This window comes from Serinus canaria, chromosome 3, assembly GCF_022539315.1.
Source record: "Serinus canaria isolate serCan28SL12 chromosome 3, serCan2020, whole genome shotgun sequence".
In the NCBI taxonomy this organism is placed as follows: domain Eukaryota; kingdom Metazoa; phylum Chordata; class Aves; order Passeriformes; family Fringillidae; genus Serinus; species Serinus canaria.
In genome coordinates, this window is record NC_066316.1 from 19,326,266 (window position 1) to 19,470,444 (window position 144,179).

The following is a 144,179-nucleotide window of genomic DNA, read 5'->3' on the forward strand; positions in this document are numbered from 1 at the left end:
GGCTATTGATCAGAAAGGGAGTTGGACTGGAAGATGTTCAAAGAGTCTTGACTCCTCCTTGTGGAGGGTTATGTATAGACTCTATTTGCTCCTTCATAAATAACACACTTGAACATAAATAAAAGCCCTTTAGCCCTCAGCTGAAGTGAGAGAGTCTGAATGGGTCTTGAATCAGCTTCATGTCATAATTTCTCACAGTCATCCCACTGTTCTGCTGTTTTCATTTAAAATGAATATAAACTATCCAGATTTAGTGTGAGTTTCTGCTTTCAGGAGCAGTGCACTTAGGGATTCACTGAGTATGTGAAACAAATTCTCAGTACCAGTTTTTAAAGAGGGATTGAGACTAAGTAATGGAAATAGCAGAGCCCATGGGATTGATTAAAAGCGTGTTGAGTTCCCTGATATTCAAAGTGCAGTAATTAGAGCCCTCTATGACACAGGACTGTAAAATCCAGTTGATCAGATACTCACATACATGGGCTTTCCTTGCAGCAGTTAGCTAACCCCAGAAATGTTCCAAACATGTAATGGAAAAACCATTGCTATTTCGGAGCCCAAGACGCCGCGCGCTGGATTCGTGTTCTCGTTACAGTAAATTGCTGTTTATCTGGAATGCGTCATCCTGTTCTGACAGTCTATCCAAGGGTCCATATTTTCTGTCTGAACTGATTACACCCCTCTGTGTGTCATTTGTGTCTTCCTGAAAACCTCTGGCCAAAGGGAAGCGTGGAGGCTGCGGGGAAGGGAAGGAACAATTAGCCCTGTCCTCCGGTTATGATGGGAAAGTTGATACAGGAGTAATAACCACAAGCCAGGTCTCTCCTACATTTATTGCCATGCCCATCATAGCTGGTAACATTTCTTTAACAATAGTCATTTATCAAGGCCTGGCTTCTGTGGAAAGATTGACTAACAGCCCTAAGTGGAAACTCCACTATAAAATGAACATGCTCATGGAAATTGTGCTACTACAAAGGCATAAAAATAATGCACAGAAGTGACCACCAGTGCATTTACTGTAAAATTCAAGGACTAAAAATAAAATAACCTCAATATATAAAATGAGTACAATTTTTTTCCTTTCCTTTTTGAAACACAGAAGTAGCTGTAATGGATCATGGACTAAAAAAAGCATATTGTGATTGGATCTAACAATATTTTCACATTCTGCCCTTCAAAGACTCAACTCAATTTCATTTTTACAAGACAGAATCTGGCTGTGTAATAGAAGTTTTCTTTAAAAAAATAATATATATATATATATATATATATATATAGGACAAAAACTAATGATAAGAAAGATCATCAGGACTGAATAACACCGACTGACTTTCTGTCATTCTCACTGCTCCACTTGCTGAGTATTCACAGAGTAAAAGAAAATATACCAGTGTCTCCAGAGATGCTGTGTCAACAAAAACTCCTTCCTCTGGCATGATATAATTTCTGTTTAACTAATCAGGGGGAAATTTATCATACAGGACTTGGTGGGGTTGTTTATGGAGTCATTAGCACAATGGCACTCAGCTCTCAGATGACAGCTGTGCTCTTCAGAAGATGAAATGCTGCAGCTGGCTGGGAAAGGAATGAAGGCCAAAACCAGAACTATAAAACAGAAGACTTTTTAAATTTTTGTTTCTATGATTTCATGGATGTGCTGGCTGATTTATTTATTTACTTATTTACTTAGTTGTTCTTTCCAAATAATGAGAAGGTGCTGGGGACTCTAAAGTGGTAGTGTGTTAGAGTGTTCACTCATAGCCTTATAGTGATTTCTTCAGTGTCTTGTGGTAAGAATATCACACTTTGCTAACTGGCTCATAAAAGACCTTTTCCAAACATCAAAGTAATGGAATGAATTCCTAGGATAATATTCAATTGCTCAAATTCTTCCTAATTCTCTGTCTCTGATTCCCAATTACAAAAGTAAGATAACCACTTGAATTCTAAAAATATTCCAATGATGCCTGCCAAAAGTCTTACTGCTGCCTTGTCCATGTAAAACATGATTTCAAGGAGAATTTTGGTAAAACAGAGTCTAGTTCTTAGCAGATTTCTTACTACACATTTAACTGACACAAGCATTGCAAGGATTAAGTCAATAATATTAATAGAAAGGCATGGAAGATAGAGTTTCAAAACTGCATTTAAAAAAAAGTGTCCAACAGGTAAAGCAGTAGATGAAATTCAGGTTAGAGAGATGTAAAGCAAAGTACATAGAAAAAGTATTCCTTGGAATAAATAATTCCTTTAAAAAATCTATAAAACTCTACTCAACATATGATGTCAAAAAAACCCAAAAAAACAAACAAACAGAACAAAATGAAAAACAAATGAAAATCCAGGAATAATTAAGAAAAAATAGAAAACATTAATCATCATTATGCCACTGTAAAAACCATGCTTCTTCTTCATTGTAAATACCATGGTTATTGTGTCCTCCTCATGAAAAAGTTACTGTAAAGTTAGGAACAGCTCAACAAGTCTCTGACCCACAAATTTCTGAGAGAGTATCCTGAGGCATTGTGAATTATGTATGTCCTGGTATGCCTGCCTGTTCTGTGACTTTTTCTTGAACATCCTATTATCCATCACTCTTGGAGACAGTACAGTGAGCTGGCTGGGCCTGTGGGCTGGCCTGACACATCATTCCTTATGTTCTTGACAGATCTAAAAAAACCCCAGCAAAGTGGAATGGTAGTTTGCTTTAGTCAGTGTGCCTGGCTGGGAGGGAAAAAGGAGGTGTCCCACTGCATACAGAAGAAAGAAGGTATTTTCACTACTGCTGGTACCCTGGCTTGCCAGGAGACCAGGAACTTTAGGACAACACAGACAAGGCTGAGTGTTGTATTTTAAAGCATCCCATTTTTCTCACCAGGAATACACAATTCCTGTCAGGATTCAGCTGCAGCCAAGTGCTCTTCACCCAGACCCTGAGACAGCTAAAGCATCTTACTCTGTGCAGAATGTTAGCAGTGGAGGAAAGAGGGCACAGAATGTATAACAAAACAGGGCATGACTTTTTCTTTCAAATTATGATCATTATGTTCCATCACAATTAGAAAGAACTTGAGTATTTGAGTGTGATTTCTTGCTAAAAGAATACATTGTAGGAAGTTCGCTAATGCAGCCCACATAGGGCAGTGCTGCTTGAAAAAGGAGAACCAGGGCTTCAGGAACACAGACCTGTGCATCCCTAGGAAGGTACCCTATCTTTCCTCTCTTCTCCTACCTGGAACCTGGAGAGGTTTGAATTAGAGAGACATTCCTGATTCTTTCTTTAATGGTTCCTCAATTGCCAAATCCCTAGAGGAAGACTACGGTGGAACAGGAGACTGAAAGAAACCCCAAAAACTGCAAGTCCAGAAGAAAAGGAAAGGTGGTCACCCCACTAATAGATTTTGAAGGGAGATGAACAGCCTTAGGGAGCAAAACTTGCTGCACAGCAATTTCTCCAAGTATGTGTCCGTGCCCAAGTTCAAAGAAAAAGACCAGAAATGAGAGACTCATTTGCCTGCCCGTGGGGTCCATACACACGCGTGGCCTAAAAGGACCTAAGAATTTGCAGTAGAAAAGTGCTGTCTTGCCATTAAGATAATTACACAGTCCATGTAACCTCTCTCCAGTTGGTGAGGTTAGAAATCTCGTGTTTGCTCACAGAATGAGAAATAGGAAGATGTCTTTCCATTCCTTCATTTTTAGTGCCATCCATTCCTTCCCCTCACTGCAGCTAGTGCCAAAGATGAAGGGAGCTAGCATGACTGCCTTCATATGCAGCCCTTTCTACATGTATGAAAGAAATCAGCTCTGCAGCATCTTCTCTGCACACCATGGTCTCTCTTGATATCACACAGCACGTCTCCTTATAGTGAGAAGCAAAAGTGCATCAGCATGACAACTCCACTAAAACATACAGCTTTACATTGCCCTTACGTGCTGCATTTGCTGGAATGACTGATACACAGAGCAAATCACACCAAAGGTCATTTGTCAGCCACCTTTAAGGTTTACCCATAGAAATAAAATTAAATAAAATTCAGCAAGTGGTTCATTGAATTAAAAATCTTCCTCCAGATCTTTTATGTGTGTTTACAAAAGTGTAAGGGCAATTATACATTGAAATGCTTATAGGGGAATATTTGTTTTCAAGTTCATTAAAAAATAAAGAAAACTACTATGTCTTATACTTGGAAGCACAATGACTTACTATTTAGAAATGTTCAAATGCAGCCCATTTAACTATGACTTTATTAATATAGAAGCATTGATAGCAACCCTATAACTAACATTCAATTAGGCATGAAAACAAATACTGATTGAAACCAAATAACTACACCTCAGTTCCTCTCACAGATGTATCATGCTTCCCAGGCAAAACATCTGGAAAAGTGCCCTAGCAGGGCCATTGAGGCTTTCCTAATGTCAAGGGGTTCTTGGCAATCTGCAAAACCTTTACTCTTAATTTCTGCAAGTTATTGGTAAGAGATACAGATGTTACATTAATGTTTGCCTGTACTTTTTGGGCATGAATCTTATTGCACTGCTGCAGATATCATTACACTAGGACAGCTATCAATTACTTAGTGTGGGGTTTAGAGTGGGTTTACAAATAATTTCAGCTGAGTGTTTGGGCTGGAGCTGAAAGGCTACTCTAAGTTTTTTCCCTGTCCAAGATATTCCCTGTTGTTAATACTTTTTCTATGAGTTAATTTCTATTTTATTTCTAGGAGAAATTAAAATTAGCCTGAATCTTACAGTGTGGGTAAATATTGTAAAGGAAAATATTGTAAAAAAACCTCCCAAAACACATAAGATGAGGGTTATTCCCATTGTTCCTAATTATTGTTTGAATTAAAGAAACCAATGAAGAAAATTAGAATTTATAAATGCCAACTTATCAAAAATATATCACAGACCTCTTAGAGCAGTTTTAGTACTCAAAAACACTGAGGGAATAAAAAACAAGTCAGAAAAAAAGAGGGTTAAGTTCTGAAGGGATTTATTTTCCTTGACAGGGGAAAAATTGTCTCTGCTGGATGACAGAAGATCATTGCCGAGAAGTTGTTTCCAAAGCATCCCAGCCCTGGTGCACAGAAGGCAGCTGCCTGGCATGGTCTGCATTGAGTGGAGCTCCAGGTGGAGTGCAATGTGGAGGAGGGAGCAGTGATGACCCTCAGGATTTCAAACAGAGAATTTTCTCCCCCAAAAAAGAAATAAGAATTAATTTTCTTGTGCATCCTCCTGCAGTCAAGAAGTCTCCATTTTCTTCTTTGTGAGCAGTGCAATTGCTTTGCTCTCCTTCCCTTTTTCCATGGCAGATGAAGCCACCAGAAGAGAACCTTTTTTGCATGATTTCTTTTCATCAGCCATAACATCCATCCATCAGGTACAGAAACATCTGGGTAAGCTAGTTAATGTGTAGCTGACTTCAGTTAATGTTTATAATTAGGCCCTGAGATTCCACAAGCAGTGCATTTCTGAGGGATTATCACACACCTCAGGTGCAGCATGAGGCACCAGCCAAAAGCCAAGTGACTTCAGCTACTCAAAGAGTGCAATAATCCCTCAGAAATCTATTAACCATGAGTGCCTTATAGCTATTATGGTATGGAAACTCCAAGGTAAAAAGGTCATACCTGTGCTTTTAATGAGAAATATTGACACACGCATGACATCACTGCCAGCCAATCAGAGATCCTCATTGTTACCCTGTGTTCACAAATCATTTTATAACAGCACAAAGCTATAAAGCAGTTTACAGTGCTGTGAAACTGAAATAGATCACTTATATGTTGAAAATTCATTAAAAGTATATTTCATATACAAAGCATGTCTAGGTCTACTCTTTCTTCAGGTCCATTCTCAGGTTCATAGTATGAATGGTTCAAGTGATAGAATTTCTATATTCATAGTAATAGCTCTGTAATTATTAAACACTATACATTTTCAATAATATTTGTAGGATTTAATGAATACCTAAGCCTTGTTTTTCAGGCTTCCACTCCAGTTCCTTCCCAGCACTGGTCCCAGCATCCTAACTGTATATCCTTGTCAACTGGTTGTCAAAAAGGCATTCTGATCATCAAATCTGGATAAAGCTGGCATATTCCAAAATATATTTTAGTCCTGATAGGCAAATAGGAGGGAGAAAAGCACCACTTCAAATCTCATTTGGGGAGATGGCTCAATAACTTAGGCCAAAAAAGCTGGTCAGAGATTACTCTATCGTGCTATGGAGCAGTATAACAACCCTGCATATAGGAGAGCAACTTTCAGAAACCTTGCCTCTTGTTGCTTGATTTGTTAGCCCTAAATGCAATCACAGAGGCCCTATAGGAAAAAGGAACTTGTTATTTGCCAAAGGATGGCAAAACAGAAATTTTGGATTTAATGATTTATTTAGAGGACAGAAAAACTAGGTGCAGATTTTCTTCAAATTTGGAAAACTTTCCTGCTCAGTCAAAAATGGCAATTTACATGACATTTATGTTACTGCACTGGTTGGTGACTCCTACTGTGATAATACTCTCTGCCAGGCATGACGAAGGACCACTCCAATGTGGTTTTTTTTAATTGCACAAATATGACAGAACAACATTAAGCATTCAGTATATAATGGTTAGAGAAAATAAGTGGGCCTTTCTTTATGACTTGCAGAGTCAACAAATAGGCTCTGTCAGACCAGCGAGAAAAAGTGAGTGACAGATCTAAGAAGCTTTTCGGGAGAACGCATTGATATTTGAATCTGCAATTTCCATGCTCTAGCTGATGTCAGCTGCTGGGTGAAAGCCTAGATATCAGGTAGCCAAGACAAGCATCTAGCTGCCACTTGAAAGCTATCTCTTTCAGGGAAGAACTGAAGTAGCATTCTTTCTGTGGCTGTGCCTGCCAGGCAGCAGACAGATGCCTGCTGTGAGAGCTGAACCTCCCCTGTTCTACCGTGCAGAGTGCATTGCATGAGCCCCAGCTATAGGTTACAAGGGACCACAGCAAAGGAGAGACCCACAGGTTCCATCCCTGGTGCTTGAGCCGAGGGCCTTAATGCAAATACAGCATAAATCAAAAGATGAGCACAAAAGCCACTCTGTTTTTGCGAGCAGTTGTGACATTATGAAAGCATGGGTTGTAGAAAATAACCTGGATCAAATTGGTCACAAGTTGAGTCAGCCTAAATTACATAGAAAGTGAAACAAACAGATTCATAACCAAGATTTTTTTATTTCAGGAAGAGAAACTTCAGGACATTATCATACCCAATAAGTGAAGTCAACTGGGCTTGAGAATTCCCAAATATCAGCATGGAGGAGGCTCAGCACACTGGAACTCAGCACTTTCTGGAGCTTGTGACTTAAGGAAATAGAAACTCACAGAGAAGAAGTGGGTAGAGCAATGCCAGATGGCTAACAGAAACAAAGGGATAGAGAAGAATCATGCTGAGGTAGAGGAAAAACAACTCCAAAAGCTTAACACATTTGGATCAGGAGAGATGACGAATCTCCTCCCCTGAGCACTGCAAGAACTAGCATGTGGGACATCAGCTTCAGAAGTGATTTTGCTACCCCAGCATACTGCACAAAAACATTCCTTGTGATAAGGATTGTAGCATGGGTAACTTCAACTTGTGCACCAAAAACATGAGAAAAGGGGTAATGAGTTAAAAGCTGATGAAGAAAGATCAAAAGACAGTTCTCTGATGAGGAAGTTCTTACAAACTATATAAAAGGAAGAATACTTTAGCAAGAGTATCCAGAACATTTCATATAGTCTCACATGAGAAATATTTAAAATATTAATGCAGTGAAATAAAATAAAAACTCTCAGGTAAAAAGTGAAAAACTGCCATCATCTGTTTTAGAAGCTGGTAGAAGACAAAGGTGGAACCTCAGAGGAGTGCCATAATTGCTATGATTGCCTTTTGCCATTTGAAAGAGTAGAGTTTCAGTATCACTCCTCTGAGACTCAGAGTCTTGACTTGCTGTCTCTGGAACTGGAGTTTTCCATGATAAGAGGAACATAAACCTTCTTCTTTATTCAATATTTGGAGGGCAGGCTGCTGCTGTGAGCCCCACTGCAGTCCTACATTACATTTGATAATAGGGCCACATGCAATTTGAACCAGAAATTAGGGATGAGTTTGTGTCCTGAGAGGAGTATCACCCTGCATGTGCCCAGTTGCCCGTGGTTGCTCAGAGCACTCCTCAGACAAAACAGATCCCTCAAAACTCCCTAAATGCTGCTATGACTTGAACTGATAGAGGTTTTGTCATGCTTGTCCTGATGTGACACAGCAGCCCTCCTGCAGATAAACAAAAGGAACATTGCTAATGTAAATATCCTTAAGTGAGCATTTATAACTTTTTGACCTCCAGTACTTTCTCTTTGTTTCTTGCTTCCCAAAACACTGCTTATCCAACATCTCTAGAGTCACCCTGGGATGGCTGACTTCAGTCCAGCAACAAGGATCTGATTCCACTTTCAGTAAAACTGAAGCCTTTTCTTTAAATATGTAGCAACAAATCACAATAAGTTCAGGAAACAGTGTCACTGTACACTTAAGATTTAGAATTATGTTAACAGGCTGCGCTGTCCAAATATCTTGAAATAGGAATTTGTTTCATAATACTCTTCCAGTTTCTAAATATATCACAGCAAATACAAATTACCACTGTGCCACCAATGTGGTTATTAAAGCCTTTGAATGTCTGTTGTTGTACTGACTCCAACATTATTTCAGCATGTTGTCCCCAAAGAAGTCATTCCATTACCCGAAGAGATGGTTAGAAAGCCTGAGTTCTCTGGGATGTTGTGACAATATGCTGATATTTCAGAATTATACCCTTTGGCTCCACTTCAGTTGCTCACAATCCACGCCAGCAAATAAGACAAAAATTTAGTGTTTGCCAGATGAAAAAAGAAAAAAAAAAAGGCAGAATCACCAGCGAAAGTTACCAGATCTTCTGGGCATACCAGACAGGGGTGATTATGAAAGCCAATGGACCTTTTGGGTCAACACAGAGTACTAGTGGGTGCAGCTGAGGATGAGGTAAATATAGAATGCACAGGGTGACATGCTGGTCACACCACAAAAACTCCCACTGATTTCAGCTGGCAAAGATTTCACTCTTCGGGGCCATTAAGTGCTCCAGCAGATATCTGCACCTGTGAATCTATAGGTTCAATGTCCAAAATGAGACTGGTCACTGAGAGACCCTTAAATGTATTTTTTTTTTTAAAGGAGGAACTCTATAAAAATAAAGTATCTGAAAGTGTCCATAAAAATAGAATTACTGTTCAGTGTAAAATGTGAGCTGAGGTGATGGGAGCCAGAAAAAATGACTTATAAAACATTGCTTGATATGGAAAACAAGTGTCAGCTCCTTGCTGCTGTATTGCTAATGCACAAAAATAAAAGAAATCCTATAAGGTCTATGGGAGCTTATGCAGATGAGTAATATTGATGGCACCCTCATAAAAAAGATAATGATGCTGGTAATCCTTAGCTGATCTCAAGGGTTTTCTCCCTTTCTTTTTTCTTTCTTTGATTTTTTACTTTCCCTCTTTTATCAACATCTGTTTTAGGTCACCCTTGAATCCCACCTTCTCCCCAGGAAAGCAACACAATAGTGTGCTCAGCAGAGCCCCCCTGTACACTCTCACACACATTCTCCAAATGACAAATAATCTCTATATATCTTCTGGGAACAATAAAAAAATCCTTGGATGTGCTCCCAGAGCCCTCAGGAAGTTCAAAAATCTTTAGAGGGGGGCCCTGGATTGAGGTTTTATCTCTAGAATTTTACATAACAAACTTGGTAAGTGTTGTATAACAGTTAATACATATTCAGTGGCCAAGGGAGCTAAAAAAAACCCTTAACCAACATTACAAATAACACTGGGGAAGGTCAAGTGCGTGAAAGGCCTGGTGTGCTCCGATCACTTCATGGTGACAGCTGGGTTTCCTCTCTTTTATCCCATTTGTGCTGTGCTCCCTGGTGTTTTGGAAGTGGAGCTGCCCCAGGGATGGAGTGCTGTGCAGGGACAAGCTGCTGAAGCTCAGGCAGGACTAGCAGTGCTGAGGGATTTCATGTGTCCCCCCCGAAATCAAAGCTTTTCTCCCTTCCTGTGTTTCCTATATCATGTGAAGCTCCCTGGCACAATCTGTGAGCTTTGCCAGACACTTTTGAACCTGCTTAGGCCACAGTTTCCAACTGTTTCTAACTTTTACTGTTGTCTGAGATTGGTCAGCTGAGCCCCAGGACATCAGTTTCTAGTAATACTTTTACAGAAGAGAAGGATTTTCTAACAGTGTTTCTAATGAGACTGTATATATAAATGTATATAAAATGTATATAAAAGATATCTGGGCATGCAGGTGCTCAAAAGAGTGTGTCTGCATTAGAAAATCAAACCACCTTTGTGAATTACCGCGCATATGGAAAGAAGTATTGTCAAGGAAATCTCAAATGTTAAAAATAAATTAATGCAACCCTGGATTAATTTACCTATGGAAAAAGAAAACCGTATGTTTACTGTTGTTTCTTAGTTTGATTGGTCTACTAATTGAAGAGATCATCTCATGAGGAAAGGATAACTGAAGATGACCATTAACCATCTGTGTATCAGAAAAATAATGAATAAGTGATACTTCGTTGACTCATTCACACAAATGTTCATGTGAATTCAGGCTTTTGTTATACATGTTTCCTATATGCTACATGATGCAGTGCAAGGGTAGCAATGGGCTAAGATTGAACCTCTGTGAACTCTGACAATAATATGCTTTATCTTCTCCAGTGAAACCAGCCAAGCTCAAATTACCTCCAGCATTAATTATTTCCAAAGTGTAACAGGCAGCACTTCAATTTCTGGTAAGTTCTTCTTCCTAGTAGTCATGGTCACATGTAATTCATCTTACAGTAAATGAAGTGAATCACAGTACTGACTTGTCTCTCGAGAGCATGGCAGGTTTTTATTGCATTCAATCATACCAATTTTAATAACAATTGCTTTTAATGTTAAAATGGGAAACAAATTTGGGTACTAGTGCTGGCTAAATTGTCCTTAGAAGAGGCTAATTTACCCTGCCAGTAAGCAAAAGAGAAAATGCTAAGGAATTCTGTAAGTGTGGTATTCATCCCCATATGGAGTGGGGGAGGCCCAGGAGCTATTTTAGTGGGACTCTAATCCATGGCAATTTAAGTGGGATTTCAGTTGTGAGCAGACCCGTGCTGGTTTCCTGCACGGAAGAGGCTTCCAACCAAGGACATTATGAGGAAGATGCAAAGGGATTACAAGCATTCTAGGTCCACTTCCACCCCTGAGGCTCAGGATATGTATGTGCACAAAACCTCCAACAAGGTAAACGAGGCTGCAAGCCCTCTCCTTGTCAGCTCTGTGGTCACAGCAAATGAGAGGTTTTCTCTAAGGGAAAGAAAGTTTGCATAACGCCAGTATATTTTAAATCAGCTATTGCATACTCTGAGCACCTCATTCTTCATCCTTACTACCAAATGAAAACACAACCAGTTGTCATCCACCAAAATCAGGCTTTTGAGATGCAGGGGCAGATCTTAAGATCACATTAAATGACTCTGTGCCTTCCACAAGCTTTTGTGGCGCTTAGGCAGGGCAAGCATATAAATGTCTGTACTCACTCATGCAGATGCACCCTTAGACAGGTAAACACAAGCTCTGCAGAAATCAGGAAACCACTGTCTAGGGGCAAATGCTCAGAAGTGAAGTGTCACTGAGGCCATCCTTCCCTGGATACACTGGCTGCCTGAATTGGAAGCTTTGCTCCCAAGCACACCATCAGACCCTTAAAGTCCATTTACAACACTTGTCTTTCCTCCATCACCACCTCCCCTCTGCTGACAAAGCCAGTTAAGATAACTCTTGATGAACCACTTCAAAGCCTTTTTCAAGATGAAAATTTACCTCTTCTTGCTGGCTTAATATCGATACAGGCAATTCTCCCAAGATAATGGTTTGAAATAAGAAAAATGACAAAGAAAGAGCATCTGCAGTCAACAAGGAGGGTGGAAAAGTCAGTCTTACTTTTTAGTAATACATAAAGGTACACAAAATTATGAAATGAAACGCAGTCTTTCATTGGGATTTCATTGTCTCTCTTTCCTTAGGATTTAAGAAAATGGACCTTAAAACTTCAGAAATCTTAAGAAAGCTTTAAGAAAATGAGCACTAAAAAAGATCACGATGTATCAGACTGTCACTGCACATGGCTACTGGACGGAGTGAAGGTGGTGGTACTTGCCATTGCATTCTGCTTCCCAAATAGCCCAGTGAACTGCGTCCCTACCTGGGATGGGTGATCAGGTTAATCCTCTGCCTAATGTAGTAGAGGTGAGACTGGACATCATGAGCAAGCCACCAGAAAAAGGCAGAAAACCAGTGTGGTTTTCTGCTGCTTTCACCTCCTAGGGGTGGCTTACATGAAACTATAGGTACTTGGAGAATATTTAGCATTTGAGATATTTACTAAGAAAAATACATCCATTGAAATGGGCAGATCTACATTTTGAGTGACATGTTGGAAGCTTATGTGCCTAAATCCAGTTTGAGAATTTACTTCTCAGGATGCATGTTAAAGGATTACAGCTGTGAGTAGGCGCAGTAATGATTAGAAAAAGAAATTTGCCAAAGACTAAGAACAAAATACTTTTGCTTGGAAAGCTCATTTCCATGAATGTTACTAGTTCTAAAGAGAATATATATTGAACTTTGGCTTTTGTAATTCTGGAAATCTTTATATTTATTGCTTAATTAACATAAATATTCTCTTCTAGTAATTCTAATTGATAAATGCTACTGTCATTTCTGGGTGAACTCTATTTTAAATTTGTTGAAAAGCACACTCACTGACTTCTTGGGTATTTTTGCAAACTAAAAACCAGGCTCAGCAGTCTCATTTCTTAAACTTATTTAGCATGGTTACTGAAGCAGAAACTTATCATGCATGAATGTGAAGCAGAGTCATTTGACTTTGACTGGTGCATACCTTTGAATACAGAGATAAACTGTACTGAGTCATGTATGGTATGTTTTTCTAAGCATTATAGCTGTGCTCAAAAGATCAAGTTTCTGTCTCAGTTTCAAAGCTTCATCTTTCTGAATAGAAGGAAGACTATATTTTTAATTTTTCAACAAACTAAAATCAGTTCACATGTGCTGGCCTCAGCATAAAGGAGAAATATTGTGAAACTACTTTTTATTGCTATGCCTTTTTTTAAGCATGTGGACATGTTTATGAAAAAGACCAACTTGGATCTCAGCACCAAGCAGCAAGTTAAGAATGGTGCTCTCTTGCTTGAGGTGTTATACTAGGATTAAAAAATTCTGCTCTAAAATATTCACTTCTCTCACTTTAACCCATAGTTAAAGTGAGAGAAGTGAATATTTTAGAGCAGAATAGTTTTTTAGTTTGTCATCATTTAAACTCACAGTGCTTTAGTTCCCCATTTACAAAATAGTCATAATATTTCCATACTTTAATGGACCCCAAGAGGATCCCTTAAATGGCTGCTTCTTTGAAATGTTCAAGATTTGAAGTATTGTAAATGAATCAGCCTTATTTAAACCTTTGTGTATCACTATATGAGAGGAAGAGAGAGGCTGAGGCTGTGATTTTTGTATGGAAAGAAACTTAAGCTGTGGTGACCACAATGGTCTGGTAAGAGAGCAAGTGATGAGAGAACTCTAGACCTCTACTTTTCTACAGGCTTTTTGTTTGGGAAGGGTGGTATTTGATTTTGGTTGTTTGTTGTGGGGTTTTCTTCATATTTAAGAGTTTTCTTTTTTATAGGAGCTTTTTGCTTTGAAACCAGCATATCACCAATAACTAAGTAGTGAATTACCAGTAACTAAATAGTAAATCTTGACTCATGGTTAGAAGAGCCTCAGTCATCACAGAAAGGCTGATTCTACAAGGGGAAATACGTAGCTAAACCTTAATGCCCATTAAGAACCTTACCAGTTCTTCAGAGAAAGACTCTTCTACTGAGCTGCTGACATCAGGTGAGTTTGAGCAGTATCAGCTCACAGGCCAGTAGTGTGTTTAGGATGACTTCATTACAGACATCCTATATACCCAAAAGAACCCTTGGAAGCAACGTGGAATGATTCCTATGGGCTCTTAGGATCCATAACATTTACTCATACCTTTGAAGCAAACTCTGTTTGCCTAAAGTTCTTCAAGAACAAGAAAAGAATTGGAGCACCATCACACTTCAGCTGCAGAATGTTCTGGCAGTGCTCTGTGAGCCCTCCAGGGCTGGGACAGCAGAGAAAAGTGAGATGAGGGGGATCTGCTCGTGCACCAGGTGCTGCAGGTACAGCACCAGTCAGTGCTGCTGGGGTCGCTCCTCAGGACTGAGCACAGCCCTCTCCCCTGCTATCTCCTCTGCCCTTTGCCAGCCCAGCCTGAAGCACACTTTTAGAAGCAGAGTTTGTTACAGGCTTGCAAACATTTATTGGGCAGCTTCTAGATTGGTGTTGAGTTATGGTCACATCGTGTTCCTGAGAAGGTTATGGAGATGGTGTTAGTGTTTTGAGGAAGGTCCCCTGAGAATTCCCCTTTGAAGGGAGTGAAAGGCAACACTGAGGAGATGGAGGCAAAGGTATAAAGCCTTTCTTCCAGGCAGACCCAGCAAAATATTCCATAAACTCAAATGGCAGAGCACTTTCCTTTGTAAATGCAAAGATGAAGTTTTAGATCCCCCAGCAGACTTACTTAGAGCATGTTATATCATGACTGGTGTGTAATTAATATTCCTTAATTAGACAGCTCTTTGATGGCTTGTAGCTGAGTGTGTTTTAGTAACAGCCTGGTTTAGTGAAAAGAATATTAAAATCCTTTGAACGGCAATGGGCCTACGTTTGGTGGCAAAAAGAACCAGAAAAATATGTTTTGCTAAAAAAAATAGGAGCCTGCTGATGAGAAAATATTTGATTATAGCAGGTAAGTGCTCTCACAGAGAAAGAAGGCAAGTAAGCATTAAAAATTCTGTTAACCTAATAGAGAAAACTTTAGCAAGAACTTATGCTGGAAACTTCAGCTAAGTAAATTCAAATTGGACTCAAAACATTCTTTTTTTTTTAATAGTAAAGCTGATTAAATAATAGAACAAAGAAGAAGGGACAGGCCACTTTCTCCCTCTCTTGGTGTCTCTGTACCAGCACTGATTGCTCTCTTGAGAGGCATCCTCCAGTCAGATGCAAACCCCTGGCTTGGCAAAGAAAGAGAAATTACAGGACATGAGATGTGCAAGGCAGAGAGGATGACCTAACCACTACTTCTGCCGAGAACATATATGAACACATATGACATCATACAGTCTTGTTTCTTTGAAATTCTAGAACAAAAAAATGTACTTTTATTAGTCAACTTGGTGGCTTGGCAGCATTCATTCAGTTAGAAAGGGGCTAGCTTCCTAAGGGGCATAGACCAGGTATTTTTTAAAGAGTTCTCTTATTTTCTATCTGCCATACTACCAGTGTGGGGTCACCAAAGAATACCAGCTAGGAAAAAAATAAGAATCCCAGTGGCATGGTTGAATAACAATATATTTTTTTTAAATTTTCTTTTTATGTTGAGCAGTGAGGAAAGACACATTTTCTTTTCCTATCCCTTCTTGTGTTGTCTTGGTCATGTTCTTTCTGATTCCCTTTAGACATAAGGTTTTCAACATACAAATAACTCATTGGAGGCCCAGTAACTCTATATTAGATTTTGGAAAAGATTTTAGATTTGAAGATCTCAGCAGGGTTGAGTTAGTACATCATACAACAAAGTACTTAAAAAATTGTAGTTTTAAGCCAATTGTCATTTTAAAGGCCTGTCGTTTCTTATCTGGTATTGCTTTTTGTAGAGCTTCAGTTTTCAATACCTGAATTGAAGCAGAGCTAAGCCAACCAAATAAACTGATGACTGTTTGAATGATTTTTATGGCAGTGATATAATTATTTAAAAGACTGGCATTTCAGATTTTCCTGACAGTGTTGGAAAAAGCAGAAAAAGGTTAAGCTCAAATATACAAAACAAATCCACTTTTAAAAAATTATTTCCATTTCAAAGTAATTAACCTACTTTCCAGTTTTTCCACAAACAATTAAGATAAAGGTTGAAGTGGTTCAGAAGATATTTGGATGGAAGACATAATGGTTTCTGCATACTGAATCATGCCACTGAACTCACTTTTTTTGATAAATGTTCCAATTATGAATTGTGAAGCTGAGTATAACAAATGATTATTTTGAAAATATTTTATAAGTACTTTTTCATATCATTGTGTTCAGAATCAAAACGTACCTTTTTTTCAGGGTGGAGAACTAGCAAATCTTCACTGCTCCATCTACCAGGGATGCACATGCAGTGGTGGAGGCACAATCCCTGCCTCTGGGTATTTAGCACTCTGCCTCTGTGTTTTACATTCCACACTTTAATAACAACTGCAAGCCTGGTGGGCTGCTCTGATCCTGAGCTGAGTTTTCTTTGTTTTCTGGAGAGAAAGACCTTGGTTTTCACTTACAACACAATGTCATTTAGGACTGTCAGATACTTACAGAAACCTCTTGATTATGATTTCTGCCTTCAGTAGCCATGAGCCTGAAGTAAGAAAAATCTTGAAAGAAGGATGGATAAACAATAGATACTGAGGAGCAGGGTGTCATCTGACTGAAGTAATCTGCAGCTCAGGTCACTGCCTGTAACTCTGACTAGACACCACGGTGCTCTTTTGGTGTAAGCTCTGTCTGCCATGTAACTGTGAATAAAGAAACCAGGTGGGAAAAGCCCCTGCAGTGTTGAAGTGTGCAGGGAAAAGCAGACCAGGTCTAGTCCTGGGAAAAGCTGATGACAAAGGCAGATTCTGGGTCCAGCAGAAGTTGTCTGTAAAGACTGAGTAGTGATGGGGAGGTAGGTTTGTCCCTACAAGCTACTGGCAGCTGATGTACAGAGTGGCTGTCATGAATTCAGCTCTTCTGAGGAGTAGCCACAAGAACTCAAGAAGCTCCACGTGATTTTGAAATGATTTTCAGAAATGCACTTGGTTGTGAATGGTCCAGAACAGGATTTTCCTCCTTCTGTAGAGTTGCCTTCATCTCACTTTTTGTTTTGGGTCAGAAACACAAAGACAATGGCAAGTGAAGTGAGTGGGTACAGGATGACTTATGCAAAAGCAACAGCTCTTATATAATATCCCCATTCTCTCCTCCACTCCTCTTCTGGAGCTGGAGGTGAAGGCCAGCGTACCATATTCAAATAATTAATTACAGGCAAAAATCACACTGAGATTGACCAGCATTATCCAAGTTTCATACGTGACTGGTTATTAGACAGATTTCTAATGTTGGCCTGCTTCAGCTTCCATGCTTAAGCTCTGCTTTTGGCAGAGCAGCGGCTCATGGGAGCAAGCTTTCATGCTGAGAGCTGCTGGGGAGTCCTTCTGTGTGGCACTCCTGCACCAGCAGAGGCAGCCCAGCACTAGGGGAAGCTGAAGAGGTGGTGTGTCCTTAGCAATTTGAAAAAGCCATGGCTGCAGCACCTGAGTAGGGAGCTACCAGGATGCAAGAGCACTGTTGGTGAGGGAATGTGGTCTGCCAGGTGCTGTCAAGTGTGTTTTCCCAAAACAACATAGATACAACCTTTATGGCTTAAAGTGAGTGCTGTACAGGAAATTAAATACATGTGACAGAGACAAGCAGAGCTCAGAGACTTCATAAACACAGATGGAGCCATCTGTATCTCCAGCTCAGAGAGCACCTGTTAACAGCTCACATGCCACATGCATCCTGCTGTTGAAAGAGTCCTCAGGAGACCTGATTCCCAATCCACCTCGTTCATCATCAGGCTTCACTCTTTCCCACTGGAGAAGCTCATAGGGAAAGGGATAACAGATGCTGGCCCAGCTGGTCTGCCTCAAAGAGAGCTTTGCTTGGAGAGCTCATGTCCAGTAGGAAGTCCCACAGCACTGTTTCTTATATAGGAGCCTTAAGGAAATGTCAGCCCAGTTCCTAGCATGTACAAACTCCTCAGTCAGGGATCCCCAGGATCCCCTGCTAGTACTCACGGAACAGTCTCGCAGACCACAGCTGCTACACTGGATGTGAGCAAAGACAAAGTGGCTGAAGCTGCTGGGTCTTTGCCAGGACCTTTGAATTGCATTCTGAACTGCCCAAACCCCAGCCTACAGTGCTTTTATATCTACTTTGATCCACTTAAAAGTGCGCTGTAACGTGCAGGGATGGAGCGGAACATTGGCAGTGTCATTCAGGCAGAGATCTGCATCCTTGTTTCTCAGTCTTTATCAGGATGGGCACATGGTTACATATTATCATTAGAAGAGCTTCCAGCCTAGGAAGGACTTTGAAATTACAGAAATCAAAGAGGAGAGAGCAGTCTGAGGCATTTACCAAAATGCTAGGTTCTAGTAGGTGCCAGGAGAAAATCTGGAGTTTTCATGTCTAGAAAACAGGAATCTACTTGCGACTTTGTTCCATACTAAAAGGTGAGGAAGATATAAAGAAGGTACAGGCAAGAGAGAAAAACAAAATGGTGCTGGCCATATCACAGATCTGTAAGGTGCAGTCTCAATGATCTTTACTTGCTTTATCAATTAGCTGTGCCAAAATTCATAACACCTACCAGGTTGTGTGAGAATGAAAACATTGCAGCCATTCACACAAATAATACAACCATAAACATAGATCCTGGTGCCAGAACTCTGTGGTGCTATGCAGGTAGAAATGGAATTGCTTGCTAGCAAATGACCTTGTAAATTTTCTTTCTTGTGAGGAATTCACCTGCAAAAGATCCTAGTGAGCCTGCCTGCCTCTCTGTTCAAAATTGTGGCTTCATTACTGTATGTAGAGTAAGACCAGCCTCCTCATACTTGTGCTCTAGCTCTGGTGCAGACTTCTTTCTGCAGAGTCAGAGCTGGGGGTGAATCCTGCACAGGGATCTGGGGATTTCTTCCAAGGACTCCATCTCACTCAGTGCTTACTAAACCAAAGGAACACGGAGAAGCATGGAATCTGTCATCTGTTGTTCTGCCTCCTCTGAAATCAAACTGGCCATTGACTTCAGCCTTGCAGGATCAGGACAGTTATTTAGTACCATACAACCAGTGCAGAGCTCTGCCGTCGAGAGATGAAACAATCCCTTTTGGGAAGTTTTCGTTACCACTGTTTAATGAGGAACATGAGAAGGGCATGGTGGTCTCGCTCACATACAACTTCCATGCTTCTGTGAGGCTTTGCCAGTGCTGTTGAGCACATAATTACTGTTCTCTGTTAATAATGAATAGGGTGTAAACATGTGCTACATATCCAAATAACACATGTGAACTATTTGCCCCCTTGAAATGAATTTATCCACTGTACTTTGAACTAATGCAGAATATTGTATAACATGTAACTCTAGGATAAAAGGTCAAGCTAGAGTTTTTCTAAGACTGGGAATGAAAACAAAGACTACAAACATTACACAACAAAAAAGCCTAAATATTATTCCACGAGGGTCTGTTAAATTTTGAAGAAAACAGTTACAAAGAATTCCTTGTGGACTTCCAGCAAAGATACTCTATTAGAATGCCTACATGATTTTCAAATGCTCATCAAGAGCAACAGCTGGTAGTGACCAAACTCCTCACACATCTGGTCTAATCCTTTCACAACTTTTTGAAACTCCAAGGGAAAAAAATCATCTAGAAGCAAGATGTGTGTAAAGCAGAGATTTTTCTTCAATGAGGCTGTGACAGGCAGAGTGATAAATTTATTTCCATAGTACCTGGTTTTAATAAATACGATCAGCAGTAAGATGTTACCCACAAAACAGGCAGCTCCTGTGACAAGCTGGATTTATTCCTTTGCACATCAGGAAGGACTGTCTCTGCACGTCTCAGCCGCAGAAAAAGTGCACTAGCAACACTCTCAGTGAAATGTGAGAGGGCACAAACAGTTGTTTTTCTCTTACTGACTCCCAGATCTTCATGTACCACTGTTACCATCATAGATGGGACCTCATAACACTCATCCTCTCCTCACTGTTAAACAAAGTCTTACTTAGTATAATGAATTTGCATACATTTACATACATTTACATACTGAGGACTTCTGATAGTATATGGCCAAGAAATGTTATGTGCAATGAATGTAAATACCCCAATTATTTTGTAGAAATACCTTTCAACTGCAGTGAACCAAAAAGTATGCTTAGACAATTGATATATTGTCTCTAAACCTAATACATGAAAATTTAAGCACCTCAAAGTTTTGGGTGTTATGCAGAGTAAATTGAACATTTGTGAACTCTTTCCACAATGTTTGGACAATTCTTGTGTGAATCCAAATGAAAAACTGAGAGCTACTACATAGCTAAGAGTACCCACTCTCACACTGAAAGGGAAATATTACTATGTCTGCTAAATAATAGTAGTAATTATGCTAGTAACAAAGTGCCATGATATGTCATGGGTACAACATTGAAGAAAGAATGATCATAGTTCAGTCAAGCAGGTTGGCTCTACCTCTCTCCTAAGAGTGTATTTCTAGCTAGGCACACCATATTTTACATCCTCAGAATGAGAACAAAAAAAAAAAAAAAAACTTCAAATATGAATTAATAAATATAAACTCAGTTTCCATCCTTGATCTTATTTCTTTTACCACAACATTGCTCACTGGTTGCAGCAGATATCATATGCAATGATCAAGAGGTATTTATTAGCAGAGAGCTCAAAGCCATTAGCACACAATAAGATTTATTTCTGATAATAGATACTGAAATCTCTATATCTGAGGTTCTTGTTCACTATCAGGTGTAAATAGAAACACATAGAGATGTATGTAAAGACTTTCATGGTGTAGATGTTGAAATTAGTTAAAAATATTTTTTCTTAAACCTTTAATAAATGTATCTCACTGATGATGTTTCTTTTCTCTGGGAGAGGGAGCCAAATTTTAGGAATTGGCCTGTGACAGTTATGGTTTGAACATTACTGGAGCACCAATAAAAACGTCAGCAGTTGCCAGCAGCCAGCTATCTTATGGTTGCATGTGAGTCACAACAGCAACAAGAACACACATCCAGGGCAGATCTGATAATCATGTTTGCAGCTGGAGTTTTTTATGGATACTTCACGGAAATTGGACTTTAGGCGATGCTCATTAAAAAGAAACAAAAATGCTTGCAAATGCAGTTTTGAATTTAAATTTCAGAAAACACTTAAATGCTTCTGATTATTTTTCTTTCTACTTTCCCTGTTACATTCATGGCCTGGAATGCACAACTGCAATGAACAATGGTTTAAGTTTCAATTTTATCTTTAAACATGAGTTTAAAATCATGTCTCATTCATTTTATGGTTCCTTAAAGTCCAAGGGTCCCCAGTAATGAAGTTTCAAGCATTTGGATAAGATTTATAATAAAATGTAAATTAAGTTCCTCAATTATTGGCTGAAAAAGTTATCCAGAAAAAATGGGAATGTTGCATATATCATAGATTATTTCTTTTAAATACTATATATCACTTCTTATACCAAGGGCTAGAGTGAGCTACTGCCTCTATGGATGTTTGCCATGTGGGTTGCAGACATCTGTTGAGTGTCAGGGAATGTAATCAAAGGATTTGCCAGGAACTCCATCAAAATCGTGCCTTTTACATTTTTCTTAGTTGAGAACACCATCCACAGTAGATTGACCTAACGGAGGGTAACACATTGAACTGGAAGCAAAATGTTTAAAGAGATGCAAGCCTTGCTGTTAACCCTATGAATTCTTCAAAATGTTATCCTTGAAATTCAAGGTGGGCCACAGATGGGATGCAAATACCATCCAGGAAAGCTCCTTAAACCACCCTGCTGCTGGCCCTCAGAGCTGATGGGAGATGGGCTCTGTTCACTCCCCACTGTTTGCACAGGATTCATTTTTGCCCTGAGATATCCAGAAAGGCAGTATGCTCAGCTTGGATAACCCTAGTTCCTGGGGGACAGGAGAACAGCTGGATGTATCTGCTTGCCTCCCAGACTGCAAACAAGGGAAAAATACATCTGCATCCACACCATTTTCTCCTACATAGCAGCTCATTCCAGCCAAGTATTTATCTTCACAAAAGCCGATGGAACTGGGGCCTGTGCACACATGGAAGAGAAGAGCTTTCATGTTGTCTCATGGCACTCGGTGTTGCTTTTACTATTCCAATAATAAAACCCTCTCTAGGTGTCCGTTCGTCAATCTCCTTTCTTTCCACCATGGTAAATAAAGAAGTAAAAATAGACACCAATCTCAGAGCCTTAGGGTTGTTATGCCACACAAATTGCACGATCATGTTTTTCACATAGCATAGGGTCGTGATATGAATACTACAGAAGTAACTAAATAGAAAAGTTCTGGCATCCTTCATAAACTATTCTATGTCAGACCACAGAAATCTGCTCCTGTCAGCTGAAGCTTTACAATAAATTAGCCCAGGATAATGGTACCACCCACTATGATGGTTATGGCTTAGAGTCTGCTCATCCTCTCTGACAGACTCGTTCTTTCAGTGATTTACAGCATGGCACACAACACTTCTGTCCAAGAGCAAGCACTCTTTGTGTGGCCATTCACAGCTACGGAGAGAGGGGAAAATAAAGCTTCGGGGATTTAGAATTTTTCACAGCAATTGAAAACCCCACTGAAAAGCCAGCATGATTTAAAACATTCGCACTGGGGTTGAGATCCTACCTCTCCTCTGTCAACAGGGTGGTCAAAAATTGTTTCAAGTCAGTAAAATTACAGGTGGGTAAAACTACTATGGGAGAAACAAACACCAGGCACTCCTTCTCAACAAGAATATATTCCAAACTGAGAGTATTCCTCCTGAAGGAAAGCATCTAAAACCACTAGAAAATTCTGGAATTCAGGGGACACAGAGGTGTCCCTGTTCAGTTTTATTCTGAAAGACAGGTCAAGTCAGGAGGCTCAGATTGTATCAAAATGTCCTCACAGCTGAAGGAGAATTCAGTTCCAACAGTTTCAGGACAGTATCTGCTGTAGATCAGAGAATATTGACTGAGTAAGCCACATGAATTATCCTCCATGGTTACTGTAATGATAATATGAATAATAATGAGCATGTGTAACTGGTAGTTGCCCAGCTGGAAAACATAAAGTTTCCGTATATATCTGCCAATTGGACTTTTAATGACAAAACCACAGACGTTTGGACTATTTGAAAAAGGACAAATGGAATAAAAACATACTATCTCTGTGAGAAACTATTTGATTTGTAAACTGCAGCATTGTAAAACAAATGTCATACGTGTAGAAAAAAAGAGTGGAAATGGTTCTTGAACCCATATGGAAGAAAGTTTTCTTGATTTAGTGCTTATTGCAATAAAACTTATGATTAAGAATGCAAAAGCAGAAATATCTCTGCTTTTGACTATTTCTTAATGTTTATCCAAAGGAAATTTCTTATCTAGGGGAGGAGGAAGAGCAATTTAGTAATTTCTGACCCCGGGCTGATACTAAAGCATTCTGAAACAATAAGGACCCAGGGGTGTTGAAAGCAGCTGCTTGAATTCCTCAAAAAATATATATTTACAAAGGCTATTTTGAGTTCTCTGCATTTCTATAATGGAATCCAGCTGCTCTGACCTTTGGAAATTACCTTTTACAGTGTGAACAGCAACACAGATAAGTGTTACATTAAATTGCAGTTAGAGTCCAACTGCTCAGCGTTTCGCTTAAAGGGCTGGCATGAGAGAAAGCAAAATAAGAAGGAATATTACCTCTCTGGTCTAAGAAGCAAAATAAAGACTTCACTCATTCAAAATAATGGTTTGATGAGATTCTCTCAGTGAAATAAATAAAACTTGAAGATGTGAGGATACACAGGAAACCAAACTTGAAAGAGAGGATCTCTCCTCTCATCTCACTCCTGAAATAATAATTTTATCCTCATTCTTCCTGGGCTGTTTTAGGAAGCAGGACCCTTGAAAGAAGCTTAGTTAATAAAAGCTTTGTATTACATTAAAAATTTAGATTTCAGTTTTGGTCAGACTGGTGCAGAACAAAATGGCACCAAAAGGACTAAGATGGGATCTAGCACAGGCCCTTTCATGCCTACTCAGAGCAAACTGATATAGTGAATTGCATGCTATGAATTCACTATATAATGAGCTTTAGGGCCAAAGTCTGTGGGAGATCATCCTTTGTCTTCTGCAAATGTCAAATGAGACCTAAAATCAGAGCTTGTGAAAAATTTTTTTCTCCTTTAACAGAGATTTGTCAAAACACATCTCCAGCATTCCAACCAAAGAGAATCTATGTTTACCAGGATCTAAGTAAGAGGTGACACATTCGTGCTTCCCAATATCTACCATGGCTTGCCTGACCCTGGCTCCTTCCAGAGGGGCAGGTCCATGTTTTGTCCAAGCTGCACATCCCACCAGGCACTGCATCCATCCCCCCACTGCTCCAGGCAGTGGACAATGGCAGATGCATCTCATGAGCTGAACTGAGGCTCAGAATCCACTCCTCACCTGCAGGTCTCAGTGGTTTTTCACATCACAAATCCTTTGTTTTCAGCCAAGACCTGAGCATCTGGAAGAGGGAAGAGCTTAGCATTCTGGCTCTCACCTTTTTTAAGTCATCAGGGTCAACGTGATTCATGGCCTTTGAGTCTGTGACTCCAGATTTTTTTTCCTATTGCTCAGTATTTTCATGCTTCTTTCTTAAGGGTCCTGAAAAGCTGACCAGAAAACACAGCTGTGAAATAAAACCTGTGAAATCAGCTGGGCTGAGACAATATCAGAAGGCAAACAAAATGAAAAAAAATCACTTATTATCTTTACATTTGATGATTTTATTTCAATCCCATCACTTTCCAATGCATATCCAAGAATTTGTTAAAGCTTGGGGTGGGTCATATAGGTGAACTCAAGCTTTGGGTAGTCAGTAAATCCTTGGAGCATATTTCTACACCCATGGGATCCCCTTCAAGTGCTACTGCTACGTTCTCTTTGCTAAACTGCAGCAGCAAGGCTGGCAGCTGTGGGAATGAATGCAGAAGCTGGTCAGACCCATGATCCTGCTAAGATCAAGGCATGCCTGTAGAAGGAAAAAGACGCTTTAGTGCATCTCTCTGTCCTTAGGGTGGCAGCCTTGCAGCTGTACTGAGAAGCACACGGTATCCATGTGCACTTCTCCCTTCAGCAAACCCAGTCCCTTTGAGAGCAGCCAGCTTTGGGCATGCCCCTGGCTCCTTCTTACAATCAAATCCACCTCTTACACAGCTGTAGGGCATGCAAGCAGGGCTGGAAACTCCCGGGCTGCCTGCTGCTATGATCTGAGTCAGCAGGAACGTGCCTCATCTGCTGTTTGATTTTCTCTGCCCAGATCAGGCTCTCAGTGCCTGCCCCCGATGCTAAGGCAGAAATGTTGCTGCTGGATACTTCAGAGATAACTTCCAGTAAGTCAAGTCAGACAAGAAAAGTTTTCACATCTAGATGACCAGCTCAAAAAAAGAGACTTAATAACAATTCCCAGTGATGGCTGTCCTAGTGTAGGACATATGAAATGAACTTGGTGCCCTCAACTGAGATTATAAAATAGAATTATAGGATGGCTTGTGTTGGAAGGGACCTTAAAACTCATCTCATTCCAGCCCCGCTGCCTTGAGCAGGGACACATTCCACTATCTCAGGTTGCTCAGAGCCCCATCCACCCTCGCTGGGATGGGACATCCAAAACTTCTCTGTGCAGGCTGTTTCAGTGCCTTACCTCCCACACAGTAAAGAATTTTTTTCCTAATACTTACTCTAGTCTCTTTCAGTTTGAAGCCATTCTGCCTTGTCCTGTCACTACATGCCCTTGTAAATGGTCTCTGTCCATCTTTCTTGTGGGCTCCCTTCAGGTACTGGAGGGCTGCAATTACACCACCCTAAAGCCTTCTCTTTCCTAGGCAGAACAATCCCTTAGCCTGTCCACACAGGAAAGGTGCTTCATCCCTCTGATGGCCTTGTTGGCCTCCTCTGGACTCTCCAACAGGTCTGTGTCCTTGCTGTGCTGAGGGACCCCCAAGCTGGACACGGCACTGGAGCTGTGGTCTCGCCACAGTGAAGTGGAGGGGCAGAATTACCTCCCTTGACTTGCTGGCCATGATTCTTTAAAGCATCCCAGCACACAACTGGTTTCCTGGGCTGCAAGCACATGTTCCTCACTGAAGTCCATTCCCTCCTCCTGCACCCCCAAGTCCTTCTCCCCAAGGCTGCTCATTCCAATGATTCCAATCTGCTCATTCCCTAGCCTGGATTGATACCATGGGCTGTATGCAGGTCTTTGCCACAACAGGAACCATGACACTACATATAAAAAAAAAAATTACCTGAAGCCACAGAGTTGTTTCATTTATATATTGTGAAATCCAGGAACCCAAGACTTGGGGATTTTGCTTTCCCACAAGTATCAGACCAGTAGCGAAAACAAATAAGGGGAGAACAAGAAGAGAAAAGAGAAAGGGTGTTTTACAGAATCACAGAATATGCTGAGTTGTGAAGAACACACAAGGATTATAAAGTCCCACTCCTGGCCTTGCACAGAACACCCCAAGAATTGCACCATGTGCCTGGGAGAATTACCCAAATGCTTCTTGAACTCTGTCAGGCTTGGTGCTGTGACCACTTTGCTGGAGAGACTGTTCCAGTGCCCAGCTGTCTGGGTGAAGAGCCTTTTCCTAATATGGAACCTTAATCTCCTCTGACACAGGTGATAGGGAAGACATGCTTAAGAAAGAAAGGTTCAAGGAATCAACCCTTGTAGTCTGACCTAAAAAAATTTTAGAATTACATGAAAAATTTGGGGGGATGAAATGAAAGTGAATCAGGAGTAGCTGTCCTGTAATATTATTGACACAGAACAATTTTCCTCCTGGGACTAACTTCCAAATATGCAGAATACTCAGCTCAAATGCAGAAAAGCTGTAGGTGCACAAGACCTTTTGAAGTTTTGTATTTTATGTTTAATTTGTTTTGTTTTTTTATTCCACGCTACCCCCATGGCTGACTATATTCTTGAAGGCCAGCTGGATCCAATTCCTAGGACGGTAGTATTACACTCCATCCCCCTCACCCTCCACACTTTTTCCCCTTTTACATCAGTGAGTTGGCAGGAAGGTTATTTGCATCACTGCCCAGAGCCAAAGGTCAGCCTGAAAAAAAAACTTGTGAATTCTTCTTTTATGAAGAAAATCCAAACTGCAAGTTAATAGCCTTACTTTAAAAAATTATCAAATTATTTTTTGTTCAAAGTTAGATTGATGTGGAAGCAGATTCCAGATTGTGGAACATGCATGATGTAGAAAGGTCAGAGGCATAATATTCAAGATTCAGAGGCAAAGTCAGAGGCATAAACTTCCCATACACTCCATCCAAAGAAGAATTTTTCCTTTCATATTCTGCTGGTAGGATATTATACACTGGTTGTCAATTCTAAGCACCAAAGTGCAAGGTTGTTTTTTAAATTTTGCAATTCACTCTTCTAAAACCAAATGTCCTCACTGAGCCCCTTCCTACTAAGTGGCTGCTTTTTAAATTTGACTTCTGCATTATGACCCATGGTGGGATCCCCTTCAGCTTGGAATGGGCCTGTCCACAACTTGGTGTCAGAGGAGTCCCAGGGAAGGCCCTTAACTCTCTCTTCTGCTTGCTTTGAAAATCTGCCAAAGCATGGGGATATTAAGAGCCAGTTCTGCTCTGGAAAAAATTGTGGTGAGTGGCATAGTGTTTACCATGTCAGTGTTTCCATTTGATATTTGAAAACCATCCATGTTAATGTCTTTTTTTCTAAGAGGAGAGGTGGCCTAATGAGTACAGGCTAGGTTTAAGGAAGATGGAAAACTTCTTGTCTTCTTATGCTTAATGTCAACTGACAGGTGCTACAGCCCACACCATCCTCCCTTTACATCAGAGCATGCACACTGCCTCCACCTGTACCAACAGAGCCACCTTTGCTAGGAAAGGAAAGAAAAATGATCTTCAGAATTCACAGTGAGTGGAAGTCCAGCTGGGATGAGACCTCTCTATCCAGCTGCCTAATCTAAGTGAGCTGTACAGAGACCTCCAGCTTTTTACTTCCAGTGGACCAGGTCACCTGGAAGGGAAGTCACTTGCAAAGTGCAGCTGAGAAAGGAGCACCAACACAAATGTGCCCAGGAAAGTGCTGAGGGGCATTAATGACTTCCTGGCAGTTGCCTCCACGTCCATCTCCTACCACAGAAGCCCAGTCTCCCTAAAGCTCTGTGGTTGGCTCATGCTCAGCCTGTGGATGTGCTGTCTTCCTCTGAGGAAGCCTGACAGCTGAGGTGGCTTCTCCAGATTTCTGGTCAGGGCTGCCGAGATGGAATGTTTGTGAGGAGCCCCACAGCTGCATTCAGTTCTTCTGGCTGCCAGCTGGTAATAGACGAGCATGATGGGACTGAATTCCCTACTTCCATTTCTGAGCCAGCCCAGGACCTAGGGTGAACTCAGAGAATAAACTTTGCTACCTCTGCTTGCCTGGAAATAGCAGTTGCAAGAGCAGCCCCTTTTTAAAAAAAACCTGGAGCAAGTCTGAGAATTTCAGAAGCTGGGTTGATTCTCTCACAGCTGAAAGAAGTGGTTAAGAGGCTAGCAATGCCAAGACTCAGCGCTGGAAGAAGAATTCAGATGTGACAGGAATTATTTCATTTGGCAAAGATGAAGGAGGCAGAGGAATGAGCAGCCCCAGTAGAAAGCCCGTGTACCTGATGTGGACTTTTGCAGGTCAGCTGTTTCCCTGAGATGCTCCATTTGCTACTTGGAAAGAGAAGGAGGTGGGGGTGGAGGGAAAGGGAAAGGGAATGGCCAAACTTAGACAGCTGCAATGAAGACCTGCCAATTTCTATATGATCCACTGTCCACCCCCAGCAAAAGATGTGTGAAGGAGAAGGAACATCTGCACTTCCCTCATTCTTATCTCACCCCCTGGGACTCACAGACAGTGGGTCTAAAGCTGTTGTGACTTATCTTGGGTGTAAGATCAGCACATACAAGCTGTAACTGGCACCCAAAGTGAACCCAACTTGGTTTTGGCTCTCTCTGGTGCATAAGTCAAGAAGACTTTGATTTTCATCCAAATAACACCTCTCTGCCACTAACTTGAGTCTGCTCAGATGAACCTAATTGTAAGATTCTGTAAAAAAGTAGCCAGTGAGGCTTTGCCAAAACCAAACACACTTTCCTCCCTGGGTAATTCTACTGTTCAGCAATGGAAAGTCATGAACACCTCATCATGCATCTCATGGATAAAAAATGACATGCTGTGAATCACTGGAATCCCCTGGTCTGCTTGAATATTTCATTTTTATTGAATGAAACACAAAATGGTGATACAGATCTTCTGGTTTTTCCTCAAAAAGAAAGGCTTTGTTTACAGATTACAGACTTAGTTTTGCATCTTATGTATTTGCTTTGTTCTTAAGGCCATAGTGTGTCTTTTGAGCCACACTTCATATCCTTTTACACATTTCCTCTTTCATTTTTTTGAATCTGCCATAAACATGGTGCATAACTTTTCCTCTTAGTGCACCGTTTAAATAGAACAGGCTATTGACAACAAAGCACATCTTCTCTCAATTGTGATCTTCAGATGTAAAATACAGTGAAAGTAATTGTTTTTCCAATGATGAGAAATCTTTTTAAATGTATCTGGCATTCGGGGAGGTTGCTATATAAACCTTACTTTTTGATTTATTTTACTTCACAAGTAACTTGTTCATTTTCAAATCCCAGCGCTATTTTCTTCACTGAATAAGGTCATAGGAGGTTCAATAATGGCTAAAACATCAGCAATAATTAGGAAAGTGTACCGTTCTCTGGAAACAGTGAGCCTTAGAAAGAAACTGATTTTGAAAGTCTAGTGTATTTTATTATTGAGGTTAGGATGCAGTTATGGAATAAGTTTAAAACCAACATCACAATGCTCACCATGACTAAGAAATGTAACTAGTAGTTCATCAAGGCTCTTCTTGTGTTTAGAACAAATACAAGTGCCAGGTTTATTTTTACTTCCTCAGGCATGATGTAAGTTTTCTTCCATTGGAAAATCCCCTATTAGTATATTTGTCTGGATTATATAATATTGTCCATGGGGCTTTTTCTTCTGATGATGACTTGTACCTACGGAATTCACTTTATAAACAAAACTCTCAGCATGTGACCTCAGTGGTTGCTGTGCTCAGGAGTGACCCCTCTGTGACACAGCTGTGCCCGAGCTGCCTGTGGGCAGGGACCAGTCCCATCCTGCTGCCTCCTGACTCACACAAATCGATAACTCTTTCAAGGGCCACTGAAAGTTGTTGAGAAAGCCTGAAGGAAAACATGTGTAACTGCTTACTCTCCATGCTTGGCTCTGCAGCAGCTGACAGTGGCCCACCTTGTTCCATGTGTGGCTCGAGTCTGTGAGATGAAGAGGTTGAACACAAACAGGGGTTGCAGTGATTCTTCTGGAAACAGGGAAGTGGCACCAGAGACTCTGATGAACTTTGGCTCCTCAGGGTGGATGGCTGGTTGTGCTAGCTGCAGGATGGGCTGCTTTTCCAAAGAAGCAGGATCAGAAGGTCAGCTGAAGAGACCTGAGACTTGGCCTGCAACAATAACCCAGTCCAAAAAAAAAAACTTAAGAGGGTATAAAAAAAGTCAATTCTATACAATGGATAGTATACCACAGTACTGCATTTTTACACAGGTGAAGAAAAGGACCTTTTTAGGATCATCTGTAAAAAAGCATTTTCTCCCACACTTCAGAGGTCAAAGTTAAGAGAAGAAAGGTTTTTTTAAATTGCATTTTTTTTACTGTATATCAGGATAACAGTTCTTCATATCTGATCACCAGTTGTATTGTGCTAGAATTGGGGAATCATGATGCTAAATTCTTAAGAGACATACAAGAGAGGATCATGGTTATCTGTTTCACAGAGCTTAATCATAAAAACCAGTTATGATCTTCAGAGAAAAAAAAAAAAATCACAGTTTCTGTTTTCTATAAATGAAAGGAAAAAGTGTGTGACTTGGTCCAGATAGATTCATTCTGTTTTCATGGATGGGTGGAAAAGGGTCCCTTTCAGCCTCAACAGTGTGGTGATGAGTCACTGTAGCTCTGCTGGGTTACCATGTGCTGTGATCTTGGGTTCAAAGGCTGGGACAAAAAATCTTTTTAGTTCCAGATACAGGACTCTGGCCAGAAGTGCAGTAGGTTACTTACTGCAATTATTAGGAATAAATGTTTTCAAATGCAACTCTTAGAAGCTGCAGTTGTTTAACAATCAGGTGAGGATGGTAGTGATAACTGCTTTGCATGACAGACCTCCATCTTCTCACTGCACTGGTTTGCAAAATTTTCCACTGCAAAAGCCTGGACAAGTGTCCTCATAATAAAAAGCTGCCTTTGGCCTTCACTCTAGGTAAGACCAGTAGAGCCAAGACTGTGGTTTTGCCACATGTCCCAGAAAAAGAGCAGCAAAACTGGGCCATTTTGGGGCTAGTTACCAATTTGTGTCTCAATATTTCCTTCCTCCTCAGGAAGGTGAGTAATTTGCCCCAAACCTGCCAGCTGCATGATATTTTGGTCGGTGAACTTGAAGCCTCTTCCTTGTCTTCCTGGGGGAGTTTCTCTTTTTGGCTACCCTACAAGCCACAGGTGACCTCAAAGCCAAATGCAGACAGACAGACAGCAAGGAGGATGACCTGATTTTCATACAAGGGCTTTTCTAGAGAGAAAAGAGACAGAAAGGCAGTTTCCTTTCCCTCCACTGCTGCCTTGGCCCACTCAAAGTCCCGAGAACACAAACCAGAGAACTGCCAGGTCAGGACCAGGCATCCATGCAGCCCACATGGTGCAAGGGAAGGTCAGAGGGGATGAGCATCCCTCCTTCATGGCTCCTCATACCCACCAGCCACAGGAGTGGTCTTTAAAGCAGGGATAGTGAGCCCCGGGGGTGGTGCCATCTCAGCAGCTGCCCTCTTTGTGACGGCTGGGCTTGTGCTAAAGATGCAAAGCTCCCACTGTCCCTGCTCAGCCACCACAGCTGCTTATCCAGCTCTGGCAGGGCCCAGAGGCACAGCATGACCCTTCACTTGCACTCTGGCCTAATTGTGATGTCTCACTCCATCAAAGCACTTTCTGCTTGTCATTTATTAACGTGGCAGTCATTTATTAACGTTGCATCACACCCCCCTTGCTCCAGAGCGCTTCCCTGGAGAGTGATGTGTGCCCCAGCAGAGCAATAAAAAAATCTTTTCCCCCCTTTTCTGTGGGAAAAGAAAGTGTTGTCTCTGCCAAAGGACATATTTCACGACTGTGTATTAGGAGGGGGCTCATAGTCCTGGTAATTTTTTATTGAGCACTAGTAAGAACCCCCAAGAACTGTGTTGAAATAAGTTTTCAAGGAAAAGCTTGCCTTGTACATTTGCAGCTTTCCCTGCTCTGCAATGGGCCCTCCAGGTAGGATTGATACCATTCAGCTCACTGTGTCTTCAGGAGAGCTAGGAGGGGGGAATGCATTCCCTGAATCATTCAAGCCCCACCTTTTTTGTTTAGAAAAATAAACTGGGCTGTGCAAATACTTTGCTGATCACAAAATCTACTGGCAAAATTATTGTATTCTTCATTTTGTACAAAAGGGAAAACAAATGCTGGCAAGGATCACAGTGTGGATATTTATGTCACATCCAATAAAAGCCAGAAAACCACAAGCACTAGTCAGCATCTGAACTGATATGAAATCAAAAGCCATTTTTGTTAAAGTTGGTTGACATAATCTAGAGTAATTCTTAATAAATCCTTTCAACCAGAAAGGGGTAACAAGTTCAGCTTAAACTGTGGGGGATTGCTTCACAAGCATAAGAAAGAGAAATTGAAGGGCAGCATATAAGGTTGCATGAGAATATAAACAACAAGAAAGAGTAAAAGAGTTTTAAAAGAGAAAAGGGAAGAGCAGTGACAGTAAGGAATTCCACCCATGGAATAGATGTATCTCAAACACAGAGGCAGTGTCATGGTGAGGGTAAGATTTGTCACAAACATAGCATGCATTTTCCTGGGAGCTGTGAAATGTTTACAATAGGAGCAAAAAGGTTGTAAGTGACCAAAATGTGAATGTTCTCCTTTCTCTCACATTGTAGTTCAGGCAGGTTTCCTTGGCTGCTCAGCAAATGCTGCTCTGCAATTTCTGCTTTAGGTTACAATATTGTAGGCCAAAGCCTTTCAATTGCCCTTCCAGCCACAAAGCAGCTACTGCCACCTTAAAAGCCCAGCTAGGTTACATCTGAGGAAGCTTTAACCAACTTTTATTTCAAAATAGTAGACGTTTGCTTTGCAATGTAAATTCTCAGTTTTCATGAGAGACATCATAACTCACCACCCTGTTTCCATCTTGTTTTTTCATTAGAAGTAACAGTGTTTTATGGGACCTGAGGTTCAAACTAAGGATAGAAACTGGAGTGTTTCAGCTCCAGTCCACTGATTTTAAATATTTGAATTTGTTTGTTCCTATAAAAATTCTCAGTTTTTCCAGAAAATGTATTTTTCTGGTGGATTCCAATTACATCCACATCCTGACTGACATCTGGGCAGGGTCACCATGGAGGGGATGGCATTTGAACTGCCTTGTGGCTAACTCTGGCAGCAGGAAAAGTTCATTGTGTCCTAATCCATAAGTCATCTTTGTTTTTTTTCTGGAACGCTTCTTCTCAAAGACAAACTGACTCGACATGATGATAAATGCTCGTGAACTTAAATCACAGAAAGGAAAGTACCTTTTAGACTTTTTTTTTTTTTAAGACTCAAAGAAAAGCAGATGACCTTTCCAAAGTCCAGTGGGATAAGGTTCATATACCTCAGCCAGAAATAGCTAGTCCTTTTTAAAAAAAAGTAGGTGAGCAGAGGAAGAAACCTATGAATCCTTGTCCAAGATGTACAAATGGATCAGTTATGATATGAAGAACAAAGACTGAGCAATATTTTAAATTGTTATTTTTTAGCAGAATTATGATATGTGCTTCTCCACTAAACTTTCTGGGTTTCCCCACCCCATTGTTTGCTTGTTGTTTTAAACAGACGAAATGTTTTGTAGCATTTTTTTTAAATCTGTGACTAACCCATTACTAATGAACCAATGTGCTACACAGAGGATAAATTTTTTTGCTATTTTTTGGGGGGTTGGTTTGTTTGTTTGTTTTGTTGGGGTTTGGTTTTTTTTAATTAAAAATGCATCCTCTTACTAGAAAAAAGTAAGAGAGAGGCAAAGGAATTTCTGAAAACCACAGCCACAAGTTCAGGGTTTTGTTACCAGCACATATATGTCTCCCTGTTCAGGCAGAGCTGCCCTGGTTTAAAGCCCCTCTAAAGGTTCCAGGAAATGGGAGTTGTATGTGCTGCTCCATGAACTGCTGGGAGAGGACTTCTCCTGCCATCTTACCACTCTTCAACTTTGAACATCTTTAAATCAGTCGAGTATGAATCTTCAGCAAGATATGGCTATAAATTGTGGGGAATCCCTTTTGGGACACTGCATTTGTTGATTCAGGGCTAAGTGACTCAATTTGTTATTTATTTAAACATTCCAATCACCAGTACATAGCCACATAAAATGTGGAATCACATTCTTGTGAAAATCCTAGAGGACAGTAGGCCACTGACCCATGCCAAATTTCACTTGAATCCAAGCCAGGTTTGCTCAGTTCACATACACAATGGATAAAAAAAATCAGTTCACAAGTTACAGTAGATGCTTAGCAACGTAAATGTATTTATTTTATATCTCAGATTAAGGTCAAAATATTCCCCTTCTCCTCTGCAACCACCTGAGTGAATAAAGAATAAGGAAGCACAACTTAGTCAGAGCATTTCATTAAAACCAAGGCAGGATTTGATACAGTAAAACCTTTCTTACAACCTGCTCCTCAAATTCTGAAGCATTCTGCTGCTGGAGAAGGACAGCCCAAGGAATCCTCCTTTTTGGAGAGACAGCTTCAATGCAGATACCATCTCTTTCCTAGTATTGCATGACTTAGTTGCATTACTACCCAGAGGCAGAATCTGCTTTTTGGAAACAAATACATAAATATTGTTTGTGAAGTGTCATCCTTCCTCTGTAGGTTACATTGGTGCAAGACTCCAGAAATAAAGTTGTGTGCTTGGCAGTTTCACTAAAACAGTTGATAAAATACAAATTTAGAGGGCATTAAAATGAGTGAAATATTTAAACTCTCCTCACTGGACTTTCCTTTCTATTATTTAGTCTGTTCAAGGTAGGGAAAGAGCATTCATGTGCTTCAGCAACAATTTTAAACAAACAAACCAACAAACAAACAAAGACACAAACAAATCAGGTAATCTCCCCTTCTATGGAAGCTATTAATTATTCTGCTTTGCTTTTGTTAAAGAGATAATTGCAGCATGCCGTTGCAAAGCAAGACATTTCAACTGAAGTTAGAAAATGCTCTCAGGGAAAGCTTCAACCTTCAAGAGGGAACTGTTTTCTAGCTGGAGGGTGTGAGCCCTTTTGAGCTTCTAGGAAGGCAAAAAAAGGTTCTCACAGTGTAAGACATGCTCCTAATAGTAAGTTTCCTTAATCTTTAAAAATCCGACTAGAAACACATGCTTTCGAACAGGGCAGTGCTTCCCTTGCCAGGGTCTGCCAGGTGGGAAGGCAGTTAGGGGACAGAGAGTCAGGAAAGCATTATGTGAATCCTCTGCTGTTGTAGGGCTTGTTGGTTAGCCTGCATACTTAGAACGATTTACAGACATTTCACAAAAATTTAAAGTCTGGTCCCAGGATGTTAAAACTCACATTTGACCCTCATCTCAAGGATCTTAACATTGAAAGTACATCACTACCTTATATTCTACACAAACCATATTTTACAACACAAAGTACAATATCAAAAGGCTGTGCCTTTATCTTTCAAAAGCTAAACTGCCCATTTACATTTTAGGACCATTAGAATCTGGTTGAATAGAAAATATACTACAGAAATTCAAGCAGAATATGAGCTACCATTGCTGGCAAACAAATCCACCCTCATTAATAACAGTTAAAAAATGCAAAATGTAGGAGAAGGTGGTGGGAGCATAAGAATACAAGAAAAAACAAAAGCAACATCTCAAAATGCAGGACTTTGGTAAGAAGCTAGTATTGAGACTCACATTAGAGAAATACCATAAGCCTGCAAGCAGAAGTGAATGGCCTGATATGCTGAGGAGACAGTTACACATAGGCATGACTGACTGGGAGTAGAAGAGGTGGGGTAGGCAATTTTAAGAAAGAAAACCGGTTTAATCAGAAATGTCTGACCAGGCAAGAATATCACCCAGCAAGGTCTAGTAGCTATAGATGGTGAATTGTCCCCTGGGCTGGGGGAAAGAAGCCAAAGGAGAAATAAGAGGATTAAGAAGTGAACAGAATTGCCTTTGGATGCTCTCTAATGGTTTAATATCTTTCTTATATGGTGGTGCCCAGAACTGCACACGTACTCAAGGTGAGGCTGCACCAGTGCAGAGCAGAGTGGGAAAATCACCTCCCTCAACCCACAAGGTATTACTTGCTTTGGTGTTCAGTTCAGTTCAGCCTGTATTTCTCTCAATGTTTCTGCTCAATGGTTTGAACTGAAGAATTTCAGTGCAAGTCTACTCTTGTGTGTTCCGACAAGAGAATTTTTTGCCATGGGTTATTTGTGTTCTGTGGGAATTCCTGCCCATGAGGGAGCAGGGCAAGGCCAGTAGTCAAAGGAATGGAAGAGTTGGAGATGGTCTTGAGGGTGCTGAGTAAGTGGCAGATTTCTACCAGTAACTTCTCCAAAATCTGAAGTGCACGAGTTGAACACCTCCCATGGTGGCAACTTGTAGCCCTATATCAATGTACAGGCAGAATGTGCTTTTTCCTAACAGTTTCCAAACTGCTATATTTCCATTTGAAAGATGGAAGAAGCCCGTTTCTCCTCTGCTCTAAATGGCATCAGCTTGCAATACTTGGTACACACTTTTCCCCTACTTCAGACTCAACTTAGAGATAAAGGTAAAAGATATTTTGAATTTGTATTTTACCTGTGTCAACTGGTTCTGCTTATATCTTTCTCCTCTGACTTTTTCTGGGAAGTAGAAAGCCACCAAGTCAGTCTCAAAATGTCCTTCTTCGATCTGGGTGATCAGATCAACACTTTCATTATAACAAAACCAAAAGTTCCATTTTTCTTACTTTATCAAACACTCTTTAGGTTCCCAGATCAGACTTTCAATTCACAGAATGGCCGGTACACTTCATTCTCATGACCTCATCCTTAGGTCATACATAGGAAATGGCTCATGGATACCAAGAAATTTTACACAACTAGGAACAAGGAGACAGGGCCTTTCTCAAAATATCTGCTGTTGCCAAAGGTTGGTTATCATGGCATTTAGAAAATGGTAAAATTTGTTGCAGAAATCTTTATACATCAGTTTATTACAGTGATCCTTCCTATTTGGATTTATACAGAGATATATAAGTAATTGTATTTTAAAGGCTTTCACTTCTGTGGGGTTTTTTCCTGTCAATATAAAAGATGTAGTGTTCCTTATGAGTCAAAAGTGCCTTGTTTCCTTTATATGGAAAATTCATTTTAAAAAAAGAGCTCTCACTACTGTAAAGATCAAGTGTCTATCTCTGGGAGATTGTTACATTCCTTTTTCAGGAGCCAGGGCTTAACAATGCTGTAGGAAAAAAAAAAAAGGGATCTATATGGCAAATCTTGTAGTACAAGTTTTTGTGGTTAACCGAGGAACATGTCATGAGTCAAGCCTTTGGAAACAGTTTAGTAATTAAAGACAAATGCTATGACATAACCATTTACACGCAGCAGAAAGATTTTTAGATTAAATCTGGCCTGACCCATTGCTCAGCAAGTGTTATCTGGGATTCTTGAAAGTCATTCATTTATTTACATACTAATTTGGCCCATATGTTTTATTAAAAACAAAGGCCTACATTTCTCAGAGGAGTGAGCTCTAGTCCAGCTCTGGTTAACGAATTTGGTCAAGCAAGGTATGGACCTATTCCGTGGGTGCTATATGAAGATACTCATGAAGCAGCTGAGAAAGTTTTCGCTTTCCCCCTCTGAAATTTATGCTCTTTGAATGCATTTATTTCAGGTAGATGCATGAGTCCTGTTTAAGGACACTTTCCATCATGCACTTGCACTCCACACATGGTAAATTAGCTGGTTCATTAAGCTAAGTCGTGGTGAAAACAGCTGATTTGGCTGAGGCTGGGCCCTCTCTGAATGGGAAAAAAGGTGTATGAATATAACCACCTCACACCCTCCTTTGTTCATGTCAAGGTATTGCTGGATGCAAATGCTGCTCCATGGAATCACTGAGTGTAAATCCGCTTCCCTCTTGTTCAGCTAGAATCACCTTGCCACCAGTTCAACTATCTGAATTCCTTCTGCTGGAGATGGGCTGAAAAGAAGAAAGAAGCTTTATATGAATGGGGTTTCCGAAAGAAATAACGCAACACTTGCTGACAGGAAAGCACCAACAGGAGGTCAAGGTGCAAAATGCTTCTGACCTGGCATAGACAGAAGCAGAAAAGTAAAGCTGTAAGATTGATGACTAAAAACATTTGCATAAAAATAGAGAAAGGATTTTTTTGGCTGTTAGATTATGGGCTGCCTTCCTCCCCTGCTCTGTTCTCTTATGTCAGTGAGATGAACAGTGTGAGCTAATGGAAAAGAAGGGACAGGAAAACAACAAAACTCAGAATTCAAAGGGGGACTAAATGTGATGTTTCTGCTGGAGAATAGGGAGTTATTCCAAATGAGAACATGTTGCCCCAAAAAACTTTTTATTTTCCTATCCAAAAAATGATCATGCTTTTTTTCATGCAGGGCAGTAAATTTCTGAAGTAGAGTGTTGTTAGCAGCTGTCAGGAAGGAAAGGTTAGGCTTTATTGTAAAGCCAAAGCTTTATTGTAAGCTGGTCATCACACATAAAAGAAGCTTCTAATGACCTATGAAGCTCCCTCTCCTCAGGCAGTGCCTACTCCCACAGAGACGTGAGACAGAGCAGCACACTGACACTGGGCAGGTGCCTGTGTGCAGGCAGCCAGGGTGATCTGTCAGCAGGCCTTGGGGAGCACCAGCTCCCAGTGCTTGTGTGGGAAGAGAGGCACTCAGGAGACACATGCTGAGTAGAAAAATAATAAAAAAAAGAGGTTGCCTCAGGTACAGATGAGTGCAGAGCTGGACGTGTCCCTGGGACTGGAGCTAGCTGCTCATTCCTTCTCTGGTGAGTGGAAAACAGTGCCTGATCCCTCTGCTCTGCTAGGGAAGGTCCCAGCCAGCTGTAATGCAGTTGGCAGGGTTGAAGTCACAAGCGAGGACAGAGAAATTGTTTCCCTCGAAGCCCCGACCTGTTTGGATCGTGTTGCCTTCACAGCAGCTCAGCTCTCCCCCCGTAGCCCTGAGGCAGGAGTGCTGCCCTGGCAGCAGCTGGGACTGGGAGCCCTGCTTTGGGCAGTGCCACAGCTCCAGCACTCCAAGGCTCGCTTTCAGTTCCAAGAGGGGACTCTGTACAGAGCAGGTGCTTTTGCAGGACCACACAGACACTGGGAAAGCTCTTTGAGCACAAGTGTGCTTGACTCCAGAGCCACAGAATAAGAGAATGGTTTGGGCTGGAAGGGACCTTTAAAGGTCATATATTTCCAAAAGTCAGTGCTCCTCACTGCAGTGTCTGCACACCTTAAAGAAATAAAGAACTAGGGGCCCTAGCCCTGGAACTTCAAAATGAATATAAAAGTGGTTGCAGCATAAGACAATACCTTCCAAAATGTGTTTTTCACCTTTTCATGCATCTGAAGATCAAATAGAGATGCAGAAGAGTGGATTTCTCTATTAGACAGTGCAAATTTTCTTTAATTTATTTGCTTGGGAGAGGTGAAATCTGATTCAAAGATGCTTTTGCCATTAGTAAGTGCTTGGCAGTGGTATTTCAAACAGCTCTTTTCTATCTGTGGCAGCTTTTACCGTTGCTGAAGCCTCACAAACCCAAGATTTACAGGCAAATGAACGCTAACTGACAATATGTAGATGATACCCTGTGCGCTGGCTCTTTGGTGTAGATAACTAAGGCTTGTGAGTTTACTCTCAAACTGACTGCCTAAAGCCTGGATATCTGCTGAGATACTTTATCCTTTTATGAGGGTGAATCTAGAGTGCACTGAGTAATGCATAATAAAATTAGTTTGAGAGGGGAAAAAAGAGAGCAAAAAGATAAGCGCAGTAAAATAAGCTCAAATGACTTCACTGTTCAGTAATGACTCCTACCAAATAACTGCATTGTAGTTTTATCTTTCCAACCAAGACTGTGTTAATGCTCTAAAATTAAATCTCTTGTGAAAGTTATCTGGAATTTCTCAAACAAGTTTTAAAGGGGTTTATTTTTTCATCAGAGGTCATGCCTCAAGAATTTGTAGGAATTCCGCCTGGAAAGTAATAATCAGTGGAAACTGGCAGTCAAAGCTAATTTATATTACTCTTCCAGATAAAAATTCCTTCCGTCTTAGACCTGCATTTCAAAAAAGATGATTATCACTCTTGAGAGAATACATCAGTGAAAAAAGAGAAGGAATGACTTAAGAGATGTCTCTCCTGCATCTGTAGATTTGGAGTTTAGGGTGGCTTTTTTATAATCCTTCCCTCTAAAATGTGTGAAGGACGGACAAAAGGGCAGGAAAGGGAGAAGGAGAGGTATGCATGTATGAGGAGACACCAAAGCAAGCTTAAGAAATCAGCTGCCAGGTAATTCCCCAGGAATTTCAGAACAAGTGACTTCAAAGCAGATTCTAAGACATTTCAGCAAATAGAGACCCTAGAGCCTATTCTTCGTGGGTTATTTTTGGTTCTGCTAGTAGTGTCATACCATGTCTGTCACTACTGGCTCTGCCTTTCTGGCAACACTCAGTTTGATAGGTAAACTGCTGCTAGCGGAAAAGTAAAACAATCTCTTTTTAGCCTAAAAAATGATTCCAACTTTGCAGATAGATGTGGCAGTTGTCAGTCACCAGCTCTTGAGCTCCCCCCTACACCACTGGCACCGGGCAGAGGCTGAAATGCAAAGCTCCTGATGCATTTGGAGTGCAGATTCCAGACCTGTCTGACCCTGGGTTGATGAGATTCAAAGGAGCGTGCCCTCACAAGATCAGAAGAACAGGTGCTGAGATGAAATCAAAATAAAGGCATCTTTGTCAATGACACCTTAGGTGTCTGCCATGTGCCTTTTCCAAATGCTGGCTCTGCTGGCAGACACTGCTGCCTTCGATGTCCCAAACTGTCATCAAAAGTGGCATCTGTGCTTTCTGGTGTTTGATGTTCACCATCTCCTGCAGGGCAGCTCAGAGTGGTGGGCAGAGCATCTTGGGCTTGGTTTGTCAGCAGCCTTGCAGCTGAAGCACAGATCAGCTGACAGCAGCACCAGCTTGCAGGACCTGCTTGCAGAAAAGCATTGCAAACAACCCCACACAAAGGCAGCACGAGGCTGTGTGTTAGCTGGATCTCAGTCTGAGATGCTGCCAAGTGCTACACAGCTCATATGCACATTACAAAACAACAGGGTTTTGCCGTTCTCCTGCACAGTCATGCTAGATCAGGTATTTTCCTGCTCAATCTCATAGAAGAATATTTGCAAATATAGGAAGCCATCTATTTATTACAAATTTAATCTTTTTTTATTGCAATATTTCAACAGGTTTTTCTCCCTTAAATCTGTCAGTCACACACATGTGAATTTGTGTGTATTTTTTTTTTTTTTTTTGCAGAATTCCAAATCATAATTGTGGTGTAAGGCCATCAATAACCCCATGAGCTTCACAGAGTAGGTAATCCTTTAGGAGTGGAAACAGAAGACAGATTTGCTTCCAATGGTGAGCTCATTCCTAGGTCACCATTGAAAGCAGAGAGAGAAACATGCTCCAAAATAAACAATGGCTTGAACTCGAAAGCATTTTTCTTTTAGGGTGCCCAGCTTTGCATGAAGGAATTCCTGCAAATTCCCCTCGACTGTTTTGAGGGTTGTTTTGCTTTCTCAGGTCATTAGTGTGCATTTCCAAAAAACACTGCAACAATGCACTGACTCTGTGATACACTTTGAAGAGGAGCATTTAAAAGAAATATGTAAACAGATCCCTCCCAGGTTCACAGTTGCAGCTACTTGGAGGAGTGGAGAACAGGGGGGCTGGACACAGAACTAGTTAAGATCGATGCAAAGAGGGACCATGCCATAGTGAATGAGACAAACCCCAGTGAGTGCCAGGCAGTTTAATTTCTTCTAATCTAGAGTTTAGCAGCACCTGTTGGCTAGCAGATGACTGTGTAGACTGCATTTGTAGACACCTGGAATCCTTTTCCAATAAATAAATTATAAAATAAGCTGTATTTAAAAAAATACAGTCCCAGGTAGGCAGCATACAACCGATTAATGAAAATTCCAAATTGGTTGCTCTTAATTAAGCAAGAAAAGGCACCTGCTTGTGAAGGCCACACATGTGAGGAGTATCAGGTTGAGCAGTACCATGTGAGGACTTCCTGGATGGACTCCTTACCAGACTGAGTGATTTCTGCGGCACAGGAAATCCCAGACATGAAAAAAACAGGCAGTTTTCCAGTGACCTGGCTTTCATCCAAAGGGATACGTGCCTTTTGGAATTCCAGGTCAGTGACTTGTAGGATATGGGTTGCCTCTGATTTTATGGCAGATAGTTGACAACTATCTGCAGTAAGAAGCAGCAGGAGAAACCCCCACCAACAGAATAAAGTATTTGGCTTATAAAGGAGAATAAATAATTGGATGAGGTCAGATATTCCCAGTGGAGTGTATTCTCAAATACAGAAAATGGATGGACTCACCTGCAATGACCAAGCAAACCCATCCTTGGTAAGTGAGGTTAGCCAGGAACCAAGATTCACCTCTAGACAAGCACATAGAGAGAGACTGTGGTGGAGTTGTGGTCCCTTCTCTGAAGGGATAGAAGATGGGAAGGAATCAACACACAATTAACTGAGTGAAAGGATTATTGCCTGTGTTCTTGATGTTTAAAAATTAGGGCACTTTGCTGCTGTTGGGAAATAAGCAGTCTTCAATTTTTCCTTAGAGTTGGATGCCAAATTATGGGAGAGCTCCTTTCAGAAATAAAAGCAGAGGTTCAATATGATAGTGCTCCACAAATTTGTCCTGGCTTTATGAAATTTGTCTTGCTGATTTTTTCTGAAGTTGATGTATTTCTTTCCTGTATTTTTTGAATGAAAATATTTTATTATTTGATAAGAAAAACTGCTTTTCATTTCAAATATCACCTCCTTTTAATAAGCAAACCAAAAAAAAAGGTGAATTTTAAACAATGGAAAAAGAAGAGGTCAATGAATAAGAAAAGTTATTCATACATTTGTTTCAGAGACCTGAATCTCAAATTACCTTCCTGATTCATGCTCAGCATTGTCCTGCTGAGGCAAAAGTATGCTTCAGGGGTTGAAAGCTGGGTCCACTGGGGGCCTCTTTCCTCCCTCCTGAATGGAGACACAGGAAACTTGTCTTAAATGCATTTCCTCCCATCCATCCATCTGCCTCAGAGACAAGAGGTGGCCTCCATCCAACTCATTCAGTGATCTGCTCTCAAAGGTCTTTTAAAATACGCTGTCAAATAAACAAATTATTTAACTGCTGCTAATCAAATCAAAAAACCCCTAACTACTAATAAAAGAAATAATTTCTTACATAGTGATCTTTTCATTCCCAGCTCTCTAACTACACCTACCATCACTATCTAGAACTTTATAACAATAACCTCCTATTGTCTTTATAAGAATAATTGCCATGATGAAGATTATTTTAACAAAATAATGCAGCTGTGGAGAAGAAATAAATCATAAATGCATAAACATTTAATTTAATAGGCAAGTCCTCAATGGAAATATTCAGAAACTGTCTGGACAAAATCCTGTCCAATGTGCTCTGGGATGACCCTGCTTGAGCAGGGAGGTTGGACCAGTGACCTACTGTGGCCCCTTCCAAACTGACCTATTTTGTGAAAAACTGTTTAAGAAAAATTAAGAATTGTTAACTTGCCCCCTTCCCCCCCACCTTCCCCTTCCATATTGGAGTTTAGACAGAATCATCACCTCAGAGAGATGGCAGGGGACCTGCTGAGACCAGACAGACACTCTTCCTGCAGAGGATGGCTTTCCTGGCTTGTGGCTCCCCTGGCTGAGACACACTGAACTGCTGGGAGGAGAATGGCTTGTCTTTTCAGTCACTGCTGGGACAGGGAGATGTGTCACTGGAGTCATAGCAGTCTGCACTGTCCTGGATGACATGCCACCTTGTCCTAGACTTTTTATTCCTCAGGGCTTCCTTTGTCACCAGGGTTCTGCACATTACTGCTGGTCATGATTAGCTGCTTGTTTAGTGCCTCACTTTGGACTGCAATCAGCCTTCTTTGAATCATTCTGACCACAGGAATGAACACCTGTCATGTCAGCACTGGGGAGACACATTTCGAATTTCCCAGTACGTGATAATTGGTTGGGTTTTGTATTGGTTGCTGTTCTGTGGGGTTTAATGAAGAGGCCAGCCATGACTGATCTTCTTGTAGGCTCTTTGTATAGACCAACTTTGGCCTTGAGACCTGGGCTTCAACCCCAGCTCTCATTTCTCATGCTGCTGTGCAGGTCTGGTCTGCACCCCAGTGGGAACAGGCAGAGGCAAAGCAGCTTCTCAGACAGGCAAATAAAAATGCAGTTTTAGGACATGTTTGAAACAGATTGTTACTGCCACAATCTTTGGATGATCATATAGGGAATGTGAGAAGCCCGGTAAGTCTAACAAGCAGTACAGGCAACATCATGGTGAACACTCAAAAACCCATTTTAAATGTGTTTCTCTGTTCTCAGAGAAGACAACAAGTGGGATTTTTTGCTTTCTAAATCTTTCTTTCTTCATTCTCTTCCCTGACTACTGTGAAAATACACTGAACGCTTACCTCTGTCTTCTTGTGCTGTCCTCCCTCTCTCCAGAAAGTCCAGCCTTGACATTTGTACCTGCCTTTCAGCAAAAAGCTGGACAATCAGCTGAACAACCCATATTCTGTGTTTATTTACCACCAGAGTGCTCTTGGCAAGGTCACCACTGAGGATGAGGGGCGAGAGATTCACCCTGGAACCTCTGGCAAATGGCTTTATGGCTGATATAATCCAGTTGCAGATCCTGATTTATGGAAGGGAACTGGGCTGTGATGAACAAATTACAGCTCCCGGCACATATTCCAACTTTTGCACTTAGGCAGGAACTTTTGGGATGAATTTGTGCTTTCCTGAAAGTGGTAACATTTTCTTGATGGGAATGGGAGTTGAAGAGAGGACCTTTTGCTCTTACATTCAGATTTTTTTGATAGAGGGCTGGTAGGATGAAGAGAAGTCACTACAGTTCAGTTTTGGGGGTTTCTTCTGTCCTTTGTAAGTTCCCACCAGTCTGTTTTTTTCACTCCTCATTTCTGCCTGTTCCTGAACTGTTCCTGTCTGCACCAGAGGATGAATCAGGCTTTTCCTTTGTAATTACATCTTAATAAAGAGTCATGGGTACATTGTCTCATACTGTCCAACATCACTCTGAATCAACTGGCAACAACTTCTGTAAAAACACCTGAGACACCTCTAGGAAATTATTGCATGACAATGATAATAAGGGGATTATGTTCCAGTTCCATTCTGAACACTGGTGATACATAAGGGGAAGCAGATCAGATCTTGTTTTAACAATTTCTGCAACCTCAAGTGTTTTTTTACAATTTGTTTCTACCTAGGTTCAGGACCAAAGATGCCATTATAAAATGTAAAATTAATTTAAAGCTATTTTAGGCAAGGGAAACTACAAAGAAAAAGCCAGTCTCTTTTTAGCTCAATTGCATATATAGTCTTAAAAAATCCATTCCTGGCTTAAGGGCACCTGACTCAAAAGGAGATTTAAAGGGGTGACAGACATAGTGACTACTTCAGGTTAGGGATAAGATATTAAAAATGAGAATATTTTTTAAGATTAAAAAATCTTGTATATTCACATATTTAAAAAACCCTCTGAGAATTACTCATCACTAGTTCTGAGATCTACAATACCTGAAAAAAATAATATTTTCTACAAAAATGTAAACATGTACTTAAAATTCAACAGTTAATTTCTGAAAGACAGAATTTGCAATGTGCTATTAAAAGCATACAAATGTAACCCAAACCAAAAGAGTAGAACCAAAGAGGTTGTTATTGCCCAACTCTCTGTAACTATATTTCAAAGCTTCAGCTTAGCTATTGTACCATTGGAAGGTCAATATCTGGATTACAAAAGAAAAGGAAAAAAAATGAATAGTGAACATGGTTTCTTAAATGAAATCTTGCTTCAGATAAGAAATGATTGCATACTTTTTAAACATTTCTGTGTAGGAAGAAGTAAAATAATTACTGCTGCACTTGGAAAAAAGCCATATGATATTTATTTTGGAAAAGAATAATAATTTTATTTGAGCAATTAAATTGTGGTGGTAGCTCTGCCTAAGGTTAGTACATGGAGGTGTAACAAAGCTCCTGGTTTAAAAACCTGATTCCTCCTGTGACTCATAGACAAGTCCTCCCTTAGTATTTTTATTCCCTCAGGAAATTTTGTAAAACCTCCCTTGTTAACAGCAGCTCTGGTAGCTGAGTTACTGGTAATTCCCAGGAGGAGGTGCATCTGTACCTTATTTTCCTTGTCTGCAAATTATATTATCATCTACCTCATGCAAATGTTTTGAAACTCAGCAGATTAATGATGGTATAAAAAATGAGGCAAAACAATTTTGAGTAAAGGTCAGATGAAAGCTACCACATGTGAGGTAGAAGGTGTTAATCATGTTTTATCATTAGTACTTCATTATTCACTTTGAAGTTTTAATAGTATAGAGCCCTTTCACGATCAAGGACACTATGAAGAGCTCAAACAGAGAAAGTCTTGTGAAAAACAGTTCAGGTATGGTCTTTAAATGAATGGAAAGGTCTGCAGTGAGTGGCTAAACCAAGACACTCAGCTTGCCTTGCAGACCAGACAAACGCTCAGGAAATGACTAAAGTGGGACATTCCTGCTCACAGGAACTGGCAACAGGGACAGAAGTCAATGGGCAAAGCTTCAGGGGTTTGGATGACTGGCTGTGGTCACTTCACATTGTTTTCCATTGCACTCACCACTTACTTTCAAAATACCCCATGGCACGCAATAGATAAATAAAAAATTAGGTTCAGAGCCTTTACAATAAATTCCAATGGTTAAACCAGTCCCATGAGGTTAGGAATTTATTCACATTAGTTGGGGGCTGAAAATCTTCAAATATCACTCTGTTTTTCTGTAATGTCTTCAGAAAGAACATGAAATTGCAGTTTCTGTAGGAAGAATGCAGTTTTTTGTTTTGCATGAATCCATTTTTTGTCAATACTGTACCTGTTCCCAGTAAACTATTCCTTTCACGTGCTGTCCTTGAGACATGCTGCTGAGAAGACAGAACAAATCAAAGAAAATGAATGCTGTTTTTTAAACTTTTTACATTGTAAGAAAATTCATAGCTCTGCATTACCCAAACAGTTTCAGCCTTTACGTTTTGAGAGTCCTTGAGAGTACTCCCTGGGGTGGGTGTTTTAGAATCTGTATCACCTAAATGGATTTTTCTTTTACCACAAGCATTATAGAATTAAACTCCTGCCAAGGCTGTCAGATTTGCATGAAAGTGATGCTGCTTTCCTTTTTTTATCAGACTTTGTAACAGCTCCAACAATTATTTCAAGCATTAAATACATGCTTGCAGCAAATATACTCCCACTGAAACAAAACATGTTCTGTGTGGAAGGTGGCAATTTTCTGATCCTACAGAAAATCAACACTACATTTTCGTGGAAATATATAGTGTTTGTGGGAACTAGATTTTGAACATATTAGAAGAACATATTACAATTAAATTTTAATATTTTTAAAGGATGCAGGCATGTTGGAGCAGGTTTTTCAAAAGTGTTTTACCATATAGGATCATTTCTCTGGCAGAAAGTTTCATCAGTTAGTTTTCCCTATCTCTGTCTCTATTAGTGATTGAACATAAAATTTAATCCATAAAATCTGGATCAACTGGCTCTCCACATAAAATATCTTAAAATATTTTGTAAGATACAAAATATCCTGTTCTCTTCCTCCACCAAAATTTCCTAGCTTCTGTGACCAGCAGAGTGAAATTTTGGGCTGAAAAAGATGTTCATCTTTATTTTATATTGACTGGGTAAAAATTTTGGTTTATTAAAAAAAAAAAAAAAAAAAAAAAAGACAGGGATACTTAAAAACCTCAGCCTCACATAAATCTTATGTGATTTCAGCCTCTAGAACCTAAGAGAACCAGAGAAGTGAGCTGTGGTGTTTTCAAATTTTTTTCTTTAAATCATTGAATTAAACCTATGGGTGCCTGTCTTGAGACATTATGGATGTTTTGGAAAGATTTCATCAGGGAAAAAGGTTTATGGCAATACTATAACTGGATCTATGGCATGTTTTATTGTCTCTTCTTTGTCACTGTCTCACTCCTCCTTGGAGCTTAAGCAACACTCGGCAGTGCTTTGTCAAAATCCTGTCTGCACAAAGGCAGCTATGTCCTATTGACTGAGAGACTGCAGATCTGTTTTGTGTGAAGCCACTAATGAGCTAATGTGTTGTTGCTGCTTTGGAAAGTTGATATATGTGCCCTGACACAGGCTTCAGCAGAACAGACATGGGACTGAAGCTGCTTTATTGCCCTGACCAGAGGCTTTCCCAGGAAGGAGGCAGGCACACAATGGGCACGCTAATCTACTGTACTTCTGATCTCCTCTGAATGACCTAACTGCTACAGACAAAACTCTCTGCTTATTAATCCTTGCCTATGCCCAAATCATGCTTGGTTTTGGCTAAAACTGCTTTGAAGGGTATAAATTAGCATTTTGCAGATAACTGAGTTCGTGATCCTGCTATTTAGCAGATGAGAAAGAGGATTAGGACCATCAGACAGAATGCATCTGCCATACTAGATGAAGATGATCATCATTCACAATGCAAATACAATTTTAGTAATCACAGTGTTGAAAGTTTTCATTACACACTCTGCAAAAAAAACATAGGTCAAGCAAATATCATTGATTCTTTTATTTTTTTTTTTTTAATTTCACCTTACTAAAAATTGAGAGCACTTGGCCAACAACACAGGCTCTTGGCAAGTTCACAAATATGCACAAGGCGCAGAAAAACTTGAAGGAAAAGAAAGACAGCTCTCCTATCTTTTTTCTTCCTTCTTTCAACAAATACTTTTGTTCATTGTGCCTTTATTCAAAAGTTTTGACTGTAAAATAATGAAGCGTAATAATTTTGTTAATTTGATTTTTTGTTTAATCAAAGATAAAGATACATATGAAAAGCAATGAGAACCATGAAGAACGCAGTAGTCATCACCACCCCTGTTATGACGCTGCTGCTGTTATTCTGCTCTCTTTAATACAGACCACAGACTGAGGAGAGACCTCCTGGGCTCACTCAATAAGTGCATTATATCGGCTTCTTTCGTAACTAACCATGTTCCCACTGAAAGTAGGTCAGTGTTTCACCCATTTCTCCTGACCAAAACGCTGTTCCAGACCCTGTATTTAAGCTTCTTCCAAAAGCTTCATTTATTCATGAATTGTTCAAGCTCATTTGTTCATGGGCCAAGAATATCCTCTAAGTAATTCTTTCCTTTCCCCTTAATCCCCATGACTGGCTCTCACAGATCAGTCATCATTCTCATTTTTCTGTGCTGGATAAACCAGGCCTTACCCTCCCCTCCCACAACATGAATGCTGTAATTTAATTAATCTTTCCAGAACTCTGGAGTGCAATATTGATGTCAACTCACCAGAAACCTTCACAGTGCTGGTGGTGGTGCTTCTTCTATTTTTGAAATCCTGTGAAGCAAATAAGGTTGGAAGCTTCCCAGAAAAGTTTATCAACAAGGATATCAATAGCATCCAGCTCCTTACAATCTAGAAAATTTTAGAATTGTGAATCCCTACTTTCTTGAAAATACTTTGCATAGGAAAGGGACATGGTCCTACCCAGACCTGTATTTAACTAAATAACTACTCCCATTACAGGCAATTTAATGCCTTTTTTCAGTCTTACCTGTCATTTAGCTAGAGGGCCAGGAGCTGGAAGGCAAGTTTTGCTTCCTGATTTCTCAATGCTCCAACAGCAGCATTGTTTGAAACAAGTTCAGGGATTCATCTGAAGGTAGTTGCACAGCAATACTCAAAAATCCCTTCTACATCAGCTCTCCTCTTAGCAGGTGAAATTAAGGACAAAAAAGTAGTTAAAAGGCAAATATGTTCCAAGAAAATATTAAAACAATCAAGAAAGGTATTAAATAAAAAAGAAGATTCATAAAGATAATCCAGGTTCCACTGAAAATCTTTTCTCCACATAAGAAGCAATGCGTGTTGCTTCATTCTTTAGCTAAGTTTTTAAGACATTGTTTTCCTCTTCAAGCTGAGAAAAAAATTTAATTGAACCTTGCTGATGATTTAGTCATGAAATGTGGCTAGCGATGTAAAATGGAATGTAAGAATACATAGTATTTCAAAAAGTGACAGAAACGGGTATTTCTCAAAGGAAATCTTGCATTCGAAAACGTCTCATTGTGAAGTACTTGGATGTTTGCTAAATCATTCCTGTCCTCCTTGGGGTCTAAATTGTGTGTAAAAAATACAGCTGCTTACCTATCAAGAGGGCAGGAAAACGCAACCAAGCTTCAAGGTCATGGAATACACTGCCTGACTCTAGGCACTGACTTTGCTGCCATTTGAAGACCTCTGCAGCTGGAGAAGTTTGCAAATGTAGTTACAAAGCCCCCAGGCTTCTGCAGGCAGCCTGCACAGCTGGGGGTTACCCAGAGAACATGGGAAAACCACTCCTGTTCTGACCAGTGAACTGCCTGCTGAGTCAGGATATGGCTTTTCTTCAAAGCCTGTAATCAAGAGAGCCAATTCTAGTCTATGAGAGAGCTAGCAAGATTTCTATTTTTAGTTCATTCTGGGGGCTTTAAAAATATTTGGAGGGGTCTGAAATTTGGTAGAATCCAAATTGTCTGGAAGACAATTTGTTCTCTCATTTCTTTTGGAAAAAAATTTGTATAATATCCCTCAGTTAAATATGCACCCTCAACTCTTGTAATCCTTTGTTAACACTCTTCTAATAGATGTATGATAAAAACACTCCTAACCTGTAACAAGCAAAAAAATAAACCAAAAACCTCCAAACTACCCCCCTCCAAGTTTTCTATTTGGCTCTCTCGTGTTCATAAACATAGGTTTTATGAAAACTGCTTGGTCAGTATATAACTCAGGTTTGATTAGGTGTCAATGAACAAATGGAAAATGAACACAACTTTACACATGTAGAAATCGAAAATACTCACTGGCAAGACTTGCAGTTGCAGTTGTGACTAAGAAAAAAAGGTTTAAATCATCCTTATTTGGTTTGGTTTATCTTCATCTTTATTAATCTCTATCTCAGATGAGGCTTAAAAATAGACAGAATTATATTTCTTGATAATCTGTATTTTTTAAAGCATCTTGCCCTTTGTCCCACTCTTTCTGAATTTACTGGAAAAAAGCTCCAGGAGCCATGAACTTCTACTCTCTCTATATCTCCATTATTTTCTTGGAGAGAGGCATTTCAACACAGAAAACTTTTCATGGGTTTCAAAACTTCACATCTTCAACCAAGGTGTTGAAATACCTGCTAAATATTCCTTTGTGGTCCTCAAGGAAAACACAAAGCACAGACTTTCAATGATAAACTCTAACACAAAGCAGGCTATCACAGTTTAAAAATGGAAGAGAAATGAAAGCCAAAATCAAACATGGCTAAGCTCATGTCTAAGCTTGCCTCTTGGTGAAATGAGGTAAAAGAACACAAGACAAATTAAAATTATGTCCTCCTTCACCATTTTTAAAGGACAGGTCCTGATCATTCTTGGAATGAGGGGAAAACAATGGGATCCAAGTTCAGTCTGAGGACCATCACTGTTATACAGTCTATGGTGATGCTTCTGTGCTTGCCAGTGTTTTCTTTTACATGTCTATGTTGCACCAGAACTTTATGACAGAAGGGAGTGTGACTACTTTAACCTAACCAGGAAAGATCCTGTTCCACAGACCTTAATGTTTTGAAGGGTTGCTGTAAGTGGATGAGTGTGGTTTTGTTTTAAAACACTGTTCCACAGTAATCAATGGATGAAAATTGGTTTTGGTCAAGAAATGAATCATAGAATGGTTTGTTTTTGAAGGGACCTTAAATATCATTTAGTTCCAACCCTCCTGTCATGGGCGGGGACTGCCTTCCACTAGACCAGGTTGCTTAAAACCACAACCTGGCCTTGAGCACTTGCCGAGATGAAAGAAAACATCCAAGCCTCAGAGTTGCCCCACTCGTGCTTAATGCTGGGAAAAGAATTCACCTATGTACATCTGTTTGGTAACATGGCTACTGCAATTAATTAGATTTCAATCTAATTTCTTTATTTGCTGGAGAAATCCTATGCATAAGCCATGACTCTGGCTTATATTTGTAAGACCAATGACAAGGAGAACAGTTGCTTAATGCTGACCCAAAGCAACTAAAAAAGTGAGATTCCAGCAGTAAGCAAATGATGCAGCTAGAGAGAGCACACAAAATATCCAGTACAGATGAGTGCATTACATGGCAGAAAGGGAAATTATATGGAAAATTGAGGCATTTATAATCCCTGCTTTTCTACAACTTTCAAAAAAAAAAAAAAAGTGATGTGTTTATAGTGATGTTTTCTAATTCTTATTTGAAATATTTTTTGCTCAACTTATCCTTCATTTGCACCACTTATGTGTAAGTCTGTTTCAAAAACATGCAGAACCAATGTGCTAGAAGCTTTCTTCTGCATCATACCAAGTAGTTACAGAATTATGGTAAGGTACAGTGGCAAATCTAATTAATGATTTTGAGGGAACATGTGGATTTCAAAGGAGTCAGAAAGCAATGTGTGCAACCAGCTGGTTCCCAGGGCAACACAAATTTATTTAGTTTAGAGAAGATATTGCTGATATTTCAGAATGACAAAATGAAGGTGACAGATTTCTATTACCAGTACAGAGATCCACAGAGCCTGAAAATCCTGTGAGGTTCCCAGAATTTTCTTCCTTTGGAGAAAGTAATTGAAGCTGCACCAAGCACACAAATCAACAACTCTCTGTTACATCCAGGATGAAGTAAAATCTACTGAATATTTACCTAAGTACTCAAAACTAGTGAAAGATCTTAAGGAGCCAATGGACATATTAAGCATCTTCTGAAACATTTCAGGCCATCAAAGCACACATCAGAGGGCAGAGTTTATCAGTGCCTACTGCTGCAGATGCACTTCCAGAACTTGTTTTCTGTTTCTTTTGAGTTTTGCTCCCTGTTGTCAAGAACGAACTTGAGCCCAGTGCCACGGTTCTTCTTCTCTGGCCTTTGCAGCAATCAATCATCCTGTATTTCTTATTTTTCCACTCTGTCAAAGCCCCCCATTTTTACTTGTTCTCAGCCTTCATTCTGTAACTGAGGGCTCCCCTGTATGCAACATCTTAGCCTCTACAGCCATATTATTTATCTTTCTCCTATTAGTGCACCCAAATTCATTGCAACAAAATTTGAAATCTGATCCTTTTTTCAGACCATAAACTTTGTCCTTTCCTCATCAAAAAGGCATTTGGCTGTATGCTACCCAAATTCATTCCTTTCTCAGTGACTGGAATACATGCCACTAAGTACTGGGAATAATCACAGCTACTATAATTAACTGACATTCCAGTCAGAGTTTGGGTCACCAGACTCTGAGATAGCAAAAGACAATTCTTACCTGGTGGAGCTTGAGTCGAAGAGTTTAGTGAATGACTTTAGGTAGCAAAAACTGCAGAGAGTAGAAGCAGAAAAGTAACTTAGATTGTGATGCTGCATTAGAAGGAGTAATCTCAGAATTAACATTTCTGACATAGAAGGACAAATCTTGCTCTTATAGTTACATCCTAAGTCAAGACTGATGAACCAAGAAAAAATTTGTGGGGAATTCTATGGAAGAAGGTACTAAGGAGTCCTGGACTAATCTGGGTGTATCGGCAGAGAAGCTGCAATGGCCACCAGAGCTGAAATGAGAAATGATGACCTGACACCACAAAAAATAAGGAGGCCTAGACACAGACCAAGTTTGCTCTGTTTGGTCCGGAATAAATGCAACAGAGGGGATTATTCCAAAGTATCTTACTGTCATCAGATAAATACTTTCAGGCCACAAGATCATGCTTTGGAGACCATAAAGGCAATAAAAAAATAGAGAGAAAACTCTGCTGGCCTGTCCCACTGGTGTCTTAAGCTGACAACAGGCATGCTACAAATACACATAAATCATATGAATACCAGCTTTTATAGATCACTTTTTGCTGTCTAAGGGAAAAGTGAAATCACAGTGAGGATCCCCATCATGAATGAAGGGCATTGAAGTGGCCTACACGTGCCCTGGTATTGCCAGATGACATCATAGCATAGCTCAAGATGGATTTCACATGGATGGAAAGCACTGTTTAATTTCAAAAGTGTAGGTATCTAACAACTCTAAGACTTGCTTCATGGACGTGAAAAGAAATGTTTACTTTTGCTAGCAATTACTTGACTTTCCCAATTATCCTGAAAAATGACCTCATTGTAGCACATAAATGTGCATTGGAGACTCTGTATGTAAGCTATAAAAAATATGGCTTTTAAAAATAGATATGCAACAGGACTGAGATACTTGAGCCCCAGACACATGCAGTAGTGTGAATAAAAGGAACTTTTCTAGAGTTGTTACCAACCAAACCACACTGAACACTTACAAAAACATAAGACCATCTCCCAGAGTGTTTATAATGGTATCTGGCTTATTTGCAGATAACCAGCCAGGAAGGAGTAAAAAGACCAAGCCTTTGCACTGTCTGAGAAACAAGTCTTTACTTACAACTTCCTCCTACAGCCCTTAGACAGCTCTCACTGTTTGCTTTGTGCTGGCACTTTGTTCTGCTTCACCTTGCCAGCACATAGATAAGGTCGTGGGATGGGACTTCTGGGATCAGAAACAATCTGACCTATTGCCTCTCTCAGGCTCTAAACTAAACATAAATAAATAACCTGGGGTTTTCATTAATTCAATTTACCTTTAAAATTCTCTGCAGGTGACGTTTAGTCATTCCTTGTTGCAGATTTGGTAGGAAGGGAACAGCTGTAATGTTCTCCTGTGCAAAGGTATTAGGGGCCTCATACACAGTTTGAAAGGTTGACAGGGCTTCTGCATTTACCATCATGGCAAGCGCTGTTTGAAAGTACATTTTTTGGACAAGAGGCTTGTGATAGAAACTATCATAAATCTAAGTGAATGCCTGCCTGAAATAAAATGAGCTTACCTGTGTGTGAGCTGCCATAAAGTGAAGAGGCTAACAGACATTTCCTATGAATTTCTTTTTTTTTACTTGCAACCCTCCATCCTACTCCATTCAGCCATAGCCTGTTTTGTAAATCCTATGAATTGAATCTGTGCAAATTAGGAAAGAGTGGGCAAAGGCTAAAGGACAATCAGTGATTCCAGCTAGAAACTCCTCACAGTCCTCAGCAGCCTAAGAGAGCCACGTAGGCAGTAGGTGCATGCATGCGCAATACGTGTGTGTGAAAAAAATGGGTTATGAATCAGCCTACTAAATATTTATAGGGTTCAGATCAGTCCTGTAGGTATTCATTCTTGCATGAGACATTGCATATATTTTCCCAAATAAAATAATACAGTGGAGACTGACGGGATAAACTCATGGGTGGCACTGAAAAGTATGATGCAAACATAAGCTTTCACTACTGTCACCTTCTAATGCCTCTCTGTAAAATATTAAAAGGAAAAATTATCATCAAAAGAAGTTTGCATGCAAGGTTTTGACAGAGCCGGTTAATATGCACAGTTGTCCCAATAAATCATTAAATGTGTTTGCAGTGAATTCGCAAATCACTATGTAAGGCATTGAAATAACTGGCACTACTGTTTTGGCTCTGTTACCAGTTTTACATCAGGGAATTATTTTCCATTTTTTTTCCTCTAAGTCGCTGTAATCATGTGCTGCAGTTGAATCTAAACTGAATGGCATGCACAATAAATGTGCTCCCTCACTGAGATCATGCAAGCACTGTAAAATGTAAAAGAAAACAGTGGAAGGCACTGAAGTGGTTCACACTGTGACCTTTCATAAACGGAGAAAAATAGCAGAAGAGCAAAATTTGTCAGATTTATCTGCTCCTTTTGGCTCAGTAACAGAGACTATGTTTGCTTGTCTTGTGAGGACATCTATGGTGCAGGAAGAAGCCTTACCTGAGCAGAAAAGAAATCCCAACTAGAAGGCTTCTTTCATCCACTCACAGATGCAACTCCGCTGTGCTTTTTTTACAGAATCTTCCATCCAAAGTGATGACTCTTTATGTCAAAGGAGTCACTGAAGAGAGCAGACACTGACTTGCAAAGTAAGCAACTTGCTTGGAGACTAAAGACTCATTCTGTAACTCAACAGCAATCCTGCGTGTCACAGCTCTGTTATTGCTTGATCTTATGCTATGTAAAATCCACAAATCTTAGAAAACAAAATATCTACAAATGCCAGAAGGGACATTAGCATCTCTCAGTCTCTTCCAAATGTAAACAGCTACATATCAAAAGCTAATCTTACAAAGTGCCCTTATCAGTGTTTAAAAACAATCAGGATGCTATACCACAAGGTTATCTGCTTTCAGTTGATTTTGGTTCTTGTATTAACAACAAATACACAGAGCAGGCCAGAGGAAAGTGAGTTGGACCAGCCCAGAGAAGACCTGGTTTCTGCTCCCAAATATGCTTCCTGTACAAGACAGACTCTACCATGAGCACCACTGAGCAACTATTACTGTCCCTGGTTAATTATTAATCTGATCAAGTCTGACTGTATTATAGGACAGGTGATCTCTTTGGCAAGCTTTAGAGTAAAACCAATGCAAAGTGACAAGGCTGATTGCTGTAGTGAGGAGGTATTAGCAAAAGCCCAGTTCTCCATGTTTCTTACCCTCCACAACTGTCCTTCAGGTGAAGCAAACAAAAAAAAACCCACCCTAGTTTTCATAATGCTATATAATCTTTTGACATCCTATTTGACATCTCCATGCTCACAATTTTTAAGATGTAAAATTATGTACATTGACTGAAAATGCATACATCAGTTTATTTATAGTTAATACACACACATTTACACAAAGGCTTGCAGAGCTTATTTTTTGTAGTTTTCACTGCATATTAAGAAAACATTACAATCATTCTCTGCTTTGTAATGGAAATATACTCTTCTAAAACAATGGTTTACTTCTGAAAAACAGGAGCTAAAAATACTAAGCTCTTCTGATTTAACTGTATTTCTCTCTTTCAGATTATTCCTAATTTTATTTTCCAAAGGAAAACTAAACCACTAAAAGTAAATAGCTGGAAGCCTGTTTTTCTCATTTGGTCATATACATACCTGCCTGTTTCTCAATTCCTCAATTCTGCTACTTCTTTTCTTCCATACTGATGCTCCTTTTGGTAAAATGAATTCAGGTTCATAGGAAAAAAATAGGTTGGAAGAGACCTAAGGAGGTCAGCTACTCCAACTTCCTCAGAGCAACACCTTTTTCAGTGTGGGGTCTGGTCTGGTTGAGGTTCGAAAAGCCTCAAGGAGGGATTGATTTTTCATGGTGCTTTGCCACTCTCATGATGAAGATACATTCCTTGTATCCAAACACAATTTCCTTTGTTACAAATCATGATCATTGCCTCTTGTCTGTCTGCTATGGTGTCTTTCTGAGAGTCTGAAAAAATCTCCAGAAACTTCCTTGGATAATGGATGATGGCAACTGGATCCCCTCAACCACCCATAACTAAGGAAACCAGGTTCCATCTGGTTCAATAGTTCTTAGAACCTCTCATGCTCTGGCCTTCTAACCATTGTAACAGCTCTTCTCTGGACTTGCTCCAGTTCATCACTTTCCTTACTGGGGTCTCAACACTACACAGCTTTTCAGATGCAGCTGCTGGAATTCACCTACAAAGTCAGCTGGAATAGCTCAGCTCCTCGGTGAGGTCTAAAGAACTTTTCCTGCAGCAGGTTATGGAGCTCTCCTGCACTTCCATCCAGTGAAGACCTACAGGTACTGTAACTTCTGGCAAAAGGTAGGTACAACTTTCAGCCATGTCTGGACAGGAGTGTTTATCTTCTGATCTGGATCCTATTAAAAGGGTCCTTATCTATGACCTTAAGGCTAATGTTCAGGCACCTGTCTCTTGTATCTTGATTTAAAATCATTCCCATTACAGTCCAAAGAAGTTTACCTGCTGCTCAAGGAGAACTCCAGAAGTCCAACTGCCCCAAGAGCCTGGGAAGTTGTTACAGGGCTGAAGGCAAAACTGCCCATATAAAATAGCTAAATACAAACCTGCTAAGAATATGCCATGTCCCTGACTTGTTCATGCCAGAAAGCACCACAAATCCATTGGAATGCAGTAAAAGCAATAATAATAAACAAAACATTTCATCTTCAAGGAGGGACCCAAACCAGAAAAGCAAGGCTACATTATTTGCCTATGCCCTGGTCCCATAGTTTGTAACAGGAATACCAAGGGGCCAAATGAGTGGTGTTGCAAGTCTTGCCCTAAGGACTGAAGTAGCTAAACAGATCATCTGCAAATGGCTATAAATAACCCACATGTTGATCTTCAGCTTCCTGCAGCCTGCGCCAGTATAAGAAATGGCTCCAGGAATAATTCCAGAAAAAAGCCATGTCCACTTGCTGATTTCCATTCTGCTTTTTGCTTTCACATCCACTTTCAGATAAAATTGCTCCTGTTGGAATTCTCTAGCATATTGCAATGCTGTGAAAAATCATATTGCTGCTCTGTTTCTTCTGCCTTTGAAAAGAACAACAATCCAGACATTACCATCTTGAAGTGCTTTTCATCCACTTGGTCAATGGGTTTGAATGGAGTCTGACACAACGTTTCTATTCTGCAGAACAATATTGTAAGAACCCTTATCACTTCACGTGTTTTGTGAGTCCCATAACGCTCATTCCAACCCCATTTGCTGTAAATTTCTTCCATAAATCTTCAGTGTAACTTTCCTCAAGCCAGCATTACATTCCCCAGCACCCTCTGCCACAGAAAAAAACACTTTGAGCATCTCCATTGGTAAATCTACCGATTGAACGAAACCAATTGCAGAGTCAATATGAAAAAGTCCAATGGCAATATAGGAAGTCAGGAAACACGGGACAGATCCACCAGAAATTACTGGGGGGAAAATCAAATGCTTGTATGGAAAGTGTTGTAATTTAGTTTTATTCCAGGTCTAAAAGTGGAAAAACTTAAAGCTTCATACTACTTTACAGCAGTGCCGTTCAATGTCTGCCAATGTTTCCATTATGAACTGCAATTTTCAGGGGTTTATAACTCAGCCATAAAAATTTGCTTTGGTATGAAGCTAGAAATAAAAGCTCTCCACCCAAAAAAATAATTCTCCTCCCTGCCCCCAACCCCCTTTTTTTTAAAGCAGAGAGTTAAAATGGATTTTGTTATTTTTAAGCCAACTCACTTTAAAAAAGGTAAATTTTTTTGTTACTTTTAGTACTATCACAAACTGTAGATGATCTTGGGGGATTTGGAGTTACACCATATGACAAACCACATACAATTCACAATCAATACACTTTTTGCAAGAGGGCAAAACTCTTTTTGGTTTGCATTAAAAATGCAAACAACATTCCTAAGAAGTGGGCAGTGGTTATTCTGTGCAACTTTGCTATTGCAAGATCTCATCCAGGTGCCTCTAACCCAGTTAAACATTGAGCAATAAAAATTATATAGACCTACAAAACATGACATAAGGCAAGGTGGAAGAACTTAGATTTCATCTAGGACCTGAATATCAAGGAATAAGTGACAACTATTTCCCTAATATGAAAAACAGAAAAAAAATTGAGAGGAGGATGGTGATCAGGTTCACCTCAAAAAGCGTAGTAAAAAAAAGGTTTATCTGCAAGAATGAAGTTTTAAGTTACATGTTGGGAAATTCATATGGCAGCGAAGTCATGCAGTGGAATCACCCTCATATTGACCTGGTCATATTAGCAAATATTCCTCTTGAGGCTGGATAATCACTTTGAAGTTGTTGGTGAAATGTAGCACTCAAACACAGGTTACTCACATACAGCACTCAGATACATACCCCAAGGTTTTATGACCACTTAAAAAAACCCCAAATTATCTTTTTTACTGAAGATAATTTGCATTTGTTTTTTTCCTTTGCTTTGGATTTCTAGAGTTTTTAGAGCATATTTTCAATTTTCATGCAATTCAGATTAAAAACTTGAAATGACAATAAGTAGAAATTTTCACAGTCATGACTTTAAATGAGCCACAGCTTTATGAAATACATGACAGAATCATGACATTTGCAATGAAATGCCAGAAGTTTTTAGCTCTGCATTTAGTCCATTATGCAGCTGGCTTACTTTCCACATTTTATTTGGGACAGAGCAACTAAACAGAGCAGTTTCCCTTTTATTTTTAGTGTATCTTTTGTTTCACTTTGCTAAACAAACATACCTTTCAAGTGTCTTTTTACCACCAACTTCTCAACTTTTCACCAAATAATTAAACCCTATAGATCCAAACAGCAGTTATCCACACCAGTTGAACCGAATTTGGGAATCAACTTTTTCAGTCTTTTGAGAAAGAATGCAGAACTTCTGAAATTTTAAGCAAGAAATATTTGCTGGCTTCTAGTCCTTTATTTGGTGGCTTATCACAAAGGCTGGGAGTTTAATACAGTGTAAAAACACTGATTTATAATTTGAAAGATTACAAAGCTTTGAAAAGCTTCTGACCATGTTTAAAATTTGGCTGAAAATGCACTTTATTTAATGCACATCACATAAATTTTAAATATTTCTGATTCTTTCCTAAAGAGAAGCTTATCTCTAAGTGGTGGCTGGGGAAAATACTGTTATCTTCTGCTCTCTCAAAAGCTTCTGACATTTTCTACTGCCCCTCTTGCCCCTTAAGTATTACATCTTCTCTGAAATGTGGTTATGTCACCCAGAGCCTTTTCCTCTGAAGGTTATTCACCATCTCTGCTGTTCTCCCTCACCCCCTCCAGCATCATGCCTGATATCTCTGATATCTGATTCCCAAGTACTGACTTCCAACTTCAAACACTGTTCTGGCTTCCCTCTTTATTCACTGCTTTTGATCCTATAAAACAAACAAACAAACAAACAAACAAACAAACAAACAAACAAACAACTCCCAAACTAACCCACAAAACAGAACAGTAGTACATGTCATTTGTCTTCCAAGAAGGTAAAATCCTCTGGGATCCTGTTTTCCATCCATGCATACTGCTATGACAGCTCACCTCTCAGTGTGCATCAGGTCTCAGTTTGCAACACCGGATCAAAACACACTCAAGACCTGGAGGTTTTGTCTCTGCATCTGGGCTGTGCCAGGAAAGCCCAGCTTATCTCTGAGTGAATGGGCAACATCACCACCTACTTGCATGTTTGCACCACCACCCAAACTCAAAGCATGTTAACAGGCTGATGTTACTCTGGTGTTGACCTCACATGTGATGCCCTGGTCGTCCATGTGCCAATTCTGCCCCTGCAGGCCGAAGAAACTTGAACATTTGGCTCCTGCCCTTCCATTCTCAGTTCTGCTCTGAGTCCAAAACACTGTTCACACAAAACAGACATGAAGAGACCTGGGCTCCAAGCAGAAAACACTTTGGGAAGGGACTAGATAAACTCTTCCCAGAAAAGACCAAAGGGAACCTAGGGTGAGCAGCTAAATAATCTGGCTTTAACAACCTTTGACAGTACAGACTACAGTGAAAGTTTGGGTTTGCCTTGAAACAGTTCAGTCAACTGCTCTGAGAACAAAGTTCTCTTGCAAAAACATGGGTTTAAGTATAAGGCGCCAGACTTGGTGCACTTACCTGGTAAAAACAGTGCACAAAGTCCATGCGCCATCAAACACATGATGACTAAGCTTGGATTTCCACAGTGAAGTCACAGAGCTGCACAGATTCCTCTGCTGTGGATCCTGCTTTGGACAGTGCTCCAGAGAGCACAGTGCTGCAGTACCCACACTGCTCCATGCTCCACACAGGACTCAGTGCCCCCAGGCTGCCCTCACTCCTCATTTTCCCCTTCCCACCAAGATTTTAACAAAATAGACAGCAGGCTGTAGTAGCTACACAAAGTCTGATTTTTCAGTCTAACACTTGAAGTTCCCTAGACCACATCTCACCTCCAGCAAAGGAATTTTCAAGACAAGTAACAAAATGAAGCAATACTATTAAAACCAGCCTTTGGGTGTGTTACAAGTCATGCTGCTGATGACTGAGTAATTTTAATCACCTTTAGAGCCCTGCAACGTCCCTGAAATAACGCAAAATGTTATTCTGAAATTGAATTTTTATGCAGGAAGCAAGAAAAACAGACTTTCTAATTTACCAAACTTACAACTATGATTAGGACTATAATGGTGGGTCAGAATGTTCTGATTACATCAGTGGGTCTATAATTAGCCCCTAACTCTGTTTGTGAGGGAGTAAGAACATCTTTCAGCTTGCCAGTAGTGGCTATATGAGTTTGAACACAAGTGCCCCCTCTCCAGCTGTCATCATTATGCCACCATTTCACCTACGTTCTTTTGAGGCTTCTAAGAAAATAATAATTAAAAACATACTACTGAACTTTTTGACATCATCTGTACTATCCAGGAGAAGCAGATCCTCAGATGACATGCTACTGGTCAAGCCCCCAGTAGCTCCACTCATGTAAGGACATTGTATTTTGTATTTTGTATTTTTGTATCTGATGTATTTTGGCACAGTTCAACTGGTCCTAAATGAGTTCCACAAATTAACAGAAGGAACTGACACAGACAACTCTGCTCTGCTCTGTATAGCATTAACACGCCCTCCTAATTATTTATTGAAAGAACACTTTATTTTCCTGCGGCTGCCCTAAAACCAAGTCCCTCCAAGGTGGTCTCCATCCAGTGCCTGGAGCTGGATATTAAGCTGCTTTTGAATGCCTGAAAGTTCTGCCTGCTGCCATCAGCTAACCTGACCAGGTCTGGCTGGCCAGCCAGAAGATAAATGTGTTCAGAGCTCTGGAGATTATGTTGGGCACAAATGTAGGAACACAGTTTGTGCCATTTAGTTGTCTCAGTAAGCCAAAACACAGCTTTGATGACAAGAGACATCGGCACACGCAGATGTCCAAGTAAATTGTTATAACACACTCAGTTGTGGTTGTAGCACTGGAGGGAATTTGACAAAGTCAAATGAAGCCCATCCTTCTTAGTTCCACTTCAGAATTTGATTAAGTATAAAGGGAAGGTTTTAAAGAAAGTGCAGTGAGTTAAATTTAAGTTACTTGAGGTAATTACAGTAATTTTTTAAACCTACTTGAATAGTGACTACTATGGAGGAACACTGTACTAAGCTTTGACCTTGAGTTTCACTCCAAGAAGGGAATGACACTGATTTAAAATACTACGACATCCAGCAAGCAAAACAAGTACACACAATAGCAAGATCATAGATGAGGATCTATGCTATAACTTCTGCTGTAAGTGTAATGTAACCTGTTGTGGCAGCCCACTAAAGTCCTGTGGTTAAAAATATGATGTCTGAAGCAGCTTTGTCAATATCATTTCCTGTTAAAGAACACAGACTATTACAACTAAAAAAAAAAGAGCCAGTATTTTCTGAAAAAATAATTTTTCCAAATTCATATATTTCTAAAGAAATAATTTAAATTATTTTAAAGATGCGAAGACAAGAATATTTACCTGTATTACTCTGTCTTCCACTTATCTTCCCTTATATCAATTTTCCCAGGTAAAAGGAAAGCGCTAGAAGAGAAATGACGACAAGAATCCCCAAAGGAATCAAGAACCTTTGTGGCTTTTGAAGATAAAATAAAACTTTTCCATGGTGAAAGGAAGGCTGTTGGGAGGGAGTGAGAGAAGAAAAACTTTGGTGAAGCAAATTTAAAAAAAACACCCCAAACTGACAAAACAGAAATTGTTGCACCATTAGCTGCATTTCAAATCTCATATAATAAGGGCAGCCAGCCTGCAAATCTGGAAGGGAATTCGGCCCATGTTATTGGTGGATGATTTCAACATAGCCCCACGGGAAACGCATTTAAAGATCCATATGTTTGCTTGGCACCAAACCAAGTTCCATTAAATAACACTGTATTCAGCTACACAACAAATTTACTTACCATACATTTCATATGAGAACTAATTTGTTTGATAGCAATATTGCTGATGTTTATATTGGTTTACTGTAATGAAAACAGTATTTTCCAAACTATGAACAAATGCATACCAGTAGTTTTAGAGTAGCTTAACCAAAATACTAGTAGTACTTCAAGAAGGGAATTTATACAATATGTACATTTCTCAGTGCTGTTCATACCAAAGATAGTAAGGGGGTTCCACTATGAGGATGGAACTTGCTTTTGTCACCAGCAGAGCTGATCTAAGTCCCTTTGTGGGCCATGGGGGAGCTGCGGAGGCCAGCAGGACTACAGGCAATTCCAGGCTTAACAGCTTGCTGGGTCCAAAAATGACTTCAGGAAAACAAAATATTCAGAGCTGGTGGAGTGGAGCATGACACAAGGCTCTCACTTCTCATGACATTACAGAAATTATGAAGGCAATCATTTAAGTGAATGTTAAACCCCTAACTGCAAATATGAAACCAAGGGCCTTTATATAAAATGTGAAATTCACGTACCATCATCTACTTGGTCAACAAAGCTGCCAAATATTTTCATATACACAAAAACATTGACAACCGAGTTGTGCTATAAAAACATTAAATCATCTTGAGGATTTCACTCAGTAATTCCATGCGGTCTGGCATTAATCAGTTGGACATCTTCAGAAAAAATATATTTCCTTAGTAAGGAAAAAAATCTAGTTCTTCCAATAAAGTCACCTTCAGTGCTTCAAATGTTTGTATTTTTGCTTAGAGAGGCATCTTTTAAAAAAAACCCAACAACTGAGAAGGAGCCAAGGATGATTTAATGATGCACTTACTGAAATCTCTGCAAATTGTCTTTTTTGTCAGCTTTTGATATACAAAATCTGCCCTGGCACTTCCAATATTAATATTCATTCTTTTCACCAGCACGGTTCTGACTTCTGGTTATCATTCATGCTAAATTATAAATACAAACAGAAGCAGAGGCCATATTGTTTCCAAAAATGTATGAATATAATATTATAAATTCTGTCAGCACTATTTGCCATCCAGTTCATTTCTCAGGAAATTATGTTAAATTAGCATGTAGCACTCCCCACCACCTCTGTACAGGCTGGAAGTGACCACAGTACAAAAATCTGTATGGTTCCAAGTGTAAATCTGATGTGATGTGTCATGAAATGAAATGTTTCTCCACAGGCTGACTGCTTGAAAGGAGAGGGAACCTACTTCTAAACAAGCCTCTACCCCCTTCCCAAACCAGTGGGGAAGGAAAGGGGGCAGTCAGACCTGTAAGTCTTAGAGTAAACTGAAAGTCCTAACTGAAAAATACTCTGTTGCAAACCAAAGAAAAATTTAATTCTATTTCTGAACCCCGAGTTCCTCACTGACCATTTATTTAGCCAACTTAAGAGTAACCTGTTCAGTAGAAACAGTGAAAAACATTAATTTCTTTGAAAAAAGCAGACTCGAGGCTTAAGTCAAAATCAGTCTCTGGGTAAACCTGACTTAAACTACCATGTATTTGGAAAAATCCTAGTGATGAAAATGCCATAGTTCTTGTCCAGAAGGTTATCAGTCAGCCATTAATATTTCTGCAGTGCAAAGACAATGAAGGGAAGCTCTGTTTTAAGAGTAGATGAAGTTAGTTGCCTAAATCATGCATTGCATTGACCTGCAAGGTATTCCAACTTCCACTTCATAAAAAGGGAAACACAAAAGAGAGTCTCTCCTCTGATACATAAACATACCTTTTGTGGACTAGTGATTAGCAACAGAAACTATGGAAGGGGAGCATGGTTAGCATTCGACCATTCTTATTAGTCTGAAAGCATTAAATCACTGCCTTGGCAATTTTGGCCTATTAGTGTGACTAAGATTCATAACTATTTTGGCCGCTCCTCACAACACCATAGCTAAATTAAGAACTTCACCTCAAATCCTCCAAACTCAAACAAAACAAACTCCATCTTTGAAGACAGGCTTTCTACATAGATCCATCAGTGGGAACCATAGGCTCTAAGGCAGCAGAATTCATATTCACGTGTTTGAGTATCAGTATTTGGCTGATAAAATGCAGAAAGCATTTTTTCTGCTAAGATCAACTATGGTAGCAGGTAACACTTGCAATCTGATTAATTTCTGCATATTTTAAAAGTCAGGAAGCAGCAGAAGTAATATTTTTATAAATTTTCTACTGTATACATGACATAATGTCTTGATGGCTTGCTTGAGTCAAACCATGATCTGCCATACTTGATGCCTATCACTGTACATTGTTTGTGGTGACAAACACCTTTAGCCAACCAAGAGAGCACAAGCAAGCAATTAATCCTTCTATGCTCTCATTAGGAGTTGCAGACTATTAGATTATTACTGCTTCACGTTGCATTTAATTTAACACAGTAACTATTTCTAAGAAGCAGGGTAAAATATTCACCACCAGTGAAATACTGGCCCTTTGAAGTGGTGGAAGGTTCTACGTACACTCTCTGGGTCTATTTTGACAATCTTCACTGTGTATTAAGACACAGGTTACAAAGCCTTGTTGGCTTTGTAAAAATTCTTATTGGCTTTGTTGTCTGGAATCGTGACAAATTACAAATTCCTTGTCATTAGCAATTAATGGTTCAAGAGTAATGTTTAACACTCATTGCACAACTTTTTTTAAGCACTTAATAAGGAGATACCAACTTTTCCTTGCATTTTTAAGGATCCTACATATTCACACACTGAACCTACAGAAGGTTTTAGGTGCCTCCTCACCAGAGCAGTGCCTACAGCCCTCACATACTTTACAGAAGAGTGGGATTTCTGTCCTTCGAGCTGACAAAACTTATCTTGATGACAGCAGGTTTGCTATGGTACTCAGGCTCAACGCCATGCCATGGGGAGTAAGAGGCCTTCCTGGATTGATGCCACTGGCTCTTCTAAATTATGATTTTTCAATCTAACTCTTCAGTTAACAGAGAACTCACCCAATGCACAGCTGGGTGCTAAGTCACAGTGCAGTGTGCAGAGAAATATTTGACCAGATGTGATATTGAAATTGGAACTGATAGATTCTCTTCTGAGTAGTCATATCAGGTTCACACAGTGGAAGAGGATTTGGAAATGAAACAGAAGTAGGAAACTGAATTGGTAATTATTATTTCCTTTCTCCAGAGCACCATTAACCAGCTGCATCTCAAATGAAGGTTGAGTCAAGCTGGAAAACTTATGGAACAGGTTTCTTTTCTATGATCTCCCAAACAATCTTTGCAGCTGTTCTAGAACATGTGTCAACTGCAAAGTAAACTCATATCCACTTTCCTCCATCTATGTCTTAACAAATTTTGTCCACTAGGCTTCCATTTCCATGTTTTGCCATCTGGATCTCATTGTTATAAATACAAGTTACTTTCACCCACTTGGCTCACTTCATCTGTAGAGCCTTTTAAAATGGCTTTAAAGATGATTTACTAAAAAAGCAGTGAAAGATCTAACATGAGAAGAGATTAACTTAAGTAGAGAATTTTTTGTTTTAATGTCAAAATTATGTTACCAATGACTTCTGGCTTTCCACATTTTTCAGCCAATTTCTGCCTTATTCATATTTGTTCTCTGACTTTATATATCTATACAAGCACATGAATTACTCAGAAGGCACCCACATTCACAGCAATGATCTACTCACAAATTTAAACATCTGAAATACAAATGTGTAGTGTCAGAAAAGCAGAAAGAAGAAAAGGTCCAAACACTACTGTTTTTTTCTGAAGCACTATGGAACACAGTAACTAAGCCCAAGAATTAAAGACTTTATTAAATGAGTTTTCTTTTGCCTACTGCATTGTGTATTTCATCAAAATCGAACCAAACTCCAAGAAAATAATATCAGTCTTATAGGACTTAGTCAGTTATTCCAGTTACATTTTTAAATGTTTTTTAAAGTTTGTACTTTAAAGCCAAACTCTTATCTAACTTTGAAAGGAAAGAAAAAAGTACCTCAAAAGAGTAAGAACATAAACCAAACATTGCCAACTAATTGCTCCTGCCTTCTTCCTGGAGCAGGACAGAGACACCTTCTTTCTAGTTTATGTTCTCATATCTTCAGTAGGTACAGATCCAGGCATGGCTCTTAAATTTTGCAATATCTTCCTCAAAATGCTGTTCAGGACTGTATATTTAAACAGGACAAAAACATAACAAAGCTCATGTACAAAAGGAAAAAAAAAAAAAAAAAAGAGGAAAGCACCTCAAATTGATCTCAAATTGATTCTTCCCAAAAGTGAAGGGCACCTTTTGCCTTAAGATTTTTGTATGATCAGGAGTGAAACATTAGGGATGAACCAGAAAGGTTGCATTCTTTATCATTCTCCTCATCTGAATCTAAAGTCAGCTGGTAAGACATACCAGTTCAGGACTCTGTATGCCCTGGCATCTGGCACAGGAAGTCTGTCCCAACAACAGGCAACCATCTAGGCAAAAGGGAAGTCTTTTTGATTCTTAACGTCTCTAAGAAGCACTTTAAACTCTATCCATAAATTACCAGGCAGCTCCTGGAGTTGCAGTGCCGTAAGCATTGCAGAGACATCCTTTTGGTGAATAAACCCTCACCCTATTTAGAGTATTAAATGAAAAATTATTTTTTTAAAGTGTAGTAAGAAAGGGCCTGGTTAAAAAAAGAGGCAAATCAGTCAAAAAGTTGTCTGAATTACTTTTGAAACATGCTGTTAAACAGCTGGGCTAATTTTTGACTATTAAGGTTTTCATTTGACTAGAGATCTAACAGCAGGCCCACTGTCTTCAAAGACTAATATTGCCTCTGGCTGCTTCTCAATACCAACCAGCAACCCAGATTTTTCTGGGCTAAACTTCAATCTGTTTGTCCAGTATGAGCTTGGCACCATCTGGAACACAGAACCACACCATCTTCAGCTAAAGGGACAAGAGAGTCCAACTGTGCTCACTTCCCGCAGACTGAAGGAAAACTATTGAGCTCTCCAACATCCCAAAAGTGACCTCAAATCCCCTGAGATTTGGGACTCTGTTACAGCATATGTCACAATGCATCTCGTGATTGGCTGGCGTTTCACTCACAAGCCAAGAAGACGGAAGAAAATAGATGCAAACTGGGGACTTACTGTTTTCTAAGGATTGTCATGACATTTGTAATTCCTTCTCAACCTATAACAAGGGAACTAAGCCAAACCCTGTATCCACTGTATTTGCAATTATTCACATTGCAAAAGCAATCAAAAGAGCTGGGTTTGGCTTGGTAGTATTATCTATTTTCTCCATGGTACTCCCACAACTGTTTTATGCTATTCTCTGACCCTGTTAAAAGCCACCTTGACAGAAACCTGTCACTTTCTCATTTTGGTGAATGCACTTGTCACCAAAATTAATTGCCACCTTGCATTAGTGATAGGAGCTCAGGAAGAACAGAAAATGGGGCAAAAGTGATACATTATCGCTAAAATGCCACTACTTCACTTGTCAGGGATTGCAATTAGAGTTAGGCCAAGGCAATGTTAGCTCAGCTGCATCAGAACACACCTGTTTCAATTTAATTTGCAGTAATTAGGAAGCCTAGGCCACCAGGAAAAACTGCTGTTCACTCACTGCTTCAAACAGCTGAGTTTTCATGTGCCATTTAAAATGCTGTTTTTCAGAACAGACTGCTGACTTGCTAATGTTAGGAAAATGAAATACAGCAAAATATTTTTAGCAGCAGGAAGTTGTTACTTGCTACTGCCAATTACATGCCTTGTACTTGAACAGTGACATTTTTTTCCCCTTGCTTACTCTTCAAGATAGGTAAAAGCTGGCTGAGGTCTCAGGGCATGAGGATTTGAATAAAACTTAGTCCCTGGGAGCTGGCTGATATTTCTGGAGGCATAGTCAGTACTGGCAGCAATCTGCTGTGACAGAGTGTCCCAGATCCACTCCTCAAAAACGGGAAAAAGAGAGGATTAAGCAAGACACTTGGATCTATTGGCTTTGGCAAAAGGCAGAATAGCTTGTCATGCTAAAAAAATTACTGAAACTGGGGAGTAGAAAATGGGGCAGAGGGGGGAGAAATAAAAAAAGCATTACAATTACATAAGAATAGATATTTATACTCTGAGTTAATTTATCAAACTGACAGAGAGATGAATCATCCACCATTTAAATTAGGGGATACAAGTTTTCTTTATATCACAATCATTATTTACAGCTTTTAAATATTCACGGAGGAGTCAAGTATCCTCATCTTTTAATTTAAAATGTGGTCATGCAGGCCAAAAGAAAACTCTTGGCAAAAATAAGTTTCTACAGGAACAGGGCCCAAAGAATGATTTCTTCAAAAACAGGACAGATCTTAGCAATCAAGATGGTACTTCTTTTTTTTTTTAAATCTACACTGCAAACCACAGAGGGCTCAATAACCTCACACAAACCTAGATCTCTGAGTAACAAAACAATGAGAAAGGGCAATAACAAGAACCTGTGGTATAGCTAGACACAGCTACTTAGGACTTTTTAAAATATAACACAAACCTGATTTTTTTTGCAGGGGACATGCAGCTCTGCTTTGAGGCAAGTTCATTCCCTCATGCTGAGAATCCAATTGAAGCCAATACAGTGTCTCTCATTAAACTAATTTGAATAGATGCATGCATTTGTACAAGTAAAACTGTATTATTTTAATAATTGGCCTTTGTGTTGCTGCAATGCCATTAGAAACTAACATGCCACTGTATATTTTTCCATCTTAGAACACTTTCCTGCTCACTGTCCCCCACCCACAAAAAAAAAAAAAAAAAAAAAAATTATCTGGGAGATTCACAGCAATGCTTCCTGAATACTGCTTTGATTATTCTAGAATGATTTTAATATTATCAGTCAGTATTTTTTATAGACTGACATTGCTTAAAAACTGGACAAGAAAACAGAAAAAGAAATCCATATAATAAAATGAAGTTTAGTGGTCAGAACCATTTTTTCACCTCTTAGGTGAACTTTATGGAATATAGAAGTGTGCCTGAAGCTGTGCTTATATAAGGATATGGGACACCCACATATATGTCACACATGATATTAAAACTATGAAAAATCAGAAAGTATGAGGCTGTATCTTTGTTTATTCATTTGCCTTTGGTGCTTAAACAGGCAATTTCTTTACAATCCAGGATTTTAATTTTTCTATTTCAGTTCTGTTCAGCTCATGATTGAGGTCTGGAAAAGTATGAAGTGATGTTGATACTCCCAGAGACTTTAACATCTTGTTGGTCTCTTTACCCCATGAGTAGAGAACTAGCTCATCAGCAGTTCCATGGCACTGAAATAATTCTGGAAGAGCACTTTCATTTCTTTTCAAAGCCTAGATGGAAAGGAGACACTGTCAGACATACTGCCAAAAATTTAAAAGGAATATTTACAATTACATGCTGACAATTATTGCACTTACTGATCTACATTTTAGGGGTCATGTTGTACTATCTCTATAGAAGTAAACAAGGAAATACTGGAAAAAACTGCCCTTCAAGTTCCAATATAATACCTCTTGAAAAATGATAGGGTTTACTTTAAGGTCTATAGCCCTCTCCAAATAGGAGAAACAGAAAAAACCTCATGACAGCAAATGGAGCTTGTGAGTATTATAATGCATCACACATTTTAAAAGAATACTAATGCTTACACAGACTATTTAACAATTAAAGACAACTAGTAAAGCATTTCATTTGTTAATCTCTTTCTACACTTTAATATTGTACTGTCTGTGCAAAAAAGTGCAATAAAACATTATTTAAAGACAGCTTTAAAGCCTCACTTTCCTAATATTCTGATTGTTTATTTCCTGGAAATGGCATAAGTTTAGAATGTGAATCAACTGCCTCAGACATATAGACATGTATATTGAATTTTAATCACCATGTTACCCATGTAGCTAAGCATGTTTTCTATAATATGTACTACACACTTACCTGGTAAACAGCAGAGTTTTTATTCAGAAAACTGGACAAGGCAAAGACTCCAGCCAGATCCTGATGAAACCTAAAGGCCAAATGCATTGCCATTCCACCTCCCATTGAAAAGCCTCCTAGGATGCAACAAAATAAACAAAGATTTTTCTATAAGACCTTATAACCCAATGTACAATTTATTATCTTCAGACTTGTTTTATACATAATACAACAAAAAACCTCATCCTGAGTATCATAAAGGTTACAAAGATTTTAGAATCACAGAATCACTTAGGTTGGAAAAGACCTCTAAGATCAGAAAGCCCAACCTATGAACCAACACCACCTTGTCAAGTAGACCATTGCACCAAGTTCCACATTCAGTCATTTCTTGAGCACCTTCAGGGACAGTGCCTCTGGCACCTCCCTGAACAGCCCACCCCAAATTTTAACAAGCTTTCTGTGAAGAAATTCCTTCTGACATCCAACCTGAACCTTATGTGGCATAGCTTGAGGTTTAAATCAAAGCATGGTGCAATTAAGATAATGGATAGCTAAAGCAGTGCTGAAGATTCATTACTGAGAGAGGACAAAAAATGCCATCATTCCATTACTTCAGAAGCCATTTCTGTATGGTCCCTCCCAGGTAGCTGAATACTGTAGCCATGCATACTCTGACATTAATGAAGTAAAACTCTGTGAACAGGTAATTCTCACTGCTTTTTGTATTCAAGTTATTTCGTCCCTAGGCTAGCAGAATTCACACATGAAAGATCTCAATTTTACATAATCAATGAGCATTCACATTAAACTAGCATTGAGGATATTTTTGTTGTTATACCTTGGGATATATAATAAATAGGGAACAAATGCAATGTACTCCCCGTGAGCTCTGACAGGGGGAGTACAGCTCTGAATGAATGGCCTTCTCTGGTCCATATGTCTCTTCAACTACACTAATTCCTCAGGGATGATTTTTATGTGACAAATGGTTATTCAGTAGTAAAGAAATCCAGATTACCTCATTACTTCACAAGGACACAGTACACAGGCCATTATATTGACTGTATCCAGATAATGGAGTGAAGCTTCCTTTATTTTCTTATGTACAATCTGGTCACTTATTTAATTTCCTTTTGATCATTGTGAAGAATGCTGTCATCCTCAAACCCCAAAAGAAGCACTTGTACTCCAAGAGACCATTTTGCATTTGCTTACAAATAAATACAGACAATGCTTTGTCAACAAATAAGATGAAGTCCATTCCAAATGAAGTCCAATCTGTATTTCAGATTACAGAAATAAAAGCTGCATTGAAAAGTCATTACTAGTTTGTAAATGATTTAATCTTAAAATTTTGTACCCAGTTAGTCACAATCTGGCACACTGTCTGCAATTACTCACCAGCAGTCTTTGACAATGCAGTCACCTTCTGTTTAGAAGAATATTAGGTAATGGTTCTTTTATGTGGCTCATACTACTACAAGAAAACGCAATGCAAAGGACTAGCTCTTTGAATTTGATTTGCATGGGAATACCTGAAGTTTATCACCTGATACCACAACAATCTCTGAGTAAATGCCATATGCTAAATGCTTCAAAAACAACAATTTGAGTAAGCGTTTATAGATGCAGACTATTTTTTCAATTAAAAGAACCATTTCAGTATAAGTGCATGCTTGACGTAACATAAAAGACATTCTCAGTCAAGAACTTCTCAAAGAATTCAAATTTTGGATGAAGGAAATATAAAAGGTGGGTAAAGATATTACACAAAGCAAATGTATGAAATGACAGAGTGTAATCAAACCACAAAAGTACATGTATACAGATGATCTCAGCACGAAGAATGCATAAACTGTACAGCATCATTAAGCAGATCGTGTCAGGAGTGTTAGACAAAATCAAAATGCCACAGCAACATTTCATCCTTAGATAGGCAGAACACCGCAAGGTCTTCACCAATCTACTTCTCTACTTGAAACCAATCTACTTCTAAGACACACAAAGACTGTGCACAAAAATTCAGTTTGCCATTAGGTCTTAAATTTAGAAGTATGTTCACTTTCAGTTTTCCCCTCATGCCTATTTTAATGAGAACAGTGATTAATGCTTCACAACAGTTAAACCGGGTTAGCTCAACAATGCTCAGGATGCCAGCTCAGGAAAGCACCTAACTCTTTGTGTTAACTTCCCTGACTCACAAAGGAGGTTTATGTGTAGACTAATAGGGGAGCACACACAGAAGGCTCAATTATGTAAAACACTTCCCGTTGCAGAGAAAGTTCACTCAAGGATGCATTTATGACCTCAAATCTTCTTCAGTGTAGTGCTGATTTTTAGGTAATACTCCTCTGCAATAAGAAGAAAGCTGCTTGTGGCTCACCTTGACAGCTGAGAAAGATCTGCTGAAATCACACAATCATCACACTTCCAAATTAAAGAACCTGAATCAGCAAGAAACTCCCATGCAATACTTTACTAAAACTAAAATGTTCTTTTCTGGACTATAATCTGTAACTTAATTCAGGTAATCTCAGGCATAGGATGATGTAACACAATGTGAACAGAAACTGAATTTCTCATATGGAATTTATTCCTGATTGAATGAAACAGAAATCCTCACCACAGCTGCCACTTTTCAGTGATAAAATATTTATTTGTAAATGGTATTAGGAACCTTTTAAACAAAACTCCAGGTCATTTTTGTAAAAGATCCTAATTTGTATTAATTTGCTTCCCATTTGTATTTGCCTGAAATGATAGTCTGGTCCATGATGACACTTGAACATTATATGGGGTTCAGGAAATCAAGTATTTACCTAGAGTCAAACTTTAGCTTTATTTGTTTCTTATATGTTGTCTAACAATGTCTGTGTTTGCATCTCAGAAAAGACTAACTTTATTATCCAGCACAAAGATTTATTTTGTATCTCCTGTCCTGTATACATAAGAGAATGCAAAAAACTGCTTTCTCCCCCATGCATCACTTTAGTGGCTGCAATGAGCTATTCCTGAATTCAGGAAGTTCTTTAGGTGTTCAGTCTTCTTCATAGAAAAAACAGCTCTCTAGCACACACAGATTTGACATTGCCAAGTGCATCCTACATCATATAGACCTGACTGTAAAATGCCCATTTGTTATAATGATTATGGAATTAGAAAACAACAAACATCACTTTTTCATGCTTTTCAGTAAAACTTTAACATGTGCTCAAAGCTGCTTGCCATACTAGAAATCACAGCCACGGGGGAAAAATAGTTATGAATTATATCTAGTGCATAAATTTTGAAGAAAAAAAGGAACAGGAGAAGCTAAATCCCAGATTTTGACAAGATTAGGATTTGGACTTGGGTGTAGGGATGTAGTTTGGGGTGTTTGTTTTAAGCAATATTTCTTTGCTAGTTTCTCTGTACTAATTGTTCTTCATCTTTCCTGTATTTCTTCCCATTTGTCAGTATGGCTTTGGTAACAAAGTGGCAAGAAATGAATCCTCCAGCGCAGAGTGCCTCTGCCAGCACAGCACAAGACAAACACTCTTCTGTTGCATAAGGCTACACCAGCACAGTCAGAAATTGTCTTGGCCTGTTCTGATATTATTGCAATACATTACATACTCTTGCCTCCTTTTCATTCCATTCTCACAGCATTTTTCAGTCTCAATTTCTCCTTTTTTAGTATTTCAACTTAGAGTTGTTTTAATCGGTTTGTTATCAAGAATTTCTCCCTAAAGCTACATTCCAGTTTACTTTCCCTCTCCCTAGGGACTTTGTGATTTACCTTCTACTAATGGTAGCAGCACAACCTTGTTTTACACATCATCTGCAAAGAAGCTGACTTTCTGTTTTGACCTTCCATTTTCATCAATGAATGGAAGTATTATATACATTTAACAGTGTTCACATGAATATCAGCAAAGAGTACAAATGCCAGTGGAACAGCAAACTCCCTTCTCCAGAGAACTCCCTGAATACTGCTCCTGTGTTAAGTACTCAAACACTTGGTTTGTCTCAAGTGAATTTCCTCACAGCAGTGATTTTCTCCTTTTACTCTTTTCATGAAACTTCATCAAACCCAAACCCTGCACACCAGCAGAACTGCAATGAATGGTTTCCACCTTTGATAGCCTTGTTATTCTGGTTGTTACTTAGTTTGAGCAACAAACTTGAGAGTCTTTACAACAAAGGCAACTTCCCCTGAGTGGCTCAGCCACTTGCTCTTGTTAGAAACATGTATTAATTTGCTCCCCAACTTTCTCACCAGTCAAAACACATTTTCACATGCATATTTAAGTGGTACAAGTTTTACCACTTTCTTGTAAAAACAAGTATACTATTGTTTCTAACATATCAACTGGCAGTAAAACCAGAACCACATTTTACATTTTATTTTCAACTCTTACAGGTAATAGAGGGGAACCCAACATGTGTACCTGAGGGGTTGTAATTTTTAGCACTGGAAGAAAAATAAAATCCATGAAAATCTCAAACAATTTTTAGTGAGATGTTACTCTGCCAATCTATGGCTTGCTTCATTTACCCAGTGTGTTTCTTGGTTGTTTCTAGAGAGGACAGCAGCATCCTGCTGCAACACTTGCCTGTCATTTTTACAGTCAGCATAATTGCACAACATGGGGAAAAAAGACGAGAACAACCTATCCTTTATGGTCACAGTATTTGTGACTCTAAACTGAATCACAGGAAGGAAAGTGGAAATTAGCTCTCTAAAGTAAAGAGTGATGCACAGAAACAAGCTGCTGTTCTGCAGAGCTGTGAACCTTCTGTTAGCAGAAGAATTCAGAATTTACAATTCAGAAAAGCAATGGAAAGGATTTGCCTAAATAGAGCTGAGCCTGTACTGGCACATGACAATGGAATAGCAAATGTTGTGAAGTCTCACTTTTCTATGATTCTGTTGGCACAACTGTGAAGAAAGCACAGGTTAATTTGTACCCTGTGGCATGTCTGCACAACTCTCAAGCATTCTAAAAGCCCATCCATCCATTTAATTTTGCACTGAATTCAGGCATTTAAAGATGAGTAAGGACATGTCGTCAACAGAGTTCCTAGTAAGGCTGAAAAGATCAGAACTTGATTCACTTTATAATTATTTTCTTACCAAAGTCATTATCTTATATGCAATGAAAATATCATGATTGAATTATTTTTGAATAATTTTTGAATTATTATATTAGTTTACTTCTGTGAGTCTTATTTACTCCTAATCTTCACTATCATTTGCTAAACCTGACATTCACCATACTGGAAATGAGTCATCTTTCAGAATCTTCAGATACATTAATATTGACACCATCATATGTTGGGAAACAAAGTAACAAGTAATGGTCTACTCTTGGTTAAAATTAGCACTGTACCTCCTACCGAAAGATGTACGAAGGAAACAGAAAGATTAATTTGTCAATGTCTCTTTTTACTTCCTGATGTGTGAGCTAGAGTAGCAGAGGACCAAAAGAGACACATGGTCAGTTCAGATACAAAAAAAAACCAAAACAAACCCAAAACCAAGAGTAGCAAATATTTACCCCAAAGTATAAATTCAGTGCTAATTTACACTGATGCTCTGAAAATTATTAAAATGTTGCAGGTATTATGGGGCAGATGGACTAACAGTACTGCTTTCAGCCCAGCATTTTAGGCACAATTTAAATGAACCACAAATACATGAAATGGGAGGAACCGAAAGAGAAATCTCATTTCAATTGCAGAGACAAACAGCAAAATAAACCCATAAATTTCCTCTGTAAGAACAAGGCAGTAGTACCTCTGAATGGAAGACTGTCCTCCTAATAAAGACAGAAGATACAAGACAGGATGAGTGACAGCAAAAGGCTTAGAAGACAAAAATATAAAGTGCCAAGATTGTGGGTGAAATAGATGGTTCAACACTTCAACAATTTAGTGTTGGAATTTTTTATCTCCACATATTTATAGGAATCCGCTCTCTGGGGTGTCAAAGCCAAAATATTCCCCCCATCCCTTTCTCACACACACTGAGAAGGAAATGCAAATATTTACAAGAAGCGCAGGGCTTTCATGTTACTTCCACCGTTCAGTAGCTATGTAAGAAGACTAGCAATAAACAAAAAGTGGTTGTGTGTCTTGTGTTATTGTTACAGCACAAGGGGTCAGGAATCATGCATGTGTTTTTTGGCATTTAGTCAAATCTACAGGACTGTTATGGAAAGTTTATTTTCACTGGCTGCTTACACGAGTGACTACAGGTGGCAAAGACCAACGCACTTGGATCAGCACTTCTGCACTACACAAAAAGTGACCTGTGAAAGCAGGAAACCAGTGCTAAATTAAGAACAAAAAAAGAACAAAAAGACTGCCTTTCACCAAAGTGTAGTTGACTATAGTAACCCCTAACAAAATGCTCAAAAAATGAGAGGGCCATTTCTTTTAAGAGCTTCTAACATGTTCTTGAATAAGACTGTTGAAATCTTAAAGTTTCCACTGAAGTGGACTTATTTTACAGAGCACTGTCACTGTGGAAGCAGTTAAAAAAATCCTCAAAAAAAAGAACAACCAGCAGAAGAAAACAATAAACAAAACCAGCACCACACGAAAACCCAACTTAGCTTTAGACAGAAAAAGAAATTATTGTCCCACATTTTAAACTGTGGCTTGTTTGGCCAATTTAGCAATGAATTCAGGCATTTATAAAGAAGAAACACATCCTGTTTTTAAAGAAAGGATATTATCAAAGCTCCAAGTGTCAAAATTTGACTAAATTTATAACACTCTTTTATCTCCAAAGTCAATACAAACCTACTTACAGCACTATTTACAAGGAGTGCTTTAGCCAGGAAGATCAGTAAGAGTAACTCAATAAGAATGTCTGGCTAAAAACTAAGTACCATTATCAAATTCTGGGGATGATATAATTATTTTTTGAATAATTATGTATTGCTGCTAGTCTCCCTTTCATTCCTCCTCCAAGGTCAGGGGAAATAAAGCTTAACCAGAAGTTTACTTCCTTCAAAAGACTTGTGTTAAAAGGAAAGTAACTCATGAAACAGTCAGGAGATAAGAATGGGTAGATAAGCCATGTCACAAAATTAATACGGATATTTTAAAAATAAGACTTCCTTTAGATCCAGCAAACTAAGTAATTTATTTCTTTAGAAGTAGATTCATAGAGCAGCTGTTAAAAGCAAGGCTGCACCAACATTTTCCTTGATAAGGAAGAGAGGAGTGGCACTGTACAACCTGGGCTCCATCCTCAGCTTTAGAGTTCTGATCTGCAAGCAGTCACTTGTGAATTTCAGAGGTATTGAAGCAAACAACGCAGGCTACAATTTCTTTCAGAGAAAATGCTCTTACTGTCCCACTGTCTTGAGCTTTGAGGAAAGTCTGAATGGATCAAGAAGGGGAATTATCCCCCAGAACATCAGGTGCTGGCCTTCTCATTTTCCATGTTTGAGACCCCACTGCTGTTCCCCGTCTCTTCCCACTCCCTCACCTTTGCACAGTGCTCTCTCAGATCTTGCCTTCTTATCCCACACCTCTGAGCTGTCAGTAGCTGCCCACCTTCCTGCTTCCCTAACACCTTGCTCACCCTCATCCAACAATATCTGACACTCACCCTCAGCCTGTAATTTCTAGTTTTCTATTCCATATAAAACCATAACCTTCAATCTTGTTATGCTCCTCATACTCATTTTGTTTTCTTTCCAGTCATTAAAACTCCCACTTACTACAAAATGGTCACCCAACCCAATTCTCCTTAACCCTTTAAGGAGCATTTCATTGCCTGTAAATACCTTCATACGACTGCTCTGCTCTTTGGTTTCTGTGACCCTCTCCAAAAAGGCCCCCACTGTTCTTCACACACTCCCAAGTTCTCCAGTTGCTTCTCTCAACTATTTTGTCTCTGCTTTCCATAATAAGACATGTACCATTATGGATCTCCAACATGACTCAACAGCACTGAATGCACTATGAATTCATAGCAAAATTTCACCCTGGCTTTCCCTGCTATAAATGCCTTATTTTCTCCCTTTACCTCACAAAGGCTGCCTCCTCCAACTCCATGGTACCAGCAGTGACAAACCTACTGTCTGCAGACCATCTGTTACCTTAGGCCTCGTATTATTGTACCAGATGGATATTCTTGACATTTTACAAGAGAAATCTAAAAAGATCTGAGAGAACTTAGTTATCTGACATTCTGAGCAAGTAACCAAACCTTCCATTATCTCCTGTACACCAATCTTCTAAACTCAGAAAAAAATCAGGCCACACATTTCTCCTTTTTGAGTGGGCATTACACTACGGTGCAGACATACTGACTTGGCCTCATATTTTCTTTTGATCAAAAAATCCCAGAATGGTTTGGGTTGGAAGAAATTCTAAAGGTCATTTGGTTCAAATCCCCTGCCATGGGCAGGAAATCCTTCCCTTAGACCAGGTTCCTCAGGGCCCCATCCAACCTGGCTTTCAACACTTCCAGGGAATGGACATCTCCAGCTTCTCTGGGCAATCTGTTCCAGTGTGTCACCACCCTCAAAGAATTGAATTTCTTTTTAATATCTATTCTAAATCTACTCTTTTTCAGTCTAAAGCCATTCCACCTTGTCCTATCATTACATGGCCTTGTAAAAAGTCCCTCCTCAGCTTTCATGTGGGACCCTTAAGGTATTGGAAAGTGCTGCATGATCTCCCCATAGCCTTCTGTTCTCCAGGCTGAATACTATAAGCCTGCAGAGTACCTTTACAAAAGTCCTGATTTCCTTTATGAAAGAATGCCAGAAGTTGGGCAATTATTTGCACAAAGTCCTAGGACGATTAATGTCATCTTTATGCATAGAGACCTGAGAGGATCTCTAAGTTTCATTCTTCACTGCATCACACACTGGTTAATCATCAAGAACAGCACAGAAAAGGCAAAAAGTTCTTGTGGAAGAACACTTAATCTTGCACAGCCACAAGTGATACAACTTTCCACTACCAAGTTCCTTATGCATCCGCATGAGTCCCCTTCTGTACTTTGGACAAAGTAACTCAGGGCTGCCTTACTTTGCTTCCTGCATAAACATTGGACTGAACCACAAGGATGTAGGCTTGTAGTCTCTGTCAGGTGGGGAAACAGAGCTCTCAAGAGTGACAAAACAAGTACAGTTATTTCTGATTTATATGTGAGGAATGCAAACACACACAGATGGGGACTTCCAAAGAATCTACGGGATGAAACACTCAGTACATGCCAGCTTCCTTACTCTGCTTATGACTTGGAAAACAACCTTCATACTTTGCAGTCTGGCTATTACTAATTTTGAAGGCTAGAGAGGAAAGGAAAACAGCCTAGTAGCACACTGGATCTGTACACAGAGCATCTCTCAGCTCACTCAACAGCAAAGCACCTGCACTTCTCCAGCTGCTCCCAAGCCAGCAGGTATAACAACACAGGAAAGACAGATCAAAGGGACTCTGTTGACAGCCATCCAAAACAAGGCACTCTGCAGCCAGCACAATGAGCCAGAAAGGGAAAGGAAACACAGGCCTTCACAGAGCAACATGGGGCTAGACCAGGAAAACACAACAGGCTGAATGGTAGTGGCTTGGCCACACAAGATCTTGATGGCATGACTTAGCTGGACATACATTTATAAGATCCCACTTAAGGAGTTTTTTTCCCAACCCAAAATAGTTTGTGATCTCCAGCTGGGACAAGGAGCCATGGACTTGTGAATACTCATTTCACCTCTGACACAGGCTATTTCATCACCCTCAACTCCTGTGCCTCAATATCTCACCCTCTATTTCACTGAAGTACTGTGAAAGTTACTGGAAATTTGTGGAAAGAGAAATAAAGATAGACACATATGAACTATTACAGCTAATACTTCATTTGTTATCAAGTGTCAACCTTTAGTTCTATGTAACATGCACATTTTTCCTGCATGAATTAATTTAACCCAAAATGATTAGAGGAGTAAGGAAAAGTTCATGATTATTTATATGCTACATCTCCATTCTCCAAAATGCACGTCATTTTTGGAAAGTGTACTTTTCCATCCTTGAAAAGGGCTTAAAGCAAATAGTAAAACTATGTACTACTCAAAGTAAATCACTGCCCATTCTATTTTAAATAATGATTACAAATGACAATTGAAAATAAAAACAGTTTTACATTTTAAGGATACTGCTTATAGTTAGCCACATTCTCCACCTGATACGGGTTTAAATAAGGATTCAATATTGCTGAGGATAGGCTACTAAAGAGGCTGTTCAGCAGTTTCAAGCCATGCTCATGACCCTTCAGGATAGAGCATATTCAAAGAAGATAATCTCTTAACCATTAAAAAAACCATTAGAATACAGACATTATAAACAAATCTCTTACCTATGAGTATCCTGCTCTTGGCAATGCCATTCTTAACCTCATCGTTGATCAGGTCTGTAAGGCCCCGGCACATGGAATCAATGCTTTCAATGTGTTCAGGACAGTCATTACAGATCTTATACCTGTCAAACCACACATTGGAAAAGGCTCCTTTCATAGGTGTATATGGCCTAGAGTGGTGGAACAAAAGAAAACAAAGATTAACCAAGCACAGGATCAAATGACTTGATCATATGCATTAAATAAAAAAAAAAAAATCAGTGTATCTCCAGCAAAGGACAGAATAAACCTCTGAGGTCCAACTCCATTTACATCCAGTCTCTTGCATTTCCTTGCATTGAACTCATGGTAGAATGAAGCCAACACTTGGAAGCTATGTAAAATGCGATTTTCAGCCAGTTCAAGGTTAAGGTCAGTTAGGTCAGCTAAACATTTTAAACCTTAAACCTGTCAAAAAGTTCTTAATCTTAAACAAAGTTAGGGTTGAAATCCATGCTGGAATATGACAAACTGAAGTAACTTCTAAACAAGACAGCTTTAAAGGAGCTAACTTTATAAAATTCAATTGCCTAATGCTTGACAAAGCTGACAGGGGATGGGTATTATGAACCTCTAGGTATTAAAAAAACCTGCCAATTTTTCTTTCTGTCAAATAAATATAGCCATCCTCATCTTAATGGGGCAGGTATCTCACAAACATAACTGAAAGAAATGCCATGTGCTTACTGGACTGGTGCACAAACAAGAGTTATGATACTCCTCACCATAATGCTGTGTTGTCAGAATGTTATTTTAAGTGCTACAACATGCTGCCCAAATCCTAGATAATCAAGAAACCTTCAATTCAAAGAAGCCTTTTCTTTGGTTTTAAATAAAGATGATTAATTGAGCCCTGAAATCCCAAGAAAGGTGATCTAATTGCCTTGCAATGGCTCTACAATATATTAAAAAACATACTGCTATGAGATCGATCACCTCAAACAAAGCCCCTTGAAACCCTTATTTGCTATGCTCAACCAAGGCAAATTCTTCACTTTTACTTAAGGTTAGATCAGATTACAATCACCATCCACAAAACAGACAGCTTTTGATACATTTCTGGATGGGAACACACTGAAAATGCTAAAGTTGACTTCTGTGCTGTCTCTGGGATTTTTTCAATACTAGGATTAAACAAAGGCACAACTAACCTACAATGAGAAAGCCACTAATTCAGTTATTATTAATGAAAGAACAAATTCTGCCTTTATTAACACCAGAGAGGCCTCACATATGCAAACAGCTATTTCTAAACCAGTACTGCCACTAGGATGAGTGTTGAAGATAATACTATTTGGACTATTCAGTCATAAAAGTAAAAAATGAGAGAACATAGGTTTTCTTCTGCCTGTTGTCATGAACACAAAAAAAAAAAGCCCATGACTTAAAAATTGGTAAGAAAAATATACTGAAAGAGGCAACAAACAGCAAAAGATAGGTACAAACAGAAACACTTGAAAAGATGAACACAGGTTCATCTTTTTCAGCAGAGCTTCAGTGTACCTAAAATGTACTGCTATTGAAAGTGCCACACAGTAGGGGGTCAAGTGTCTTAAGTAATCCCTCATTTCTTTACTTCAAAACAAACTGTATACTCAACCACCTGAATTTTAAAAATTGAGCTATTTGTTCTCAAGGTAGCCCTTACTTGTCTATTAAAAAGCTAACTCCAAAATTAAAGGAAATTCAGTGGAAAAATCTTGTACACACAGCAACTTAAAGCTGTGTTTAAAAAATAGTATTAAAATTATTTGCTTTCTTGATTGTCTTTTCTTCAGAATTCTGTCTCCAGAAATGAATTGACCAATACCTAGGAAATAAGATTACAAATATCTAATTCACAAAAGTCAGTTTCTAAGAGCAGACATTCCAGTCAAATCTATCAAGAGCAGAATCAAGGGAGTTTCTGGAAGTCACTTGGACAATGTGACATACAATAGATGAAATGCCTCAGTAAACAGCATTTAATCCATTATTTTAGCTTCTCTCAAACACTTTTACATCAATCCTGGTTAAAATGCTTAGCAATCAGAGTGCTTCATTTTCTAGTAAAGTCAGAGTACCTAATCTTTGTGTAAGAAAAGATGTGAAAGGTTTTAGTATTACTACAGCAGGTTGACCTAGATTTATTATTACAGCAGGTTACCCTCCAGGATTTATAGGGAACACAGATACATACATATACTGTATTACAGCAATTTACTTTTACATTCCATAAATATTAAAACATGTTTCCCCACAAATAAATGACGAGCTCATGACATTTAAAACATCATGAGATTATAATACTTGATCAGATGTTGAAACTCAGGACTTCTACCTGCTGTCTTTGCTAATTCTTCCTAAGACAGATGAAAGACCAACATCTTTCAAGACCACAGGAAAAGACCTCCTAGCAAACAGAAAAGTGGCTTTCAGCTACCCCAAAAACATCCTTGCAAGCACTCTTGATTTCTCAGAAATGCATTAAAAATAACCTTTACATAAAGCTGAGAAGTAAGATTCTTTTAATGGTTCACCCAACTGGCACATCTGTTTTAGTCATTCACCTTTTTTCTTTAAATAATCCCTTTATTAGCTGGCACACTACAACTCAGACATTACCATGGTAAACAAATATGTTTGGAACAGAACCATCCATACAGCTCCAAGAAGAATACAGCACCAAATTTTTTCATACAATTAAACCACAAAAAAAAATAAAAATCCCTATGTTACAGTGACATGAGAAGCTGGACTGAAATATGCAAAAGCAAAAAAAAAATACAGAGTGCAGTGGAAACTTCATCCAACAAGATCAACATGGTCAGTTAAGGACAATGTCAGACCAAATAATCAGCTTCAACTTTGGAATTTTTTTGCTCTCTTAAGTTTAATTAAAACTCATACCATCAGTCCACCTGTGCCTCACTTTCTTTATTCCCTTTTAAAAATTATACTAGAAATAAAGCTTGGTGTCCCTAAAACTGTGTGCTGTTGAAAGTAGAAACAAAAATATAGAGTCCTCCAAGCTGTGTGGACTTTTTTTCTTATTTGGTTTTAAGGGGTGTGTGTGAGTATGTTTTGCTTGTTCTTGATAATAAAATAAAAGATTCAAATCCATACAAGAAAATAAGAATCAAGAATCCTCTCTCTGTGTAGATCAAGCTTCCAAACGTGTATCCATTTTTAAGAGACACTTGAAAGAAAGTTCAATTTGTATGAATTTCTTTCTTAACATTTAAAAGTTAGGAGAATGGACAGCAAAGGAGACATGGCTAGTATCAAACACTGTTTAAGAAACAGCAGGTATAAGGAGGATTAGAATCTTTAAATTGCTTCCCAACACCCCCAAATCACTCTAAATCATATTTTCTAATAACTTTATAGCTCCTATTTGTAAGGGTGTCATTGTAGATTAATACACCTTGCATGAGAGTGAAGTCTCAAAAAGATCCTACACAACACTTCAATGTCTTAAAAGGAAAATATATGCTGTAATATCTTTGTAGGTACTTACCATCCTTTCCATCTCAGACAAAAGTAATTTTCACTGTTGATTTCACTGCAAAGCTTCCAAGCAATACATATCATTGCAGATTTTACAAACTCAAGATAGATTAGCTTCTGCTAACCTGAGTTCTGTAGTAATGATGAAAAGTAGGTAGGAGCAACACCATCTTAATGAAGAAAACATGATGAAAAGTAGATAGGAGCAACACCATCTATCTCCACCTTTCCAAAGCACGAATATATCCTCTAGACCTTCTTACTCATGTTTAGAATTGTGCCAAATAGCCTGAAATTATCTTAACAGAAGTGGAGAGCAACCCAATGATGCTACACAAGGTTCAAATTCAGATCTCAAACCACGGCAAATTCCATCTCCAAAATGATGCCATTAGCATAGTGATTTCACATAAAACGACAGGTGGTTTCGTTCATTACCCAATAAATCACTGTCCCTATCCAACATTTTAAGTTAGAAGACAAGCCAGCACTTCTAGCTGTTTTAAATGAGACAGCACATTGATAAATGGCAAGTATTCTTCCCCCAACTCTTTCTCCTGATGCACGATTGTATCACTGCCTTCATGCTCAGCACTATGATCACTCTGCATTAGCAGACACATAAACCCAGACCTCTGGTGCTGGCTTCCAGGCTTCCAGACAGAACTTCCCGAAATCTCAGACAGAACTGGAAATTTATAGTGAAGTTGGGATTCAAGATTGAAATAAAGACAAAGAAAGATAAAGAATTACTGAAATCCTCAATTTTTCCTGCTTCCCTAACCTATCTCCTCTCAGTTAGGAGGTAGGGCCTCTCAAATTGTAATGTTGTCTTTCAGAACACTGTGCACCCCTCAGTAGTTCCACATTGCTCTGCTGAGACTCCAGCTGGATTACTACATCCAGTCCTGGAATCCTTAGTACAGGAAAGACATGGACCTGTTGGAGCAGGTCCAGAGGAGGGCCACAAAAATTATGAGATCACCACTCCCACAAAGAAAGGCTGAGAGAGTTGGGTTTGTTCAGCCTGAAGGAGATAAAGTTCCAGGGAGACCTTACTGAAGCCTTCCAGTACTTAAAGGGACCTATAAGAAAGATGGGAGCACACTTTTTAGTAGGACCTGCTGCAATAGGAAAAAGGGGAATGACTTCAATTTAAATTGGTTGGATTAAGACAAGATATAAGGAAGACTGGTTTGTACAAGAAGTATGCTGAAACACCAAAAAAGTTTAAATATAGGTGGCAGATGCCCCACCCCTGGAAACTTTTTAGGACAGGCTGGATGGGATTTCGAACAACACAATCTAGTTGAAAATGTCCCTGCTCATTGTTGGGGGGGTTAAACCAGATGACCTTGAAAGGTCGCTTCCAATCCAAAATATTGAGTGGTTCTAGAAGCAAGTCTTGACTCTCCTAAAGCTGATGGCAGGTTTTTACAATGAAAGCATATTACTCCCTAATCCCAAATTCTCTTATAGCATAATGTCACTGCTGAATTTTAGTACTACACTTCAATAGAATATTTATGTGCAAAATATGCTTTTTAATTCCCACTGTCTGCTTGAAGTAAAAAGCAAATTTTAAAAGAAATGGGGAGGAAAGCAGAGAATCCAGCTAGTCAAATAAGAAGTATAAATCAGAAACTCTAGTCCAAGGCACATCTTGTGTTAAAACTGAGGGTCAGCATATCTTAAAAATGATGCTTTGTGGTATGGTAACAGAGCATATGATGTGGCCAAAATTCAAGCAGATTTAACTTAGAACTATACTTAAAAAAAAAAAAAAATTACCAAAAGGAAGGCAAGAGTCATCTCCATGAGGAGCAATTTTGGCTGTTCTCCAGAAAAGGCTGTGCCTGTTCACTCAACCACATGCAAATGCTTTTGATAGAGTTGTTCTGGATGCACATTGTCTGAAAGGAGAGCTGACAGAGCCCGTACAGAACAGTTACCTGAAGAAATGCTATGCTGACAGCTTTTGTTACTTGAGACAAATCTTAATCATTCAAGACAAAGGGAGCTGCAAAAGAGTCTGGCATAAAAGTCAGTGGGAGAAATTAAGTGTTTCTGTTTCTTTGTTTTTGTGGTTTTGCTGGGTCAGTTTTGTTGTTTGGGGGATTTTTTTTTGGAGAGAGTGGTGTAAATTTTGGGGATTGGTACTAATCAGAGAACAGCAATAATTTTATGGTGGAAAAGACCATAAAAGACCTTTAATACACATTGCCAGTTCCTCAGCAACCAATAGTGGCTGCCTTACAAATTCACTGAAAGAAAGTGGCAAGAGGCAAACCAGGGTCCAATCTGCATCAGTTCTCCATTATGGGGTCTGAAAGGCACTCTGGGATTCAAAGTGGCATTTTTCACAAGCTGGTGGCAAACAACACTGAGGATGGATGAATGACACTTGCTAAGCACAGAAACCTTTGAAAAGACTGTAAAGCAAGAGCACAGAATGGCAGATAACTTAGAATCCACAACTGCTTGCAGGAAGGGTGATATAAAAACGACTGTCTCCAATTCTTCTGTACTGGAAAAGAGTTGAGAGAAGAAAAACAAGATGAAGGATGCCTAAGAGCACAATGCAGTAAAAGGTATTAGAAATCCAAGATTATTTCCATCATGTTTTCCCCAAGCATGACAACAGTTATCTCTGACAAGTGTTTAGTGCATCCCATGTGCTATTTAGCATCTGATGTGAGCATTAGATATATGCAATTTTCCTCACCTAATTCCAGAGTAGAAATAAAAGGAGAAGACAAAGTTCATCCAAGCATACTTCAAGCATTATTATGCAGAACATATTGAATTTCTACTTAAAGGAGATGAAAGAACCATGATACCAAACCTTTCCCATTTCTCCCTCTAACTCCCACCTTTAAAAAAGACTCCTTTGTGTTACATTTATGAATGAGGTTAGGGCTTACAAAAGTCAAGGATTAATAACATTTGCTTGAGCCAAAAACAGTATGATAGGCACTGTGCATGCTCCCCTCCAATCCATCTCAAGTCCGAGCTAAAGTACCCCTGCTGCTTTTCCAATCCAAGGCCTCTCACAGGCAGAGGCTGCCAGAGGAGCTGCGTGGTGCCAAACTGTCTGGTGGTTTTGTGATAGAGCCAGATGGGGACTATGGTGAGATGAAGCTCATTTCCACCCATAAGCTGAGCAAAGATGTGAATTTTAGGAGAAAAGATGGAGTAGTGGGCCGTTTAGTCCTTTAGCCTTTTAGCTACATAATGATAATGGAAATTAGAATAAACTGGGGCCCCCGCACCCCAGACAACAAGTTCTGCACAGAGACTTACATCCCACAGAAAGGTTTGTTGAGCAAATGTCAAAAAGATCCATAAAATAGCCAAAGTAGTATTTATAGTTGATTTTCTGACTTGCAAAAGACAAGGACTGTCAGAATGGAATGTAAGACAACACAAAGAATCTTTGGCCTAGATTTTTTCAGGGAATTATAGAAGGCAAGGTATATGTATTAAAACAAGCAGAGCCTAAATGGTTTTAGATTTACCACGTTAGCTCCTGCAATGCCAATTTAAACTATCACTTTCTATTAAAAAAAAAAAACGTTTAAATTGGGTGGTATTCAGTTCTGATTTAGAAACTCAATAGAAACCTAATGTTTAAGTCACAATTGCAGCAGCTGAAACAGTATTTAAAGTTGTAGGCATCCTGACCCAAATAAAAAGGGAAAAAAGAAACCCTTTCCTTTAAAACTATTAGTGTAGACGTGGCTTTAGGGATTGCATCAGCTACTGGGGCTCCAATTTGAGCTTGATTTTTTTTTTTTAAAGATGTATATTAGCATTACAATGGAAAGAAAATAGAATTCTGTTGTTTAAAAGTTTAATCTGTGTGCAGAAGCACTAATCTTGACAGAAAGCTAGACACAGTTAAAACTGTTCTCTACTAATTTTTAAGTATCCCAGTGCATTACAGAAAAAAAACCCCTAAACCTCCAAGCAACGTGTAAAACTTTTAATTTGTAAAGCAAAATTTTTATACCCCAGGTAAATGCACCTTATTTCCAAACTTAATACAAATTCAGGTGTCAGAACTCTCATACATCACATCAAGTCTTCGAATCCACATATTTTTTTCCATTTTTATTGAAGCATGCTTTTTGCCATATGCAATTTACTTAGTATTTTTGCAAATTTGTCTTTTATAACTGTAAATTTCACTATCCACGTTCTGTTATTTTTGCTCAAGAAACAAGCAAATATGAGTCTCAATGCACTTTCCAATGTGATGGGGAATAAGTGAGACAAAATGCTATAAACACTACCTGTTCAGGGGACATCAGATGATCATTCTCTGCACAAACTCTGAATTTCACTAAAAATTATTAAAGTAAATCACTTTTAAAAAAAGAAGTGTGACTTTTTACAGAGACCTATAGAGAAGAGTAAAAAACAGTTTTATAAAATGTAGTTCAGTAACATTCCAGTGCTTTTATCCATAATCTTTATTGTTTGTCAAAATCAATGCTAGTGAAGCCAAAGAACATATTTCAGAATTCTTCCTGATTATATGCTGGACTGGTTTTCCAAAATAATTTTCAAATACATTGACTCTTGAATCAAAACATGTCTAAACCTCTGATTCTATAAAAATTAAAAATATGCATGTTTCAGCACCTGGGATAAAATCTAAACAAAACATAAGTATAACCCAAATCCATCCTTCACAAAAAAAAAAAAAAAAAAATTCAACGTTGTATTGAAAAATGTGAATTTCACTGCTTTTCAAAACTCTGTTGAACAGACGTGAAGAATGTATATCTATGGATATATTAATTTCCATCAGGAGGTATTCCTGACGTGCAGTTTAACCTGCCAAAGCCTCCAGCTTTGCCCTTGTACCATCAAACCTGCTTCTAGTGGCATGGCTGCCTTGACTGTGAATGAGAACATTCACTGTGCATGTGCAAAGTTATTCCAGAAAAGACAGGAGCTCAGAGTATGAAGTACAGCCATATTAACATTATTTTGCCAGAAGAGCACATCAGCCAATTTTAGGATGGTGTTGCCAAGCTTCAAGCTTTTCTTTGATTTCATCATCAGCACGAGAACCTGCAGGCAAGTTTTGCACTGACAGTGCAGTGGCAGGTTAGAGACCCACAGAGGCTCTCTCTCAGTAGCCTGACTTTCAGCCAGCACATTCCTCAGCCTCTGTGGGCAAAGAACCTGGTTTCAGAATCTTCTCAGTCGATCTGTATGTCCATAACCACCCAGCTATAGGTCTCATTAACAAGGATGCTGAATTCCTTCCCTGCTGCCAGAAATATTTTGAATTCTTATCAAAATATATATGCATATAAATATACACATAAATAAAACCAACATATATACTCAAGTTTAATTACTTTAATGTCAGCCATTCAAGTTTGGAAGTCCTAGGCCTTGCTTTTATTTTCTGTGAAAGAAAGGAAGACAACTGTTACAAAACTATTTCAAAAAAGCATAATGTGGTTTGTTCTTGAATACTAAAACAATATTAAATAGGTCTGTAAATGCTTCGTTATTTTGGTTTCAACCAATGACATGTATCATCACCAACTTCAGCACTGCTGCAAACAGTGGTAAGCTGCTTAGGAGCATCTGTTTTATTTTACTGTGTCAGCTAGGGCTGTTCATCAGCAACAGAGGGCTATACACAAGACTGCTTTGCCAGTTAAAGACAAACTGTGGGTGTTTTATATTCTTTGAATATACTACTTTTCTGTTTTGCTAAAAGCCACTTAATCTGCTCATGCATTACTCTACCTGCTCTAGAAAAGAACAAGAATAACCCCAACTTAGAAAAGAAAAAAAGAGAGTGAAATAAACTGCTTATTCACATATTTTAATAACAACAGTATCTTCCCATCTGTTTAGCAAAGTACTGAAATTCTAAGTCCTAAGACAAAACAAATTCCTTCATTTGAGTCAGGAGATGTTGCTGGTTAATCATTCATACATCGTTTACATCTGTAGCTACCCAAAGAAATCAGAACAAATAAGAAAAGGACTGGACCTCAGAAGTGCAGAGGGATGGAAAAGTCAAGCACTGGCCCAGCAGATGCGGTCTGAGGCACTCTGGCTGCATATAACAGAAGGGAAAAAAAATCATTCTCCAGGGGAGCAGCTCCTCCTGTATTTCCCCAGTATCTGCTGTGCTGGGAGGGAAGCAGTGGAGCCACTCAGCGTGTGTGATGTGCCGCTGATAACTCCAGCATCACTTCAGCCTGTCATCAGTGAAGTAACAAGTACATCCTTTACAGAAAATGGGATTGACTCCCTGCTAACCCAGAACACAGTGCTTCAAAAGCTTCCACTCACAGGCTTGATTTTTCTGTAAAACAGCAAGTACATTCACCACAATCTCTCAGTTGCTTTTCCTGCCCAAGTAGACCATAAAAAATACATGGTCAAGGAAAAGGGTTTTTTTTTCACTTGTTTATACCCTCCAAGAATTTTTTCCTGACTTTGAAACCTCTGTACCTCAAAAGTCTATGTCACAATTTCCTTTTCCATTCAGCATTCATCCACACTTATGCAAAAATTCAGAAAGAAATTCAATCCCATTACCTTTCAAGGAAACGTTTTCCTAATTTAGAGCCACGGATACATTAAAAAAAATTGCATTAAGAAAAATTAAACACTTTTGAAGTTTAGTATTATATATTTAATATATGTTACATACACAATATATGTAATTAATTATATATTCCATATTTAATATTACCTTTGGATAGCTAGGGGGGTATGTGTCCAGCTTTTACTCTCTACGTTTGACTGCACAAATTTTCAAATTCCTGCAGGAAAAATTTTTTATCTATATATCCATATACTACTGAATACACATTGTCATTTAATAACAAGACTTGAGCTCACAGCAAATGCTGAACTCAAATCTCTTTGGAATAGTTGGGCTAGGATTCAAACAAGATGTAATGTGCATTTTCGAATTCCCAGTCTTTTCTCCAGGATCTGAGGATCTTTGACATCCTACCTGCCAAAAAGACTGACCACCTTCAGTACTGAAGCCTGGCATTAAATACAAAATAATATTTTAATAGTTAATATGTGGGAGCTATTATGGGTAGGATTGCGATCTGGATCATGACTCTCTAATGCCACTACAAAACACATTGCAGGATCATCTTCTACTTATATGAAGGAAATGAAAAGCTACTATGAGGACAATACCCAAATTTCAAATAGAGGCTGTGACTTCTGGGAATCATTTAGAGTCTTAACCACTTAAAATCACAGTTCCTGAACAACAATGCATGGTTGAGTTTCGGTTTTGTCAAAAAGCATATACATGAGACAGAAGAAAGAATTGTTAAGACAATTTGTACTAATATCCAGAACTCTATTTTATAGCACTGGAACAGACAAACTTAATCCTACAGTTACAATCCAATAAATGGTACCTGGCAGGAGCCGTTGGGTAAATTACTTTTATATGTTGGAATGCCATGTCTTGATTCAAAATTTGTTTTATCCATGTTCTTGCTCCTTGGCCAGTATCACCTGTATCACACAGAAGAGTGCAAGAATTATTCTGTGCATTTAGCAAGAAAATTATACAATGTCAAATATACTTCAGATTGACTTAATTTCAAATTATGAATACATTAAAATACTAAAACAGGACTTTCTAGAACAACTTCAGTCCCCTTTCCAAGGGATTCAAAACTTCCTAGAAAAAGACTACTTAAGAGATGCCACAACATAAGTTTAATCAGTACCTTACTACATTCAATGACTTAAGCATCTCCCAAGCAGACACAAGGTTACTTGTGTCTTACTCTCTTACTTACAGTTTACCATATTTGCTCTTTAGTGATAAACAAAAATCTTGATGAAAATGTAAAAAGTGAGGTAAAATAAATGTTGCTCTCCTTAGAAAAGTTAATTACTTTTACTAGAGAATTTTATGTTAACCCACTTTGGAACCCAGTAAAAAAGATCTTCACATTTAATTATGCTAACATTGCACATAGGCTTTATGAGAAAACGCAATTTGAAGAGATAGGTTCAGCTAAAATATCTAGCAGACTCTTAAAGAAACTTAAACCACACCGTTCTGTTTGAAAACTAGTTGAGATCCACTCCCAATCTGGTTTTTTTCCTAGTCTTACCAACACAGCCTATGGCCAAAACCCCTGCAGACTGAAGTACTACAAACAGGATGAATTCTTCTGTAGATAGCATTTGCTCCTTTTAAATAAATATACATGCATACACCAGACAGTGTCTACAGCTTGTCTTTGCACCACTGGTATGTTCAGCCATAATTTCACTGCCACCCCCATCAAGGGCAGGCACAAATAAGTCCTTAGTGTAATACAATACTTCAAGCTTAAGCAAATTGGTCCACCAAGGAATATATTTTACAGTAGGAAGGATGTTCAACCTAAAAAATTGAGTTGCAGCTCAGCAAACTGGAATTTCACTACTGCCACTCATGCCACAGGACTTCAGTCTTGCTTGAAGTTGAGGTTCCCACATATTATCAACTCAAAATGCTAAAATTCTCTATTATTTTAGCTCAAGTTATTTAGTTTGACTTTAGAACTCACTCCATTCTTTTCAATAAAATGGCCAAGCCAAAAAAAACCACTGCCCTTAGCCAGGCTTATTGGCACATTACATGGGCTCATCTGAACAGCGCCACATGAATATACCAATCCATTGTTAAAATTATTAAAATTCTCCAATGGAGAAAATCTGCTCTTAAGCACTCTAACAAAATTCAGATGGTTTTTATTTACAAACATAATTAATGTATCTTCAAAATTAAAATAGAAGGCAAGAAGGATTCAAACCCAACAATTTTCTTTCTGTAAAGCACAATTAGCATAACTAGAACTAACTGTTCTCTGACCTAAATACTCCACATGACAAATAAAAAACAAGGTTGCAAAACTGACACAAATCTTACCCTGTGCTAAGTTAAACAGTAAAATCAAACTTACTTCCTTAACTAGATACTTCAGAACACACTCCCGCAAGCACTTGGCCTATGCAAGTACTGTGATCTGAAGTCCAAAAGCACCTCTGATTCTTCTCAGACACTCCTGACACACAACAGTTTCCTCAAAACTCTTGTCACCTCATTTATAAACAATGTATCTTAGGGGGGCTTGAACTAAAACTTTTTTCCTATACACTGCTTTTGTTTTGGTTTGGTTTTGGTTTTTTTTTTTTTCAGTTAGAAAGCCAAGGTCTAGGCCTTGCAGATACTTGCACAAAATGAACCTCAGGGCAGTCAACCAACTATCTAAATGTTTACACAATTGGGACTTAGGTCTTTACAAATTCCTTAATGATGTAGGATGAATCATTATTCAATTATTTATTCCCACCTCTTAAACTTCACTAAGATCTTCAGAAACATTTACTGTTATTGAAGACAATTTGTCCATGAAAAAAAAGAAAACTCAGTAAGAGAAAATTTAACTATGACCTTCTGTGTCAAGAACTGTCATGGTCCAAATGCTACTCAAATGTGAGCACTTGTATGCTCAGACAATGTATTTTGATTTGCTAGGAACAGAACTTGGAAGAGAGGGAGGAGAAGAGGAGACTGACATCAAATAAAAGCCAACAAACCTCCTGAAATGGTAGTCTTTCAGGCTCTTTTGAAACTTCAGCATTATATGTTCTGAACACTACCAAAAAAATAGCAAATGATGGGTGATTCTGCTTTGAGTCAGTTTACAAAGTTAAAAAAAACTGATGGCAGCTATATTATCTTCTTCTCCCTTCTTAAGTAAAACATGATTTTCTTTCCTTTCAAATATAGGCTGTATTTCCAAGTTTTCTTTCTATGCAAAGTTTAAATTTAACATGTAACATGTAGGCTGGACATTAGGAAAAACTTATTCACCAAAAGGGCTTTCAAGCACTGGAACAGGCTGCCCAGGAAGGTCACTGAGTCACCATCCCTGGAGGTATTTAAAAGATGTGTAGATGTGGCACTTAAGGACATGGTTTAGTGGTGGACTTGGCAGTGTTGGGTTAATGGTTGGACTCGATGTTCTAAAAGGTCTTTTCCAGCCTATGATTGTGTGCTTGTTACAACTTGCAAAGTTGTAATCCTCAGACTAAAAATCTATTACATACTTGCTATGTCCAGTTGCCTTCCCTGCCAAGTTACAAATGGAACCTCCACCTAACTCTGATGTATAGTACCAGGGTTGTTCTAATACTTTTCTATACCATTTTGCATTTGCATTCTGCACTTGTTACAGTTTGTCTAGAGCAAGCATTATGTACAAAATGGATTCATGCCATTCATTTGACCACCACTTTCCATCCCAAGCGCTGTACAAAGGTTTACAACTCAGGTTTACAGGCCAGCCCACAGCAACAGCACTGTGGCGACTTCTGTTTTGAATTCTATTCTGGAACTGCTGGAAACCAAATAAAACCACCTCAATACAAACATTATGAACAAAATAATGTATATTAAAAAAATAAAATTGTAGAGTACTTTAACCACATGTGGAATCAACCTCTAACCATAATCTTCCCTTACTCCTCCAACATTACAGAAAATTATTTCCTCAAGCATTAAAGCATTAGCATTAACAAGAGAGCTGAACACATAAACTCTTTCACTTTCATTCTTTTACTCACAGAATTTTTAAAAGACAAAATTAAACTAGATTATAAAAATGAAGCTAATTTAGTAAGGACACACATCTTTGTTAAACTAAACAGAAGCACCAGCGAAAAGCAAAAGGAAGCAAAAGACAGGGAAAGTCTTTTGCACATGGCCAGCTCAGGATTATCGATTCTCAAGGCCTTGATCTAGTAAAGACCTATGATTACTGGTTTTCTTCTTTTTTTTTTTTTTTTTTTTTTTTTTTTTTTATGTCACATGTACCTTGTTGGTATTTAGCTCATCAGAAACAGCTTTTAAGGAATTAAACCCAACAAAACACATGCTCCCCTCCTGCTCTCAGACCAGTCACTGATGTAGGTGGCTCCCCTCTGCAGAGCATGGCCGTGAAGCCAGTCTGGACATGGACAGGGCCCTTCTGAACAATGAGGTAAATGAACACTGGCCTTTAAAGGGTGCCAACAGTACCCTCATGCCGATTCTAAAACAGAAAGAGACACTTTTTAACTGTGAAAAGTCATCCTCCGAATGTGGCTCCTCTCTGAGAAGGGCAATTTAGGGAGTAACAGCACTCGAGGAACCAAGTGTAAGATCGGGTGTCAGGAAAAGTTTCTTCACCCAGAGGGCGACTGGGCACTGAAACAGGCTCTGCAGGGCAGTGGTGACAGCACTAGGCAGCCCAACAGAGTCCAAGAAGCCTTTGGACAGTGCTCGGGGTGTCTTGTGCAGGGCCAGGAGTTGGCCTGTGATGATCCTGATTCGCCCCTTCCAACTGAGCCCGTTCTGTGATCTCCCGGAACGCGCGTGTTCTCACGGAAGCCGGTCTGGTGTGAGCCGGCGCCGTCCCTGTGGGACCTTGGCCGGGCACCCGCACACAGCTTGGCCGCCCACCGCCTCCACCCTGCGGGCCCGAGGAGGGCAGAGCCGCGGGGACAGGGTCACCTCAAAGCCCTTGCCCAGTCCTGGCGGCCGCCGCGGCCAGCCCGCCCCGCCGCCCCCCTCCCGCAGCACCGGAGGGGCCGACCCTGCCCGCTTCACCGGCTCCCCGGAGCGCCCCGTCCCCACGGGCAGCGGGGAGAGAAGGGAGGGAATGCAGGCACCTGAGCCGTGCAGGAAGATGAGGGAGGCGGTGTGCCTGCCCGCGGGGGACACCACGCTCCGCTGCAGCGCTGCTGGCGCCGCCATGCCCAGCGCTCTCCTCCTCCTCCTCCTCCGGAGCAGCCCTGCCAGTTCCGGGCCTGCCGTCGCCCTGTCTCCGCCCCCCGCTCCTCTGCTGAGGGACCCCGGGCTCTCCTGGCACCGGGCTAGGAAGTTTGTCACTCCAGGCGCTGCGCTGGGTTAGCAAAACTTGTTTACAGGTAACGCGGAGTGGCTGCAGACGCGATATTTAGCAGTGCCCTGTGACAGGGACCGATCCGCCCCTTGGGTGTCACACGTGAGAGAGAGAAAGCCCTGCGGGCCTCTCCCCCCGTGGACTCCCTGCCTTTATTCGAATAAAGTTGCAGGACTCCTCTGTCTCATTTTTGGACACGAACCTCTGGTGTTTGTGGGTTTTCCTGGCACACATTTGCGGGGAGGTGTCGGGCTGCAGCTCACCAGGAGCAGCCCTTCAAGGGCAAGGCCCGGCTGCGGGAGAGCCGAGGGCAGGCGGTGGCAGGGGAGGCTCCTTCGAGCCGCTGCGCAGGCTGAAGGACTGGCAAGGAGCACCATGCCAAAGGTCCCGCCGACATTTGACAACTTGTCCGACTTAATCCCCGTCTAAGCACAACTATCCTGATGCTCTCGCTAGGCTCTACTGAACTGCCATAAGGGTATAAGGAGTAGGAGCTTACTTCTGCACTTTTAGGTAACCTACACTGTCCAAGGTCGTAATTTTTATTTTTTTCTCCCCCACTAGTGCTGTGCAGATTAGCCACCTGCTTTAGCACTTTGAGGTCTGCGACAGTGGGACAAGGATGGCCGGCCATAAACTGCACTGTTGCCATTTCACTGGCCAGGTGCAGTGCGACCCGGGGTGAGCGGCGAGTGCACGGATTAGTTTTGCAGTTCATCACAACGCATTTTGGCAAGCCGTAGGGGCGCACCTGCTAGTTCTTAAAAATGTAATGAAACCCTAGCCTCTTGAGGTAGCATGTTATTACCTTCAGAATGGCCTGTGGGTTAAGAAGATGAAACATCGGTGTGTGTGTGTAGTATGAGGAGCGTGCTGTGCTTGTATTTCTGTTCAAATTACTGTCCTGACTACTCTATTCCTGTTTATTTAGGCCATGAAATCTTAGGGCACTGGTTATTTTGCCCCTCTAGAATGTATGCAGCTGTATTTTTAATATATCTGAAAGTGTTCTGCAGTCAGGCCAAGAAGTAAGAGAATGAAAAAAATCTGATAGTTGGGGAAATGAATAAGTTGCCTGGTGGGAAGAAATGAAAGGTATATCCAAAACTTTCTATAGTGTCAGTTGTCCAGTTGAAGAATACAAAATCTCAGCAGTGTAGTGCCAAAATGAACAAGTCAGTATTGATGGTGTTTAGTAGCCAAGCCACACCTTTCTTTTTCTTTGACTTCCAGTACACAAAAACAATTTTGGTATTTGAGCCATTATGGCTCACTTATTTTATTAGCTTAGAAGGAAATTTAGTTGTTTTTATTATAGGACAGAATCACTCATTTAATTATGCTTATTTGCAATTTTTTAATTTGTCTTACGATCTTTCAGGAACAATGTAATTTTTTGAGGATTATTATTTGTGAAGAGTTGCTAAACAAAGGTACATGAGTGATGTGTGGCTTTGGAAACACTCTTCTGCACAGTTATGGGAACAAGCCAAGTCAAGTTTTTTTAAAGCTTATAAATTCATTCCCTGCCTCTGAGTTACAAGCTTGGAGGTACAAGATTTCTTTGTGCCAACAAATAACCTTGATGCCAGGAACAAAATAAAGAATGAAATATCACACTATGCAAAAACAGTACTCAAGGTTTGGAAGATTTTGTGTATTGGTTTTTGTTTGTTGTTGTTTTTTTGGTTTTTTGGGTTTTTTTTAAGAGAAACAGTCCAGGCATAAGATTTGTCCTTTTTTTTCCAGTCAGAAAACAAAGAAAAAGCTAACTTATCTTTTCCTGAATAGAGGGGACTGCAGGGCTGGCTTCAGGGAAAAGACTAATATTTTTTTTAAAAAGGACGAAACAGAGATCTTCATAGAAACTTGTGAGTCGGAGCTCTGAACAAACATAAATGGAAAAGTGGTGTGTTACAATTCAAATGACAACAAATATACTGTAATAACTTGTTATTTATACCTGAGGAAAATGTTTTCTTGGGTTTCTTTGAAGTGTATTAATTATATTGAATATTAAAGATATTAAATGACATTTATGATTTATGAATTATGATTAATTAAATTTTTAAAAACTCCCCAAACTCACTCTTCATACGGTAATGGGTCTGAATCATCTAGCCAGTAGATGATTCTTTTGTTTCTGGGAGTTTTCTGTTGTTCGAGGAATAAGAGCTCCCTTCCCTGCCAGTTTTGCCTTCTACCTAACGGAGTGGCAGGAGGAAATATGCCTGGAGTAAGAACTAGAACAGGGTTATAAGTCTTTTCCTGGACCATACCTGTAAAGCCAATGAAGCAGAGAGATGTAGCCCATGGAAATCATGGCTCCTAAGAACCAGCCTTACTAGCTGAAAGGACTCTCCTGAATGAATTAATAGTATGTTAATAACTGTAGAAGATTATAGGCAATATAGAAATACCTTGCAAATTTTGTTAAACTAACATATGCTTAAGTTCTAATGCTTGTGGTGTTTTACAAGTCTTTCACTGCTGACATGTAACATCTCCAAAAGGAATTTATTGTGTTTCACAGCGTTAATAAAATGTGATCCCATACCCTTAAAAACCATATTCTGTTGCAATTGCGTCTCTTTTTATTTTTTCTGGTCTTTATGAAATAAATGGATTACATTGTGACTTAAATGTGAAATAAATATGGAAATGTAAATATTTGGCCTTATTTAAGTTTTCCAAGAAAGTACATGTTAAGTGTGAGCTTTGTTTTGTTCCTTAGGTAGGCCCTTGCTCTAAGTGCTCACTGATTAGGTTCTGTTTTCTCACAGACTCTGCTCAGAAAAAAACCAGAAGATTTAAATTTACTTGAAACCATTTTGATACTTTTTCTCATTTAAAATGACTTTGCACTTTAGAATTTACTTTTGCTGAAAGTAGTATGCTGCAGAGTAATTTTTATGTTCAGCATGTGTACATATATAACATCCAGAAAAACTGCTACAGCTGTATATGCAGAGCTAAGACTCCTGCACTCAATTTTGAAAAATAGTTTTCAGGTATTGTACAGTTACTGTTGGGTTTTTTAGTAGGTGAATTAATCCAAAGATGCTTCACTGGTGGTTACAGAGAATTATATCTGATTTCTAATTGGTTGTATTATTATAGAATCCTTATGATCGTATTACTTTGTAATTATTATATATCTAAGTGATTTTGACAGAAGCAGGAATTGTAGTGTGGAAAAAAAATCAAATGTTTGAAGCTTTTCAAATCCCCCCTTTGTTTTCTTTCTCAGTAGTGTGGCATTATCGTCATCACCATATCAGGAGATGGCATAATTGAGTGAAGCTACTTGTATTCTTCATTTTTGAGCATTAAAATTAAATGCTCAACTTGACTCTTTTGTACATTTCTTCCCTCTCCTACCCTTCTTCCAGGGCTCAAGGGTCTGTCCCCTATTTTTAGACCTTCATGCCAGTTACTGTGGTCCGATAGAAACAAGAAACTGTCCTCTAATTTGCAGGTGGTTTCATGTATTTGAACTCAGTGGCAGTGCTTTGACATGGAATTTATATTTTTATGTTTCTGCTTTCACTATACATCTTGGCATAGTTTATTCTGAAAAGTTCTTGTCAAGAACTCTTTGCACAGCTTTCACAGTAGAGGTAGGAAATGCCGCAGAAATTACTATTCAGGCACACAACCTAGTGGTCCATTTATCATGCAAAACTAGTCATACTCAAACCAAACAAAACAAAAATGTATTTCCATTCATACTTTTTAAATAGTTGAGTCTTTAGCAAATGATCAACTTTCAAAATACATAGATTTTTTGTTTTCTGTCCAGTCAGGAGTATGTCTTGGAGCTGCATTCTGCTGTTTCTTAGAAAAAAAAAAGACCCCATGGTTGGGCTACATCAATAATATTGTGCATCATAGGTAGGATTTAGTGTGGAGTTGGGTAAGGGTTATCAGTCCACAAGAGAAAAGCAAATATGAATTCTGTCTGGCAACATGAGGTCTTGACCCAATATTTCTAGTTACCAGAGCAAGGTAAACAAGTAATAAATAAGTAGATCATGTTCTTCTTGGCCTAAGAGACAATCAGTATTTAGGGTCCTGAGAGAATTTTGCTAGCAGGAGCCAGATACTTACTTTATGCCATCCAATTTGTTTAAAAACATACAAGGACTCTGTCCCAGGGACAACAGGAGGCTGTTCCCTTCTTCAGGAGTTTGAGCCTGCACCTAGCCAACAAGCTGCCAAAACAAGCCCAGGCTTGGCTATGTTTGTGGTGCCTGTGTGTTTCTTCTGCTTGTTTTTTGCAGCAGGTTTGCTATTTCTGATTCATTTGGAAGTCCACTCAGCTGCTGCATCTTCAGGCACCTTCCAGGCAAGCTCCTTGGCCTATCTTGTTTAGCTCAGAGCCTGCTGGAGCCTGGAGAGATGTTCCTTGACCTGACCTCCCCAAAGAATTTCACAGACACGCTCAAGGCTTACCAAAATCGTATTAACAGTGTTCTCAGCAAATAGTGGAGCTACTTTCTATTAATATGTGGACTAGTGCTGTCTGCCTTTTATTTAATATGTTGTTCTGAAAGGTTTTACATGGGTTTGAAAGTTGCTAGCAGAGCTGCTTTATGTATCAAACTATTTCAAACACTCTCCTCCTGCGTAATGAACTCACCTGAATGTGGGAGATCTGCAGAAGATTGAAGGGCTGTGGAAGGATTTGGTTCCATGGGGAATGAAAGATCCTTCATCCGTTTAACCTGTTTATGTAGCAAGTTGGTTACACCTCATAATTTTGTTGGGTTTTGGTATTTCTCTCAAGGACCAGTGTTCTTGCATATGTGTTACTGAAGACAAATCTCATGTTCTTGTGCCCTTAAAAGGACATAGGCACTATAAGTGGAGAAAGAAGCTGTGAAAACATGAACCTTAAAATCCAGACATGCATGAAAATACTCCCAAGACTGCTGTTTTAAAACTCCTAAAATTTGGGTTCAATTTTTTAAGTTCTGATTTGTGAAACAGAAATTCTTGAAATTAATAGGAATATTCTAGTGAGGTTTCTGCACTGGAGTTCATAAATGAATGTGCCCGGAGAACTGCCCCATTTTGCTTTCATGTGTAGATGAATCGAGCATAATGAACATGCCACACTCTCAAATAACACGGCTATGCTAGAAAGCTCTCTCGATTTCTCCATAGAAATGCAGTCTATCCAACTGAAGCATCTTGTGCCAATGTGAAATGCTTTTGCCAGTATAAATTGGAAGTCTGAAAGAGAGCTTTGCTCATATAAATATATTGGCAAGACTTAACACAGTCACAAGAAAATCTACATTTGCTTTCTTAATGCTAAAATCTGGTTTTGGTTACCTTACTGTCAGTCTAGAGTAAGTCTCTGGTTGATCCAAAGGTAAGTTGAATGCAACAAAAGAGTCTTTTGGACTCACAGTCTTGTGATGCCACTGAACCTGGAAATGGCAAAACTTGCTTTTTTAATATGCAAGTAGAAAATAATTGTGTTCACATTAGTTTTGGTTAATTTACCTTTTCTGAGCCTGAGCAGGTGAAATCTAGAAATTTATATCAACACTGGAAACATACCACAGAACTCCCTGACAGAACTGTTTGCTGCTTTCTTCCTGCTTTCATACCAGTGGGACTTTATATGGCTTCCACATTTTGGCTGTTATTTGTAAAGATTGGGGCATAGGTGTGAGCAATTTTTGGTGCCAATTTACATGATGCTGTAAAGCAGTGTTTTCCTTTTTTTTAACACTTATTAGCTCAGCTCCTCAGCTGTGCAGCACCACACCCTGGGGTGAAATTTATAGAGGGATAATTCTGACAGGTTTATGTTGGCCTAAATTTGTAGTATTTCATTTGGGAAAATTGATATTTTGTTCACATTTCCAGTACAGTGTTTTGACTGTTTGACAAGCTCAACCACCAAGACCTTTGGAAGACTGGAAATCAGAGGGTGTCCTTAAGATACCGTTCCACTTTCAGACAGTGCATTAATGGAGCCCCTGTTTCTTTAAGTCTAATGTGCTCAGTTTTAAATTTGTGTCACTGCATCAAGTTCTTCCAAAAAGTGTGCAGCTTGTTTATACAAAAATAGGTATGTAATACTAAGGTAGGATGAAATGTTTTTGAGGTAATGTTTATGGTGCTTTAGAGTAAAACACTCTGGTGAGTCTGTTTTGTCACAGACCAGAAGTAACAGAAGGACATGTACTATGCATCAATACATTTTTCCAACATATGATTTTATGCTTAAATACAAAAGCAGGGTGAAGAATGACTATGATATATGGATTTTTTATATTTTATTTAATTTTGTAAAATTAAATATCCCTAAAGAGTAGTTCTGTAACCTCTGTTAACACGTTCTGTATGTACAGTTTTTTCTTTGTGCTGAGGATAAAATCTGTGGCTGGTCCTTACTCTTTTGTTTAGTTGGACTTCACATATCTTTTTCTGAATCTGTAACATTGTCCCTTTAATGTAGTCAGTAGAGGCAGTGAGTCTTTTCTGTGGTCTGTAAAGAATCCTGGTTTCAGCTGTGGCATGAGTTAAGTTATATCCACCCAAAATATGCACATCTTAAGTTAGGTGAGATTAAACACATCCTAAGTTTCGGCTTTGGTTTTGTATTGTTGGATTCCATGTCATGGGCATAGCATTATTAGCAGGCCACTGAAAATTATGTCACTCAGAAATTTAATTGGGTCCCAGTTTGGATCTGTAAACACTCTTGGTTGGAGTGTGGTGGCTGAGTGGCCAAAAAATAGTTAAGAGCCAGTTCTGTCATATCTGAAATGTACCTACATTTTTCGAATCAGCACCATCAAGCTAGCAATAACAAGGGTTTGTTTTGTTTCCTGCAGCAGAGGAACTATGGAATTGGAGTATGAAAAATATTAACAGGTCACTGTAGAAGGGTTATCCACGGGGTGTTGGATCTGCTCTAAGCACACCTAGCTGTAGGGCAGATTTTCCATTACATATCTGAATGAATTCTCACACGTGAAATCTGCAAAATCAGCCACCTCTGGATAACTCTGTTCTGAGTTGATTAACACAGAGAGGATTATGTAGAAAATTAAATCATTCTATTTTCAGGCAATGGGAAACATTGTAGATTATGTTTGCATAACATTTTCAGTGTTTTTAGAGACAACTGCAAAGAGACCTAGGCATGCATTATATGAAGAAATTTGGCACAAAGTGTTCTGTGTTATGTGGGTGCAGATTGCTAAGTGTTGTCTTGAAATGTGGACTGTATTAGATACCTGTGAGTTACAATAAAATTTAATATATTCATGACATTAGAACCACACTGGTTTATAAGAACTGACTCAGAAATAATGAAATGTTCTCATTAAGAAGTTCCTTGTTTAGATTCCTGTGTTTTCCATTATGCAAAATTTAGCCAATATTTTCAAATTAATTGTGTATTCTTTCAGATTCAAAGGGAATTACTCAGTTGAATAAATCCTGCTGTAAGTAGGTCCTGTCCAAGTGAAAGCCAGTATTATGTGAGAGCAATTACTTTTCATTGTCCTTTGCCTAAACCATGGGATGTTGGGAAGTTCTGAGTGTTTGAATATGCTAATTATTCTTCCTTTTGCTCAGTGGTGGATGCTGTTTTGCTATACAAATTGGCTCAGGAATCCGCATGTTTTTGTGATGTTCTAGTTGCCATCTGCTTTGGAGATATTCCCATGCATTTTTGTAAATGCAACAGCTATAATGTTTTCAAATCTCGATACTATGAAAATGTAACGTGATTGGGCTTGGGCAGGTGCCTTAAACAGACCACCCATCATATTTACTTTGCTGCCAGTCAGAGCAGGCAAACTCTAGGGTAAAATGTTAAAGTTCTTTGAACTTCCCAGATAGATAGTGATGAATTTGTGATTCCTATTCAAAGACATTTTGATAGTCCTGAAAAAGTCCTGCTTGACTAAATCTACCATTAAGATGCAAATTTTCAAAACTTACTATTTAGTTTGATTTGATTCTTCAGTTTCATAACTATTTTAACAAAAAAAAATTGACTAAGATGCCTTTTTTTGATGGTAGAGGAAAAACACTTGTGAAAGAGTAAGATGGAACAGTATAAATTGATTAACATTATTACTCTAAGTCAAATGCAGAGCAGGCAGCTCTGTTTATAAAGTGACTAGATTTGGTATAAAATGCACATCAAAGATCCTGTATACATATGTATATAAACAAGAATGTTTAATGTAGGACCAGATGCTTAGACAAGGTGTGGACACTGAGGCATAGATAATTTTGTGTCACCAACAGAGTTGAAAAATCACTGGGTTTAGATCCAGTAAGAACATTTTACCTCTGCTAGTTCCAGAAAAATTGCAAAGTCAGGGTTCAAGCTACTAATACAAACTACATACACAGTAATACACACTCATGCATGCCTTAACCTATTTAATGTCTTGGTTTTGCCTTAGTGGTAAACAGAAGCAAAAATTTTGACTGGAAGTCTTAACTATTCAAGCATTAGTGACTGGAGGTGACTACTGGAAAATACCTGTAGAAATATAGGGAAGAATACAGGTGGTTGAAGGAGATTGAAATATAAGAGATCACAGTGAAACATTGTGTTATCAACACAGACTGGAAAGATTATTTAATATTGGATACCAAAAAAATGTATTTCACAACAGAAAGGTTTCTTGTGGTAACTGATATCACAATTAACAGAAATGGAATAATGGAATGGCAAACAGAAAAAAAAGATTGAGTGAAAACTAGCATAGCAGAGAGACAGGATCTTGTTCTCTGAAAGGTTAGATGCAATTAAAAGTAATTCACTTAAATTATGGCACTGGAAGATTGGCATAAATGAATGGAGGATTTATGCATGGTCACTCCTGCAAGAATATGAGACTTGGAGTTTCATTTTTCAGTGACCTTATAAAAAGAGCATGCTTCTTTCACATAAATGCTCAGCTATCATTCATGAAAAAATGTGCGCTGTAGGAAAGGTTTTATCTGTGAAGATTCTTAGGAGGTGCAAGTGAATCTTTAAGGACCCTCAGAACTGTAACAACATTTTGAACTTCAAATTGGCTGGTGTGCCGGACAGGAAGCGAAGACATAGGTGTGGTTGTTATTTTTTTTATGAAAAAGAGATAGTGTTGACAATTATTAATAGGAAAAATGAAGTCTCAAGAGAGGATGGCCTAACGGCAGAGCTATTAGCTACATCCAAAAAGATGGTCTCACGTCCTTGCTGAAATGTTCAAATTACATGAGAACACAGTGTGCTTTCCCAGATGGGTGAAAGAGAAACATAATCATCTCTGCCTTTAAAAATGATGACATAAATAGCTAAGAAAATTATACCTCAATTATCTTGATCGATCTTGTAATAAACTCTGCACACAATCTATCTGTCTTTTCTAGGAAGAAGGTCAGGAAGAAAAAATAACCCTTTTTTTCTTTTAAAGAGGACCAAGATGAACTTGGGGTGAAATTTTTTCATGAGTGTATCTGTTTATTAGAGATACTGTGGAAGCAGATGTGACTGCTTTAACATTTTAAACTAAGCAAAAGTTCAGTACAGGATCAAGTAAGAAATTTTTGTCCTGGTTTTGTATTATAATGAATAAAATCAGCATTTTGTGGTGAAGGGTCTTGCCCAAAATATTGCAGTTACATCTTGCACAAGCAAATCCTGATTTACAATTGCTCAAGCATTGGTTTGAATTTGTAAGGATTTCACTTTAGTTTTGGTTACTAATCATCATGTGGCTTTTATATTACATGTTTTGCTATTCAAATACAAAGAATTAAAAAGTCCTGAGGCCCATAAGATGGTGCAAACATTTACCTTGTGTAGGCAAGACTGGTGCAACTCAGATTCTGGTGTACTTTGTACACGTATTATGTACACATGACACAGTGACTGTAAGTGCAAATTTCCCTTGTGCTTAACTTAAGGCAACACTGTAGGTTTTGAACTCTTTGTAATCTTATCATAGGTGATTTTTGGTAATTGGTTAATGGGTAGAGAAGTGGTCTAGAGACCTTTGGTGTGAAGACGGTGCTCTTCTCATGAAACAGGTGAATTAAAAACTATTTCAGAAAAGTAAATAAGGAGTTTGAAGTACTGAAATGATTTTACAAACCAGGTAAAAGCTTCAGATGAGAATGAAATGTCCTGTTATATCTCTTTTAAATTGGTATTATAGGCTGTGAGCTTGAGAAGATAGGATTTCACAGCAATGGAACATGGAAAAAAATACCTTTCTCACATCATGACTTTTGCTTACTTTTGTTCCATGAGATCATGTGTGAACTTGACTCTACTGGACTGAATAAAGAAATTAAAGATTTAAATGTAATTTTTCTTTTTCAATAGAATGGGCTGTGAGACATTTTTGCAGAAAAGCACTGGAAACACTTGTCTCTCAGACCCTGATTCAATTAGCTCAGAATGCTGAAATTAGATTGTATTGTCCTCAAATGGGTAACTGAGATACAGAGTAGGGATGTCGAGTACACACAATCATTGTGTGTTTTTATTCTTATTTGAAACAATAAATATAGTCCTGTTGGATAGATTTTGGAGTGAAATCCTCTTCTATACCTCTCTGTCCTGGTCACTGCCATTCCATATGGGAAATATTCAAAATACTAAATGGGACTGTTTGGCAAAGGTTTTTTCTGATTCTTACATTGTATGATACTTCATAGTTCTGAACTTCAAGTTTAGAAAGGCTCCAAAAATCTGGGCCACAATTAAATTATTATACTTTTGAATCAGCTGAAGTATTCAATATTAGAACCTTTTTGATAAAAATGTGGGAGAGTTGCTGTTTTAGACACCCTGATTTCCAAGTTTTGCCAGCATCTTTCCGCCTTCTGATATATGAAGATGGGCATGTAGATCTACTAAAGCTTTCAATTTTTATACTATATTTTATTAGGGGAAAAGCAAGAAAACTTTAGTAATGCTCAACTTTGAGTAATGCTCAAATTCTCTGCTGCCTTCTCTTGTTAAAAAGACGGGGGAGGAAGGGGGAAGAAACATAATGGACTGTGAGTCAAAACTGTAAGTTTTGATCTACTTTATGGGGCATAAAAGTATATCTTTTTTATATGTTGTGTTTCATAGTGGCATAGAAAACACCTATCAACATTTTTAATATTAAAGCAAAGCTTTTGGTTAATGAAGTCACACCCTAACATTTTAGCAGAACAGGAAACCTACAGTTTGCATGTCACCATGTACCAGAACATTTGGTAACACTACAAAGGGATCTGTTTTACCAAGCTGGTTCTGATCCATGAAATCTCTAACTGCAAATTATTTCCCCCTTTTTAAATTCCTAGTGATTATTTTTTCTCAATACTAGTGTTGTTATATTAGTTTCTTAAGGGTATCCAGGTGTTTTCACTGGAATAATGCAATTTTGAGAGATTTATTTTCTGCATGCCGAATTCACTGAATTAATCACTGTGGGCGTACACGGCCCAGCACTGTCCGGCAGCAGTAATGAGATGCAGCTTCTCAGTGGATGGTTTCCAAGCTGGCAGAGGGCAGTGGGGAGTGACAGCCATCACCATCTTCTACTGGTTTGGCTCCTGGACATGGGGCCAGAGCTGGAGCACCCTCGGGCCAAAACATGGCCCAAACCCCCACATCCACAGTGGGCGGTAATCAGCACTCTTCCAAGCAAAGCACTAATGAAACCCTGTTGCTTCTTGCCCCGAGACACAGTCTGTTGAGAACAACATGAAAACATCTTCTGAAGACTGGGAAGAAAACTTGGGCTGAGGATTGTCCTCTTTGTAAACAGAGGGCTGTCGTCCAGCATGCTTGGGCCGTATCTGAACGTGTGAGCACTGTGCTTCAGGGCAGAAATTAGGAGAACTGAGGTAGCATGGAGCTGTTGAAGGAAAAAATCAAATAAACTTCCATATTAAGTGATATTAAGGCTTTAACACTCCTTTCAAAAGTGTGTCAAAATGTATGTATATTGGGCACGGGATATGTGTGCTTTTTCAGCTCATCTTTAGAGAACCACACGCAGCAAGTGTAAATCAATGTGGCTCCAATAAAACTGAGAACCAGGCTCAGAGAAGGGGCTGAGTACCAAAATTAGGGACAGAACCACTCCTTTCAGGTTTTGGATTTGGGCTTCAGAGATAACTTTAAGTAGAGCAAATTAGTTTTGAGAGGTGAGGCAGGTTTTTCCAACTAGGAAATATTCTTGACAACAGTGGTCTTATTCTGAAAGGTTATCCTACTTCCTGAGTGGTCAGGCATAATGTGTGCCAACACCTTCAACATGATAGCTCATAGGAATCACTCCTGCAGACCTTGTAAGCATGGATGTACTTAATTCCACTGTAAGTATCTGGCTTTGGCTTCATATACTTTTTGTATCAGAAGAATGAATAAAGTAACAATAATTAATAATTATGAACAGTTGCCTTTTCACAGTTGCTTTTATTACATATGCAGCCTGCTCATGGACGTGCTCAAGTGTTTTCATTTTCTGGTCATATTTATCTGATTTCTGCTTTTCAGTGATTTATATTTTTATTTACAATACAAAAATACTTGGAACATGGTTGCAATTTCTTGTTGTCCTGTGCCACCATTTATTCCAGGTGTTTCATTATCTTAGTGAACCAGGTTCTTACTGGATTTTGTGTTTATGTTTAGAATGTTTCTGCCACGTTTCATGGCTGTTGTGCTTCTTGGATGGGATGATATTTTACCATATACATCATTATCACTTCCTTCATTGTTTTGTATATATCTGTTAGGTCATCCTAGATGGTTTTTTGTCTTCAAGGAAAATATACTTAACACACAACTGGTTTGGAACCAGATAGAGAGAGAGCATGAAGGAAAAATAATGGTTTATCCACTTCAGGGTCTGTCTCCATCGAACAGCACAAGCATATATTGATGCAAAGGGAGGGCAGTCACCTTCAGAGCCCACTCCCTCTGTAAATCCTCTGCAGAAATACTTAGCTTTGAAGGTCCATATGACAGAAGAGAGTCATGTAAAATAAGGAAGTCTTCCAGCTCCAACAATTCTAATCACTGACTGTCTATCTGCCATTCATTGCTCTTCACAGCCTTTTATGTTATACTGATATTTAATATTTTATTCATGCTTTGGTTTATTTTTTTTCCTTTCATAGACAAAAGGTGTAAACAAAGTAAGTAGGGAGTTACCTAAGTGTTCCTGAGCTGCCTTGGGATTTCTCTAGAATATGGGTTGTTAAATAATGTTGTAATGGCTTTATAGAGAGTGCCCTGCTGTTTGGCATCAAGTTGGGCTGAATCTTGTAAGTGATCAGAAAAGAGTGAGTCCAAGTGATTCACAGATACCAGAAAGGCAACTTTAGGATCACTGTGCCAGGTGAAGTTGGTAGGAGTTTCATGTCTTCTTTTACAAGCATAGGAGCCTGAGCCAGCCCCATAGTCACAATTGGGAGAAAAAGTGGAAAAACTGGTGTGCTTTGTCCTGCCTTTTGTGTCTTGTTGTCTGCCTGGTGCAGATGAATGTCTACCCATAAAAGAGCAAAAGAGTTGCATTTCAATTCCTGTAGGACTGGGCTCTGAATCAGGAACAGTAATATAATTCTTGTTTTTTCCCTTCCTCCTCCTTATTATTATTAAACCTTTGTCCCTGTTTCTCATTTTTTGTGCATTTTTAGGAGACCACTATAATATTTTCTTTTTTCTTTAATGTGAGTCTATCTAAAGAGCTCATTGTTGTCAGTTGAAATATTTATGTAGTTTAGCATTCAGTAACTCCATTTGCTCCTTTAATTTGATCCTTTAACTTACTTCTGCTTGTTTTTACATACAGTTCCTCCAAATCCTTTGCACCAGATTTGTTTATATTTTTTAAAAGCTTTCAGCTTTCTGCTTGTAAACTCTTTGCATTTCATTCCTTACCTAACCACAATGGCCTATGTTGCACTTTTCCCTGTTAAGGTTGAAGTGGGAAGAATTTCAACTGCACTCTTTCCAGCAGTTGCTTAAACATTTCCCACTTTTCCTTTAGTAGCTTTCCCACAGATGGTAGAACCCTAATCAAAAGTACTTTCCATTCTTTTTGAAGTCAGCTACTTTATTTCTCTTATGCTTTTTGGTAATATTTTGTGCCCCCCTTTGACATTTCTCAGCCCTCATAAATGTTTGGAAAAAAAATTATATTGTGTGTATGTGTGTGAGTAAATATGCACATGTATGCACAGAGGCAACTATATTTAACCTTTTTTTTCTTTCTTTCCTCACCTCAGCTCTCAAAGTTTTCATATCCCACTGTTGTGTTTTGGGGTGGATTTTGTTTTTTAAACCACTGCGCTCTTTTTTTTTGTGTAGCAAGAACTATTAGTGGGAAGGAGAGACATCTGATACAAGGCATTTGTCCAATCCCTGGGGATATCTGACTAATTGGACAACTTGGTGTGAGTTCTGGCACGGGCCACCACCCCAGATGTTTTGGTGGTATGTGAGACAGTGAGAAAGGAGTGATGTTGAGCTAAGGAGGGAGAGACTGTAAACAGAAAACATTGGATTTTTTTTTTCTAAACAGATGAGTGCAGAACTGAAGTTGCCTTTTAAAAGCAGAAGTCAGAGAATTACAGAAGGCTGCCTGGTGGATAGACTGTCTCAAAACCCATTCACTGAGTTACCTGTCACTGTCATACTGCCACTATCCCACTGCTACATGTCCCAAATTTCTGGAAGTCAAAGAAGTTTCTGCAAGATAAACACATTTGATGCCTAATAGTAACAGGAACTGTAAAAGCTTTAGCTGATCAACCCATTCAAAATCCTTGGGCTTAACTGAGCTCTGTGTGGCTCCAGTTTTATGCTGGCTTAGATCCAGCAGTTTCACTGACAAAAAGAGGATGAATCAGGCACTTTTAGTATTGTTTAATGAACTGGTTGTATAGAAAGGCCAGCTGGAGCGGGGGAAAAAGGTGGCTCTAGTAAAGATTTTCTGCTCTTGTGCTCATGCTTCAAGGCTGTGCTTCCACATCATGGATGTGTAGTGGACAGGATGTGCAGTTGGTCAAAGCCAAAAGCTGTGGGCTGTGGGCTAGCTCTTCAGCTGGTTTGAACTGGCACAGCTCCCATGAAACCAAAGTTTTAAATCATGGAGCAATTCCAGTTTTATACTTGTTGGGGGAAATCTGGCTACTGGTTGTAGTTCCCAAACTCATATATTATTTGTTTATTTTCTCCACCCAGATAATGTCTCCAATGTAGTTTTTTTTCCACATGACTGCTGTGCTGTACATTTCTCTTTGAAAATCAGCTTCCAACAATACTTCTCTACAATGAGTTGTTCCTTGCTGATTTACAGGTGTTTACCTGAGAACTAGAGGGTTGCATGTGCAGCACTTCAAAATACCCTTTGAAAACCTGAGAAGAACTGCAGCAAGTAAATATATCTGTAATAGTAACGGGAAGGAAACACATTATAAAAGGGGGAATAGAAAGATTCTAGGACCAAGTAAATAGAAGAGCATGCCCCAGTGTATGAACTTGATGGAAGGGGCAGAGATAAGATTCACAGAATATGGATGGGTTCACCAGCTGTCATAAAACCAAATGATGCATTGTTTATTTTGGGACCCTTTTTTTGTAGGGTGTGTGTGCGCATGTGTTAAAACAAATAAACAAAATGTAGTTCTGAAATAGTGCATGTCTAAGTATACCTGTGCTACATTTTGTTTCTTATGCAACCTTAATTGCTAAGTATTAAATGTGCAGTCCTGCAACTGGATAAGGACTAGATGTTTCTGAGCAAGAGACATTTTGAAAGAGCTGCATTGTGAAATTTACAGTAATAACTACAGCATCCAGGGTTCTCTCAGAATATTATCAGATTATCAGCAAGTGTTTAAAAACCCCAATGATTTGTTTCTTTATTTTGGAGTTCTGGGTTTTCTTTTTCGGTTTTTTTTTTTTTTTTTAAGGTAATGTGGCAGTAATACTTCTTTTATAAGAGAAATAACGTCAACAGAAAGCTAAACAGCACGTGTCTGTAGAACATCTGCTCTGAGAAGCCACTTGAAAAATAACCACTCAGTAGCATGATAAGAAAACATCTGTGAAGCACTGAGAGGAATATTAGCAATGGGAGGAGGCAAGGAAGGACAAGTTAGGTTGGACCTAGATCAGGGACTGACATTTACCAACTGGCAGCGCCTCTGTTGCTTCTTGCATGATTTCATCTTGATGTAGCATTCTAATTTTGTTAGAAGCGGGGAGAGATGTGGCAAGGGCAAAACTGAACAGGGTGGTTATCATCTTACCAGGTACGAGGCTGAAGCCTCAGCTTCCCTCCTCATCCAGTAGAGATGTTGGGATGGGAAGGAGGGACCACAGCCCTGGCCAGGCTCCAGACAGGCAGAGTGCATTTTGTGTAATCAGAGCCCAGTGCTGTGTGTGTATAGCCCAGTCCTTGTTTGCCTTTGTTGTGCTGTACGTGTTGGTTAAATCACACAACATTTTATTAGAAAAACGCTGTTCATATTAATATTGGATATAAACAAGCCATCTGCCTTCACAAATCTATTTGCAGATTTTTTTTTCTTAGCACTAGCAATTAGGTTTCAAAGCATTTATGGAACACTTCTTTGATGAATACTGGGAGGATGACACATAGCAGTGTCTTAACCATTAAGCAGACATTTGGCTTTAATTGATGTGCAGATTATGCTCCCTTTTAAAAGTGAAATAGTTAGTGTTTGTTCAATTACACCAACGCAGCTCCTCTGCAACTCTAACAAAGAACACATACTACTGAGACATTTCCCACAACATAGCATGGCCTCAAAACCCCATTGGTTCACTATAGAATAAACAGTCAGGAATTCCTGGAAATTAAAAAACAAAAACCACATGGACGGTAGGAGAAAATTAAATTAGTGACCCTACGTAGAAGCAAGTAAGATTTTCAAGCATCCACTCTGTTTCCAATCTTATTTATTCCTTTTCTGGTACTAATCAACCTCTTAGATTTCCTTTTGGATCTGACTTTTTCCATTACAAATCTAAGAATACTGTGGAATGACAACTTCAATATACCATGGGTTGTATATTATTCTCCTAAAAAACACATGCAGAGGTTGATACATACGTGTAAAGGGTACAGGTAAAGAGCTGAGTATAGATAGATGGGAGTGTATGTCTATATTTAAAGAGGAGGTCAGATGCTGTACGTAGAGAGTAGATCAGATACTGGCAAACTAATGGATCAGTTCATTATGAGATTCTCTGCCTACAGGAAGAAAAAAACAAACCCAGACCACCTTTTATGGACAGTTATAGATCCTACTTCATTAAGTAAATAATGGAACAGAAGAAAGGAGAAACTGTGACTAAGAGCCAGGCATTTGAACCACGTTGTTTTGTCACCCTGAACAAATAAAATTTGCTCATTTTCCAAAAAAAGTCGGGCAAATATCTCAGCTTCTTCAAGGTGCTCTAGCACTAACTGGTCAGGAATTCCTCCAGCAAAGCATTAATCATGTCTTAATGAGTATAGTATTTGAACACCTCTTTATTTCAGTTGACTTAACCATGGACCAGCCTAACAAGGCACAGTTCTGTGAATCACAACCTGAGGGCTGCCTTGTAATCTGGCTATAACCAGGGCAGATACTTATCATTTATTAAAAATCAGTCCTCTTTCAGTTATCTCCAGCTGTGAGAGCAAATCATAAGACAATAAAGCAACAACCTCTGGGGGAAAAAACCTTGTCTTTCTGTGGAAAGCAAGTTTGATTGATTCTTTGTTGTTTTCATAGATTCACATTAAGAATATTCTTCCCAAATTTTCTGTCTCTGACATGCACAACACACCAAGCACATGTTTTAAGACTCAGTTTGCAACCTGATCTGCCCAGGCAGACATTCTGTTCCTGGGAACTACTGATTTGTTTGGCCATGTAATAGGATGGAGACTGCCAGCAAAGAGGAGAACAAGCCTTCACCTAAACTGAAGATGTAAACTCCCGTCATCATCTAGGTAAAGAGATGTTCCATCTTCAGGTGTTTTCCTTTTCTGCCTCCAGATGCTTCCATTTCTCTTATCTGCTGGTGATTGGGGAATATGGTATTTTGGTGATGTTATTTTGGTGTTTTGGAGGGTGTTTTGGAGTGTTTATCTGTTCTAAAGGTACAACATGTCTAGAATAACATGTTCTCTACAGTTTTAAAACAATGCCAGTTAAACTTAAGTTTCAAATTGACAAAATTGACCCCTTACAAAGCTCTGTTTCAACTCATATCTTTCTTCATACCTTTTTGTCAAATCAGGCTCTTGTGCAAGTTAAATAAAATTTAGGAGTGTCCAAACAACCATCTGTGCCAGTTTAAATAAGCTTTTCAAAAGTATATAAAGCTCAGCTGAGTAAGATTTTGTTCAGAGTTGGGAACACAAATAGTAAAATATAATAAGGATTGCATGACCTTATCCCTACTTTCATAATTTTTGTGCTTCTTTCCATTCATTCTTCTAAAATTTTGTATGTACAGGAGTGTGTACAGCTCCTGACACATTAATGAACAGATGTTCATTCTTTGGTATGACCAGAATGTATATCTATTTTTGGTAATAAAGCGATGAAAAGAAAATTTGACCTTAACTGTTAGAAAAAAGTTATTTGAAACTATCCCAAAGTTTACTAAGCTTTTTAAAATGTAAATAGCACTACTTGGTGAAGTTTGATTTTCCCCAGACTTGTTGCCTTGTCCTGTATTGATGATGAAAATTGTCTTCATCACCTGCAGCATTCCCTTTTCTTCACAGGGGTACAGAGGGAAGAAAGAAAGCCTCTAATGCTAATAAACACGCAAGCCATTTATTTCAATAGTTAGTAATTGCTGTATAACAATTTACAAAAATTGCACATCCTCTGTTTAACTAAGGTTTTGCCTGTGATCATAATAATCAGTTCTGCCTGTTTGAAGAAACGCATGCTTGCACAGCTTGAAACATTTAAAACCTTTCAAGTCAGGCTTTGGCACCTCTGATGGTATGTACTGTGCTTATGACAGTTAATCATGTGAACTGAACTTTTTTTCTCTTCCCTTTAAACTTGGTAGATTTAAGATTATCTTTTTTTCCCCCTCATATTATTTCTTCAAAGTTAAGTTTCCAGCGCATGAAACTCCTTGACCTGGAAAATAAACACAGCACTGCATATAGCACTGTGGGATAGCAAAAGAAATCTGACCTAACTAACAAAAGAGACACATCAAACATTGAGGGGCTGATTTTCCATGGTGCTTTTAGCAACAGTTTTAGAGTACCTAAACTCAGGGATGTGTCTGCAATTGTCTTCAATGTCCAGTATGCTCCATAAAGGAGTTTTGAAAATCTAGTCCTTGAATCTTGTGTGACCTACCTTTAATTTCCTCAAGGTAATAAAGGTTGACGTATATTACAGACTTCAGTGGAAACAGCTGATGTTTATTCCCTCTGAGAAAATCAGGCCCTGCAGTCCAGAATCTGCTGGTGAACTGTGACCGGGCTCCTCGCACAATAGTGATGTCTAATTTTATACTTGTGGATTCTTCCAGTGCTGCATTACCTTCGCTGTGATTTTTATTTTCCTAATATTCAAGTACATTTTTTTTCCCTGTGATCTGTGTTGCTGCTTTTTCTTTTGGCTGTGTGGCTTGAGAAGGGTCTGGCTCTGTATCTTCTATGATCAGCCTTTCATAAGGAGCTGCAGACAGGAGTTAAATTCCAATTTTAGTCTCCTTTCCTCCTGACCCTCTTGATTTCTTCTCTTACTTTCATGCTCCAGGCTATGGTGTCTCTCCCTGGCATTAAATCTGGTTTGTTGATGTCTTTCTTGAATGGAGTAAGGGACAAAAGAGTTCTCCAAATTCACCCTCAAGAAAGCCAGGGGCAAAATTACCAAAACTATATTTATTTTGTGTTATGATACTTACAAAATCCCTCCATGTTTCAGAGAATGGGATGTTCAGAAGATGCTCTCAAGCCACTCTAGACATTCCCACTGGATGCAAGGGAACATAGCAGGGATGGGCATTTTAGCATGACTGGTAAATACTGTCTTGTGATTGAGTAAGTTGGAGATGATCCATGGAAACAGAGATCCTGAAGTAACAAAACTGCCTTGTAGCCAATGTTACATTTATGAGCAGTATTGCTATGATCAGTCCTTTGGCCATCCTATGTCAGACCCTCTGTTGTCATTATGCTTTCAAATATCAGTCAGGATCTGTCTGGACCAGATATGGACTGGGAAGTGACCTCAAAGAGGAAGTTTCTATGAGCTCTGAATAATATGATCCAGGTCAGTTCTGCTCAATTACATAAAATAACCATTTCAGTGATGAAATAGCCATTAGTGATATTAAGATATTAGAAATATAATAGACCATAATACTTTCACATTAAAGAAGGCTGAAGAGTACAACAGAAGCTAAAGAACTCTTGTAACTTTGCAAGTACTTGAATAAAATTTGCATGACTTCCCAAGGCATAGGTTATGGAATAATTCAAATTCTTTGGAACAGGTAAGTTATGCAAGTGATAATCAGGGCCTTTGGCTCAATATTAATTTCTTAAAGGACTGCAGGGCAATATTCTCTCCTTAGACTGTGTCAGAGTGTACTCTCCCATTCTGATTCACAGTATAAATGCCCATAGAATGTTTGCATCATCAATATACCTTTTCTTTTCAGACAAAAATTTAATATAATGGAATACAGAAGTTGCTGCTTTTCCCCTAAAAAAAGGCAGTTTACTCAAGAAAAGGTCTATCTCCCTATCTTGACATCAGCCTCCAGTATGAAGCTGGAGTAGGAGAGGATGGTATAGATTGCCCCTCTTTAACTGTAGACATTCAGTGATTTCTTAAAATCAGATTCTCATAATGCTTCTCTTATCTTTGCTGCACCATTCTCTTCATGCTGTTATGGTAACTTGTTTTAGATTTTTCTCTCTCCTTTTAATAGTGGCTTTTAGGGGGTCTGGCTTGCATGGGCACTCCCAGTTGCCACATCAGTGCAAATTCTATTGTGAGCACAGACAAGTGTTGCTAATACATGATTACATTTTAAGTTTGTGAAGTATTTCAGTGTTTCAGCAGAGAAGCAAGTTAGAAATGCTGAATGTTAAAGCATAGGGATTGTGGCACTCGAGAAAATGATTGCGTCTAACACCATTAGATTTATTTTTCCATTCTGTTTGTATTGGATGTTTCTGATGCCAAAAAAAAAATCAATTCAAATTTCATTTCAAAACAGCATCAAAAGGTAACATTAAATAATGGGTACATGCTTATTAATAGCTGTTCTTTGTTTCCTGCAGGCATTATATCTGTAATAGAGAGATGGAATATGGGTTGTACAAATTTTAGTGAGATGCTTGAAGTAAAAGCAACTCAAACAAGTTGATGTGTTGATGTGAAAGAATGGCATACTGCAACAGAATGCTCACGCGACCAAAATAATGGCAGCACATGAACTGCAACCAGGGGTCGTGTTACCCCTTTCTGCTGGCAAACTCTTTTTCTAGGTGATCAGAACAATGTTTTTTTGAACCAAGACTGAGTGTTTGCACTAGTAGTTCTCCAGCAGAGTTTTCATTAAGTGACATTTTCTTTACATTCTCTTTGGAAAAATGAAGGGGAACAGGAAGACTATGCAACTGCTTTGCAATGAGATGTCAACCTGGACAAAAATTTGGAAGAGAAACGTGAGTGTGCTTTCAGAAGGGTCCTACAGAACAATATCTTGTTTCCAGTCTGTACACTCACTGTACAGTGACTAAGTACTGTGGCATATCAAGGAAATTTATGATTTTCTAAAGTAAATTAACATGATTTAAGGAAATTTATAAGGAACTGTATAAATGAAGATATTTTTCATCTTGTCCCGTACCAACCTTGTAATTTTACCTCATTTAGCTTTCCATTTTGTTAAATATCTCGCACAATATTTCCAATATAAGTCTTCTTAGAAGAATAATTGTTTCTTGAGAGGAGCTAGAGAACAACAGCATGTCCTTTATCATACCTTTACAGTGTTGTCTGAAACCCAGTTTTGCTTATTGAATTATTCCATATTATCTCATATACTTGGACACAAATAGACTACTTTCATTCAGGAAAGATTAATGATAAACCTAACTCGCTGATTTAATAATATCTGGGTCCTAAAGGAATGTATTTAAGAGACCAAATTTCCCTCTTTGAATTTGCTTACAGTTTAAGCTGTTGACATGTATTAAGTAACTTTGAGAAGGTTTGCCTGAAAATTTACTGAAGAGGCTGAACTCATAAGTAGTCAGCATTTTTTCATCACACAGACATGCACTATTCATAATGTGACATTTGACTCACACTAAGCAACCTAATTATTTTCTTGAAAGGACGTATGTTAAACCAGGCCCAGGGTCTGAAGATGTTTGCTGCCTATGTACACCAAAATAAGGCCTCCTTTTTTTTGTGATCCTCATTAGACTACATTTTGAAGGGACATCTTTCATTTACAATGCTTTACTGACCTGTGAACTCAAGGAAGTTCTTTTTTTTAATGCTTTCCTCTAAGTAAACAGTGGGCTACCCCAGTGCTAGCTAGCAATAGCTGTGGGAGCTGAGCTGGTTTCTCCTGTGAAAAATGGATAGTCTACACTGATGAAAGAAATCCCCCTTATTCCAGGAGGCTAAGGTGTGCCCTGAGGTGGAGCATCTAATTCTGCATTATTTACTTCTCCCAGTGTCCCTAGGAGATCACAGTTGGAGTCTTGGTTATTATCTAAGATTTTTTAGATAACCAGTTTGAGATTCCGACAATCTCAAACTCATCCCAGCCCAGAATATACTGTCCAAGTGCAAAGGGCCATAAACCACCTCTTCCTCTTAAGCAGCTTTTTACTAGTAGCTACAGCTGAGTAATTGACCAGGCTATCTGTTTAGTTTTCAGTCTTCTCCAAGTAATCTTCTTGGTGATGGGATTTTTCCAGTGAGTGAAAATCATAATACTTCATAATACAACATAATACTTCTGTGTGCAAAGATCTATAACAGTGGTTTATACCTGAAAATATTTTTAGCTAGGAAATATCCTTAAACCTTCTGCTTTTGCCTAAATGTAGTTTTAATCCTCAGTTTAAATAGACAGCAATGATGGTTGGCCATTGTCAGTATTTTTGTGGTGAATGCAACTTCAGAAATAAAGCAAACACTAAGGCAAATCTGAAAGTGGAAAGTCTCAGACCAAGGAAAGTAATTGATATTTTTTTGTTATCAAGTTATTGGTAAACACAATGGAATGGTATTTGTGTATGGACTGGATTCCTCCTTTTCAAAGTTGGGCACATCTCACTTCCACATTTCACATACAGTTTAGATTCAGTGACAACTGGTAAGGTACGCAGCAACTGGTGACTCTCTAATTAGTATTAAATGGATATAAATCTGAGTGATCACTCTGGAAGGTGTTCTGAGACTCTGGATCATTGAGGATGAAGGATTCTGTTCTGTTACCTGTATGTAAATGGCATTATCTTCAAGCTACACAAAATACCAAAGTACCCCTTCCCCTCATGACTCCTCAGTCCTTAGCAATCATCTTGGCTTGTTGGCAGGTCCTGCTCCTGTTTGCCATTGGCACTTGCCCATCACAGTTAACCCAGGGGCTCCTCAGGTGCATGGACTCACTGCAGTTGTATCACCTGCAGATGTGATGGCTTTGCTATGGTTTTGGGACATCAGCTTTTTCATTGTCTGCTTTTCCTGTCAGACATTTATCTTTCAAGCTTCACGGTGCCCATCCTGAATCTTGTCTCTTTTCCTTGCTCTGTGCTATCATTGTCAGAAGGCTGTCCTTCTGAGAAGGATTTCTGAGGAAAGCTTTTGGATAGCTGAGGCTTGACTCAGTCCCCACTGGTTACTCAGATTACTTTCCAGCAGTAGAGGCACTTTGCTGCATCTTCTCTTCTCTGATACACCAAGAAAAAACACCTCATATTGTCCCACGGCTTTCAGGCGAGAGGATAAGGTAATACTGTTAAAAGTATTGTAGATAATGATTATGTCATAATTTTTTTTTTTGTAAGATTAAATCTTAGAAATTGGAGGGAGGTCCTGTAGAAAACAGCACTGTTGCCTGTTGTTTCTGCAAATGTCTTTTGTCACCTTTATTTTGCTAACGTATATGTTATATGTGATTTGTTGGCCTGAGCCAACAGCCTGGATTCTCATGCAGGAATGTTTGCAATTGTTTCCTTACTTTTCAGGCTGTGTCTTCCCTAGGGTTTGGGTAAAGACATCATGTTTCTTGTGAGCATTAATGTATGCCAGGGCACATACATAACGGAAGAAAAATCTACTGTTAAATAAGGGACTTGGCTGAAATTACAGAGCTTGACCTTGCTATTTCACAGAGGACATCTGAGGAAGAGAGGTTTGACTGAGAGATTTCTATGAGGAAAACCCATATTTACTCAAAAATTGTTACTGTACATGTGGAAGTGAAAAAAGTGCCCCTTTCCCTTTGATTCAACTCTTCATATCTTGCTTTGGAGTTGGGTTATAACTTCACTGTTTGAAGTAATAAGTTTGAAATTAAGGTGCCTTATTTCATGCTGTAAAAAGCTTCTGCTGCTTAAGTAACACTGAAACAAGGAGAAGAAGACAATACCTAATTGGGACATGTTAATAACTTGGGAAAGGAGATTAGAACTTCTGTCTGATTGCTCCTGTCATGCACTTGTCTTTTCTTTTTTGATTGGTTGCATTTTATCCTTTTGTTTTTTTCAACAGTGATCTTTCCTACCTTTTGCTGACGGGTCTTTGACCAAAGATTAATATTCTGTATATTTTCATATGTAGAAATCTGCATATAGAGGTTTGGAGATCCTTAAAGAAAAGGCAGTTCTGAAGTGAAGTGTTATGACATGATGCTTTCTGCCTCCCCATGGTGTCATCTAACATTAGAAATATATTACTTGTACCTATCACTAAAATGCTGTAGTGGAAAGACTAATAACAGAAATTAAAAACCAAAGAAGTTGAAAGGGAGCTGCATTCCCTACCAACTCTGACAGCACTTTTTGAATTTTCTCATCTCTTTGAAAAGTATCAAAATCTGCAGATGAAAATTAAAAGCAGTTTTGGCTGAGCAGCATTCATGTATCCTAGAAGTTCTGCAATTTTCTTGGAAAATTAAGGAGATTTAAAGCTGAGATTCAGCTTCCTAACTTTTGACCCATGACTAATGCCTAGAGAGAAGCCTAGTCACTCTGAGCTTCATTTCCAAGCAGTCAGAAGAGATGCAGCATGGATTTGGCTGAAGGGAGGAGAGTGTAGTTTCCTCTCAGATATGCTTCAGTGTTTCGTAAAGGGCCAGCTGGGATATTTGGAACTGAACCCGTCAGCGCTACCGTAACAGGAGTTTAGCCAGAGGGAACACTGCATCTTCAGGCCCTTCTAGGTTATAATCTCCTGCTTCATAACACTAGTTTTTCAGAAAAATAGCCTGGAATGTTGTCTAAAACACAGAACTGAACCCCAGTAGTGGTCTCCATCACATTTGTATTCGTGCGTCTCTTCCTGAAATACCTCTAACCTCATCTCCATTGCTCATAGGATTGTGTTTATAAATATATGTCTAGAATATAACTCCTTCTAAAAGTACTTTGTGCAAAAGCTACTTGGAGGTCTCTCTTCCAAGGATCAAATTCAGAGGATTTCCAAACTGTGACCACTGATTGTGTCAATTTTTTGTAAGAAAGACAGTACTTGATTATTGCCACAGGGGGTAGTGTTGGCTTAATTTTGCACTTGAGTCACTGCTGCTGAAATTATTAAGTTAATGATTTATGCTCCTATGATACAACAATCTCTAGTGTTTAAATTGGTTACTATGTTTTGTTTACTGTTTATGACTACCACAGTTGTTTTAAATACCACTAAAACTATTTGCCAGTTTGCATGGTTTATTTTTCCCTGCAGGTTTTTACAACCACTTATTGATATAGTGGGGGGAAGAAAAACTATATTGATTTATGTTTGAAAAAAAATCCCAAGAGCTATGAATTAGCCACTGTTTTGCTATATAGAAAAAAATAACACTCCAGCAACATTGAACAATGGATGTCAAAACCTACTTATTCTACCACTTGCTTCTGGCTTTATCATAGTGGAAAATTTGAGTGCTTTTTTCTTTCTTTTTCTTTGAGTACTATGACTGCATCAGTTTGGGACTATGAGCTCACTAGTTTTTCCCCAGGGTTCCTCTTCATCATGCCATGCTAAGTACTTGATTCACTTAAACAGACTAATGTTTGCAAAGGTGGAAAAAATGTCCCAGAATTCACTGCTTGACAGAAGGCTAGCTCATTTAGCTCCTGGTGCACACAGAAAATTTGATTTACAGCTCCAAGGAAATCAGTTGATAATGAAGCTCAGGTAGATTCTGGGCTTCTATTGCTTTAAGGAAAAGAAACACTTCTCTGTTTTTCACTGGAGAAAGCACACAGCAGTGGGGTCTCAGCTGAACTGTGTAGGGCAGGACAAGGAGGTTCTACCGGAGCATTACAGCAGTTGCCTGACAGTGGGCACTTTCCTTCACCCCGCTGGGTGTAAGTGTGGTCACAGTAAAGCACAGAAAACTACTCCTGGTATCACACCTTAGACGTCCTTTTTGGCAGCTCTAGTGCCTATTTTGGATTTGTCTCCTTTTCTTGTGCCTCCTGAGCCACTGCTTCCACATGCTTAGCCAGCTACTTCCTGGTGGGTTTGTAATCAAAGCTAGGGTAGAAGCTAAATGGGTTTATGGCAATATGTAAAACACACAGGAGAGCCCTTACAGATAGCTGGAATCACAAATTCCACTGACCTGCTCCATGTCCATAGATACACAGATTGTGGATCAACATCTGAACAGCTTTTCATTCAGCAAAGAGGTCATGCTGCTGTTCCACCCCTCAGCCTTCAGTGCTTCAGCCACTGGCCTAGCTCCTAGCAACTTCAGGCTGTCCAGACAGACCTAAATGGATGGAGTTGATTAGGTGATGCTGTCAGAGAAGTCCCAGCAACACTACCAGACCCCCTCTTTATGCCCCAACACATGGGCTGGGATTTCCCCACTGTTGGGATCGCTGGAATCTAATACTTACCCTTAGACTGACCTAAAATTCTCAAATACAAGACAGAGCGATGAGCCTAAGAGTTTCAAGTAGAAGAGAAATGTTGACAAAATCAGGCACAAGTACTTTTAAGACCAAAAGGAACAGGATTCCACTTCTATACTACAATACAATGTAAACCCAAGTACTTATAGCTAATAAAGGCAAAGCAGGGCTCTAATATTTCTGTTCCAGTTTTCCAGCAGAGGAGTGGCACAGATGCTGTGCACAAGAGAATCAGTGCATTTGGGGTCCATCTGACTCACTACATGAAGCAGTACATCCACCTGGTGATCTGCACACACATTTGCCTGGGGCTGCTGTACATCTGGCAGCCAGAGAGCTACCTTTTCTCTGGGCTCACTTACCCAGACAAATGGGAAAAATTATCTTTTACTACCCAGAGAACATTTCCAGGCAGAAGGAGAAGGATATATTCTAGGAAACCCAAAACATTTAGTACCCCCACATAGTGACACAACCTGTTAAATATGGACTTTCACAAATTCATGTGATAGTTTCATAACTGGCTGCATGTAAGCAATGTGAAGTCCTGAAATCCACAAGAGAAAAACTTCAATCCTACCATAAATGAATGTAGGCTTAAGTTAAGTTTTAGGTATGTTTTCACATGCCCGTTGTGATCTTTCTGTGGATACAATCCATCCTTCTCAACAAGCACTGCAGAGAGAACAAAGGCATTTCATGTGGTGTGGGAGAATTTCTCTGAGATAAGGAAAATTTTAGACATGTGAGAGATAAGAGCATCGATTCACAGAGGAGATGTGGGGGGGACAGGAAAGTTCAGCTGTCCGGAACACAGCTTTGGGCAACTGCACCCAATCCTGTAAACCCTTCTTAGGATGGACTGGGAGAAAACACAGATGTGAGTAATTCCTCTGGAGATTCTCTTGAAATGCCAGTATCAATTTTACCTACAGCATACTTCAGCAGTGAATGGTGGGTGTCCATGGTGCCTGGACTGTGGGAGATGCTGTCTGTTCCTCCTACACACATACACATTCTGTTCTGTGGGAACAGAAGTCCATGAGTGCTGCTGTCCAGGCTCTTGTTAGGGAATACATCTGCCAGAGAAACTAGCAAAGGAAAACGCATGTAGTCCTCTTGCTTCATTAGGTATCTTTTTAACCTAACCGAACATCTAGTCAGAGATGAGCTGCACTTTTCGTTTACTTTCAAAGACATTCCTTGTGAATTTTTCCAGAGCTGGAATGCTGTATATGTGATATTTCCTTTAATAAAGCATCCAGGAGTTGTTTTTCAAGGAGTTGTGTAAATATGGGAGTCCACCATGCAAGGGAGGCCATGTGTAGAAGATCTGAGGGCCTGCTGGCAGAATTACCCTGCGACTTTATTTTATGGGACCTGAAGGTTTTTTTTACCCTCACAGTTTATAAAATAACACTAATCTGTGTGTTAATGTGTGGCCTATGAAAGGTGTGTGAAAGGTCTGCTTAGCCTTTTGCATGGAAAAGACTCATCTCCTCTGATTTAGGTGACTCAAAAAGTTCTACAGCTTTCTGTGGGTGAAAATTAACTCATATAGGAAAGTGTCCATGGCAAGGAAAACATGAAAAAAAATCCTTTCTGGCATCAGGGAAACTTATTCATTAATACATTGGGGTACTCTGACTATGGGAAAATAAAGGAAGGTGATAAATCCAAACTATGAGCTATCTGGAAACACCTCTCCCACACACAATGCCTGACACACAGCTCTGGAAGGCTTTTGGAGGACTAAATGAAAGACCTCAAACAAACCAAGTAAGAAAGGAGACTCATTTTAATTCTTTTCCCTTGAGGATCTAGGGTGAAATATTGATATAAAAATGTAAGTGATTATTTCTCTCTGTGATGCAAAAGCTTAAGGTGGGAACTCCCTGTGTTTCAGGAGTAAAAAAAAATACTAAACACAACAGAGTTCCATCTCCATTACTCTGCCAGGAAGATGGTACTTCCTAAAGCACTGAGAGCAAAACAAAATAAAACCAAAATGAGTAAAAGAAGCTGCAAGCCTCTCAGGTGAAACTGTGCTCCTAAAACAAGTGGGAAAAGTCAGTTTTCAGAAATTAATTGCAATTTTTCAATGTTTCATGAGTTTTAATGCATCAGTGCTGATCAGTCAGAAGAAAACTGTATAAAAGGGCCTCCAGAGAGGTATGAGGTGTTTGGCTGCTCTTATCAAGCAATGAAATTGTGCAGTAACATGGCAATAAAAAATTGTATATTTTTTTAATGAAAACGCAAAACTCACTTAAAAAATTTCTGGATGTAAAATCTGCCCTATTAGGTAAATGAATGTATAATTATGCTTTTCAATGTATAATTATGCTTTTTAAATGTTTAACAATGTTCTTTACAGTTTTTGCTGTATCAGGAAATATGAATGTTAAGTTTGAAAATATGATTTTAACAGCTTTTATTCTAATAAAGTCATAACATTCTGGTATGGCAATTTCAGAGCTTCCAGTTAACTCTGAAAACAGTTTTTACACTGATCTCTTCTCTGTGAGGACCAGTGACAGGACCTGAGAGAATGGCCTGGAGCTCAGTCAGGGGAGGTTTAGGTTGAAGATCAGGAAAAAATTCTTCCCACAGAGGGTGGTTGGCACTGGAACAGGCTTGCCAGAGAAGTGGGCACAGCACCAGCCTGAGAGACTTCAAGAAGCATTTGGAAAATGCTCTTAGACTCATGGTATGATCCTTGGGGCTGTCCTGTGCAGGGCCAGGAGTTAATGTGGTAATCCTTGAGAGTCCCTTCCAACTCAGTTCTGTGATTCTGTGCTTCTATACACCCTATGTTCATTAAACTTGTATAAAAAATTTGTCTCAGAAAACTATATTGACTTGTAAGCTTCTTCCTTTCTACTGGGAGGAAAAATCCCAGTCAGAATGTAATTTGTTCAGCACTTTGTATTTTCACTAAAGTTGGTGGGAATGTAATTTCTGTCTAGAATTAAATTGTTTTAAACAACATCTGTTCAGCCCTTGTGGTTTTATTCTGGAGCTGTGATCATTATTTGAGCTAAAAGCAAAGGAAAATACTTTATTTTCACTTTTATTTACTGCATTAAAATGCCTTTGTCACTTACCAAGTGAGAGGTTTGTCCTCCCCCACTCTGTCTCCACTCCCTTTCTGTGCTCCCAGTCAGAAGCTCTTGTTATTTTTTTCCTTACCACCCTCAGTCACTGTGTCATCTCTAAAACCAGCTTTGAAGTAAAACCCTGACAGTCCACAAGCTCATTCAGATGTGTGGCACACTGACTCTTTGGTTGGCTACCTCTCCCCATATTGAACTCTTCACTCTTACTCATGCCGTCTGTTTCCCACCCAGGAACCAGTTCTAAGGCTTACAATCTTCATTGCACCAACATACAGAGTTGTGCCAGAGGGAGGGGACCACAGAAGGTCATCCTCCTTCCTTGCTTGCGTTTCTGCTATGCCTTAGGGAAACCTCTGTCCTGGGGGCAGCAAATGCTCTTTTACTGGGGCTTAAATCAGAAGGAAAAAATGTTTATTTCAGTGGACCTCAAGCTGTGCCCCAATACTTATGCAGTAAAACAAATAATCTCCCATCAGAGAGCAGAATGAATTGCAGAGGTGGCTGGGTCCTTGTTCCCTTCCTCTTGCATATTTTCCTAGTGACTGGGGGGGAAAGGACTGAGAAAAGCAGGAGATGGAACGCAGAAGTCCCTTCACTCACTTTCCAGACAAGGATGACAAAAACTTTGTGCTGAAGCACAGAAAGTGGAGTTCATTTTAACCTCCCTAATGAGAAAAGAAAAGAAAAGTAAACAGTGCTTTGAGAACAGCATGACAACTATCAGTAAACAGTTAAAACTTGTATAGAGGAAACCAGGTTGCATCAAGTTACCAAATGTTTTCTATAATACTATATTCCTCTCCTGTGGACAATTAGGAAGACTGTTCTGCATTGGAAGACTAGTGTTGACAGCACAGAGCAATGGACATTTCAATGAAAAAGTTGCTGTTTTCTTCTTCCTGAGATCCAATAAAGATTTTATACATTGGGGTTTGCCTTATTTCAGTTCCATTTTGATTTTAATGGTGTTATTTATTTATGATACACTGTCTGTTTGCATGAATACATAACTATAAACAGGTACTTCCATTTTCTATGGAAGCTGAGTCAATCTTTTCCAATGACCTCTTACACTGATTTTAAATGATCTACCAAGCAACTTTTAAAATGGGCTCAAGCTATAGTTACATGACTTTGCACCAGTTTTTAATTCTGTGTTTGATAATCTATCATACACAAGCAAATCAATCCTCATTTGCCAAAGGAATATTAATAGTGCCTTACTAGATTGTAAAATCACTAAGTCAAGCTTTTCTGGCTTGTCCCCCACTAAAATCTCTATTCATGGAAATCATTTTAACTACAGAACACCTGCCCTTCTCTTGTTCTTCTCTATTCTGCCCATCTTCAGAGCCTGACTACTGTCCTTGGTGGCCATCATGTGCATGGTGTCACTTTCAGGCCTGGGTAACCAGGTTCCCACAAGTAATCTGGCTGCTAGTTCCTGAGCTCTGTATCTGTCATTTTCACCATGGTCAAGAAAATACAGTTTTTAGTACTGAAGTTCTTTGTTGTCAAGTCTGCCCTCCCTGGCTTTCCTCAAGGGTGCTCCCTTCCAAGTCAGCCAGAGGAGAGGAAGCAGAAATGTGGTTGTTTTCCCACCCTGCTTAGAGAACCCAGGTTGATCACACACGTTGGATGTTGGACCTTGAAAGAGTTCTCCAAATGGACCATACAGACTTCTGAAGAGGCAGCTGTAATTAGTTTAGTATTACAGCAAATTCATGGCTCCTTCCCAAGGGTGAGCTGCTCCTCCCTGGGAAGGGTCCATCACAGGGGTCTCTGGTCCTGGGCACTGGGAGGGAATATGTGCTGTACACACAAGACAGCAGATCCAAATTAGGCTTGTCAGTTGTCCTACACTGTCAAGGCCGTAAGAGAATAAAATAATCGCTAAAAAATCCATTTCTGCCTCATCACCAAAAATTTCCCTTTGCTGAAAAAGACTTCAGAAAAATTGCAGGCAAAGATATTGCCTGGGATATAACAGTGGGAACAAATAACAAGCGGATGGGAAGTGAACCATTGTGGACAATGGTTCCATCCTGTAATAGATAACCCTCTAGGAATAATGCCACAGAACTATTCAGCAAAAAAATTCTCAAGTTTTCCAGGGTCCTGATGGTCCTTCAATAGAGGAAAATTTTCATTTTTTTAAATTTAATCTAGTTACCTAAATGCTGTCTTATGCTTTTCAAGAGTGCTATATAACTAACCCAAGAAATACTTACACAAAAAAGAGTTCTGGAAATCTGATTTACCAGACCATTTACAGAGATTAAGCTGCTACCATGAAGCCAAAGCTGGACATTTGTCTCATCTATGAATTAGGCTGATCAGTCAAAACTGCCAGAAGCCAAAGCTAAATCTGATTATTAATTGTTTTTCATTTGCAGTCCAAGAACATAGAAGGTGCCTACATCATTGAAGTTTCTAGTTGGGATCAAATTAAATTCTCCAGTGTTTTGAACACAGTACTTTGGAAAACTTGCAGACTTTCCTTGTACACCATAGTAGAGAGGTCTGCTAGCATTTTTCAGAGCACACAGATAACATAAAGAGAAAATAATTGATTGAAATGTAGATACAAAGAAAACACCAAAACAACAGAAAAAGTAGGGTTTTTTGAATGTCCCACCTGAATTCTAAAGCCCATGAGTGGCTGCCTGGATTCTAAAGATGTTTTTGCTGCTTGAAATCCTTCAAAGAATCAGTTCTAAACTGCTTAGCAACAGCCTTCATTTCCCAAAGACAGAAATTAAAATTCATTTGGACTGACACGGAAAGAAAGAGAGGGGGAGAAAAACAGGTTGTTTTTTTCATACAGCCTTAACAGAAATGGTGTGTTAATTTGACTCAGGAAAAAAAGTGCAGTAAGAAAAAACAAAAAGGAGGGAAAAGAGAAAATAAGTATGGTTTTAATTAATAAAGTTTATGTTAAAAAAAGGAGAAAAGCATGGAGTCAATGATCTTGTAGCTAATTAATGATCCTTTAGAAGGATTTATCATGTGCTGCCACTAAAATATGTTTTAAAATATTGCTCAAGGAATATGTGGGAAAAGCTACAGAGTTTTAAAGACTGAATGGAAGGATTTAAAGCATTGCAGAAATTTCATCTGTAACACGGTGTGCTGAGTTTTTAATATCTTACAGTGTCAATAAGACTGCTGTTCAGGCAGAGCTTCAGTTGGTGCTGCATTTGTAATTCATCACAGATGGGGTTAATTTGATTATATTTACCATGCCTTCTTTGAGATTAAGCAACAGAGGCTGGATAGGATCTTCAGCAAGTAAATCACTGATGCTTTGGGTATGATCTCTCACTTTGTTGGTGTGCAAGTGGGCAGACACTCTGAAGGCTGGATGCTGCAGGATGACAGGGGTCAGACTCATCCTGTGTCACTGCACTGATTCAGTGCAATGTGTGAAATGTGTAAAGCTCTAACCACTCTCCTCCCTGTAATCTCTGAAGGGCTGCTCTGAATCACACCAGTGAATCAGTCCTTAGCAGAGCAGAGTCTGTCTTGTCTAACTTCAGCAATGCTCACTTAAAGTCTGTCAGGAGTCAAAGGAAAGAGGTAGGAAGCCCTACAAAACTTTTTATGTTATTTACTGGACTAAGTAGACCAGAGGAGGAATGACAATTTTGACTGTATACCTAAAATTGAGGTGGCCAAGCTGGATGAGATGATGTGCAGTCACTGTGGCTGTACCAGCTGGAGGATTAATGGATCATTGATCGTTTTGCTACCCCACTATGAGAGTACCTTGAATATGGGAGCAGTGGTAGTGGTGAGAGGATCTGGATGTGGAATCACTCTACTCCTTGGAAATTCTCCTTTAGTGGAGGTTTTCCTAAGACAAGGCTTGTTGGGGCAATTTCAAGGGTTTTTTAAAGTCACTTTAGGAGGACAAAATGAAAGTCCTGATTTTGCATATGTAGGATTCCCATGTCGTCAGGTAGCTGACAGAGCTTTAATCCATGCCATAGTATACACCAAGCTTACAGTGGAAAGCTGAGAGTAAGCCCCAAAATATAATCAAAACCAGCAGTTGTGTCAGAAAGCTGCTGAGACACATCTTTCGTTTTGCTGTTTTTCTTTTACCTCTGTGATGCAAATGGACCTGTCAGTTGCTGTAGTGTGAATCTGACCTCATTTGAGGTTCATTTTTGCAAAGAATAGGAGGTCTGTTCACCAGGCTCTGAAGATGTTCAGACTCTGCTAGTCCTTTGATCTCCAAAGTGGGCTGGGCTCACAGCCTCAGTGTGTATTGCCAAAAATTCAGTGACCCCACAGCTTCTCCTATTAATAAGATACCATCTGGTTTATAAGGGTGAGAGTAAATTCAAACCTAAAGTGAGAGGCATACCTCACAATGTGGGTAAGTAAATGCATAGTGACATAGTGCTGTCAGTACTGTTTGCATGTGTGCAGTTCAATCGCATGGGCCACACATATGTGGCCATGCTTTAAAAGATGCTGCCAGTTGCTTTGCATTTCAGCTGGGGAACCATTATATTAGTTATTAGTAGGAATCAACCAGAAACAGAGCTTTAAATGTAGGTTTTTTGGTTTTTTTTTCCTTCTGATGTTTCAAATAATCTTCATTCCTCACTAAGTTCTGTCAGCCAGAGTTGTGTGCATTTTTCGGCTATCAATTTATGAAGGAAAAAATGTTGGGAGCCAGTAGCATGGTTTTAATTGGGGAAACCACCCAAGAGCTCACATGTGCAGCTGACCTAGGTTATCTCACACCCATGAATCAAATATACCCCAGAACAACCACACTGGAAATGAGAGGCCAGTTCTTCTCTCACAGCCTCCAGCGTGAATCAGAAATCATTATTTTGAAGGAAGAGCAATGGGGCTGTGTAAAAGCAGCACAAATTCCTGGAGAAAACCCAGCAGTGTTACTGGTAAGAAGTAATCCTCTACAAAATCCTCTACAAAACTCAGTCCTGGGAGTTCCAAGCATTCTCTCACACCCAGTTTGATCATGTTGGAAGTAAAACAAAATCATCTTCCTCAGCTTTGATCTGTTTTCTTGCTCCTGTGCTGAAGAGAGATGTGAAAAAAAAGAAGAAATAAAAGAAAATAAGTATTTTTGAATATCAGAAAGTTTTGTGTCAGTAAAAAACTAGGGGGTTTTTAATGCATAGAATTTTAGAATCATAGAATGTTAAGGGGTTAAAATGAACCTTAAAGACTACCTAGTCCCAATCCACCTTCCCTGGCCAGGGACACCTTCTACCAGACCAGGTGGCTCAAGGCTTTATCCAGCCTAACTTTAAACACTGCCAGGGTTGGGTCATCAAAACCTCCCTTGGCACCCTGTCCAGTGTCTCACCTGGGATACAAAGAACTCTTACATTTTCTGTACCTGTTCCTTTTCCTACCAAGTAACTGAAGGATCGCCTTCATTCAAGCCTCGGATCTCAGTCTTACAAAACCTCACAAATAGGCTTCCTTGCTGCCTCTCTCTCTCTCAGGCTGTGTCAGGAATATACATCCACACTTCACCCAGTCCAACCAATGCTGAGCAAGGATTTTCAATTAACAACTTGTACACAAGATTTTTGCAAAGCAAATGATACTTTTGCTGAGCTACAGCGTCTTGTGTTGTGCCAGAATGTCAACTCCTAGAATAGAATGTGTTGAAGTGAAATATTAAAATTGTGCTTCTTAGTTTGTCTAGTCAAATACACCATATTAACATGGGATATTAAAGAAAATACATGCTAAGGATAGGAGAACTGTCAACAGACAACAGCTTTTTCATGGTTGGGCTAAATGTCAGCTTCCTGATAATATTGGCAGGAGAACATTAGTCAAGTGTGAGCTTTGATTAAGAAAAACATCACTCTGGATAAAAAGCAGAAAGGAAAATGTGTCATTTACAGGCAGCAAAGGTACAAGGTGCAATTAGAGAGGGACAGGTACTCGTTAGCAAATACGCTTGCATTTTTAGTATCTGTTACAGAGCAAAGGGTTGTGATTACTGAGAAATAATGTTCTCTGTGTGTGAAAACAGTTGATTATTCTTTCAGAAGCTAATGCTCCTTTTTCCTGCTTCCTCCTTGCATCTATATTGTTGCAGTCTCTCAAGACACTCACAGACTCAAGACAATTTCTAATCCAGTTAAGAGAAACCAAATACAGGGAGGTGACTGTGTTGCTTCCACATGCTGTTTTCCATCCTTTTCCTTAGTGCTATGAACATTTGTGGATGAAGGAAGCAGGGAGTGTGTTGCAGATGCCTTCCCAAGCTGCAGAGTCTGTAGTTTGAGACGCTCTGGTTCCTGCAGCAGAGCATGACCCAACATCCTGCAAAGTGAGTGGACACTCTCCAGTCATCTTCCCAAAAGTCCACAGCCATTTTATCATGTAACTCAAGATCTCTCTGGTGAATAGAGAAATGGCCAAAGCAGGCTCTGGAGTTGGGAACAGCCACTTTACATTCCATGACTGTACACAATACTAGTGGAAAGTGCAGGAAAACAATAGCAACTCTAATTTTCCTTCCTAACTAACAGCATTTTGTTTTCCCATATCCAACCTCAGATGCTTCTGTCACAGCTTTGATGCCTATTTGTATCCAAAGAAAAGTGCAGAAGAATGAGAGACACACAGAGCTGGGACTAGGTTTTCCCATGGATCTCCCCAGTGTACATGGTAGAAAGACCACATGAAAATCTTTATTGAAAAAGTTTCTCTGAGGGTTTTGTGCTGTAGCAATTCCAAAAAAGCTCAGAAAATTAGCTTTATTACATGTACCTCCTCAGGAGATTTTCTTGTCGGAGGATATTTTATATACAAATTACAGTCCGTTCTGCCATGGATTCTTAATGCAGCTCATTATCTGTGCTGAAGGCCCCATTCAGGACGTATGTGAAAGATTTCAATTATGTTTAAAACCCGAGGAAAATGTCACCTAAAGTCCATGGGGAATGTGATGGGTTCCCTCATACCCATTGCAATTATTCTTCACATGCTGTGAGATGCATCTGTAGAGTCTGAAAACAAGAATCTGTCATCTGGTTTTATTTTGTTGTTCTTAAGAATGCCAAGTTGATTCAGCAAGGTCATGCATGGCCTAAATATATGCCAATAACTTTTTTGTTGTTGTGAAAATCATCTCTAGATTTATGACTGTGAACAATAATCTAGCTTAAGCTCAGTTGTCTAGTTTTGCATGCTATTTTGAAAATAAAAATAGTTACAAACTTTGAGCTTTCAGACCAACCTTGAAGTTGGCATGAAAATGTACATGCTGAGCTATCAGTTTACTAATGTTCGTACAGTGAATATGTTCCCTTTTCTTAACCCTGCAATGTCCTCACATTCAAGTTGCAGTTCTTGTACATCCACTCGGAAGGGTACTGTGGTGTTTGTGACATATTTACGCTCTCACAAAGGAGGTGGTCATGCTTGCAGCCTCCCTTTTTGCTACATTGCACTGAGGCTCCAAAGAGCAATACTGCACAAATGTAGTTCCTAGAGGTTATATCGCAACTGGACATTTTTCAAAGCTCCTTGAAAGCTGTGAGCAAACATGTAAACGTTACGGTGTGGAAGTTAATGATTTTGATCTGAGTTTCAGTAATATCAATATTACTGGAATAACATCAGTGACCACATAAATGTATGCATATTTGTCTTCAGAATTTGGTTGTAGTCCCATCTACCGGGGTCCCATACATGCAACAGAAAGCTTTTACAGTGAGGTGTGCAGCTGCTTAATGCTGTGCAGGAAAGCACAATTTAAGAGAGATCTGCACCAAGCTCTGCTCTCAAACCATTTTTGCAGCACTGCAAAGGCATTGATTTATGTATAATTACAGCATATAAAGTTAAAGGGTGATTGGAGGAAATGAAAAATTACAGCCGGCTGAAATCAAAGGATTTAGATAGAAACAAATACATAATTATTGGAAACAGTGTTTTTCAAGCTTGGCAACATGCTCAGTGTTTTTCATGCTTAACAACAATGTTTTTGAGAATGTGTCAGGGACTGTTTCATGATCTCAGTCCTTGGTAAGTAGATTTATGTTGTTTTCAAAAGGAGGCAATTCTTCATATAGAGGACCCTCTAATTCATTATCAGTTCAGGAACCAGCTCAGATAGGCAGATTAATAGGATCATTCTAAATTTAGTTTGAATAATTTTTCTAAAGTGAGCGCATAATGACATCTGGAAAAATGCTATGATTACTATGCACTTGCAATGAAAAATAAATTATTTTATTGTCTCATTTTAAAACGTGTCAAGTTGTAAAAAAAAAAAAAAAAGTATGTTATTGCTCTAAAATTATAAAAACAGAAGGGCTCCTATAGTATTAATCCTTGGAAATTTTTTGCCCCATAACGATGCAGCGAGCAGGTGTTTTATATTCTGACCAGAATCAAGTAACACAGAATCACAAAACCAAACTGAGGTTAGAAGGCACCTCTGGGGTTATTCCTCCCCAGGTGGAAGACTTTCCCTTTGCTTTTGCTGATGTTCATAGTACATCAAACTTGGACCCGATATCAATCCCTGAGTGTACAACCTGTAATCAGCCTCCAGTGAAATTCCTTGCTGAGTCCCACAGCTCCTCAGGTTTCCAGCCCACCTTGCTGTCCATTTATCCAGTCTGCATCTTACCCTTTTGTCTGTGATGAACATGGACAAACAGTGTTGCCAAGGTGAGGACAGACAGCACAAACTGCTCTGCCCTCACCCATTGACACTGTGGGTGACTCAGTGTGGTTCCCCACACACATCAGTGTTGGTGCCTCAAAAACATCCTGCCCTTTGTATGTTTGGAAATGGTTTCCAGGAGGATTCTCTCCATCACCTTCTTGGGGATAGTGGTGAGATTGATTACAATTGGTTCAAACCAGTTCTGACCAGTGCTGACTGGTTGCAACTGGATAAAGCTGGTACAAACCAGTTCCAAGCACTTATGGCTGATTCTGACTGTTTCAAACTGGTTCCAGCCTATTCAAACTGGTACTGAATTGTTCCAACTGATTCTGACTGACCTTGGCCAGTTTAAACCAATTCTGAACCAGCTGGAACCAGCTGGAACTTCCCAGAACTGATTGGAACCAGTTTGAACCAGTTTAAACCAGTCAGAACTGGTCAGAACCAGATGGGATTGGTTGGAGTCCGTCTGAAGCTGTTGGAACCAGTTAGCACCAGTAGGAACTGGTCATAACCAGTTTTAACTGGACAGAAGCAATTTGAATCAGTCAGATGTGGTTTGAACCACTTTTAACTGGTTTGAGCTGGTCTGAACTGATTTGAACGCGTCCGAACTGATTTGAACCATTGGTGATGTCAGCCTTGTACTTCATGAAAAGAGCTCCACAACCCCTGAATCGTCACTGCTTAGCCATAAAATGGCCAAGAACTGAATGTGCAGGAATGTCCAAATATCTCCTCAGCCCCCAAGAAGATCCCTTCATCCAGGGGCTGAAGCTCATTGGCAGCAAAGGGCACTGCTCACCCTTCTCTTGATCTATGGGGAAGTAAAGTGCTCCTGTTTCCAGACTCCCCTTCTAAAACATTTCCTGAGAACTAAAAATGTTTAAAAAATGTAAAAGAAAACAGTTACAGAAAAACGATATTAAAAGAAAATTCCAAACTGCTGTGAATGCCTCCAGCCAAATTTCTAAACTGGGCAGCAGAGTGGGAGGAAATGGCAACATATTTTTGCAGCATTTACACTTTTTATGCTACTGCTGGCACACACAGTTTTGTTCCTGTAGAGAGAGAAAAATATTGGAGTCAAAACCTTCCCTGTAGATCTGAGAGCAGAATAATATTGAAATTCAGGTCCTCGGTGTAGGTCTGAAGATACAGCCCTGCCCTTGAGTTGAACTGCCTGTAAGAGACTGGGAGGAGTTTCTGGGAAAGCTGGCAGCAGAACCGGGACGAGGGAGCGAGGCTGGTGGCTCCACTGAGGGGACAGGCAGGTCCCTGTGGGGAGGCCACAGCCAGCTGGCCAGCCCAGCCTGTGGCCAGCAGCTCTGCTGAGCCTCTTGAGGACAGGGGAGGGAGTGGGAAGGTTCCACTGGGAGGATGCTGAAGGTCCTGCTGGGAGAATGCTGGCATTGTTCAGGTCCTAGAGTAGAAGAGGTGGAGCAGGTTGGATGGGAAGCCTGAGGAAACCCAGTATTGTTGATTTGCAATACTCAGAGGAAACGCTTTTGTTTGTTTGCTTGTCTAAAATTTTCACAAAAGCACCCTGAGTCCCTTTGAAACTTGTTTAAAAATGAATGAAACACAGCATTAAGTGTCTGATACGTAAATCAAACCATTAATGTAACTGTGGAATGATCAGTTAGAGACAAACAGTCTCTCTTTAGTTTGTTACTAGCCTGGAAAAAGCATTAATTAGCACTAATGAATCACCAGAGCGATGACTGAGCCAGTTTTCCAGCATTGCCAAAACACAAGCATGATTCAATTAATGCTGAAGGTTTTAGTATATGTGTTTTTGTGGAACAGTCTTTTGACACTAGTGTCTTTTTAATAATGCTTTGCAAATCTCTTCCAATATTATTGCGTGCAGACTGAGCTTCCCAATTTACTGCAAACAATAAAGAGTCAGAATGCATCTGTGACCTCCTTTTGGAAGAAATATTCATCTGGGTAATGTAATTATTATGTAAATTACTCAAAGTTAATGGTATTTTCTATTTATGCTGGATTTACTGCTGTCAGAGTTGATGACTGACTAGCACTAGAGCTTAGATATTGGCACAAAAGTTAATGTGTTATTTAATTTAATTTAAAGATTCCGAGAAACTGCTCCTAGTGTGTAAACAAAGTCTTATCAACAGACCTCCACAACAACTTGTGTTTTCACTGGTAATCTCTGCAGTTCAGAGACAGAGGCCAAACGGTGCAATCCAAGTCAACAGGGGATAATATGGAATCGTCCTGAAGAGTTGTGGGAGAGCAGCTGTGATTCTTGCCCAGTGTCCTCGGAGCAGGGAGAAAGACAGTGCAGCCCCTGCCTTTGCTGTGAAAAGAGTTCCATTCTCTTCAGGCAGACTCTGAACTCAAACCAAGAGGTGCCAGAAAGTAAATACCTGGACCATGGAGTGGCACAGACTGCAGCTGTTGCCTCATTGCTGTCCTGGATTGGCTTATTCCCAGACATTATCATCTTTAGAGACAAGATGACTTTCCAAACCCCAAGATGCTCAAATTTTCAGATTCAATGCGAAGTTAAAGCTGGCTGACAAAGAAAGTAAAAAGAAATATCCAAGGTGGTGTTTCTTGCTGGGTGTCCGAAGAAGACCCGGTGCCTCCCTCTGTAGCAGGAGACTCACTGAAGTTTTTTTCAACAGCCTCTGCCTTTCAAAAGAAACTCAGAATTACTTGTTTTGAAAGAACAGGCCAGTTCATGTTCCTGAACCACCCACAGTGCTTGGAGTACAGACATCTCACAGAGTCTCTAAGTATGCAGAAATATAAGCTTAATGCCAGTACTCACCAAACATGAGCTACCAGTGCATGTGACCTCTTTTCTTGCCCTTCTTCCATGTTAACTTCAAGGCCCTCCATCTCTTAGCTGAAACTGAAGCTGCTTCCTACAAGGGGAGTCTGGAGGTCACTCAAAGTACTGGGTGGGCAAAGGGAGTTCACTGACGGGGGGAAAGGAACAGCTCTGGCAACATGGGAGCTTTACATTTTCCCCTGGTTAGTAATTTGAGTGTACTGCTGATTAAAGGGCATTATGCATATTCTCTGGAAGCACTTGACATAGTCATTAAGACCATGAACTGATATTGCCACTGCTAAGAGGACATGGAAGCAGAATTCCCTCATGCAGAGATAGTCTATACCAGAAACATTGATTTGAATCTCTTTGTCCTTCATCTGCTTGAATTCTGAAGAGTTGAATAAAGTAGTATAACTGTAAGCAAAATCAAATCTGTGACTTTACAAAAAAGCAGCCCAATTTCATATCCCAGATGGCCATCAACTTTGCCCGTTTCCAGTTATGTCTCAGGCTTGCAGTCATCTACTCATCTTCTCTGCTGCCAAGGCTGCCTGCTGAAAGTCCTTCTTAAGAAAGGCCAAGCAATTACTCAGTGGGACTACACGAGGCTGTCAGCTCCTCCTATACCACTAACACTGGGCTTGTTGTAATCTTTTCCACCATAAGCCAGAATTTCTCAGCACTAACAACCCAGATGTACACATTCATTTTGGTCTGAAACTGAAAACAGAAGGAATTAGGCCACCCAGCTCTGAACTAAGGACAAACTTCCCAATCTATGTGTTGTCCCTATGAGAAAAGTATGGGTCTCAGTTACAGCTGGGAACATTTATGACATTTTGTATGTCTGCACATTCTCACTGCGAGGGACAGATTGTCAAATTCTGCTTCTAGTTACATGCATCCAGCCCAAGTGAAATCAGTAAATGATCACATCACTGGCCTCTCCAGTGAAATCTAGGTCTTTTATAAGCTTTGATAACAGATTATTTTTCCTGCCTACTGTCACATAAATAAAATAGGAAATCACATTTTAAAGGATTGCAAAATAACTTTATAAACACAGTGCAAACCAAGAAAACATGAGTCTTAAAACAGGTAACCAAATGCCTTCTAATAAAACCGGTTGGCACTGGTATATTTCTGACATAGCTTTAATTGCATGTAAATGTTGAATTTGAGATACTTCATGTGAGGCTGAAACCTGAGAGGAAACCTAACTTGGTAAACAGAATAGGCTATGTTAAAGAAATGATTTACAGAGCAACTCCAAGCCCAGCTGAAATTCCCTGTACAGTAATTTCACGAAGCCTACTGTTTTCTCCAATTGTCCTCTGTAATGTATAAGCTCCTTTCTGTAGCCTATGCAGATGGTTACAAGTCTGGATGTTACCATTTTCCATTTGAATCATGTCACTGTCTCTTAGCACAGGTGTATTTTACTCAAAATTCTTCTAGTTGGCTTAGGGGGCAACATGTAAAGCTATCAGAAATAATGTCTTTAAAATCCAAATTTGTGGTATGCTCTCAGATATAGCTAACAACCCTCCAGAACAAATGGTTTTCTTAATAACAGGAAAATGCATATTACGGCCATCATGTGCACTTCCAGTACAAGTCCTCTTATCTGCAGTTCCTGCATTAATGCAGGGCTGCATTAATGTCTCCTCTCCTTTCAACCAAATACTCAATCTATTGTCTCATTCATAAGAAAAATTCCCCAAGACAATATTTGTGTGCTTGCTGTACATTAGTAATCAACAGTTTGCCCAATCATATGGGGCAGCTATCCCTAATCATGCCCCAGCTGGAGAGTGACATGGTGGGATGATTATTTTAGGAGATGAAGACCTTCTTATAAGATCCTCATACACAAGACAGAGAATCATTGACTTTAAAAGGCACAGGACTGACTTAAAACAGTAAAAAGCCACAGTAAAAGCAAAGATTATTTGATATTTCATCATAGTTTAAGGGCTTTCTGACAGATTAAGACTACCTGTCCTAATTAGGACCAGACAAAGTTTGACATACCTAAAAATTACTGCAGTTTCATTTTTATTAGGACTGCAGCAAATCACTTCTTCATCAATCTAGGCAGCTTTTTGTTTTTTCCTAGATATGATATCAAAATAAATCTGTCTAATCTTTTTCCCAGTATTAACTCTCCTCATAGCACTCTGCAGGAGAGATTGTCAAGCTTGAAATCGCCTATGAAAGCTTCTGCTCTGTGATCTTCTCTCTTGGAAGAACATAACTTGGTGGGTGTAGGTCACTCTTAACCAGAAGTTTGGAAAACTGAGATGTTAGATGGGCATATGGAAAAGCAGTGGGGGTCAGTCTCTTCTCCCAGGTGTCAAGTGACAAGATGAGAGAAAACAGCCTCCAGTTGTGCCAGGAGAGGCTTAGATTAGATACTAGGGAAAATGTCTTCACTGAAAGGGTGGCCAGGGAATTAGGCAGCCCAGGATACTGGTGTAATCACCATCCCTGGAATTGTTCAAAAAAGGCATGGATGTGGCACCTGGGGGCATGGCTTAGTGGTGACTGTGGGGGTGTTGGGTTAACAGCTGGACTCAATGATCTTCGGGCCCTGTTCCAATCTTACTGATTCTGTGATCCTAACTACAGAAAAATAAAAAGTAGTAGCAAGATGATTTCATTTTTCTTAAAAACGGGCAAGAGCATGAAAATAAGAAGATCATTATTTGTTGGTGAGTGATTTTGGAAAAAGTGAGCAAATATGCCATTAAAAATGCAGTGGTAAAAGGCTGGGATGTGTGTGTGGATCTGAGTTGTCATGTGTTGCACTAACAGTCAGTATTTCACTTCCAGCAAGAGCGAGGAACACAGCAAGGGAAATGCTCCACTCTAATTAGGTTTATGTGTGTGTGTTTATGAAAAAGTGTGACAAAGTTCACATGGAAAACATCATCAGTGCTGAATCTTTTGGGTGATGTTATCTTGCCTTTTCAAAACCAAATGCAACAGTCCCTACTAGTTAAAGATTTTCCCCTTAGGTGCCATGTTTTTATTTTTCTTGTTTCCTTGGGGATTTTCCCCAAGTGTGGGTGAAACATTCCCATGTGGTCACAAAAGGGGAAGGTAACAAGATGGTGAAGATTTCTATAATGAGATACCTTTATCCTCATTTTACACCCTTACTGCAGTAAAGATGGGCCATGAAATTTCCGATTCAAGCCCAAAGCAACAGAACCAAGAATCCCATCTCATCTGCGACCTCAGAGTTTGCAGAGCCAATGTACTGAAATTCAAAAGGTAAATTTAGATCCAGGAGCTGCTGAAATCAAGGGATGGGTTGTAATGTCTCCGCAGCACAACTATTAAACCACATTGTGATCTTAGTTACAATGTGTATGGATACAACAACTACACTGAGGTCCTGAGTTGTTCTGGCTTTACAAGCAATGTAACAACCATTGAAACATGGGACACAAAGCACATTGCCCATTTTAAATCTAAAAATCTCTGCAAAAAAATGCATTAAATATGCTTAAAATCCGCAGTGCTCTGTTGTTACAGAAAACACTTCCTTGATTTTCAGGGAACTGACACTGCTTGGGTCTGCCTGCATGGAGGACTCAGGAGTTTCTTACTTCCATATTTGAAGATTAATGATTTTGTAGTTCTTCATGAAAACTTGAAAATTCTTCAAATATGTAGGCCAAGGAAATATTGACATTCAAGTTCTTAAAATCTTTGCTGATCACAGAAGCTATTTGGGAGAAAATTAAAGGTTTAGAGAGACTGTTTAAAACACTTTTCTTCTGGAAAGGTCACTCCAGGAAAAGCACGATATTAAGAAACTTTGTACGGTGACTTTTTATTTCATATTAAGACCAAAAATTTCAAAACAAGACATTTTGTGTTGTGCATCCTGGTACCATGAGACTCTCGAGAGTAGCATCTGCAAGATGCTTTTCTCATGTGTGTATGTATACTATGCAAAAGCAGTGAATGTCTTCAATTTCATAACTCAGTTAAATTCTAGAAAAACAAAAAATTGTGTTTATGTTGTGATAAGCACAAGTTGTGAAAAAAATGGC

General features: G+C 39.3%; 1 protein-coding gene and 2 long non-coding RNA genes across 3 annotated transcripts; all 3 read right to left on the minus strand.

Moving 5' to 3' along the window:
* Window positions 1-29,363: 29,363 nt before the first annotated feature.
* Window positions 29,364-47,973, minus strand: LOC115484928 (uncharacterized). Its single transcript, XR_003945648.2, has 3 exons — window positions 44,227-47,973; window positions 43,523-43,741; window positions 29,364-30,665 (listed from the first exon to the last, which is right to left on the minus strand). It is a non-coding gene; the product is annotated as an uncharacterized LOC115484928 (long non-coding RNA).
* A 1,292-nt stretch (window positions 47,974-49,265) lies between these two features.
* Window positions 49,266-63,857, minus strand: LOC127059368 (uncharacterized). The gene is made up of 3 exons (XR_007777069.1): window positions 56,560-63,857; window positions 54,040-54,090; window positions 49,266-53,359 (listed from the first exon to the last, which is right to left on the minus strand). It is a non-coding gene; the product is annotated as an uncharacterized LOC127059368 (long non-coding RNA).
* Window positions 63,858-71,620: 7,763 nt separating this feature from the next.
* LYPLAL1 (lysophospholipase like 1) lies at window positions 71,621-98,327 on the minus strand. Its single transcript, XM_009096393.4, has 5 exons — window positions 98,090-98,327; window positions 93,790-93,889; window positions 82,832-83,001; window positions 72,484-72,599; window positions 71,621-71,879 (listed from the first exon to the last, which is right to left on the minus strand). The coding sequence occupies exons 1-5, from the start codon at window positions 98,172-98,174 to the stop codon at window positions 71,661-71,663; spliced, it is 690 nt and encodes a 229-aa protein (XP_009094641.2). The 5' UTR covers window positions 98,175-98,327; the 3' UTR covers window positions 71,621-71,660.
* Between the last annotated feature and the right edge of the window lie 45,852 nt (window positions 98,328-144,179).

Bases quoted from the DNA above. Each gene is read 5' to 3' on its own strand.
- LYPLAL1 (XM_009096393.4), bottom strand. From the start codon at position 98,174: ATGGCGGCGCCAGCAGCGCTGCAGCGGAGCGTGGTGTCCCCCGCGGGC. The intron at 83,002-93,789 runs GTACCATTTATT...CCACCACTCTAG, and splicing joins TACCCAACGGCTCCTGCCAG to GCCATATACACCTATGAAAG. The intron at 71,880-72,483 runs GTAAGTGTGTAG...CTTTCCATCTAG, and splicing joins AAAACTCTGCTGTTTACCAG to GCTTTGAAAAGAAATGAAAG.